General features: G+C 54.5%; 1 protein-coding gene across 5 annotated transcripts; it reads right to left on the bottom strand.

Annotated features, from left to right (window-relative positions):
• Positions 1 to 43,838: 43,838 nt before the first annotated feature.
• Positions 43,839 to 102,550, bottom strand: NDST1 (N-deacetylase and N-sulfotransferase 1). 5 transcript variants are annotated; one of them, XM_026510772.4, is made up of 15 exons: positions 102,364 to 102,549; positions 73,548 to 74,447; positions 67,009 to 67,503; positions 64,032 to 64,119; positions 62,686 to 62,840; positions 61,825 to 62,010; positions 59,999 to 60,127; positions 59,022 to 59,204; positions 57,943 to 58,039; positions 56,646 to 56,769; positions 54,393 to 54,567; positions 52,219 to 52,389; positions 51,445 to 51,554; positions 49,616 to 49,718; positions 43,839 to 48,855 (listed from the first exon to the last, which is right to left on the bottom strand). In XM_026510772.4, exons 2-15 carry the CDS (start codon positions 74,058 to 74,060, stop codon positions 48,736 to 48,738), a joined length of 2,649 nt encoding a protein of 882 aa, XP_026366557.1. In that variant the 5' UTR covers positions 74,061 to 74,447; positions 102,364 to 102,549; the 3' UTR covers positions 43,839 to 48,735. The 5 variants fall into 5 exon arrangements, with proteins under 5 accessions (XP_026366557.1, XP_044244450.1, XP_026366558.1 ...); XM_044388515.3 differs by lacking the exon at positions 102,364 to 102,549 and adding an exon at positions 101,911 to 101,986; XM_026510773.4 differs by lacking the exon at positions 102,364 to 102,549 and adding an exon at positions 81,203 to 81,921.
• Positions 102,551 to 125,290: the final 22,740 nt, after the last annotated feature.

The following is a 125,290-nucleotide window of genomic DNA, read 5'->3' as shown; positions in this document are numbered from 1 at the left end:
TTCCAGGAAAGAAGAGAGAAGCGGAAGAGTTAACTTTCCACCACCCACACAAATATTTTTGGCCGGCTTTGTCTTCACGCTGCCAAGCCAGGAGGGAGGGGTTGGCAGGAGCACTCCAATGCAAGTCTCCCCCCCCCCCGAGGAGGGAGGACTCCCAACCCAGCTGGGGGGTCTGAGCAGGCCCCTTGCGGCCTGAGCCCTGGAACACCCACTAAGCTCAGGAGCCCGGGGCAGGGGCAGGGTGCTCAGGACCCACAACGGGAATGGCAGCTGCCCCTTACTGAGCATCCGCTAGTGTGCGCCCAAGCCCTTTACCCAGTGCTCCTGGGGGCAGGTGTGTGTGTGCTGCCTACAGATGAGGAAACTGAGGCAAGGAGAGAGAAATTCCAAATCCAGAGGCACAGCAGTGCTGAGCGGTGGAGCAGGACGTGAGTCCAGTTGCTGGGCTCTGTGCTCTTACCCTCTGCTCTCAGTGGTTGCAGACTAACTCCAGGAACCCCACAGGGGGCCTGCCTGTGGGGTCACATCTCCAACATGAGCAGGAGAGAGCCTGCTCCAACCTCAGCAGAAACAGGAGCGGGGGGGGGGGTCCTCTAATTCTGGCTCCACATCCCTCATCTGACTGCAGGCTCCAAGGGCACAGAGCCTTGGCAGGCAGGGCTGACACAGAAGGCACAACCCTGTTGTCCTCTTCTCAGAGAGGACAACTCTGAGCCCAGAGCCTGGGAGGTCTCTCCCAGGTTGTCCAGCAAGGCAGATGCAAGCCTGGCATTAGGACCCAGGCCCCCAGGCACCTGCCTCCAGCTACCCTGTTCCACCCTGAGGGGTCAGCTTTCCCTCCTCCCTCCCCTGACCTCCAGGTACCGAGCTGAGCTGAGCTGAGGGTCTGATGCTCTATAGTCCTTGTGCATGAGTCTGGGGGCCTGCCCAGATCTCCCGAGGGTGGGCCCAGGGATCATGGCCTTGGGAGCCTCATGTTCCTTCTGCTGTTCTCTACGTGATGGTGGAAGGACACTGGTTTTGGAATCTGATCTGGGTTCAAATTCTGACTCTGCCATTCAGTGGCTGACTGACCCTGGGCAAGTTTCTTCATATTCCTGAACTTCGGGTTCCCCAGCTGAATGGGTTAAAATGGGGCCTACTTCAAAGGGTTGACGTAGGGATTCATTGAAAAACACAGGCTCATTCCTTCCGTCCACAAGGAATGAGGGAGCAGAGTGTGCGGCTCAGCTGCTGGGCTCTGGGGATGAATGTCGAGCCGGGTAAGCGTACAGCCCAGTCCGGCCTCCCTGACTCCCATCCGCAGGGCCCACAACCTGCCCCAGGGGAAGGGAGACGGAGTGAGGGGTGGTGAAGATCAGGCTTAAGTAGGTGCATTGCAAGGGGACAGGGCATGGGGTCCCAGTTTTGACCCCCCACTGACTTAGTGAGGTGGGGAAAGTCACAGGATCTGATTCTCCTGTGGGGAGACGGAAGTAGACAGAGAGGGGAGAAGCCGCCCAGAAAGACTAGACCCTCATTCCTCTGAAGGCCCTTTTGCCCCAGAAGCCTCCGTACCCGGCCTCCCCACTTGCAGTCTCTTCCCATCTCCACCCTCTACCCGGTCTACTCCATTCGTCTAAAGTGCGGCTTTGAATATGTTGCTTGCTTGCTCAAGGACCCCTCATGGCTCCCCATCGCTCACAGAATAAAAAAAAACAGTTGCAAACAAAGGGAAATGCAGATTCAAAGGCAGGTCTCATGATTCTTGGCTGAGGGGAAGGAAGGAGGGCTTCCTGGGGATGATGACGCTTCAGCTGGATTTGAAGGACCTTGACAGGAAGTGCTTGGCATTCTGATGGACGGAAGGTACTCCGTCCATCAAGGCCCAGTGCAGGCAAGAAGGCAGGACCATTTGGGGGTGAATCTGGAGAAACACGATGGCCTGGATAGGCTGAGGCTAGGGCGTGTGTGGCAGGGCAGAGGGAAGTAAGGGCTGGAAGACAAAATCGTGACAGGCTTCAGCTGCCTGGACTCTCTCCTCCTGGCTCGAGAGGTGATAGGACAAGGGGAGCCACTGCAAGGCCCAGGTCTTAGGGGTGGGGCCGGGAGGAGAAGGTGGGAAGCTGAAATGAGGGCTGGCGTGCAGGGATCCCTGCCAGAGGAACATTTTGGAGCAATTTCCTCAACACCTGGCACAGTGCCAGGCACATAATAACAGTAACAATGATAATAGCTGATGTTTATGAAGTGTTTACTATGTCAGGTGCTGTTCCAGACACTTAGTGTGCAGTAAGTCATTCGATCCTCATCACAACCCTATAAAGAAGGTGCTATTATTATCCCACTTTACAGATAGGGAAGTCGGGCTTGCGTGACTCGCCAAGCTCACACAGCTAGTAAGTGGCTGAGTCAGGGTTCATATCCTGCCAGCCTAGCTCCAAACAGCACTCTTACCCATAGGCTCTACTGCCTTAGTACTGTAACTAGTTACCGAATGAACGAATGAATGAATGAACGAATGAGTGAATGAGAGGGAAGGATGGGAGGAGGGAAAGGAGAGAGGGAGGAGATTATCTCCAACACCTGGTACATTGCCTGGCACATAGTAGTCACTCAATAAATATTTATCGAGTGGAGTAATGAATGTAGGGTGACTGAGGCCTTAACTATATACAGAGCCTAGGGGCAAAAATGGGGTTCCCGTGGGGAAAGGAGTCAGTCAGAAGTACCTCTGCCCACCGCACCCCTGCCTGACCACCTCAGCATCAGGAGTGGGGGGGGCAGTGTGCCTGTCCGAGGCTGGGTTCCCCCTGTCACTGGAAAGAGCTTCTATTACCCTCAAGAATCTGAGCTGAGGCTATGTTCCTGCCTTTACAGCTTCTCTCCCAACGAGGCGGTGGGTGCCACGGTGAGGGGCTTTCTTCCTTATGGTTCCAAAGGGGGAATCCCAAGCCCCTCTAACCTCTAGAACATGGAGCATGAGGAAGCTCAGCATTCACAATTATCTTGCTATACGTTCTCGGAAGAGTCACTTCCTTACAGTGGGCCTCAGTTTCCCCAGCAGAAAAAGGCCTTGGGCAGAATGGTTGGTGGGGGTAGAAACCGCCAAGATTGAAACAATCCCTGAATCCTCCCTGGACTTGCCTGTCCCGGCATTTACCAGTGAGTGAAGTCAGTTCTAGAAGGATATGGAAGCATGACCACACATTACTGACCCCTCCCTCCAGGGCTGCAGGACAGACTGGCCAATCCTGTCCTCCTTCCTTCCTGCCTCAGCCTCCAGCCATCACTGCCCTGGCTGCCCAGCCTGCTCCGACCTCTCCTCCTTCCTCCCTACTTCCCTCCTCCCCTCCATTCCCGTCCACCTCCTGGGGCGGAAGAAGCCAGTGCCAGGGGAGCATCATGTGAAGCTGGGGGGAGCTCTGGAGGCATCAGGAAACCATCCCTTGGTGAGGGGTGAGGGGCTGGGAAGAGCCCCCCAAGCTGGGCATGCTGGGTGGTCTCAGGAGAGATGAGTGTCAGCCGGACCTCAGTTCAGCCTCACAATAGCTGGGTAAATGGACCAGTCACATCATCTCACCGGATTTCAGTTGCCTTCTTGGTAGAATGGCGACTCAGTCATTCATTTGTTCCTTCATTCATTCGACACGTACTCACTGAATGCCAGCGATGTGCCATCGGCTATTTTAAGCCCTGGTGGTACACACTGAACAAAAAAGAAAAAAAAGCCCTGCCCACGTGAAGCTCACATGTTAGTTGGGGTGGATGGATAATAAATAAATAAGAAAGCATGTCAGATGGTGATAAGTACAATGGAAAAATAATTAAGCAGGAAAGGGAAGCAAGGACTGCTGTGTATTAGGAGGACAGAGAAAACAGGGATATTAATATGAAAAACCTTGACAGATGCCATTCTGTGTTTTTATGGCATATGTATTTCAAGCTCACAATGACGTTAAATTCTCATATGCAATTATAAATACATAAAATCAACATTAGGTGGCAAACTCGGGAACATAAGCCCCGCAAACCTCTGGGAGATTTACTTCTTATGCTAATATTCTGATTATGCAATTGTTCATTTCATCTTCCACTACAAACAAATCTATCGTTTAGGGTTGAGTATTTTTATAATCCTGGATATAAAAATATGATTTTGCATATTAACATTATCTCTTTGAAAACCTTCTTTTCCAAGTTCATTAATTTGAGAGTGTCTCCTCCATGTAAAACATGAACGGAGGATAACAATATTGATGTCATAATCTTCACATGTTGTGAAGATTAAATCAGGTAACGTGTGTGAGTACTTTATAAGATGCAGCTATCGAAATCATTATTTCTGTTTAGGAGTGACTGGGAATATAATCAGAACAAAAGTTACCATTTATTGCATATTGACTATGTACTGGGCACTGAATTCATACAGTCTATCAATTATGATCTTATTTGTTCCCCCCAATAACTTTATGAATCAGGCACCTACTACTATCCCCATTTAACAGATGGGGGGAATGGAGGCCAGGAGGATAAGTCTGCCCATGGTCCCAGAGCAGAAAAACAACTAGCCAGGACTTGACAGGGCCTGGGACCTGAGCTGGCCACTTGGGGGCTCCCTGAGGGTCAATGCAAAGAACCTTCATTCTGGCCTTGGCTCTGCCATGCCCTCTGTGACCTGGGCCACATCCCTCCACTCCCGGGCCTCAGTGACCCCCTACCACACAATTATAGGGCTGAGCTTGGGAGCTCCAAGTGGCTTTCCTGCCGTGGATTGCCCGTGAATCCCAGCACCCAGGATGCTGGAGGACTCGAGCCCGTTCCAAATGGACTCGCCAAATCCAGCCTGCTCACAAAATCAGCCAAGTCCCATGCACGTCACATCTATTTCTGCGCTGCTGGGTTTATAAATATGTGGGCCAGGGAGCCAGCTTCGGCAGAACCGGAGAGACTGAAGTCATGGCTATAATAAATACAAGGCCAAGGCTGTCTGGGGTCAGGTGGGGGATGCCGCAGGGTCAAGGCCGGCCTGGGAAACCACACCCCAAGGGTCCTGCGTGCAGTCCAGTCTCCTGGAAACACAAGAGAACTGAGGCCCCGGGGCGGGGGCGGGGGGCGGCGGAGGTTGGCAGAGACTTGCCCAAGGCCACAGGGCAGTGAGGGTCTGAGGTGGGCATGGAGCACAAGGCTCCAGGCTCTGAGTAGAGGCTGCCCCTCACGCCACCTACTGTCCTTGCTCATGAATACCCCTCACCCCGCCCCGCCGCTCTCCCAGTCTGACCATGTATTATGATTTAAGTTCATAAAATAAGCTTCTGCTTACAACATGCTGCTTTTTATCTTGCTATATATTGGGGTTCTCAAAAATTTCAGTTGAGAAAGAGTTCTATGACTAAAAATTCAGGCAACGACTCCCCATATCTACCTCCCCCTCAACAGGACTCCTCCCCAGGCAGCGGGGCCCGATCCGGTGCTGAAGCCTGCCGCACTGACCCGACAGCTGGCCGTGGGAATCCCTTCCCAAGTCACACTTGGTGACATAACTTCAATAGCTCGAAGTTGGCCGTGGTGGGAGTTGTTATACCGCAGAGATGGGCACATGCTACGAATCAGGCTTTCCCCTGCCCCCACCCCAGAGACCCAATTGTTAACATTTATCAGCACACCACTGCTTACGTATGACCATGGCTAGTGAAATCCCTGCTCTGCCTGTTTCCTGGCTGGTTGAACTCAGGCCAGTGCTCTATCTTACCTCTGTGAGCCTCCATTTTTCCATCTGTAAAGTGGGAACCATAACTACGCATACAGCATAGCTACTATAAGGCTAGCTTGTTCCCCGAAGGGTTAGCACCGTGGTTGCCAAACCTGTCTGCATGTTAGAATCCCCAAAGGACTTCTTACACACGCCAAAGCCCCGGCCACACCCCAGGCCAATTCAGTTACAACCTATGGAGGTAGGACCCGGGCCCCAGTGTATCTGGAAATTTCCCAGGTGATTCCAACATGCAGACAGGGTTGGGAACCACTGGCTCACATTGTCTGCCTCTTGGCAAGCACTCAGCCACTGTCCAGGAACGAAGAGAGAGAAGGGGCCAGTGGTGGGGAGTTTTGTTTGTTTGTTCTATTTAAAGGCCCGGTCTGCCTAAAGTGTGCAGGAGATGCTGCCTCGAGGGACCACGGAAGAAGGGTCTTCGCCCTCTCCCTTCCAGATGTGCTCTTGGACACCCCACATGGTCTGGAGCAGACGGACACAGTGTATACACCCCAAGGAGGCCTCACGCCATTTGGTATGCAGCTGGCCAGCTGGGAGATGAACAGGCCTCAGCCAGGCCTCTCCCTCCCCTCCCAGAAAGAGTCAGGCTGGCTCTTCTCAACCCACAGGCCAAGGATCCATGAAGCTTGGCTTAGCCTGGGAGACAGCAAGCTGCCGACTTGGAAGACTCAGATTAAGAATAGAGATATGAGTGCTTATGCCAAGGGCTTGGGGCCACAGCCCAGCTATGCCCTGGACCACCACCAATGAAAATCAGGAGTAAAAATAAGCATAACCGTGGCCCACTTGTATTGGATTCTTCCCGTGCCCTAGCATACACCACATAAGCACCTGACAGTCCAGCAGAGAGCTACGCTCTCCAATCCAGGGGCCGCTAGCCGCCCGCGCTCCCCAGCCCTTGGGATGCGGCAAGTTCCCATCGAGACGCACTATCAGTGAAGGATACCACCAGATTTCAAAGATTTTGTACCCAGAGAAGAATGTAAAATGTCTCATTGATAACTTTTTAAAGATTTATTACATGTTAAAGTGATGGCTATTGTGGACTTCAATAAACGTGTTATTAAAACAAATTCCCTGAGTTCTTTTTTCCCCACCTGTTGCTTTTTACTTGTGTAGCGCAGTTGCTAGAAAATTTAAAATTACGTTTGTGTTTGAATTATTTCAGTAAACAGTGCAGCACGGAGGTCAGGTGGACATACTCTCCAGTGCCGCCGTCCTGGGGTTTGAATCCTATTCTATACTCTGCCACTTACCAGCTGGGAGACCTTGAGCAAGTTCTATAACTGTGCCTCAGTTTCCTTCTCTGTCAAATTAGGATAATAATCATAATTACCTCTTGGGACTTTGGTGTGGACTTAGTGTCCTGGCACGGACAAAGAACCCATTAAAAATCAGCCATCAGGGGACCATCTGGCCCTCGGCTAAGTGATCTCCTTGGATTATCTCATGCCTCGATAGGTGCCGAGCTTCCTGTCACTGGCGGTAACCAGGCAGAGGCTGGGGTACTCCTTGGCAGGCTGCTCCAGAGGCGGTCAGAAAATTGAATGTGGGTGGGGGAGGCACTGGCTGACATGGTCTTTGAAGGCGGCTCCTGGCTCTGACACCGCTTTGCTCCACCATATCCTTTCCTTTCCCAAATTTTCATTCAACCCAACGGAATATAATAAACACTTAGAGGTGCCCTGGGAGCCAGCGTCCTGCAGGACACTGTGGGGGAAAACGAAGGTAAAGCAGACGTGCTTCCTGACTACAAGCAGTCCAGCCTGAGGCAGGAGCTTGGATATTTATAATACCAGGTGGGAGGTGACAAGGGCCATGAGCAGCTACCTAAGCGCTCCAAGCCTCCATTTCTCCATCTGTAAAATGGGGCCAATGACAGAACCACCTTCTAGGACTTGCTGTGGGAGAAGCACTGGGCACCATGCCGGGCATACGGATGAGCTCAGGAACTGTTGGTCATCATTTCGGTGCCACAGGGTTGTCAGTTTTGCTTACCGTTCGTTCATTCATTCATTCATTCATTCTTTCACTCACTCATTCATTCAGCAAGCAGTTTTGGAGCACGTGCTATGAGCCAGGGCTGCTTTGGGAGCTGGGAGTACAGACAGGACAAGTCACTCCTGGACTTGGAAATATTGAGGGCAGGGCCTGGTAGGACAGGGAAGACAGACAATAAACCAGGAGACGAATAAGTACGCAGGTAATTGCAGATGGCGAGAAGCACTCTGTAAATGATAGAGGGAAGCCTTCGGCTCTAGTGCGGCAGCTCTCATCCCTAGGACCATGTGCCTGGCACCCAGTAGGTGCTCACTAAATGCACTCCGAGTAGATCTCAAATGAGAGACACTGTGGGGTGTGGAAAAGGAGTGGACTGTTCCACCTGGAAACTTTCTCTGATGGAGGAATCGGACTGTCAGTCCATCAACCACCTGGCAGGGCAGGGAAGCCGGCACCCAGGGTTGGAGACTCGGGTTCAAGGTAGAGTTAGGATCTGCCATCTCCTAGAAGTCTTCAGGCAAGCCTTTTCTCGTCTCTTGCCTCAGTTTATCCCTCCATAAAGTGAGGAGGTTGGACAAGATGCTTGCCAAGGGTTCCTTCGACTCTGGTAAGTCTTGGATCTACCCCATTCAAGCTTCTGTGTCTTGGTCCTGGAGGGCCGTGGGTGGGGGAGCGGCAGAGGCCATGGACACACCTGGCTGAGGGAACATACCCAGCTCCACCCCCCCGCGGGGACCCCTCGTCTTCAGCACCACCTGTGGGAGGAGCCAAAGTCAGGAGACACTGGTGTACAGTGGCCGAATATTGGAACTGGAAGGGAGCCTGATTCTTGAATTCCGTTTCCCTCAGGGCCCCCAGCCACGGCTTGTTCCCCTCTGAGTCCGGGGCCTCACATTCCCCAGGGGAAGTTCATTCCTTCCATGTTGAGTGCCACTTTCTGTGGAGGTGAAACCTGTCTTCCTGGAGCTCCCTCCACACCACTCCACTGATTGAAATCCCATTGTCTGAACGTGATGGAACTACCTGAACCCTCTTTTCTAGTCCTTCCCTCAAGCTAAACCTCAGTCCCTTCAACCATTCCACCCAGGAAAGAATTTTCTGACCCCTTCCTACCCTGTTCACCTTCCTCTACTGTCAGCGCCGTCTGTCAGATTCTCAGAAGTGAACCGACCCCCATATTCCAGAAAAACCAGACCAGTACAGCCGATGGCAAGACCGTCACCGCCTTCGCTTCGGGCATTCTATCATTATCAGTGCCGCCAGGCATCCGTTAGCCTTTTTTCCTGTTTCTTTCAACAGTGGTGCCTCTGCTGGGTCGTGTTGTCCCCGTGGATCCCAAAGGCCTCACTTTCTACCTGCTACTATCACAGCACACCTCCCATACCCCGGACCTGCTGACACTTTGAGCTCAGTGGAGGATTCTGATCCGTGTTTTAGTTAGTTTGACCCTCTGTGGAAAGGATTCTCTATGAGTGGTGGAGTCAAGTTAAAAGAAAATCATAATCACCACGGACAGCCCCTCCCCCCCACCGCCAGCACATACACGCACATACAGGATAACATAAAATAATGGAAGGGAAACATGTTTTGTCAACAGTTATCCAAAGCTATTATTAAGGAAACTCAGAGCACGCTTATCGAGGTGATGGCTGGCTGGCTGAAGGAGCGTGGGGCGTGGGGCGTGGGGCGCGGGACGCGCAGGTCTAGGGGAGAGAGGTACAGTCGCCGGGGTCGGGCCAGTGGGGGAAAGGGAGCTGTGGCAGAAGATGCCGAAGGAGGAGGCGGTGGCTGACTGCAGATGCGGTGGTTTGTCCCTCCCTGACCCCCCGCCTCCCCTCTCCCCTGAAGCCTGGCTCAGCACACACAGACACCCAGCCCACTCCTGCTCTCCGTGGCCACGGGCAGGGCACTTCCCTCCCCTGCGCCTGAGAAAGGGGCAACCTCAGGTCGCTGCTTCACACGGCAGGGGCAGTGGGGGCCGAAGTGCTGAACGCGGCGCCTGGCACAGAGCCGGGGCCTCACGCCCGCAGAGACAGCGCGGGGCAGCGCTCCGCCGATGGGCCTGTGCTCTGGGTGCCCGCTTTGGGGGGGTCGCTGGAAAAACTGCATGACGTTGGCTGAGTTACTTTGCCTCTCTGAGTCTGTTTTTCCATATGCAAACCAGGGCTAATGACAGTGCCCACCTCACGGGGCTGCTGTGAGGCTTTAAACCAGTTCATGTAAGTAAAGGGCTTCGAGCTCACCAGTAAGTACACGGTACGTGTTACTGTGGTTGCAGCGAAGGGCTGAGCCAGGGGTTCCAGAAACCCTCCATCTCAGCACCTGCCCTCTGGCTCGAGCTGCCGCACCACGTGTGTGCATGTGTGCGTATGTCTGTCTTGTGTGCATGTGTGTATGTCTGTGTGACTATACGCATGTGTGTGTTTCTGTGTGTATATCTGTGCGTGTCTGCATGCCTGTGTGCAGCTGTGTATGTGTGTCTGTATCTGCGTGTGTGTTCATGTGTGTGTGCTTATGTGTATGTGTGTGTGCTTGTGTGTGTGCGTGTGTGTGCACGTGTGTGGGGCGCCTGTGGAGTCCATGTGTAGTGCTGCTGGGAGTGGCCCAGGAGCTGGCTCCGCCAGACCAAACAGTGCTCCAAGCTCCAGGCTTTTCTCTGACTCTGTTTGCTTTCTTTCTCTCCTTTCCGGTTCCCCTTTAACTGGTTCCTGCTTCCAGGGAGCAGAGCTGGAGGGAGGCCCTGGCAGGGTAGGCACAGGGCCCTCCCCTTCCCCCTCCTCACAAGGTTTTCTAGCCCCTGCTTCCCTGCTACAGCCCCACACAGGCCCCTTCCCTCTCTGAAGGAGTTCTCAGTCTTCCCGCTCCCTCCTGGAGGAAGGCTCCCCACCATCCTGCTGGCCCTGCTACTACGAGCACTGTTACGCCCTCCCGCTGCCCGGGATGGGGCGCAGCCTTCCCCCAGGAGGAGTTTTTGGTAGTGTCTGTGGCTCGATCCAAGGCCAGTCCCTAGGGAGAAGCCGTCCTGGGGCTCCCTGAGCTTCCGGCCACCCAGCTTTACTACCTATAAAGGCCGTGGCCCTGCCCAGGGACAAGAGTGACTATTTGGGAACATTCTGAGACCTGCCAGGCCCAGGTCTCAGGCCTCCAGGTCCCCATTCAGCTGGGGCGGTGGTCACGACGCACTTACTACATGCCGGGTTGGCTCACTGAACCCCCACAGACACCCTACAAGGCAGGGGCTGTCCCTGCCCCGGTTTCACGGACAGGGAAACTGAGACTCAGAGAGGTCAGGCGCCTGCTCGAAGTTACAGAGCCGATACCGACAGGGCTGTGCCTGGAGTCTGAGGCTCGGAAAGAGTGGGGGATCTCCGCAGTCACTGGCAGTCCCGCCCCGTCCTCCATGAGGCCGTGGCGACACCGTCCTCTTGTGTTGAGCGGCTGTGTCTCAGGCGCCAGGCACAGCGGGTGCAGGGGCTTCTGTGTCATCTCAGGTCGGTGACAACCCATTTTACAGATCAGGAAAGCAGGGCTGAGAGAGGAGCAGCGACCCGGCAGATCCCTCAGCTGCAGCAGGGGCGGAGTGCCGGTCCACAAGACCACTTCTCTTCCTCCTCTGCTTTCCTAACCCCACAGCAAATGCCGGCTTTTCCCTTTGCCTGAAGCCGGTATCATCACCGGGAGGCCTGGGTGTGACTCCGCAGGGACAGTCCCTCGCTGCTTCTCCACACTCTGCCTCCAGAAGTTGAGGTGAAACTAAGGAAGTGGAGCACCCAGGGCATCCCTGGGGCTAGGTTTAACTAGAATCCTCCGCCTCCGTGGGAACCCACCGCTTCACACAGCAGGGGTTCTGTGTTTCAGTGGACGCTGGTCGCGTGAACAGTTTCGTCTTCTAAATGGCAATGTTACCTTAGGAAGGGTTGTTCTTTACAACCCATTCCTCCCAACAAAGCAGATCCACTCCCTGGCAAGGCAGATCTCTCTATAACGATGCCCATAAAGCTGCCCAGTGCATCATAAGTGGGCTTCTGTTTGCCCTTGGCCTTGGGTGTAGCTGATGGTAGTTCCGCAAGACCCACAAGGCCACTGAAGGCCACCTGGAATGTGATAAGTTCCGAAAGCAGGACTGTGCCCCTGACCCTGGTCAGCTGCTTCTCCAGGATTCGAAACAGCCGGTCCAGGCCACAAGGGAACCTGGTCCTAAGGAGTGTGGACAACTCTGTGTGGCCCACTCCTGCTCCAGGGAGCCCAACCCTAAAACTCCCGACCTTCTAGAGGAACAAGAACCCCCTAGAAGTAGATGGGTGTTGCTCCATCCCCAGACAGAGCTGGGGAGTGACTGCAGCCTTGCTGAGGACAATGCCTCCTGAGGCTGGTGTGGACACTGAGGCCCTGGGAGTGCAAGGAACGTCCCCTGGGCTCCTTCCTCTGCACCTGCTGCCTCCCCAAGAAGGGGTCCTGAATCTTTCCCCACCCAAAGGTGCTGTCCACATCCTTGAGCCGACGTGTGGTGCCCTCTGCCTGCTGCAGGATGAGACAAGAAAGGACAGTCACCAAAGCTGTGCCTATAGCCGGACAGGGTCGCGCTTGTCTAGACTCAGTGATGAGACAAATCACCAAGGTCCATGGACAAACAGTCATTGTCACGAGTCACAATAACAGCACCAGCAAGGAGCAGGAGGGGCTATGCGGGGGCACATCCGTAATGACACTAGCTCAAAGCACCCCAGCCTGGAGAAGTGATCGAGGGGCTCTACCCAGGGGCTCCCCACACCCCCTGCATCCCCCCAGGGCACCCCTCCTGGGGGCAGTCCTGGGTTGGCACATAAAACACAGCCACGTAGCCAGGGAGCCAAGGCTGAATGGCAGGAAGGCTGAAGCCAGGGTGGCCCCTCGCCTACCCGCCCAACCCAGTGATTCAAAGCAAGGCTGAGGCCGGATAACACACTTGAAAATGTCAGTCAGGGAACAATCTCTTTCCCAAATTCCCTGCCTTTGACCTTGGGCACCCAGCCCCGACCTTGGGATGGGCTGATCTTTTTCCCCAGCTCTGCCAATTCCATCCCCTGTGCCTTCACACACACACACACACACACACAGAAGGACGCGCACACAGTGTGTGCCTGTGTGTGTGTGTGTGTGTGTGTGTGCGTGACAACTGGGCTTTTCACTCTAATCACAGAATTATAAAACTGCTAATTTGTGGGGCCAAAAGGGGTTTACAAGCAGATCCGACTGGGTCCTAGACCACCTGAACCAGCATTCTTCTAGACATCTAAAATGGGAGAAGCACCAAGAAAGCCTGTTGCCAGAATGGACAGAACCCCAGGAACCTTCTAGCAGCTCCTTGTCTTCATTCATTGGCTAGTTTATACTTTTATCTAAGGTATTTTTATGTATTTTTCCCTCATGTAGGTGAAAATAACACACAAGCCTTGTTAAAATGAAAATGAGTAGTCCACGCGGCATCATCTCATGAGCCGGCAGGGAGGCACATTCCGCACTTGGGGAAATACTGTTTTGGCCCAAACTTGCCGTTGTAGGGATGGGGAAACTGAGGCCCAGGGAAGTGAAGAGACCTGTCCAACATCCACAGCAAGGTAGCCATGGGGCCACCACCAGAACCCAGAGCCCTGCTCCCAGCAAGTCTCACTCTTTAGGGAGAGAAGACCCAGGACTCAGGTCGCAGGGGCCCCCAGGTGCCCTCATTGGCCACAGCATCGGAGGACAGCCTCCGGCCTCTTCCCTGAGGCCTGGCCCTTGTCCCAGTTTTCCTCTGACCCCTTGTGGAGCTGCCAGCCCCCACTACCGTCTCCCTGATGCTGTGGAAAGCTGTCCCCTCTCTTGGGCTTGCTTTCCTCCCCTTCCAGGGCTACAGTGACGATGCCATGCTCCTGGAAGTGAGCCCTCTGAAAAAGATGACAACAGACGTGAGAGAAGAGGCCACTAACAACCCCTTGCTCTGTGCCTCCGCCTTTCTCTCTGGGAAATAGGCAGAGGTTTGCGGGTGAGAGAGACTGAACTGGGCTTTCTTTCTTTAAACGAAAGAGGATGGTGGCCACAGGGGTGTCCCTGCATAGAAGGATGCGCACCAACTCAGCCGGGTGCCTCCTCACCCCAGAGGACCCCTCCAGGAGGCAGCCAGCAGGCTCCCAGGCGCCGGGAGAAAGGTAGGAGTCTGTCCAGGACTCTGGCCACAGGAGGCCAAGAGGGAGGCCAGTCTGGCCCTGTGAACGGGGCCACACCGCCCTACAGACATGCTCACACACACACACACACACACACACTCATCCGGGCAACATGCACACACACAGACTCAAACATTCGCGCACACCCTTCTTGACATGCTCTCATTTGTATAGATGCAAATGCCCCCAAGCCTTCTGACCCCACCACCCACCCTGGGCACACAGCGGGGCCAGCCTGCCTCCTCCCTGCCCCCCACACCCCACCCCCCAGTCCCCAGCCCCAGGCTTGGCGGCGTCTCTGTCCCGCTGCCTGGGAGACACATGTGGTTCCAGTTAGCAGCAGAGCGGGCATTTCCGTCCCAGACGGCCGGGCCCTGCCAGGGCCTCGGCCCCACAGGCGCCCACAGGAAGGGCCACCTTGACCCCCGCTCCTCCACGGGCCATCCCGGGGACCCCAGAGGGCCCTCTCCCCTGGAGGACCCCGCTCTCCTCTCCCACGGTCTCCCCCTCACCTGGAGCCAGAATCCGCACCGACTCGTGCAGGCACCAGCTATGCCCGGGGCTCCGGCCACGACTGCCCGCCTGCGTCCTCGCTCTCGCTCTGTCTCGGAGCAGGCTGAGCGGGATGGAAGGAGGGCAGGGTGTCAGGGGGGCGGGCGGGAGGGAGGGGAGGGGGCGTGTGGAAATGAAACTTTAATAACAGAGCCCCTTTTGTTTCCGAGCATATGGGATATTTCATACATGCTGAAGACATTAGCCGTCTATATTTTTAAGGGCTCCGGCTAAAGGAAGAATAAATACAGTCCATATTCCACTCGGCAAACACGCACACGCAGAGTGCTGACTTCTGAAACATTTCAAAACCCAAAGAGAAAGCCCCCGGTGACACCGGACACTTAAAAATAAATATGTTTCCAAAACCTCAGGCTCTCCTAGTCCCTCTTACAGCCGCCTGGAGGCCTTGGGGCTCCTTTTCTCCCACCACCCTCCCTGGAACCCCTCTACCTTCCACCTCAGAGCAGCGATGCAAGCCCCTGGAATCCAGCCTCCACCCCAGTTCTCTTTCCCAGGACCCCCCTCCCCCCAACTCCCAGCAAGATCCCAGAGTGTCAGAGTTCCAAAAAAGCTTAGAAATCTTTGCCTTGTCATTTCTGAGAAAGGGCACCAAGGCCCAGAAAGGGGCAGGGACTTGCCTGAGGTCACACAGCAAATCAGGATCTTGAGCCAAGGGGCAGTGCCTTCTTCTTTCAATAGAAGGGATCCCCCACTTCCCTATCTTGGGTTGGGGGTGGGGAGACCCCAGGGCCCCAGAAGGAGGGACAAGGTATGGGCTGGGAGAGTCCCTGCCTGCCTTTCCCACTGGAGTGCTGCTCTGGGCAACCCCCCTCAACTCTGGGCACGCATCCAGCGGAGACGGAGACGTCAGCAGGGCTGGGAACTGGGCCGGCCCCAGGAAATCCCCTTCAGGTCGGCAGATCCCAACAGGCCTTGAGGCCTCAGGTGAGGGAGACTCCCTCCCTGACAGCTCAGTTCCCAGTCCCTTGTGCCCTCCATCTGTTCTCCCCGAGGAAAAACGGAGGCCTAGAGAGGGCTGGCCTTGGCCAGAGTCACATGGTAAGATGACAGCCGAGTGGGAAATTGAACGGGGTTTTCAGACCCTGTGCTTGTTGGCATGCTTTGCTGGTGAGCTATTCCCCAGCTCCCCCCAAGTCAGGGCCCCTTCCTCCTGTTCTACAGTGCCCCCTCCAACTGATGTTTATTCACCCCCAGCAGTGGCCTCTGCTCCCCACGCCTGTTAGAGTTCAGTCCCTTCTCACCAACGGTCTCACCATCCATTTAGTTGAGTACTTTACGCGGCGCTTGACACAGAGGAAGTGCCCATAATAAAACGAACGATTAATTGCGATGACATTGACTGAGTTTCTATGGTCCTCTGAGCCCCGTGCCAGGTGTGGGGGCTGTGACATTTACTGTGAGACAAGCCTACTCCCTCCCAGGGCTCCTGAAAGAGAAAGAGCATCCCCTGAGGCGGATAGCTCCACATTGAGGGGAAACTGAGGCCCAGAGAGGTTCAGATGCTTCTCCAGGCCACACTGCTGGTAAGTAATGGGGCTGAGCCTCCAACCAGGATTCCCTGGCTCCAGAGTCAGTGCTTGTAACCCCCTAGGGGCTCACTCATCACCTGGCCCCCACCCTGGTCTCAAGACTACAGAGCTCTGCTGTTCTCGAATGCCTCTACACTTAATAAGCGTAGGCAGGCAGAGGCCCCTCAAACCCTTCACAGCGAGGGGGCATTGATGCAGGAGCTAGAGGCCTGGGCTCTTGGCCTCATTGTGCCACTAACCGTGAGGGGAGTTCCCTTTTTTAGGGACTCGACTTTCCTTGCAAGGTGGAGGTAACCATTTCGCTGAATTATGAAGATCATGTGATATGAAGGATGTGAAGCGGGGCTTTACCAAGTACATGGTGATTTTCCTGTCTGGAATTTCACGCTGTGGATGGATCCTGGCATTAAATCCTGTCTGGGTTCCAACGGGCCCTGACTGGCCTCCTTGCCAGCCGGTGTCGCTCACCGGAACCTGCGTTAGCCCTCCCGAGTCAGCTTCCTGAAGGAGGCCTTGCATCTTGCCACCCCCCACAGTGACCCCACTGCCCTTCCCACTGCCCCAGGGCAGCCAATGAGTTAGACTCCTGGGAACCCGGTCCCCACCTCAGCCTCCCGACTCTTTCCCAATCCAGACTCTCTACCTATGTCAGCCCGGCACCCTCAGGCCTCAGGAAGCCTTCCCGTCCCCCAGCCATCTAAACTGGCATCACCCTCACCTCTGTCATCAGCTTACTGAGGAGAAAGCCCCCTGAGCTTTGGTGCACGGACTTGCTACTCCATGGGTGACAGCTCCGAGACCTTTTTAAATTTTTCCAAAAAGATTTTATTTATTTATTTGAGACAGAGAGAAAAAGAAAGAGCACTAACAGGGGGAGGGGCAGAGGGAGAAGCAGACTCCCCACTGAGCAGGGAGCCCCGTCACATCACGGGACTCCATCCCGGGACCCCAGGATCACGACCTGAGCCGAAGGCAGACGCTTAACCGACTGAGCCACCCGTGCCCTTCAGAGGACTTTTTAGAAGGGCAGCTTCATATGAGTTCTTGGCTGGGTTCTGCAAGGTAGGAGGGGTTCCAGGGAAGTGAGAGGTTATTGTCGTAATGCTAATTATTTTATAGGACATAATAAAGCAGCCGTTCGTGGAGCACTTGACTCTGTGCCAGGTACCACGCTGGCGTGTAGCACGCATGGCCTGCTTGCTCTGAGGCTGGTCGGGAGGCTGAGCGGTTTGCCCGAAGCCCCCGCGTGTCCGCGGCAGAGCTGGTATTCAAGCCTGGCCTGCCTGCCTGGCTCCACTCATGCTCGTAACTGGCTCTCTGGTCAGTGTTTTCTATCCCCATCGACAGTGGGAGCCCCTGGGGGAGCGACATTTGGCCTCAGACGCTTCATTCCCCGCACAGCAGAGCGCAGTGCTTTGTTCTGAATCGGCAGTAGTGAGTATTTGCTGTCTTGAACGCTGGAGCAGTCCTGCTGAGATTCGGTGATGCCAGGAGGGGGGCGTGGGTGTGTGCGCATGTGCGCACTACTCCCCCAGCCTGGCAAGCCCAGCCCAGCTCACGTGGAGCCCATGACCATGGGGGGTCACCTGGAGGGCAGTAGGCGCGCATAGGCATGATTCCGCTACGGATAAGCGTGACTCGCTCTGTTTCCTATCCTTCGGGCAATCTGGTGGCCCCTGACTCCGGGCAGTCACTAAACTGATGGGCACAGCTCACTCCAGCCCGGACCTCTTGGGCTCAGTGACCCTCCTGTGTATGTGGACGGTGAGGGGTGGGGTGGCTTGATGTCCAGGAACACAGTTCTTTAGCAATGGGCTCAGCATGAGATTTTTTCAATGCAGACTTGAAGAAACAGGAAACCCCAAAGCCCATTGCTCCCCACTCGCCAACTTCGCAGAAGCCACAGGAAGACAGCAGGGATCACTTGAATTTCCCAAGGGGGGCATCCGATGCCACAGCACTCCATGCCTGACCCTTGCTACTGCAGCCCTGCAAGTCAGCACCAGCATTTACCATCCAGGCTCCCTGCTGGGGAGCGGGATGTAAGGAGGAGTCATAAGGGCTACCATCCTTGCAGATTCCATGGCTGAGCACCGAGCCAGACCAGTTGGTCTAAAACTCGAACACCATCTTGCTCCACCTTCCAGCCTCTCTGTGCTGATTCAGGTCTTAAATGGACAGGGGGCCTGAGACAGAGCAAGAGGTGGTATTTCCTTCCGCATCCCCAACCCCCTGCTCAGCAAGACACTGCTCACCAGGCCCTGTCCTCCCTGAGGCCCCAGGAGGGCACCCCAGGCTGTGAGAAGGGTGGGCCACATATCCAGGAACCCTCATCTCGGGCAGAGCAACCTTCACCAGGGCCCCCTCTGACACATGAGCCGTCCTGATCAGATCACCGGTAATTGAGTTGCTTTGGGGGGTAAATTCCATCCAGATGTGGAGGGCGGGGCAGACTTCCTGAGCAGAACAGGGGCGGGGTACTGATACATGGGGGCCATGCAGCCAACTTGCCAAGCATCCGGAAGGCCTGGGCTAGAACATCGTCTTGTGAAAGAGCCAGAAGTAGAATTTCAGTGCCAGGATATGAATCTAAACCCCTCCCTTAGTGGGTAGATAGGAAACTGAGGCGTGGAGAGCCTATAGAGGAGAAGACTCTGGTCCAGCAGTGGCTGGTTGGTCCCAGATCTCCTGTCTGGCCAGATTTCTTAAGTCTGGGAGTTTTTAGATGGATGGAAGGAAGCAAAGTAGCCTCTTCCCCAGAGTTTCCCATCAGCCCTTGGATCAGGAGGTCAGGAACTGGGGTCATGAAGTGGGGAATCTGCAGGTGGGGAAACCTGTAGTCGCCTCCATCTTAAACCCCCAACCAGAGAGTTCTGTGTTTCATTGCAGGGACTGGGGGACAGGGAGGGAGAAGGCTCCAGGGACAAGCCCGTAAACAACATGCCCCCTGCACCCCGCCTGGCCCTTGCTGGTGGTGGGAGAGTCTGTGGCCTGCACCTCTTCTCCCAGGGGAAGCCCCTCCATACTTCTCTCCTTTGACCTCCTCAGGGCCGCATACCTTCCTGGCTCCTTTGGGCTGGCTTACTGGAAAGCAGGAAGAGGCCAGCCAGCCGGGTGGGTTGGTTGGGGGGGGGCATGAGAACTTGCAGAGAATGAAAGGAAATGAGGGGGGTGTAGTGGGCTGGGGGGGGCAGATTAAGAAGGGAATTTTTTTCCTCCTGCCTCATGTTTTGGCTGCCTTAGTGTGAACATGTCTAGGCGCCTTATCGCAAAGGCCAGCCTAGTCTGCGCGAGAAAGAAACTCGTGTACAGTGGGAAAAATGACATCTTGATAAAATATCCCTTTGGAATGGCATTGTAGGTCTCTTATCAGCAAGCGGCTGGACCCCACATACCTCTTGTCTGACTATCCCCAGGCCCCTAGCCCCCTCTTCTCCTTCCCCTCCCCAGAGTGGCTTGTGGTGAAACTGTGGGGAAAGTCAGGAGACCCAAGTTCTAGTCCTGTCTCTGCCACTGAGGCAGGGTGACCTGGGCCAAATACCTTCCTCTTTCTGGACCTCAGTGTCCCTTCAGTAAAGGGCAGGGAGGCATGGATGGACCAGATGGTTTCTAAAGATCCTTCCATCGTGAATATTTGGTGATACTAACATCTTCATACTTTGCAGTTCTACGCGTTGTGAAAATTTCTAACCTCCACCCAAACACCATCACATGTTAAATGTCTCTGATAACACAGCAACAACAGCAACAACAAAAACGTGCAGGGAGGCGGGTGGGGGAATGGGGTCACTGGGTGATGAGCATTAAGGAGGACACTTGAGGGAATGAGCACCGGGTGTTATATGCATCCGATGAATCTCTAAATTCTACCTCCGAAACTAATAATACACTATATGTTTATTTAATTAAATGTAAATAAAACTTTCTTTTAAAAAAACATACAAATCCCCTTCATTTCCATTAGACACGTGACGCTCTTGCCTGAACCCCAGGTGAAGCTATGCAACCGAGAGCTCGTGCAGCTGGGAAGGGGTCCTTCTCAGATCACACCTGAGGAACCCAAGGAGCGCACGAGGTTTTCATTCCTCTTTAGATACAGATATTGTTCCCACGGAGTACTTCCTACACAGAAACCCACGTGGAAAACAGGCAAGGGAAGCGATCGCGCCTGCTCTGGCCCATGCCCCCCGCCCCCCACCGCATTCCAGGAGTGTGCAAAACACCAGGGCAGTGGATGGAGGTCTGGACGCGGCCACGAGAGCCTGGCTTAGCCACTACCTCACAGTTTGAACTTGGAGGACCCCTTCCTCTCTCTGAGCCTCCGTTTTGGCATCTGAAAAAAATTGGAGGGGTGGTGCCCACCACGCCCACCTCACTCACCACCAGGCTGTTGGGAGGTAAACTTAGCGGGACATAGGAAAGTGCTCTGTAAACTGTAAGAGCTTCTTATTGTTGACAACTCGGGAGGCTGCAAATGTGGGGCCTGGAGGGCTCAGCGAGACCATCTCTCCTGGTCCTTCCTCGCGCGGCTGGGGAAACTGAGGCCCAGAGAGATGGGCAGGGACAAAGTCACACAGCGAGATAGAAACAGGGGCCAAAGGAGAGAGCTGGGGAAGCGGCAGGACCCCCTTCTCTGGACATGTGCCGTCTGTGAGGACAGCCCGTCCGAAGGCCAGGGGGCAGACGTGTTGGTTTTTGGAGACCCTGCCCAGCTGGAGGACTATGAGCCGTCTGAGCTTTCCCTCACTCAGCCTGCCGGCCCTGAAGGGCAGGGACAGGGAGAAAGCCCCTTTGTGTTGCCGCCAGGCCCCAGCTCTGACTTGTGTTTTTGTTTCCTAAAGACCTTCCCCCTGGCAGAGAAGCCCCATCTGCACCCCCAGCCCCGCCCAGCCAGCCTCCCCCCCCACCCCCCTACCCCCACCCCTCCCCACCCCTCCTTCTACACCAGCCTCAGGCCGTGAGTCTTGGCCTGCTCACAGGACTCCACAGAGCACCTCTGTCCTCCGGCCGTCTGGGTGGCAGGGTGTGGGCTAACACACGTGCAAATCTGCGGCCTGGAGTAACGCAGGGGCCAGCTTACCCACGCAGGGTGCCTCCTGGCTCCCAGCAGGGACCGCCCCGCCCCCATAGCTGACTTCACGATCACCTTGTTCTGTCCTGCTTTATCCTTCCAGAGCCAGCAGGGCCAGAGCCTGCGGGCCCCCTGGAGGCGCAGCTCCCAGACTGCCACTGTGTGGTCCAGGCCCTGCCCGTTTCCCCACTGAACCTGGCACTGCCTAAAACCCTTCCCTCACGGAACCCCAGGGGGCAGAGCACCGATCAATCAGAACAGGCACAGCCTTTTTACCTGTAAGAACAGATCAAGTGCTCCTGGTGTATAAAGCAGAGCGAAGGCCCAGAAAGGAGAGGGGGCTCGCCTGAAGCCACATAGCGAATTAGGGGCTGAGCAGGGACAGACCACAGGGGTCCAGGGCTCTTCCTGCAATTCCTGCAAGCTGAGCCTCTACAAGAAGGACACTTCCCTCCCATCCCGGTTCTATCCTCACCTCTGCTCCCAGTGTGTGCACCCCCGCCCCCCCCGCAACCTCTTCCCTGCTCCCTGACTAAGAATAGTACACAAGCCAGGGCCACCCCAAGCAGTGTCCCCATCCCCGGCCCTAACCCGCTTCCCTGCCAATGAGGAAGTCAGAAATTAAGCTGTCAGAGGTAGAGTTCAAAGAAATGGGTCTAGCCTCATGACTGATCGATCTCTGAAGGACTGTCCTGGGCCGGAGGGGACCACTTTGTTCAGAGGGCCGAAGTGAATCTGCAGAGACTCTGCGGGAAGGCAGGTTTCTGTTCAAGGCTAAGGAAGGGCTTTCTCACTGTCAACACTGCCTAACAACAGAAAGAGCTGTCTTAGGAGGTAGTGAGCACCCCGTCACTGGAGAAATGCAAGTCAGTTTCAGATTCCCATCTGGGGCAAGGCAAGGGGCTGGGGGAGGTGTTGGAGACTCCCTCAAAAGCCCTTTTGTGTCCTGAGAGGGTGTGATTTGAGCAAACACACAGTCACTCATGCTCCCAAGCCACAGCTACTGAAACACATGCCCCTCTGTCGTCTGCGAGCAGGGTTAAGACTGCACCCCTGCAGAGTGTCCTCTGTCCCTCCAGCCCCGGGGGTCAGTGAGGGAAGGGTGTGCAGAACGGCATCCACTGGTCCCTGACTAGGACCCAGACCCCACAGCTCCCTCTCCCTCATGGAGCCTCTCAGAATTTCCCCCAAGGGCAGTGCTCTTCCCCACCTCCAAATCCCCAAGCTGGTGTGCTTGTGGCTTGCTCTCATTCCACCTGGAATCAGAACAGCTTTTCTCAAGATTATTTTCGGTGGCACAGGGATCCTGCATAGAAACATCTAATCTCCTAGCAGGGAGAAAGTTATTCCTTTAAAAGCTGTCTTTCATTCATCAAGGAAAGAGTTGCCAAATTTAGTGAATAAAAATACAGGATTCCCAGTTAAATTTGAATTTCAGATAAACAACAAATTTCTTTCAGTATAAGTAAAACCTATGCAACATGTAGGATATACTTATATGAAAATAGTATTCATTGTTTATCTGAAATTTAAATTTAACCGGGCATCCTGTATTTTGTCTGACAGCTCTGATCAAGGAGGCGGTCTTAGTTGGGTGCCAGCCTGTCTTTCTCTCACATCGGCTAATCTCGTTTGTTTTTATCAAAGAGAGAGCACGTCTCAGACTAGCTAGAACTGAACAACATTGTTTTGCTTTTATTTGATTTAATATGGTTACTCTGCATGGCAAGGGATAGAAGTCTTGCATTGACAATAGCAACAGAAAGTTCCTTTCTAAAGAAATGTATTCAAGTTTTAAAAAGGAGTTAATTTAAAGAAAAATGTTAGATAAGTGAAGTCACAGGCTAAACACAGATATGACAAAAGACCAGGAAGGTAGAGCCCAAGGGACTAGCCGAGAAGGTGCTTACCCCCTTCCCCACCTGTGAGCTCCTAGGGCAGGGTCCCTTACTTCCTGTCCCCTGTCTCCTAGAAGTCTCCAGAACCCCAGGGAGGCTCAGTAGAGGGGGCATGTGTCACAATTCTTGGGGAGAAGCTTCAGCCTGTCCTCTATCACTGAGGTCCCCCGAGCCCCTTTATACGAACCAGCCTCCCCAGCCTGGGCTCAACTTCAGAGAGGCTGTTTCTGAGGAGGGAGCCGCCAGGGACTTCTCAATGTGTTTCCAAGTCAAATCCAAAGCTTTTCAGCTTTGCCAGGAAACCAACCCCCCCTTTCCCACCCTGGCTGCCTCCAGGAGCGAGGACTGCAGGGCCACATCCTCCCAGACGCCCCTCCCCTGCCTCTTGAGCCTCCTGGCCCAGGCCCCATCGGTGCCCCACCCCACGCCTGGCACGGTGTTTCCATCCACCCCCACACCCTTCAGCTGAGGCTCAGATGAGGAGGCTCGAAATCAGAGATGGGGAGTGAGGGGAGAAGCGTAGAAGGATCTCAGTCCCTAGAGGCAGGGATGGCCCCAGCCGAGGCTTTGAGCCCGACTGGACAGGAGTGGGGCCCTATATCAGCAGGGCTACTCCACACAAGCCCCCTTTGCTTAGAAACCCCTTCCCCTCGCCTTGTTCATCCCCATCACCAACAACAACCATGGTAGGAGCTATTCTTCTCAAGACTCTTAAACGCTATGCTAAGTACTTGCAGGAATCTTCTCAGTTCCCCTCACAAGGACCCTCTGAGGTGGGAATGTCATCACCCTGTTTTACAGAGGAGAAAGTTGAAGCTCAGAGGAGTTAAGTAACTTAAAATAGGTCACACAGCTCCCAGGGTCTGAGCCCAGGATTTGAACCCTCCCAGGGGAACTGCCCCTCCCGCCTCAGCTGTAGCCTGTTGGCACCAGGAGGGTTCTAGGAAACGAGGTGGGGGAGCTGAGAGATCAAAAAGGCTGCCAGGTTCACTCAATCACAGGAGAAATCCCCTTCACGGCCTCCCCCCAACCCCGAGTCTGGACAGCATCGGAGAGGGGGCACTTCGCCAATTCACTGTGCGGCCTGGGGTCGCCCCTTGCCCCCTCTGGGCCTCTGGTTCCCTCCTGGGCTCTATCACAGGGACCTGGGCCAGGCAGGATGGCTTCTCCACTCCCCCTCCAGGAGCCTGTGGTCCCAGCAGGACTGGAGCCGGGGGAGCACGTCAGGTGGGGAAGGCCTGGGGACCGTCTCAGCTTGACTCCCCTCTTGATCCTCAGCAAAGACGCTTCTCCCCCAAGGCGGAGGCAGGCTCGGCCCAGACATCAAAGGGCCCACACGGCTGGCGCTTTGATGGGAGTCTTGTAAAGTAATAGGAAACATGAGGATGACACTGTGCCCCAGCCCAAAGCACAAGACTTGGAGAAATGAAAAGAAGAGACTCTTGGCCGCCCTCTGCACGGGTTTTGGCTGAACTCAGGCCCCTCACAGCTGCCGACAGCCTGTCCTCCCTCCACCAGGCTGCTCGCGGCCCCCATGGGGGATGCGAGTCCCGGACCTGGCCATGGGCCTGGGGGCCTCCCCCACAGCAAAGGAACACGTCCACCGGGGCCCCCTCCTCCCAGGTTCCATGAGGCATTGCAGGGAGCCTCAGGGCCCGGAGTTCGCAGGGGCTCCCAAGAAACCCTCACTTGAGGATCCTTTAGCACCCCCTCGACCTTGAGACTGCGAGTCTCATAATCACATAGCCTGCTCTTTCCGCCCCCTCCCTCGGAAACAACCAGACCTTGGAAGCCTGTTAACTCCTGGTCAAAACTCGCGGGGGGGCAGCTTGGTGCTGTGGACGGAGTGCCGAGGGCTGCTTCCCTTCTACCCTGCACGACCACTTCTAGGACTGTGCCAGCCCGAGAGCTCAAAGGCGGACGCCCAAGGGTCTATTCATCCCAGGATTGTCTGCGGCACCAAAGGCCCTGAAAAAATGTCACTGTTCATCAGTAGGGACGGGGTCATGAAGTGCAGAGTGTCCACACACTGCTCTGCAGTGAACTCCGCGCTCAGAAACGACCTGCAACGCATACATTGTAACAAAACGGTGTGTGCCATAGGCTTCCGCTGGGTCAAAAGGAGGGATGGATACATTGAATAAATGTAGCGTGGACTATCTCTCGGAGGATATAAAAGACCTAGCAAAAAGGGTCACTTCTAGGGAGGGAACTTGGGGGAGGGGGAAGGGAAATGTAGATTTTACTGAGCATTGAGTTGTACCATTTGATTTTTTTTTTTTGCAATGAACATGCAACATGAATTTTTTTAGTGTCCAAAAAAATGTGAAAGCCTTAACAACAAAAAAAAAAAGTTTCCCTACTTTCTAGGGGATAAAGTCCAAAGGCCTCACTTAGCCTGACTTTATGGCCCCAGGAGTCCCTGTGACTGCCACCCCAGCCTCCTCTTCTGTCCTTTGCCCCCTTCCCGCACCCCACCCCATACCTCGGCCATGGGGCCGTTGCCTGTCTCTAGCTCTGTCTCTGATACACACACACACACACACACACACACCAGAATCCCCTCCTCTCTGACTCCCACAGTCTTGTGTCTGGGACCTCTGGGTACACTTAACCTCTACTTTCTTCCAGGGCCACCACAAAGCTCCCTCCCTTCCTTGCCAACACGTAACACCCCTTTTCCTCGAGGCTGGGAACAAACAGCCCAAGGCTGCCCCCGAAGGGGTTCTCCCGACTAAACACACCCCTCCCCAGGTTCAGGCGCTGGGATTACAGGTGTCCAGGCAGGTGAAGGAGTTCCAGCCAAGGGATGTGGAGCCAGAAACTCACTGAGGGCCCTGGAGCCGCCTCCCTGGGGCACACCTGAGAGTGCAGAACCAGGCCCAGAGACACAGCTGAGGGCCAGGCTGGCTCACGAGGGAGATGGAGGCTGGCCTTCGCACTCGAGATCTGAAGCCTCACCGGCCCTCCACCCCAGGGGCCTGGCATCCACTCTGACAGCTCCACTAGCCTTTGAGAAAGGTGTGCGAGGGTATCTGTACCCACATCTGGCAAAGTCCAGTGAGGCTGGCCTTCCCAAGAATGCAAAGAAAACCCTAGATTTTGTAACCTCTTCTTCTAAAGAAGAAATGGAGGCCTAATGACTTGTCCCGGGTCACACAGAAACCATGGGAGAGACAGGACTGGACCACAAGACTTTGAGCGCCCCCCTTCCCCAGAAGCTGCTTTGCACAATGGTTAGGAAGCAGGGTCTGGGGGTCACCTAATTTGCTGCGTGGTCTCGGATGAATCTACATCACTTTTCTGAGTGTCTGCTCATCTCTTATAAGAGGGAGCTGAGCTCTGTAACTGCCCCTTCTAACTAGGATGTCGAGCCGTTCTATTCGAACAGGATAATGCAATTTTTAAAAGTAGGACTTCAGCAACCTAGAGTTTCATGATTATTAATATTCTTACAGTCTAACACTCCAAAGCTCTACCCAGCCATCCTTTCACTCGCGCTTCTGTCCCCCCCCACCCTCCACCTACTTACCCACCCAACATGCATTCGTGAACACCTCCGCCCATACACTCAACCTTCCACTCACCTACCCATCTGTCCATCCACACACACGCACCCGCACACACACCCCTCCCCGCGCACTCACTCATGCGTTCAACAAATGGCTCTTGGATTTTACTCTACTCCGGGGCCTGCGGACACCAGTGACCGTGAATGACTCATCCCCGCCCTCTCGGCGCTCACAGCTAGAAGGGGCCCAATAGCCATCAAATAATCCCACAAATGAGAACATAATTACAAACTATGCTAGGCAAAGCCCCGGTTCTAGAAGGGCCATTCCAAAGGAGTTTGACTGCACCTCTGGTGTGTGGTAGGAGCTGGAGGGTAGATATCGGGGTGGCTTCCCTCAGGAGGGGTCACCTGAGCTGAGGGCGGCAGGAGGAGGCGGCGGTGAACCAGAAAGCGGAATGGAAAGGGGAGGGTTGTGTGTTCGGAGGTTCCTGACATAATCATTCCCTGCTCCTGCTACAGTGCGCTGGATTCTAACTCCTATGGTTTGGGGACATGACTGAACATGTCATAAAGCTGGTCTCAGCTGCCTTTCCTACCCTAGACAGAGACAGAGTGGGGCCCCCCGTCTCCCTCCTCCCTTTGCCAGCCTCTGCCCGGGACTCACCTGCCTGCCCGGTGCACCGGCCTGCAGTTGCCCCATTCGCCGGGGAGCTCGATGCCCATGGTCCCGAGGATGGTCGGGGTCTGGTTCCTGCACCTGCCCTGCCGGTGTCCCTCTCCTGGGATGGCACAGTCACTAGGGACCTCTTGGCTCCTCCTTCCATGGCACCTGGTTAATGACGCCAAGGAGAACTTTGCCCGGCTCAAGGTTTCCTGTGGCTTCTCTGGGGCCAACCCCTCACAGTCCTCGAGAGCATTCTGGACCAGAGCTGTGGGGCCACATCCACCCATTAGTCCCTCCTTCCAGAAAGGACCAGAGGGGTTTCAAGAGCTTACCTGGCTCCCCTCAGAGTGGTCTGTCCTCTTGTTGGTGCTGGGGCTCACAGGTTTAAGCTGCACCCAACTCCCAGGATGCTCCCCTCTTTCCTCCCATCCTTTTACAAGCCCAGCTTGCCAAAGCCTTCCCGTGTGGGGTGCTTTAGTCCCTTCTTCATCCAAGGCAGTGTGGCCTCACAGGAGAGCTCGGGTTTTGGAGAAACAGGCCTGGGTTTGAGTTTTTTTTTTTTTTTTTAAGATTTTATTTATTTATTTGACAGAGAGAGAGAGAGAGAGACAGCCAGCGAGACAGGGAGCACAAGCAGGGGGAGTGCGAGAGGAAGAAGCAGGCTCCCAGTGGAAGAGCCTGATGTGGGGCTCGATCCCAGAATGCCGGGATCACGCCCTGAGCCAAAGGCAGACACTTAACAACTGAGCCACCCGGGCGCCCCTGAGTTTGAGTTCTGACTAGCTGTGAGTCTTGGTTTCCTTACCTGCAAACTGGGGGAAGGTGATAATAATAGTACCTACCTGATTGGGTTATCAAGAGGAGTAAAGAAGAGAAGGCGTATAAAATGCCTGGTGCCCACGGCACGAACTGTAGCCAATGGCGCTACGGTTATGTTCACGCTGCTCCGTAGAATTCCACGTCCTGTAGGGTTCCACGTCCGAGCCACGCACACAGAGTACAGAACAGCCATTACTCGCGTGGAGGACCTGAGCTTGTCTCCCCAAGAAAAGCCCTGGCCTTGGCGTAGGAGATTGGGCTGTTAGGCCTGGCTCTGCCAGCCACTCCTCGGGTCACCTTGAGCAAGCCGGCCCTCTGGGCCTCACAGGACGGCTTAGCTGTTGCTCCCTCAAGCGTGGGAGCCTGGGCTACTCTCCCCGCCGAGGCCCAGTGTTAACCTCGGTGCTAGGCCCAAGGAAGTAGGTCCTCAAGGTTGGCTTGAGAGGGCAAAGGGGGAGAAAGAGGGGGATGAAGGGGTGGAGAGGGGCGATCGAGGAAGGGAGGGTGCCACCCCTTCCAGTTCAGAAACACGGGTCTGGGGAAAGCTCCGGTTGTCCGTGAGAAACCAAGACGGTGGTTTACAGCCTGGCCTCACTGTGTCTCCAGCCGCCTGAGTCTGGACAAGCCTGGTCTGTCCAACTGTGTACCAAGGGCTGGGTGAGGTTGGAGGGACGCAGGCGGCAAGCGCTCCCTCAGTGGCCGCCGCAACCAGGGCAGGAACGCAGTGGCCGGGAGCCCGAGTGGGCCTGGGTGTGTCTGCAGGCGAGCACGAGTGCGGGAGAGGGGCCCCTTTGTGCCCAGGGCAGGCCTCTCTGCTCACCACCTCTGTGACCTTAGGCAAGTGACCTCACCTCCTCTGGGCCCCAGAGCTCATGATCGGCCCTGCTCCTGGGGGCCTTAAATGGTGCGTGGGAAGGGCCCAGCACCTAGGAAAGGCTCAATAAATGTGCTCTTACAATTATTGTGATCCTGTTATTAGTACTGCGTATCCGACTGTGACCAAGTGTGTATGAGGCCGAGGGCAGGCTTCAGTTTGGGGCGGGGGCAGTGTGAAAGGGAAGAGAATGCTGGAATGTTGTCGGGAGTAGCTGACGTGTGGGTTTGCATGGGAAGTTGAACAGGTGTGTACGTGTGAATGCCAAGAAAGGTGCTGGTTCCATGCAGTTCATGGGATTCTCGGGTGCCGGAAACCCTTGAAGGGTCACCTCCAAGCCCAGTCCCCTCCCCCAACACTTCTCCCACAGGTCACAACTCAGTGGGCTGCATGGTCACACATCCTTCTCCCCAGGGACCCAAGGAGGCGGGGGCTCTGTGGCTCCGAGGCTGTGCCACTCACCCAAGCCAGGTCTTCCGGCGGCTGCCAGGTGGTAAGCAGGCCTGTCCCCACACAGATTAGTGCCCGCCACAGTCCCCACGCCAGTCACGGAAGTTCCTGCCCACTCGATGGGATTTTAGAAGAGGCACTATCGGTCGGTCATGGTCCCTATGAACTGGAGAGAACCGTGATGCCGGCTCCCCCAGTTTGTAGATGGGCAAAGTGAGGACCAGACGGGATTTATCCAAGGTGTCCTCAGTTCCAGTCCAGGACTTCCCCACTCCTTGGAGTCCTCTAGAAAATATCGGGGAAAGATGTGTCCCCGGGTGCCTGCAGTCCCAGCCAGGTGTCCCTGTGGGGTACCAAACACCTTCCTCCAAAGGTGGGGCCAGGGCAGGGTGGCCACGGCAGGCAGGCTCCAGGGTGAAGCGCATGAGCGGAGCTGGGGGAGGGAGGGCTCCCGTGTGCGAGTCAAATTGGTTCAGGCTCAGTTTGGTCATATGTCCCTCAAAGCCCCCATACGACATTCTTCAACCCCACTGATTTTACTTCCTGGGATGTATCATACGGGAATCATCTACATGTGAACAAAGGTGGAGGCACAGAGAGATTCAGTGCTGCGTTGTCCATTTTAGGGAAAGTCTGAAAATTGTCCCAAAAGGTAATGACACGGGGCAGCTGTATAATGAAAAGGAGCAACAAGGTTGACGTGGGATCTACATCTCTGAATGTGGGCAGATGTTCGCAGCGTGCTGCGCGGAGAAGAAGGCAGGTTACAAGGCTAGACGTGTATGGCGAGCCCGCTTATTTGAAAAAAAAGCATACATGAATATTTATATCCACAGATTCAGAATATTTAAATACAGATGCATTTACACCCTGTTAGCAGTTAACCCATCATACACGGTGAATCTTGGGGTAGTGTTTAGTTCTCTTTGTTGTTGTTGTTGTTCCTTACATATGTATTTTTTTCTTGTTTTCTTTTAATTATTAAGTATTTAATGCTAAAAGCAACGAAGGCCAGAGACGACGCTGTGCTCTCTGTTCCGATCATGGTTCTTGAGAGGGGCCTGTGAGGCAATAGACTTTGGGTGGATCTTAGCACCTGCTGGTGGAACACCGCCTCCTCACCCAGATTCTGCCTTCAGATCTACTCCCCAGACCACAAATCCAGGGGCCCCTCTTGGACCTTGGCTCTGACCAGAAGAACACAGGAGCCTTAGGCAGGTGAGACATCTTCCTCTCTGGAGCCGAAAGCTCTTTTCTGGGCAGCGACGTGCCCCACCCAGCAGGACAGGGTGGGTGAGGCCCACCACCCCCAGCTCCGAGCAGAGTCAAGGCCCAGGGAGACACGGCCACAGCCAAAGGTCAACAGCAGAGCCGAAGCCACCTGAGCCCAGCTGCGGAGGAAAAGGAGGTAGAGGCTCAAGGTCTGGGCGGCTGCCCCCCGCCTGCTGCCGGGCTTCCCCGCCCCCATCGCAGCTCCCCAAAGGCCACGAACATCTGGCTGCTGGCCTCCTTCCAGGAGGGGTGAGTGGCGGCGGAGGGGCCTCCTTCCGCCAGGCCCTGCTGCTGTGGTGCGAGGCACATCCATCAAGGCTGCGGGGCTGGCTGGTGCTAGGAGGGGGGCCGATGCCTTCCCCGCCCCCTCCCCAGACATTCCTGTGTAATGGAATCTCCTTTCCTGTCTATTTATTACCAACCCACAGAGCTCCGCCAAGCTCAGTCTGCAGATGGAAACCCCACCAGCCCTGACTTTTCCTGGGGAAAGGGGTTCCCCAGGGGGTCCTGGGAGGAACACCAGACCCTGACCCTCACCGGTATGTCCCACCCTACACTTCCATCTGCCTGTGGGTTTGTACAAGGGGCCAGATCCGAGGTAAGCACTTCACGTAGGGGTTTTGTGTGTCCAGATCTGGGAAATGAACGATTTCTCATTATCCTCATGTGAACAAATGAAAAAACACAGGCTCAGAGAGGTCAACTCACTTGCGCAGAATCACATAGCAAGGCCGAGTCTGCCTGATCTCCAAACCCAAGCTCTTTCCCGGGTCTTCTCTTCCTGCTGAAAGTACTATCTTTCTCCATTAGATGGCCTTGGCACCCTTGTTGAAAATCAGTTGGCCACAGAGATGTGGATTGAATTCTGGACTCCCCATTCTATTCCACTGATGTAGATGTCCAGCCTTGCGCTGGTACCACACTGTCTTGCTCACTGTTGTTCTATGGTGAGCTTTGAAATTGGGAAATGTGAGTCCTCCTACTTTATTCTTCTTTTTCAGGGTTGTTTTGTCTCTTCTGGATCCCTTAAAATTCCATATGAACTTTGGAATCAGCTTGTCATTTGTACAAAGAAGTCAGCTGGGGCTTTGATAGAGATTGTGTTGGTCCGTAGATTAGTTTGGGGAGTGTTGCCATCTTGATAATATTAATGGAGCCTTCCAATTCACGAATATGTATATTTCCATTTATTTAGATCTTCCCCAGTCTATTTCGACAATGTTTTGTAGTTTTCAGAGATAAGTTTTGCACTTCTTTTGATAAATTGATTTGTATGTATTTTATTTATTTTGGTACTATTGTGAAAGAGCTGTTTTCTCAAATTCATTTTTGGATTGCTCGTTGCAGATGTATAGAAACACAACTGATTTTTGTATATTGCTCTTGTGTCCTGTAACTTGATGAACTCATTTATTAGGTCTAATAGCTTTTTGGTGGGTTCCTTAGGGTTTTCTACGTACAAGGTCTTATCCTCCATAAATAAAGATTAGTTTTACTTCCCTCTTTCCAATCTGGATGCCCTTTTTTTGAAGGTAAGTGGCAAAAATTAAATGAGAAAGAAGGAAGTCGACGTATTGGTTATCTGAAAGCTCAAGGAGTACATCATGATCCCCACTACAGAACTGAGACCCAGAAAAAAGATGTAACAATGAGCATCTATTAAGCACCTACTATGTACCAGATACCCAGGATATATAGATGGATCAGACACTGAAGGGTTAAAGCTGGAACTCAAACTGAGATCAAAGCTCAAGGAGACCCACACTGTCATCTTATAACTGGGGGGAATCGTAAAACATTACCGTCACACCAAAACCTCTTTCAGTTTCTAGAAGCGGCAGGCTCAGAGCTGTCATAAAAGCAGCAGGATACAGAGTCTGATTCAGCTTGGGCCCCCGTTCCTTTGCTTCCCAGCTGTGGGATCTTGGGTGCACAATGAGCTTCCCTGTGACTTAGTTTACTCTTCCATAGAATGGGAAGAATTCTACTAGCCCCTGGAGTGGGCTGTTGTGAGAATCAAAGTAGTTAATATGTGAAGTGTTTAGTGGAGGTGTGTGTTAGAGCTATGTGACTGGTTCCTCTTCGGTGGGTTTGGCACCCATAGATGCCAGCCTGGTTGTCTGGGAAGCTGGGAGGTGGGGGGCGATGAAGCTGCCCATGCTGGGGTCTTGGGAAGGGACTTGTCCTTGCTCCTTGGATCTCTTAGAAGTCATGGAAGAAACTGGGATGACTTCTGCTCCCATAGTGTTTGCCAAGGGCTTACTTTGTTTAGGCCCACTGCTGGGGACTTCTCAGAGAGAATGACAATAATAATGATCGTTATTCTTATTTCAGCTTACTATATGTATCGGTCAGGGTTCAGCCAGAGAAACAGAATCAGTAAGGAACACATTAAGAGATTTATTGCAAGGAACTGACTTGTACAATTGTAGGGACTGGCTAGGCAAGTCAGAAATTTGTATGTGATGGTTCATTTTATGTCAATTTATCTGGGCCATGGGGTGTCCAGATATCTGGTGGAACGTTATTCCAGGTATTTCCCTGAGAATGTTTTTGAATGAGATTAACATTTCAATCAGGAGACTAAGGAAAGCAGATTCCCTTCCCTGATGTGGGTGGGCCTCATCCTAGCAGTTGAAGGGCTAATAGAACATAAAGGCTGACCCTCCTGGGTGTAAGGGGGAATTCTTTCTGCCTGACTGCCTTTGAACAGACACATTGGCTTTTTCCGGCCCTTGGATGTGAACTGAAACATCAGCTGTCCTGGATCTCAGGCCTTGGGACTCGAACTGGAACTACACCAGCAGCTTACCAACTCACCTCGAGGGTATGTACCCGTATCTGACCAGTAGAACGTATACATACACGGACACACATACGTTCTATTGGTTGTGTTTCTCTGGGGCACCCTGCCGCATACAGTGGGACAGACTGTCAGGAAGGACACACGGAAACGGTAGGTGGAATCTCTTCTTCAGGGACCCGTGGGCTCTGCTCTGAAGACCTCCAACCTGATTCGATGAGGCCCATGGAGATTACCCAGGGTAACCGCCCTCACTAGAAGCCAGCTGATTATGGGCTACAGCCACATCTGTAAGATACCCTCCCTGTAACACCCAGATTAGCGCTGGCCCATAAAACTGACCGACACAGCATGGGCCAAATGGGATGTCAAGCCCATGGCTACGTGTCCGTGCATTCGTTTCTCCAACAGTCCCACGAGGAAGATTTTTTTAAAACTCTTTTTTCTAGAAGAAAGTGACTTGGGGCGCCTAGCTGGGACAGCTGGTTGAGCATCTGACTCTTGGTTTCGGCTCAGGTCAGGTTCCCAGAGTCGTGAGATCGAACGCCACGTCGGGCTTTGCTTGAGATTCTCTCTCCCTCTCCCGCCGCCCCTCCCAGTCATGCTCTCTCTCTCTTGTTCTCTAAAATAGTAAATAAATAAATCCCTCCCCCCCAAAAAAAGAAAGGAAAGAAAGCAAGCAACTTGTCCGAGGTCACGCGGCAGAGAGGGAAGGAGCTGGGGCTTGAAGACAGGTGGCTCCCAGCTCAGGCTCTTCCCCACCCCCGGTTCCGCCCCACTACCGGCTCGTCCTCAGCCCGCACAGCGCTCTGGAGGCTCCTTCTCTCTGCTTTAGAAGCAGGTGGAGGCTCACGGAGGCAGGTGGCCGCCGTGGTCGCTCAGCCAGGAAGTGGAGGGCTGTTCCACACTCGTTCAGACTCCCCTCCTCTCCACAGCCACCTTCTCACCGCCCTTACCTCAGCTGTCCACCACCAAGGAGAATGCTGACCTTCTGCACCTGAATGCTCTCTGTGTCACAGGCACCCTCTTCCTCCTGGTTTCAGCATTGTCCTGTGTAAGGAGGGACGTGGTTCTTTTGGGTTGGACATTGGAGGGTCTGGATGCCTTGGAGCACAGGGTGGATCCCAGCCAGGGACGCCTGTCTCCAGGGAGCTCCTATTCTGGGGCTAGTCCCACCCCTGGAGATGTCCCAAGGCCGTCCAGTGGGAGACACCCAGCCAGGACCAAATGCCCTCAAAGTGTCTCGGTCATCAGCCTCGGGCTGGACAAGGCCTGAGTTGCCCAGTAGAAAGCACATTCCTTGGGAAACCAGAGCGTCTTCTGGGACACCAGGCCCCTGAAGGGTCCTGGCTCAGCCAAGACTGTGGTCAGTGCTGGCCACAGCCTGGCCTGCACACCCCTTCCTGTGGGGGCCTCAGTGCCAGGGAGGCGGCCCCGTGAACAATGTCCTGCTCTGTTCTTGGCCTGGGAGGGGGCGGTTAGTTCGGCCGCACCTCACACCAGCTGGGGATCCAACGCTCCCCGGCTCACCTCTACTAACTGGAGCCTTCAGGCCTCGGAGGAAACACAGACACCCCACACTTAGCACGCTCCCAACTCCCAGACAGGCCGCAGCTCAGAAGTCAGGAGTTAGGGCCAGAATGACTTTGGGAACCTAGAGATGGCGCCTCAGCAGAAACAGCCACAAACACCCAAAACCCCACCGCAACCACTGTCTTTGCTCAGACCCTCTGACCAGGCCTTAGTCCTCATTTGGTGAATGAGAAGGGCTAGAGAGGTTAAGCAACTTGCCTTTGGTCGCACAGCTAGGAAGCAGGAGAAGTGGAACTCAAACCCAGGTCTGTGAGGCTCCAGAGCCTACGGTCTTCATCACTGCACCAGACTGCCCTGCAGAAATCCCCGAGTGACAATGAGTCCTGGGGCTCAGGGTGCCCTGCGTAGATTTCAGCGCACAGAAACACACTTACACATGGTCACATGCGTGCACACACACATGTGCAAACACACACACACACATGCACCTTCCTTAGTAGCCGACCCTGCCAAGGACAGCCTTGGAAAGGGCCCCGAGACGATCCAGGCGCAGGACCCCTCCTCACCTGGAAGGGGCCTCTCTGCCTCCGAGGTCCCCAGTATGGGCTGAGGGGTCAGGGTCCCCCTGGTGTGTGCACCGGTGGGGGCGGAGGTCAGTTCTGCCCTGGAGCTCCCCTCCGCCGGGCAGGCCTGTCGGTCGGCTGGACCTCCTCCCCCAGTCCTCGCAGGGCCCGCAGGCCCCGGGCCAGGCCCGGCTTCCGGAGCTGCCGCCACCTTGGCCGGCTCCGCCACACATGGTTTCAATCAGCAGCCTGCGGGATGAATGGTGCCTTGTGAGAGCTCCGCAGGGCTCAGCTCGCGCGGGACAGCCAGGTGGGACAGCCTCGGGGAGGCGGGATTGCGGGGGGGGGGGGACCTCGGGTAGGGTTTGAGCTGGGGTCTGGGACAGCACAGCCCTCAGGAGCCAGGGCCTGTGGTCAGACAGGGAAGAGTGGGGTCCTGGCCCCGCCACCCACAACTCACCAGACATCTCCAGGCCTGGGCTCCAGGGGAAGGGGAGGAATGAGCCCCCTTCGAGGGGTGTGAGGATTCCGTGAGATGATGCCCAGCGCCCCCAGCGGGCACTTTGTTACCTAGAGTCCAGCCCGACCTGTCAGGGGACGCGGGGGCAGGAGGCTCACAAACTCCATTTAATGGGGAAGGAAGAGGACCCTGCTTAGAGCAGGCAACTTCGTTTGCCAAGGGGGAAGGCGGCAATCAACGGCTTCCACCAGCTCCCTCCACACTTCGGAGGGGCCTTCCAAAGGGAGCTTTAGAAGCAGGCCTCGGCTCCATGAGGGGGGCAGAGCCGGCGCCCCACCTCTCTTGCCAGGAGCGCTTCAGGGTAGCCAGCCCAGCCAGAGCTCGTGTCTACTGAGCACTTCCTGGGCGCTGCGCTCCGCGGGTCCCGTGCATTGTCTCATTTCATCCTCTGCCTCCTTCTATTAATGTTTCCACTTCACACATAAGAAAACTATGACTCAGAAAGGGAAAGCAACCAGGCTGCAGCCACACAGCTGGGGCGTGAGGCCCCGCAATGCTGCCCCAGAGCCCAGGCTCTTGCCTTCTGCCCCACGGCTGCCTGGGTGGCTGGCACCGGGCCCCCATCTGCGGAGCTGAGAGCTCTTTTTCTGCCGGTCTCCAGTGGACAGGGCTGGCTGGTGGCGGCAGCGCTCCCTGGCCACTCTGCTCAGCCTCTTTCCTCACCCACAGAGCTTCCACAGACCCAGTCCCAAGGACCCATGTCCTCCTCCCCACCTCTCTCCCACCAGCAGGCTGAGCCCGGCACAGAGAAGAGGCCTCTGGGGCTTTTGAGAAAAGACGGGATGGAGAGAGGGAGGAAGTGTCAGGGAGAGGCAAAAAACTCAACATGTTTCTTTGTACTGAACCAGGATGCGGGTCCTGCCACCAGACAGTCACGTGCAGACTCCTTACCCCTTGGACAAAGGCCCATGGACCCTGCAAAAGCCTCCAGCTTCATCAGCCCCCCTTCCTCAACCCCGCCCCCCTCATTCTCCGCTCTCCAGGCTAAGGTCCCTCAGGTACTCGGCAGCCCTTGGCTCTCAGTCTCTCACCTCCAGGCTATGCCCATGATTTCACCTGCCTGGGACCCTGTCCTCCCCGGCCCTGGCTAGCTAGCCCTCCAAAACCCAGCCAAGCACTCGGAGCACCAGGATACCCAATCTGCCCCGCTGGGCTCCAGAGCATCCTCCCATGTGTTTCTGGGTGCAGAGCCCTAGGGCCTCATGGACTGTCTCTGGAATTGACCCCAAATCACAGAATCTAATCTGTCTCTGCGGAGGAAGGAGATGCTCCCTGTCCTGTCCGTTGGAGATGGGACGCCACTTTTTCAGACTGGTTTTCTCTTGTTCCTTTTCTGATTCAACTGTCTATGGATTCAAGGGAAACGCACTAGCGTGGCTACGTGTGGGTCATTCACTAAGCGGTTCATGTCTAGCTCTTAGCCTTTTAGTGGTTCCACTGAGAAGCCATCTCTGGAGCGCAGGTTAAAGAACAAGGCTTCCCCGCTGTCTTCTGTACAGACAGAACGTCCCTCTCAAGCAGCACCAGCTAAGCCGGGAGCTGGGTGCGCACATCTCCCTGCGCGCTCCCCGGCCACCCCGACCGCCTTGCCCTTTGGTGTGATGGGTCAGGGAGGGCCCTTAGGGAAAGCAGCCCTGCGGAAATCACCGTGGACATCGTCAAGAGTCAAGTGGCAAAAATGTTCGGTGTGGCTTTGTTTAGGAGACTAAAAATCTAAAATAATGCACGTTTTCAACTATTAAATGAAGTGTGGTACGTTCACAGACTCAAGCCCATGGAGAAGAATTGCTAATGACACCAGAAGATGGTCATCATTTATCACTAGGAGGAAAAAAGCAGATTATGAAACATAATGTTGAAAGAGAAAAACAGCCTCCAGGCAGATATGTAAACAAAGCAGGGTTGTAGGGTAAGACGCAGACTCGGAGACTAGAAGGCCCGGGTCCAGGGGCACCTGGGTAGTGCAGTCGTTGGGCGTTTGCCTTTGGCTCAGGGCGTGATCCCGGCGTTCTGGGATCGAGCCCCACATCAGGCTCCTCCGCTAGGAGCCTGCTTCTTCCTCTCCCACTGCACCTGCTTGTGTTCCCTCTCTCGCTGGTTGTCTCTATCTCTGTCAAATAAATAAATAAAATCTTTAAAAAAAAAAAAAAAGAAAGAAAGAAGGCCCGGGTCCAAAGGCAAGCTTTGGCCCCCCGTAGCCAGGAGACAACGGACAAGTCTGCAAACCTAAATGCTGGACTTGAGTCATCTGTCAGGTGGGGAGGACGCTGGCCCTCTGATACGTGCTAGGCCTGAGCGCGGTGAGACCGGCACAGAGCAAGCGTCCGGTAAACAGGAGCGCCTACGGTTCCTCACAGCAGTGCGGACTGCTGTGTTGAGTGATGTTCATTTTCTTAGGTTGGCTTTTTTGTATTGTTAAAAATTTCTGCAGCAAATGTGAATTCCTTGTATCAATTAAAAAAATACATAAACAAACATGACCGCACAAGGAAGCAGCCCCATGGAACTCATTTCTGAGTTTTCCAGCATGTTCCTGAGGACGTCAGGAACGGACGCACTGAGGAGATTCCCTGGGAGAAGCTGATCTGCTTCTGGTATCAGGAGGTTTCCCGGAAACGCACTGGCCGCCTGGGCTTCCAGCCACAGCGGGGTGCCTAACCTCCATGTCCACGGCGAGGGGATCACTTACCTAAACTTGGATCAGCCTCCACGGCGCGCATAGGCCCGTGTGTGGAGGAGTCCCACCGAGGGGCTGGAAGGGTCACCCCAGGGACCAGACCAAGAGGGACACTTACACCTCGGCGTTTGTGCACTTCTCTCGTGATTCCGATTTTTTCACAACAATCTTGCATCACGATAAAAGTGGAAATGACATCATTCGATGTAGTAGAGAAAGGTTTACTAACACGCAAAAACGTTGACAACTTTTAGGATTAAAGAGAGGTTTGCAAAACAGAATGTCAGTATATTCTCATTTCTACAAAAACAACCTCCCACATCAGACAGAAGGGCAAAGTCCTAAAATATGAGCGGTGGTGGGACACATTTTTTAAAATTTTCTCCTCATGTGTCTGTATGTTCTCAATTTTCCTCGATGGACATCCATCATTTTTGTGATTTTTTAAAAAAGGTATATTTTCTTAAAAGGAAGGATTTGGCCCCAAATTTTGCCTGCATTTCTTAGCCTTTGTCTTGCCTCCACTTTGTCCCCCCCCCAAACCAGCCTGTTCTCTCACCTGATTTTAATTGATGCCATCTTGCTGTCTCTTCTGTGTCCTTGAAAAAGGCCTGAAATCCTTGTTGGAGTGAGGCAAGGCAGAAGCCAGGGCACAGGTCCAGCCCGCCGCTCCCCGTCAGTGGTCCCCCACCACCCCGCGCCGCCTCCTGGAGTATTGTTCTAATTAGTGGGGATGCAACACAGACCCAAAGGCGGAACTATAAACACCAGAGGCAAAGACCCATAAACAGCTGGGGAACTGACTCCGGCTTGTGCAGATGGCCCTGGCCCTCCTTCACACGAGGGCCTGGATGGGGGCTGGGCTGGCCACTGACGACTTCCCTCTGCCTCCCCTCCTTAGACCACAAGCTGCTACAAGCCAGGTAGTTAGAGAGTTGGGGGGTCAGTCTTGGGTGAGCTTATAGCCACATGAAGAGGCAGTATGGGGACCAAGGATCTTCAAGGTCACCAGAGTCCCATTACCTGCCCCTCGGCCTCAATTTACCTATCTGTAAAATGGGGAAGAGAAGAACCAAGAGACTAATTGGGCCTTCTCTTTTTAAAAAATTTAATTAATTTATTTATTTGAGAGAGAGAAGAGCGTGAGCAGAGGAGGAGCAGAGGGAGAGGGAAAGCAGACTGCACGCTATGAAGCCCAACATGGGGCTCAACGTGGAGCTTGACATGGGGCTCAATCTCACCACCCTGAGATCATGACCTGAGCCAAAATGAAGAGTCGGATGCTCAACCGACTGAGCCACCCAGGAGCCCCCTAAATGGGCCTTCTTAGCTCTACCATGTCAGGCCTGAATGTATACACTGGGACTAAACGCCTATAATATACGCTTAATATAGTATAATAACAATACATACCATTTAATAACATAAACATATGCTATAATAAAATTATCTACAATATAACCAATACATCATGTTATGTGTTCTTGTATGCTAATTTTTAATATTATATATATATTTTTAGTGACCATCTACAGATACCTGTGATCAGAGAGTATGTAGAGGCAAACCAGGAAGACTTCCTGTACGAAGAGAGATTTAAGGGCTGTGGATTTGACAGGCAGAGGAAATAAGCCTCCAAAAATGCCATAATGGAGGAGAAGGGAGAGTCCTGAAGGAGAGGGAATTTACAGTGTTTCTTGGGAAGTTGTCTGGGGGGGATCCGTGTGTGTTCTGCCCCGGAAGCACACTGCCTGGCGCTGTAGAGGGCAGGAAGAAAACACGCTGCACTGAAGTGACCGAGGCTCGGCCGCCTCTAGTTACAGAACAGAACACCTGGGGAACTTGTAAAACAGACTCCTGGGCCCTTCCCAGAGTTCCTGCAGCAGAATCTGGAGCAACATGGCCAGGTATCTGCTTTAAAAACCTGCTCAGTTGATTCTGAGGCAAGAAGTGGCCATGTCGGGCTCAGACGGGTGTTCGGGAACCCGAGGTCCAGAGCCGCCAGGGGCTGGAGACAGAATGTGGGGGAGGGTAGATTCTCCCATCCTGCTCCATGCCCGATCACCTGCACAGTACAGCCCAGGGGGCTTCGGGCTGTGGAGTCTCCCAGGCCAAGGACTCCCAGTTGTGTGATCCTGGCAGAGTTACTTAACCTTTCCGAACCTCAGATCCCTCCTCTATATAATGGGAATGATACTAATACTTAACCTCAGAGAGTTCGTTGTAAGGATTAAAAGAGGTAGTCTTTGACAAGCAGAGGGCCTGCCTGACAGTGAGACATGCTTTTTAGTATTCATATAATTTAATTGATTGATAGTACTATTTGTAATATTACTACCCCCCCCCCCACCATTAACCACCAGCCCAGTTTTCTGTGGAGAGGGTCACAGGGACTCTAGCTGCGAGAAGCTGGGGGCACACTGCCCCTTGCTGGACAAGTTCTAGACTGCACTGGGTAAGTTCAAATTCAAGCTCCATTTCCTCCCTTTCACCCCATAGATATCTAGCGTGAACTTCTTAAGAAAAGTTCTACATTCTTAAATAATAGTACAATTATTAAAATGAGGAAATTTAACACTGATACAACACTATTCAATCCACACAGTCCTTATCCGCATTTTGCCAGCGGTCCCTCCGGTGTCCTTTAGAGTTGACCGTTTCCTGGTCCAGGACCCCTTCCAGAGTCACACATGACATGTGATTGCCAGATGTCTTCACTTTCCTTTAATTTGGAACCATTTCTCAGCCTTTATCTTTCACGACTGTGACATTTTTAGAGTTCGGGCCAGTTATTTTGCAAACTGTCTCTCAACAGAGATGTATCTGCCGGCTGGATTCATGTGACGCTTTTGTCAGAAACCTCACAGGCGCTCCGCTGGGTCCGCCTCATACCACGTCAGGTTGTCCCATTCTGACGATGTAGGCTCTAAGTCCCCCAACTGTCAGCATGTGGGAGCTGGGCTCTGCGGGCCAGAGAGGGAGGGGAGACTTGCCTACGATCTCACAAGACAGTCAGCTCGGGACCTTGACGAGTGCTTAGGACAGCTGTGGCAAGGCGAGAATTCTTCCCCCTGCCCCCTGCCAACGGCCCCAAGCTCTGATGGGAGCCCGGGAGCTGGGTCAAGGACACCTGTGCTGCCTTCATGGCATCATCCCTACACCAGTCCGGTGTCTAGAGCTCCCTTTCTGCATCACCCATTTCTAGTTGTTTTTTATTAAGACTTTCATTCCACAAGACTTTCATTCCTTTGTTTTTTTAAAAAGTGTTGCAACCAAAGCTGAAGTCCCCTTTGAACCTTTGCCCTCTTCCCGGTCTCTTCTTCCTCCTCTAGAAGTAACCAGTTATCAGTTTGGTGTGAGAGGTATGTATCTACACTCCCGGGAAAAATACACCCTACGTAGCATTCCTTCCAATAATGGTTGCACTGTAGGTCAGTCTCAGAGAGATCGCCCTGGCAGGACGTGAAGACTGAGCTCATTCTTTTCGACTGCATCCTCATGTACCAGCGTGTGGCTACACTGGCGGCTATGGAGCCGATCCCCCGTGGATGGACATCTAGGTTGTTCCCAGCAGTGTGCTATTATGGAACACACTGCCCCATGCACACGATCCATGGCTTCTCTGCCGGAGGCCTACTTCTGGAGCCTGGACTGCTCCTGCAGTACCGGGTTCCTTGAGTGGGCTCCTCTCAATTAGGGGATGAGGACAGTCTCATGGGCCTTTATTCACTCAACCTATTAGAAATGCAGACTCTTGGGACACCTGGGTGGCTCAGTCGGTTAAGCATCTGCCTTCAGCTCAGGTCATGATCCCAGGACCCTGGGATCAAGTCCCACATTGGGCTCCCTGCTCAGTGGGGAGTCTGTGTCTCCCTCTGCCTTTCCTCTTGGCTTATGCTCTCTCTCGCTCTCTCTCATGAATAAATAAGCAAACAAATAAATAAATAAAATCTTAAAAAAAAAAAAGGAAATGCAGACTCTTGGGACCTCTGAGAGCAGCTGGGATGGATTTTCACACTGTGTTTCAAGGAATTTTAGGGTTCCAAGATAATATGGAGGACAGAGAGGAGGAATTGGCTGGTGAGAGTCCAGACCTTGACCCCACTCCAACCAGAATACCCCTGCCTGCCTTTACCTGGTTTCCAATTTTCTCTTTTAAAAACAAATACCAGCTATTTTAAAATTCAAAAATCTCTGATGTGGCCGGACCCCCTAACTGGCACAGGAACCCTTCCGTATCAGGCCTTCCGGAACTGCTCCCATGACTGCAGCGTCCAGCCACGTAGCGTCGGTGATACCACAGGACCCGCCCCAGGCTCCCAGCTGACGAACCGTGAAGGTCTCTGCAAGCACTCCCCGTGCATCGGGGGGGGGGGGGGGGGGGGGGGCTGGCGCACTGGTGTTCCCAGCTGTGTCCTCGCACGGCCCTCAGCCGCGGTCCACGTTCCTGCGCACCTTCTCTGGCTCGCACTCCGTGGCCCGGTTCAGTGTTCCGGAATCTTCCTGTGTATCAGGGAGTTTGTTAAAGTGCACTTTGCTGGGTCCCGCTCCCAGAGGTTCTGAAAGACTGCATTTCGGGGAGCCCAGGGCCATACATTGTTTTAAAGCTTCACAGGGGGTCCTGAGGGTGCAGGTCCGGAGGCCTGTGTTGCAGACAGCGGACCGGGGCCTCTCTGCTCTGCCCCTCCCTGGCAAATCTCAAGCTCAGCCCTCAATCAGGCTGGGAGGGCTGGAGAGTCACGTGTTTTAACCAAAGTTGTGGTTCCTCGGACAGTGGGACTCTCTGAATTAATGAGAACCCACAGGACTCGTCAAGCAAAGCCAGGGTTTCCCAAAGCGTGGGGCCTCAGCGTGGAGAGGCTGAAATGCGGATGGCTGGGCCCCTACCCCACACCTGCCGGAGCTGGCTCTGCACGTGCAGCCTGGGGAGCTGCAAACTCTCCAGGAACGGCCACTGAACGGAGTCCAACTTCCTCCGTACCCCTCCGATGAGGGAAACTGAGGATCAAAGAGCAAGATGACTTTCCCACCTTACGCAGTGGTGGCCTCACCAGCTGTGGTGCGAACCTCCCCATCTCCACCCTCCCCTGCGGGCCTTTCTTAAAGTTCAGAGACAGACAGACATGACCAGTGCGTACAAATAGAACCCCACTTTATTAGCAGTTAGTTCGAGATTGTACATTAATGGAGGAAGGTTCCCACTTTTAACACAACCCAAAACGGCTGGTTCGAGAGCCCTGATCAGGTGAGCTGGGTAGCACCCCCTTTCCCCCCTCTCCCCACCCCCACAAGGGAAGGAAACCTGTCTGCTCCCCTAGCGTGCCCCCCACCCTCTGCAGTCAGCCCTCTCCTCTCCCCAGGAAATGACATGAATTTCATGCACAAATTACAAAAGGAGCCCTCTTGCTGATATTAACAGCTAGCACAGTCAGAGAAAACCCTCTCCTCCTTCATTCTCCTCAAGGGCCAGAGAGAGGAAGGAGGGAGGGAGGGATGAACTTATTAGGATAAAACACAGCCAGAGTCTCCCCAGGCCCTTGACACTGACCCCTCACAAAGCCCATGCCCCCCCCCCAATCTCTGGCTGTCTGAGCTGGCAAGGGTGAGCCCTGGGGGGCAGCTGGCCCAGGGCTGCAAACCAGGCACCCAGCATTGCCCTGAGGGCAGGGGTCTGGGCCCCCCATCCTCACTTTGACTAGACCCGCTTTCTTCTTTGACATTTGAAAACCCCTGCTATAACAGCCCCATCTGCTCATCCCATAAATGGGGAAGTTGAGGCCCTGGGGGGGAAACCGTCACGTAGCTACTAAATGTACCCAGTTGGGATGAAATTTCACATCTCCTGCCTCCAGCCCAGGGCTCTTCTCCTCACACCACAGCTTGGGGGAGGCAGTTCCCCAGTTAGGCCCTTCCCTGGTGCATCCCAGGGGCCTGGCTCTGTTCCAGTGCACACAGACCATGGGCCTCCAGGAAGTAAAAACCAGGAGGCCACAGAACAGAGAGAGAGAGAGAGAGAGAGAGAGAGAAATGCTATTCGGTGCCCTGTGGTCCATCGCCAGGATCAGAGGGGACGGCACAGGCTCTTCTGAGCCAGAGGCATCTCCTTCCCAGCAGGCCCAGCATGGACGGGCCCAGCCTCCTCCTTCCAAAGGGGCCCAGGCCCAGCTGCAATGCTGCCTCCTTTGCCCTCCCCTGAGCTCCTGGAGCTCCACCTAGCCCTTCTGCTGGTTTGGCACTTGGTACAGGGAACGGGAGAGGGGCATCTCAGGCTGCAGCGAAGTTGTCAAGTCAGCACAAAAGGCAGAAATCCACACAGCCGAAATCAGCCTTGACAGGACAGGGGCTAGAAGAACACATTCTGTGACACCATGAGGAAATGGTCACACAGATCCAGAATGTGGGACTTCGACAGGACAGCAGGCCTGCTCTCATCAACATCATTTAAACAGCCAAAGCGACCAGAGAGAGGGCTTCTCAGCATTGAAGAGACTGAACAAAAACCGCAGATACAAGATGTCATGTATACGCCTTGACCGGATCCTGATTCCAAAACCAGGCGTAAAAGTTATCTGGGGGGAAAGCGAACATGGATTGTAAAGCAGATGTTCTTGGGAAATCACTGTTGTCTCGGGTGTGATACAGGCCAATACGTAGGACAACGTCCTAACTCTCAGGGGAGGCGGGGGAGGCATTTTGGTCAAGTCTCATGATATTTGCGACTTACGTTTAAACTAATTTGGAAAAAATATATACGTACAGAGAGAACGAGTGAGAAATCAAATGCGGCAAAGTGTTCGTTTTAACCCTAGAAGGAGGGCAGGAGGCGTTTGTGACAAAATGATCAGTACGACAGGTCTTCACCTGCTCTTTCGCTCACGAACCGGTGGGGCCCGCTCCCAACGGCGACCGCCAGCGTCTGTGGGTCAGCCTACTTGTCCCCCATCGGGAGCAGACGGCTGCTCCTCCTCACAGGCTCCAAAGAGGCCCCTCTCTGAACTTCAGACTCATCCTCCAAGAGCCACACGCCTGCGCTATGGCAGCTCCAGAACCCGAGGGGCTGAGGCCCTGCAGGCAACCGGCCCACCTGCACCGCCCCAGGCAAAGGTCAGGGGAGGGATGGGAGAACGGAGGGCGGAGTCCCCTACAGGAGTTAAGCTGTTTCTCTTTCTGTTTCTCTCTCTCTGGCCAAACACAATGAGCAAACGCTGAGATGCAGGGATGCTGTACCCACTGCCCTCTCATTTGCCCTCTCAGGATCTGTGCGCTCGGCAGCTGAGAGCCCCTCGCAGGATCTGTCTGTCCCCCGCCCCAATGTCTACACGTCCTGGCAGCAGGTCCTCCAGCAAGATTCATCAGTGGGAAGGGAAGCAGCAGCAGGGACCAGACAGACTCAGAACACGTGGCAGGTCAAGTTCCCAGCCTTCCAGAAGGGCCTGGACAACATTTCCCACTATTTCTCTTGCTCCCACAGGGTCCCACGGGGTCTTGAACCTGCCTGAGGCAGAGAGAAATGGAGCTGCCCGCCCACAGGTCCTTCTGAGCTCCCAGAGATGGGGGCAGGCGTCCAGACACAGAGGGCGGATCTCCGCACGTGGGGGCTGTAAAGGTCGGCCCAGGCCACGGAGCCCGAGCCGCCTGCCGCAAAGTGGGAGGCCCGGGGCTTGCACTATGGAAGTCACTGCCCCTTTCTGCGAGCTGGTTCACGGCACTGGGAAGTCTGCACGAGCACACAAGCAGGCACGCCACCCCGTCCCCAGACACTCTGTTCCTCGCCCCGTGGGCCTGACACTGGGTTCCCAGGCTCAAAGGCCCCAATGAGAAGCATGACTGGAAGGCTTCTCTCGGAAGACAGTGAACCCACACGCACCTATCACGCTGAGTATCCACCTTTCTTCTCACTGCCAGTGAAGAACTTGAGAAAAGGGGTCGGGGTGAGAGGTCAGACAGACCTGCCCCCCCCCCCACAGACAGGGGGAGGACCTCTCAGGGAGAGCAAGGCAGGACTGCACGTGCAGACCAGGAACGGAGAAGGCTCAAAGGCACCCTGGCTGGGAAGGAGTGGTTTGTCCCCTATCCTGGAATGACCACGGGTGTGAATGAGGGAGGGACAGGAAGCTGGCACAGAGTAGGGTCCCCAGGATGGGCTCAGAGGCAGTGTGGCATTGGAAGAAGAGCACTGGACTCGGAATCAGGAGCCTCAGGTTTAATTCTCGGCCCTGCTCGCGCCCAGTTCTGAGACATCGGCCAAGGAGGCCGCCTCGCCTTTCTGGACCTGTTTCCGTACCCATCAAAGGACCCTTCCAGCCCCAAGATGCTAGAGTCTTCCAAACAAGACAAGGCTCTCCAGAAAGGGTTTTCTGGATGTCGGTTGGAAGCTGAACTGGCAGTGGGAGGGGCTGGGGAGAGACACCCAGCCTTAGTCACTTCACATTGTTAAAGAAGGGGGTAGGAGCAGACCCTAACCAGAAAACAGCCCCGAGATCCCGTGGTCTGCAGGGGGCCTGGAGACAGTTCTGTGGGTCCCGGCGGGCAGCCCGGCTCCCAGGGCAGCTCCCAACCTAGCACCATGTGAGGGGGAGGGGACAGGCCAGCCTTCAGCCCCCTGGCCTCCCACCCCAGCCCTGCTGTTTCCTTTGGCCAAAATTCCTCCAGGGTCACTGCGCTTCCTGAAGCCAGGTTTCCTGGAGAGAGTAGGTCTTCCCTGTGCATCTCACCACCTCTGTTCAGCTGCAGGAGGCCCCAGGGAGGCCGCGACACTTGGGGAGGGAACACAGACCTCTCCAAGGGGCACCTCCACACTGTCTCCCTGAGGCCCAGACACACGAAGACACGCCCTCCCCTCCCTTCCATCTCATTCTCTAGCACTGAGATAGGACACTGGGGCTTGCCACCATTTTGTACGACTGAATTAAAAACAAACCCAACCAAAAAAAATATAATATATATATATATATACACATTATATATATATATAACACAGTGCGACCCCAGCACCCAGGGTATAAACTCTGGCACCAAGAAAAAAAACAAAATATTAAAATACTTTAGCTTCTTAGTATTTGGGGGGGCGGTTAAGGGGGTCTCTAGGAGCCCTTGGCCACAGGTAGCTGGGGCAAAGCCATGGATGGCAGTCTCACCCACTCTGCCCAGTGTCTGCCAGGGGCCAAGGTTGGGGCTGGGCGTGGGGACAACGTATGTACATTGGGACACGTATACTGGCAGACTCCTGAACCGCCTCAGTCTTTTACCACAGGAAATACCACACGTCATATCCCAGGGTGAGGAACGGGTAGGGAGGCCCGGGTCTCTGGGTCCAAATGGCATAGCAGTGCCCCAGGGTCCTGAAGGAGGCCCCGAGGACTGGGTGGATACTGTAGGAATCAGCAATTCTTTCCCCAAAAGGGAAAGTGAGATGTGAAGGTATTACCCAGAATGTGTGTAGAGGTTCAGCGTTCTCTTGAGGTGGCCACCCCCACATCCAGCCCAGTGACTCTGGGTACCCAGCTGACCCTCTGAAGTGCCTGGCTCAAAACAGTCAGGGAAGCATCCAGTCTCTCTCCCCTGTTTGGCAAAAGGCCCAGCTGGGCTCCTCTCCCTCTTGTCTGGAGGACAGGGAAAATATGGCAGCTAATACTGAGGGGATACCCTGCCAGGGCAGGGCGTGATGGGATGAAGGGCAGGGCATGGTTGGTAGAACACAGTGAGGGACAGAAAAGGGAGTCTCACGGACTCCCTCTCACCAGGAAGTGGCCTTCCACCAACAGGGAGTGGCCTCCCCACGGAAGGCCGTGAACGGAATGGACCTCTGGTGGCTAGGGAGGTCCTGTAGGCCACAGACCCAGCGCTGGATGCTCTGAGGCGTTTGTGGACCTGCCTGGGCTCTTCTCCTGGCCCTGCCTGGGCCTCAGCTGAGTATTGCTCGAAGTGCTTGGCCAGCCCAGGCCCAGCTCCCCACTCTGCAGGTCAGTCTGGCTCAGCACGCGGCAGGCCGTCCAGGCCGTCACAAACGTTCAGTCTGGCTGTGGTGGCCGCGGCTACCTGGTGTTCTGGAGGTCCTCCCGCAGCCAGGTGGGCAGTGTCTGGCCCATCTTGTACAGCAGCTTGGAAAGCTCGATGTTGTGGTCCCGATAATAGTCCTTCAGGAAGGCGCGGGACTGCAACAGGAAGGAGAGTTCAGATCTTGGGGATGTGCCGATTCAAGAGGGACCCTCCCCTCTGTAACCCCACTGCTCTGTCAGCGTCAACCCACACACCCATCGTTTATTCACCATCTTCGTTGGTAGCCTCCAAAGAAAGCTAGATGGCAGGACACCAAAACAGAGTACACAAGGTCAAAATTCTTGTGATAGGGAGAAAAGGAGGAACGAATTAAAATCAGGACGACGGAAAGGCGTGTGACCTTTGCCCTCTGTCCTTTGGACAAGCCATTCCCTCCCGCCAGGGCTCCTATCCGTCCACACCTTGGGCCAAATGCTGCCCTGTCCTCGCAGGCCCAGCCCCAGAGTCCTTCCCCTCCAGGGCCCCTCCCGGCTCCAAGTAGCATCTCTGGTTCTGAGACCCCCTGGCACTCCTGTGCAGCTCTCTTACTCCATGAAGCGTGTCCTGCCTTGTATTCTTCCTGGTGTGTGTGACTCATTCCCCTCCCAGACTAGGAGTCCCCTGAAGGCAAAGAGCACGTCTCATCCAGCCTCAAAGCCCGCAGCACGCAACGTTAGGCAGAAGGTAATAAAGACTCACTGGACTAAATCGCTTCGAACCCACCACGTCCCAGCTTCTATTTCCTCCTTGTAAGAACACCATCTAAGAATGGCCAAGGCCGTTAAGGTGCGGAGTGCAGGGTAAAGGGGAGAGACGATCCCCGCCAGTCAGGGACCCCTGCGGTGATCAGCTGCCACGGGCAGCGTGTCCACTTACGTCCAGGTCCATCTCTGGGTATTTCCGGCCCTTGCTTTTGCCCAGACACTTGGTTTTCCCTCCTTCGAGCAGTTGGCACCAAAATCCTTTCTTTGGGTCAAACCTGTGGAGGTGGGGAAAGCCTCTGGATGGGAGCTGGCCCAGCCCGTGCCCTCCCCACCTTAAGGTTCACAAACCCCAGGAGTGGCAGAGCCTAGCCCGTGAAACCCACTCCCCTAGGCACACTCTGGAACCCACAGACAGACGTGCGGGGCTGGGATTTGCTTCTGCCGGCCCTGGGCTACACTAAACACACCTGCCCCCTTCCTCCTGGCAGAGAGCAGCTCGCGTGCTCGGAGTCTCTTGTCCCAGCAGGGCAGCCCGAGCCCTCCAGCAACCCAGAACAGGAACGCGTGCCACCCTTCAGGGTTCAGGGAAGCCTTTCCTGAGCACGCTCCTCCTCAGGGCCGAGCAACTTTTTCTACCCAAGAACCCAAACAGGGAAGAAAAAGCTTAGTGGCATTTTTTGGGTGTGTGTTTTAATGAACTGCCTGTTTTTCCAGAAACGCAGTGTCTGCAGCTGTCCTTCAGCATGTCCACCACTGGGAAGTTATGGCTTTTGGAGTAAACTTCAGAAACGACAGAGCAAGACTGCCTTCAGGATTTGAAGTCATGCTGGGCCTTCAGAGGGTTTTGGGGTGGGGGGCAGATGAGCTCTGAAGCTGCCGAGGGGAGGGGAGGCACAGTGGCATCAGAATCCCACCCCTAATCAGGAACCATCAGAGCTTCTCGGGCGTGAGGACAGCCAGAAACAGAATTCCCATTCGGCAGGTGTGGGACCGGATTTCTGAATGGGTCCCAGGGCGGGTAGGAAGGAGGAAGATGATGATGATGAAGGTGATTTCTGAGCAGTAGTACGTGCCAGGCGCTGAGCTAAGAGCCCCGCATGCACGCTGCATGCAACACAGTGACCCTCGGGAGGTAGGAGTCAAAACCTTTATCCCCAATGTACAGATGAGGAAAGGGAGGTTTGAAGGCGCTAAGACACTTGTCCAAGGTCACACAGCTAAAGAAGTAATGGGTCTCCTAACCCAGGCATCTCTGCTGCCAAGAGCCCAACACCTTCAGTGGCTGCTCCTATTGGCCTCAAGGCACAAACTGCAAAACTGACTGCTTCTCTTCACCTTTAACCTCCCGACAGTGAGAAGGGAACATTCTTGCTGCATGACTTTCCCAAGAGGGTAACCAGGAAAGGTGTCTTTATTCCTACCTCTCTTGAGAACCCCCTCCCACCCCATCCAGCTGCATGAGTCACTTGTCTGTAACATGGCGCTAGGAGACGCCACTCCCCAGCCCTGAGCTCCTGCCACACAGGCTGGCCTCTACACGTCTTGGGAGGGCGTTCTCAGTGCATTTGTACCAGATTCTGAGTGAGTGGGATTATTAGCCATGACAATATTTGTAGTTTCCTTTTCCTGAAATTATACTTAAATCGTGATCTAATGCTAAGAAACCCTTATGGGAACTAGGGCTGCTTAATGTTAGTCTAACTTACTTCGGTTTTTATTGATTCTGAAAATGTTCAGCACAGACTGAAAAGAAAACCCCAGGGATGGGACTGACCAGAGTAGAACATATTCACCACCTCCTTTTTCCTTGAGTTGATACCTTTATTAATATGACTCAAATCGTATTAATATTAGCTTTTCTGCTAAACAGCCATCAGGAATATGCACACTTTCTAACTCTAATTTATCTGAATCTCTTCCATAATCATTCAAGCCTTTGGCTTTTTGGTCCAGGTACCTGCTCAGAATATCACCTTTTTGAAAAGCCAAGGCAACACTCACGCCAAGGTTTTGTGGTAGTCAATAGTGTTGGTCACCCCAAGGAACTTTTGCACTGTGTCCATCACTTTGGCAGGTTCTGTTCGCAGCAGTTTGCCATCTAAGACCAGAATCTGGAGCAAAGAGAAAAGGGAGAAGGATGATATGAACCTGTGTGTACTCCAGGGTCAAACAGGTTCCCCGTCTTCTAGTCAGCAGCCATGGTTACAAATTGGGGACTCTTCACTCTATAGTCTCTGTCTCTTCTTCCACTTCTGAGCGGCAGGTGTCCCCATACCTCAGGCTTCTGCAGTCTAACTCCCTGCTCTCTGCCAGCCTCCTTGTCCTAGAGATGAAGCTATCACTCCACTCCTGCTGCCCCTCATAACCCCACCGTACCCCTCTCTGCCTCTCTCCAAGCCTCTGGCCCAACATTACTCTCCTGCCTCAACCCTCCAAGGATTTCCCTAAATGCCTCATGTGATCTGGCCCTTTCTGACCTCTCTGACCAGGCTCTCCCTACGTCACCACACCACTCCCAGGAAGATAGCCTACCCCAGGGCTTTTGGGGGTCTCCTTAGGGACCTCGAGCTTGGTGACAGGACGAGAGCTTAGGGAATTTTCACACATCAGCCTTGGGATAAACAAGAATGAAACTTTCAAGGACCCCAAAGGTCTAGCTCGCCAGTGAGGACATTTCTGGCCCCAGGGCTGACAAAAGAAGATTTGAGGCTCTCTACTAGCTGCCACAAGCCAGAACTGTGAGTGCCCTCCCAAGGGTCAGGGACAGGCAGCTACCTGGTTGGCATGAAAGGCGCTGAGCCAGCGCTCAATGTGGGTGGCGTACCAGCCGGGGACCAGGCAGCGGTGCTGGAGGGCCCGCAGCTTCAAGGACGCGTCAGGCCCAGCCGTGATCACCTCGTGGAAGGTGTGCTTCAGGGCCACTGGGTCATCGTGGGCTCGCTGGTGCTGCAGGCAAGGGGGCAGGGTCAGTGGGCACAAAGGAAGAGGCTCTCTTCAGCAGCTGTGAAGTGGCCCAAGCCCTGGCTGCAACCAGCAGCCGTGGGTTCAAGTCCTGGCTCTGCCTCTCACTGCTCTTTGACTCTGGGAAGTCATGGCCTCTCAGAGCCCTAGTTTTCCCATCTCTGCAAGACAGGAGTTGGACTAGATCAGAGTTTCCAAATGTTGGTCATCTGCCTGGCACTTCTCTGATGTCTCCCGTATCCAGAAGCCTCCTATACACATAGGAGGTCCACACACTTTGATTTACACTGACTCATCTTCCTTATTCACATAAAGCTATTTCAAAATAAAACTCACTACGGCTTCCATAAATACATACCAGAATCAGCTGTCCCATAAAGAAGGTAATCACTCATAAATACAATAAAAATAAAGCAATGTTCTCAAATGCCGGCCAAGAACAAATGTCTGTTACAGGTCCTGAGCCCAGGGCTTGCACTCTGTTGAAAACAGAGCTTAGCAACGTTAGAGAGGACTTAAGAGCCATTTACACTAAACTAGGAATTTGTCCTTCATAGAAATAGAAGGTGTTATGGACTGAATGTGTGTGTCCCCTCCCCAAAGTTCATATGTTGAAGCCTTAACCCAGAATACAATGGCATTTGGAGGTGAGGCCTTGGGGAGGTAATTAGCGGTAGATGAGGTCATGAGGGTGGGGCCACCACGATGAGGTTAGTGCCCTTAGAAGAAGTGACACCAGACAGAGCGGGTACTCCCACTCTCTCACGCACTCTCTCTCTCCCACTCTCCCTCTCTGCCTTGTGAGGACACAGTGAGAAAGCAACTGTTGAAAAGCCAGGAGGAGTGATCTCATCAGGAACCGAATCTGCTGGCATCTTGATCCTGTGCTTCTGGCCCCCAGCACTAAGAAATAAGCTCCTGTTGTTTAAGCCCCAGTCCGCGATACTGTGTTATGGCTGCTCGAGCAGACTAAGGCAGCAGGAAAAGAGTCAGAAAGGGGGAAATGCCATGTCTGAGCCACCTGCGACAAGGCCATGGGCCATCAGCATCCAGAGACCGGGAGCCTGCCCACCAGGGCTCACTCTCTCGAGCCTCCACAGCTGCACGGAGCCTCACACACAGCTCGGGGTGGGCAGTGAGAGACAGGGCAGTCTGTGGGGACCGGAGAGCAAGCAGCGTCTGTACCCGGCCCCCTGCCGGCACTGCCGACGCAGCGACGCCCCAGAGAGGAAGGGACAGGCTCAGACGGTGGCAGGACCTGCTGAACGTGGCCTGGCCCGAGGAGGTCTTCCTGGACCAGCTGGTAGACGAGCTCCCTTCATACTCTAGCACTGGATCAGAATCCCAGGAAGACTGGCAGGCAGGGGAAGAAACTGCCCAGAAGGCCTGAGCCCAGGCTTTCCTGTAAGCCTAGTGGAACGGTGCTCAGAAGAAATTAAGTCAGGTCATTGACGTTAAAGAAAGTTCTAGTTCTTACATAGTCGAGTGGGGATTAGGAGTCCTACCTTCTCTGGCACAGACAACAACAGTCAGGTAACTTCTTTACCTGATCAGGGGTCTGTATACTCTCCTATGAATGGGGAGTCCTACGCCTTATCCTTCTCTGAATCCCCACCCCCACCCCACCCAGTGTGTGTCCAGTGAGGAGGCCAGTTAGTATTCACCAAATCTCACTTTCATCCAGGTGGAACCGGCCTCCACCTCTTGTTGGTGTCAGAATCAGAGGCGGGACCCTCAGTGAAACTACAGGGTGGGCAGGTAACCGTTGGCTGGGATGCAACGTCGATTTCTGCCTGTCTCTTCCACTAGGCTAGAAGCCCTGTGGAGGCAGGACTCTATTCTCACTCACTACTCTATTCCAGAAGCCTAGCCTAGGGCTGGCACATAGTAGGTGCTCAGGAAATATCTGTTGAATGAACGTACGAGTAGCTGAGCGATGGACAGAGCCCCATGTCCCTACCCAGGGCTCCACCCCAGCCCCGGCTCACCTGGTACCAGGAATAGGCCCGGTCCGCTGGGTTGATGAGGATGGTCAGGACCTTGGCCTTGGGTAACAGAGCAGCTGCCCGCCGGGGCGCCACTTCCGAATCAAAGTAGTTGGCGCTTTTCTCAAAGTAAAAGTCAGAGGTGGTGTTGGAGGGGATAGGGAAGAACTCCATGTACCTGCAGGAAGCCCAGAGAGAAGAGCTCACAGGCAAGACTCCTGACAAGGGGGCCTGGGGAGTGCAGCATGAGAGGGTGAGGGTCGCTGGGGGTAGAACTTCAGAAAGCAAGCAGGCACACTGATCCCAAGGACCTGCTTCTGGCAGGGATTCTAGATGGCCTGGCAGTCAACCTTCGTCAAATTCATTCCTTTTCAGGGGGGACCTTGGGGTCAGGAGGATAGGAAGACTTACGGAAATGATACAGGTTGTAAAGCATGGGATGGGGGGGTGTCTTTGGATCTTAAACAAGATGCTCCCAGTTAAAGTGATGGGGCCCTAACTCACCGCCTCTGGGGGTAGGGGGGACTGGGACACCCTGGACCCTGGGAAGAGACAGCATGGACCCGAGGGACGCCCTCTCCTGCCTCCCAAGTACAGGGTTTCTTTCCTGACTTCGGATGGCCGTTTCTAGCCTGTCACTGCGGACCAGGAGACAAAGAGAGGGGGAGTGTGTCACCTTCTGCCAGCCACACCCCTCCCTGGCCTCACCTGCGTCAGCCAGACAGCTTTCCAGAATAACCTCCCCTATCCCACCCAGAAGGATGCCCACACTAGCCCTTTGGGACCAGCTCTGGATGGAGGACACCTCAGGAAGCTAAACGAACACTCCAGAGCCTCCCAGGGGCACCTACTCATACAAAATAGACGTACAACTTCAGGGGTTCGTGGGAAACAAAACTCACAGGCCCACCTTAGGTAAGGGTGTAGGATCCCTACTGTATCCTGGGAGACAGGGTTCCTCCAGGGAGGTCCCACAAACCCCTTTATCCGAACCACCCTGGGGCTTCTGAGATTCCTCACCCCACCCTACACCTACCTACAAAATCAAAATCTTGGGAATGGGGCTGAGGAATTGCTAGCTCCCTCCTATTTCTGAATTTTATTTATTTTTTCTTATTTATTATTTTTTAAAATTCTGGTTAGTCGACATATAGCGTTATCAGTTTCAAGTGTATTTCTGAATTTCCCTTATGAAATAGCATCTGTACACCCACAGTCCAATGTTTGTAACACCTAAGTTGAGAAAGCTCTGGAAACAGAAGCTTTGCCCCTCAAATGTCCCCTCAAGCAAAGCCATTTGGCAGCAAAACCTGACGTACTCATCTTAGTGTAAATGCTCGCATACTTTGCTCTAGACATATTAATGTGTGTCTCTGCTGCTGGGGTACTTATAATGGGGTGCCGCCCCAGACCCCGCTGGGAGTGTTGCTAAGTGTATGGTGCCGCACCTTATTACCTCCCTAAAACCCGAGAGAAGGCGACTTCCAGTGACACAGCTGGCTACACTGGGTGAGAGTACACATACCAGAGATAGACAGGCAGGCAGCTAGGTAGGCAGACGACAGACAGACAAAAGAGAGAAAAAGTACAGAAAGAAACAAACAGAAGAAGGGCCATAATCTCTCCACCCAGGTAAACCACTGGCATGAAAATCATAAGAGTAATACATGTATAGGGTAAGAAAAGGCCAATAGTACAGAAAGTTGCAAACTGCAATAACTGGAGTGTAAAACTATCCCCACGCGGCTCTGGTGATAGGTTCTGGAAGGAAGCTACAATTCCCACCCCCTCCCCAGGCAACTCCCCAGGGGCTACCAAGCCCCCTCTGAAGGGCTCACAAGAACACCTTCTGCTCCTGGGTCAGGCAAGCAGAGTTCAGCCAGCTCCCAGGGTCAGAACACTTGGATTTTAGCCCCTGCCCTGTCCCCAACTCTTGGGACCTTGGGCAAGTCCCTATCCTTCTCTGGGACTCGGGTTGTTTTCCTGTAAGCGAGGGAGGGGCTGGCTCCCACTTCAGCAGTCTCTGACCCCAGGCGGTGACGAAAAGGGGCAAAGGGCTTCCTCATCAAATGGCCCGCCTGTGCAAGGCTCCAACATCATGACTCAAGGGTCACCGAGCTTTGTCCCTGTTTACAGAACTTCAGCTGCCTGTGAGCAAGTGCCCGCCGCTTCCTGCCTGGAGCACAGCAGACCTCCCCTGGGACAGACTACACGACAGCCTTTCCCCTCCAGCTCTGGACACCAAGGGCCACTCACCAGTCGATGCCTTTGTGATAGTTGTGGCCATTAAAAAACTGGATCTCCTCGAAGGTCTCTGAGCTGGGGTAGTTGCTGCTGAGGTCGGGGTGCATGCCCAGGAACAGGTAGAGGGCGGTGGTGCCTGCAGGGATGGAAGGTGGCTGAGACCAGGGCCCAGCCCCGAACACAGAGACGGGGTCTGGGATCCTGGGTTCTGACTCCAGCTCTCCGTGACTCACTGAGAGATCCTGGGAAAGTCCCTTGCCTTGTCTGGGGCTTGGTTTCTACAAAAGAATTTTACCAAAGCCAGGACAGCAAATACAGGGCATGCGTATGGGCACCCCAACTCCTGCATCCATTGCAGACATCACTAATCTATCACGGCATTCTAAACACTAAACAAAAACTTGGCCTCAGAAGCCTTCCCACCCTTATACTCCAGCAGCCATGCCCAGTTCATTAGCGTCTTCTCATAATCCCAGAACTAGATGGTTTCCAGGTTTGGGCCTCTGTCCTCCGACACGTGGGACGAGCTCCAGACCCTGCTGTCTGTTGATGTGAAATTCATGAGGGGCTAAGAGATTTGCCTCAAATGCTTTCTCCTTCTGGGTGCCCTTCCCTCACACTCTCTGTCCTACTTGACGGTACAGGACGTACCCCCTCCTTTAGAGAGTTCATTCCTTTCCTGCGTGTAAGTCTATGGTTTGTATGCTATAATGAGACATCTTGGAAGAGAAGGAGACTATAGAGTTGAGTTTCCTAAAGAGTATAAACCTTGCGGGTCGGAGAGATAAGGGTTCAAGACCTGGACCTATCATTTCCTAACTGAATGTGTCAGAGGAGGTCACTTCACTTCTCTGAGCCTCAAGTTTTTTATCTGTAAAATGGGAGTATGCTTAACAGTGTGTGTGGATGTCAATTACTTAGCAAGCACATCACCGCTCCTCCCTCTTGTACCTCTGGCAGACATGACTAATAGATTGCTGTCCTCTTTGCACTAAACCAGTTTTGCCTGGCACTGCTCAAATGTGCAGAACAGCTGATCTGGGCTTCTCTGCCTAGACTCAGAGACTCCCAGGAAGAGAGCTCCCCGAGGCTGTGGTTCAGGACAGACAGGAAAATTTTAGGCCTACCCCCCACTCCCTCCCCACTTCCATACTGACAGGCAGTTCATGTCCATCCCAACTTCACTCTCACTTCCTGGGAAAGAGGGGGCAGATTACTGAGGAATGGAACTGGGGCAAGGTGGTCTCCAGAATTTTGGGGCTGAGACAGCAGGCAGTGGGGCACGCTGGCCAAGAGCAGAGAGACCTGCCTGTTTTCTGGGGGCCAATGATGAGGAGCTTTGGGAAGCGGTCACACGTCTTCTCCTTGGACCAGATGTCTTTGTGGCGTTTGTCCTCACAGGGGTCCTAAAACAACAGTGGAAGGAATGTTAGGGGAGGCCCCAAACCCAATGAACGGACTCTCGTTGCACATGGATACGTGGTTCTTACAGCACTGCCAGGTAGAGTCACTGTGTGTGTCCTTGTCACATCCCCACCTCAGGACACTGAGCTGCTAGCAGGCAGGGACCACTTCTGGTTGGTTCTAGCAAAACGCTCAGCTCAGAGCTTGGCGCGCGACAGCAGCTCACGAGCACTTGCTGCATTTACCTGGACGAGCTGACCAGGGGTCAGCAAACTCGGTCTGTAGAGGTCAGTAAATCTTTGGTAAGTGCTGAGGAACTACTTTAGGCTTGAGTACCACCTGGTCCCTGTCTCAACTACTCAACTCTGTTGCTGCAGCATGAAAGCAGCCATAAACAGTACATACAAGAATGAGTGGGGATGGGTTTCAATAAAACTTTATTTACAAAAACAGATAGCAGGCCAGATTTGGCTCACGAGCCATGGCTTGTGGGCCCCTGGTCTGAACTATGAGACTTCTTCCGTTCCAGCTTCGCTCTGTTTCCAGATTTTGGTAACCCCCGGGGAAGACTTCCCCAAGAACTGCCCCCACAAACCCTCCCATCAGTCCCCTCTCCCATGGTACAGACCCTGCTAGCGTGAGAAGGGGCGTATGGGACTGTCTGCAAGTCTACCCAGGCCAGGCACTTGCCTTGATCTGCACGCGAGCCACACTCTGCTGACAGTTTTGTAATGCTTCTTCAGAAGGTGCGTGCGAGTGCGCATGCGTGCACATCTGCACGTCTGCGTGGGCGGTGTGTACATACACGCCTGTGAGAACCACCGAGCGTGCCCATGCTGGGGAGCAAGTGTGCACCTGAGTCTGTACTCAAGAGAGACTGAGAGGGTGTGAGGGCCGAGCCCAGGTCTGGCATGTGTGCCTCGAGTGGCGGGGTTCCACCTTTGCGACAAGACACCCAGGCCACCACCCCACCCGTCCAGCCACCTGCCAGAGCGGGTCCTTCTCCTCGGAGAAGATCTGGAAGTACTTCTGCGCCAGCTGCACGGGCGGCAGCGTCTGCAGCCGAAGGCTGGTCCAGGAGTGCAGGAAGCGCACCAGGTGCTTGAACGTGTACAGGCCCAGGCGGTCGTTCCCGTAGTTGGACAGGTGCGTCATGAAGATGCTGATCTGCTCCAGGGCAAGGGAGGTGGGGGGCAGGGCTGGTCAGCAGCTGAGCCCCCCGCCACCCCACTTCTGACTCTTCCGGTCTTGCCGCAGCCTGCGGAGTCACTCTGTGACCAGTCCAAGGTTCACCGGGGCCGTAAACCGACTCGCTGTGTGACCTTGGCCTAGGCACAGCCCGGTGAACCCAGGTCTGACTGGCCACCAACTATCACAGCCCTGAAATGGGAAGCTGACCCACTGCGCAGTCGCTCGGGTGTTCTTCTGTATTTTCTTGGTGGGGTGTCATGGACAAGGAGTGCTCGGTTATCCCGTAAAGCTGAATGACACCACCACTTGGTATCTACTCGATAGTATTAAAGCGTGGATGATTATTTCCATTTTACAGATAAGGAAAGAGAGGGTCAGAAAGCTCAGATGAATAGCTTAAAATACATGTAGTTTAAAATAGCTATCCATGTATGGTTTATAGATTAGTGACTTACTCTGTATGTTAGCACATACCATCCACATATTTACACACACACACAAAGACTGGAAAGAATCCAGACGAAAATGCTCACACGATTGCACTAAGTACAAGATTCTCAAAGGAAAAAAGAAAGACAACTCGGATTCCCTTCCCAAGGTCACACAGTAGAGCAGGGCCGGGGCCAGGGGTGCAGAGCGGGTTTCCCCACTGCAGGCCCTCCGACCGGCTGCCACCCTCTCCTCCCCAGGCCCAGGAAAGCCAGCCCTGACAGCAGACAGGCTGTCCGGCAGCGGCCCCCACCCCCAGCCAAAGGCCATGGAGCACTCACAGGGTTGAGGAGCACGGTGAGGAAGAGCTCGCCCCCGTTGATAATCTTGTCCAGCTCGCTGGAGCCACCAGGGTACTCGTTGTAGAAGATGGTGTGCGTGAAGAGGCCGCAGGTCTGCCGCGGCAGGACCTGGGGAAGGGGCAGGGGAGAGCAATGGCATCTGCAGGCACAGACGGCGGCAGAAGACCCTTCCTCAGGAGAAGGGCCAGGGTGTCTCCTCAGAAAGGCAGCCTCTTGTGTGACTACACAGCCCCCACTCTTGGGGATCTTCTCCCCCAGGGACCTCCTGCAGCCGGCAACACTCCCTCAAGGGAGCTCACGGGGCCTTCCTTTGCCATTTTACAAGCTTCGCCACTATCCTCTGTAACAAAATGAGCAGGCCCCAGAATAACAGAGATAGGCAATGAGAATGTTTGCCCAGCGAGGGTCCCTGATCTGCAAAGCAGTCCTCCCGGTCACCCTCGCAACCCCCTCACAGCGTTAGAACCTGCCTGGGAGGGCTCCCAGTCACATACTGGTTTAACTGTTGATTCTGGGTCTCCTCTCATAAAACTGCACTCCGAGAGAGCAGGGAACTTGCTTGTCTGGTCACCACCTCATCCCCGGAGAGAATATGAATGGCTGGTATTGAGGAGGCCAGTGGAGGGAGGGAGGGAGAAGAGGGAGGGAGGAAGGGAGGGACGGACAGATGGACGGATGGACAGAGGAAAGCATAAATCTGGCCTTCCCACACAAATCCCATCTGGATTGTCGACAGTTCACCCTTCCAGTGGCTCAGGCCAAAAACCCTGGAGTCATCCTGACTCATCTCTCTCCCCCACACCCTGCCTCCAACTCATCGGCAGATCCTGCCGGCTCGACCTCTAAGTAGGTCCAGAACCTGATCACATCGCAACGTCGCACCCCGATGGAACCACCACTCTCTCGTCTGAAGACTGAAGTGGCCTCCCAACTGTCTCCCAGCTTCCCACTTTGTCCCCTGCAGTCTCCGAAACTCACGGCAGCCAGAACAAGGGAAATCTTTTAAAAAATGAGTCTGATCACAACAGCACTCCATGCAAAAACTTCCCATCTCAGAAAAAAAGCTAACGTCCATCCAATGACCTTCTGTGGACCTACAGGATCTGGCCCACCACCCCTCCGACCTCATCTCCCCCTCACTTGCTCCCCTCCAGCCATATTGGCCTCCTAGTTGGTCCTCAAACACACCTAGCACAAGCCCACCTCAGGGCCTTTGCACTTGTTTTCTCTGCCTTGAATGCTTTTCCTCACATAGCAGCATGGCTCATTCCTAGGAAGGCCCTTCCTAATCTTAGCCTTATTTAAAATAGCTTCTCCTCTCTTCTGGCACTCCCAATCTCCCTTCCCCGCTTGACTCTTCTCCATGGCCCCATCACCATCTGACCACATGTTACACATGTCACACATTTGTGAGTGCACTGTCTCCTGCCACTAGAACGTCACATCTACAAGGGCAGGGACTTTCATTCGTTCTATAAACTCCTGTATCCCCGGTGCCTAGAACAGAGTCAGACACACAGTAGAAGCTCACTGAAAATGTTTAAATAAGCAAATGAATAAGACAGAGGCCTGTTCCCAGTCCTCACCAGAGGCCCCTTTAAAAATTCTTCAGCCCCTGATCCCGTCACAAAAGCTGAAAAGGGGCTCAGGAAAGGGCCAGACCAGCAGGCCACCTTCCCTGGGATGATGAGCCTTGGATGCCAGAGGGGGCAGGCGAGCCTGGCCCGCAACCCCTAACCCGATCACGCAGGCCACGCTGCCCCAGTGCATGCACACGCGCCTCACGGGCCGCGGGGTCTGCTCACCATGATGCCGTTGTGGATAAAGCCGCGGCGGTAGCGGGCCGGCTTCAGGTGGGGGTACTCCTCCGTGCTGGTGACGCGGATGCTCCACACCTGCTTCCAGGCCTCATACAGCTGCACATGCACGGGGTACACGCCCGAGTGGTGGGGGGCCACCGCATAGCCCATGTCCGTGGGGATGCCGTGCTCCTGGGGAGAGGAGGGCCGGGCCAGGGTGAGCACGGGTTCCTTCCCCACTGGGTCTCATTTCCCCTTTGCAGAATGGGAGAGAGAAATCAGAGGCTAGAAGGGCAGGGCAGTGGGTCCACGCCCTCATGGTATAGATGGGAAAACTGAGGCCCAGGGAGGGAAAGGGATGGACCCTGAGTCTCGAAGTGAGGGAGTGACCAAGCTGGGGGACTCTTAACTCTCAGCCCGGGGTTCATGCCCTCCGGCACCCCGGAGTGAGGAGCAAGGACGGGGGCTCTTCCTGCCTGTGTTGGCCTCTGATTGGCTGGTGGGCCCAGGCTGAGCCCGTACCTGGGCCTCATTCCCTCTTCCCGAGGACCAGCTCCAGCTTTCCTGAGCCTCCCACTCTGGCCTGAGGATAGAGCCTGGGCTCAGGAAATAAACTGGCCTGGATTTAAGTCCTGGCTGGCCCTCCTCCTAGCTGGTGTGGGCTCCCTGCGCTTCCGTGTCTTATCTAAAAGGGAGAGTATCAATAACCACCTCTCGGGGTCTCTGCGAGGCTTCAGAGAGACAGTGGCTGTAAAGATACTAGCAAAATGCCGTCAGACGGAACTGCGAAACCGCAGCGAGAGGCCAGCCATCCGGACCCCCCACCCCTGGCCCACCCAGCTCTGCCCTGTAGGGAATCTTACTCACGACAGCGAACTTCTTGTTCAGAGCCATCTGCTCGGCCAACACCGACTGGTTGTGGAAAAGGTGGGGCTGCATGTGGCTCCACATGTGGGGGAACCACCAGAACTCCTTCACATACGACAGCAGCAGATCGTCCCCAGCGTCCTCAGCATCTGTACCTGCAGCCAAAGCACGGGCCGCTGAGCCCCACCCAGCCCCGCCCAGCCCCGCCACCATGGGGCTCTCCAACCTGGGCTGGTGCCCGGGGATGGGCGTGTGCAGACACAGCCCACCCAGGAGCTGCTTGTGAGAGTTACCCAACCACCGCATGGGAGCAGACAGCGCCCCATCCAGGGCCCCGAGTTCTAGTCCAGAGTGTGGCCTTCGCTCAAGGGGTGACTTTGGACAAGTCCTCCTCCTCTCTGGGCCCTCGGGCCCCATGTGTGCAATCCATGTTCAAAGGCAATGATCCCAACGGCTTCTCCCAGCTCTGACAGGACTGCTCTGATCCGCTTTCTGTCTTCCTATTGGGCCATTTGTCACCTGTCTTTTACTTAACCATCTCAGAAGCTCTTTGTATATATACAGGACATGTAACCCTGTCTCATACTATAACTCAAACTACCTCTGATATGCGGAGCGCCGAGAATATGAAAAATGCACATAGACAACCCAGTATTGCTGCTAGTTGGCTTTGGGACCATGCTGCAGAATCTCCCCCCAGAATTGCAGAGTATTAGGGTTTTTCCTAGAATTCAAGAGCGGCTCTCCACGCAGTGGCCCAAGCAGAAGGCAGCTACAGGGAACCGTAACTACAGATGACAGCTCGGGGGTCTATCCCTCTTGCTCGGCCCAGAAGGGCAGCATCTGAGGAACTTGGGAGAGCCCAAACGAGGAGGGAAGGTATGAACCATGCAACCTACACCCTCAACCTGGACACTTAAGACTTGAACATGAAATGGCAATGGCCACCTCCGGGCAGGAACAATTATAGGGCATTCTCACTTTCTATGCTATATATTCCTGCAGTGTTCTTAAAATTCAACCAATTACTTTTTTAAGCAGACATAGGACAAATAATTTCAAAAGAGAGAGGAAAGGGGGAGACAAGAGGGAGAAGATGCCCCCAAAGACAGCACAGCCTGAAGGACAAGGAGAGACCCGTTGTCTCATTGCTGTCCCCACATGCCCTCTGCCGGGGGCTGTAACTGCTCTGTGGGCTGCTGGATCAGGGGGAGGACACCAGGGTCAAATGTGGCCCTCATGTGGGCCCGTCAGCCCACCTGCTGCCCCAGCGGCACAGCACTGCACAGATCCAGAGCCAAGGGCCCCTGGAAGTTGCTCGTGGGGGCAGAGCCAGGCCCACTTACCTGTGTGGAAGAATTTCCCTGAGTAGCCCAGGTTGAAGGTGAAGTTTGGGATATGTGTGCGTAGTTCATTTTGCGTATCAAACAGGGCCTAGGACAGGCAGAGGAGGAAGAAGCGGGTGAGGGGGAAGCTGGGAGCTCTCTGCTCTTCCCAGTGAGGACCCAGAAAAATCCTACTGTTGCAGGGCCAGCTACGAAGTTTGTAGGGTGCAGCAAAAAATAAAAATGTGGGACCCTTGTTCCAAAATCATTTAAATTATCAAGAAGGCCACGGCACAGCACTAACCTTGTACAGGCCCCTTCTAAGTGTGGGGTCCCACACCCATGAAGCCAGCCCTGAGCTGCCACCTGCACTGGGCCTCTGGCCAGAGAAGACCCGACGCTAGCCCGGCTCTGCTATGCGCCCTTGAGAAAGCTTTGTGACTGCCCTAGGCCTCCGTTTCCCAAAGTGTGAAATGGAGATAATTTCTCTTGGGGTGGCTGAATGAGACCTCGCGTGTCGAAACACCAGACACTTTGGTAAGTACTGTAAAATGGTGGCATGTCTGTGTCCATGGTCACTGCCACTGTGAGCCTCGGCTCTTCGCCTGTCAAATGTGGAGGGTCTCTCCCAGTGAGCGCAAGGCTGGTGTCACAGGATCGTGACTTTTCCAAAGACATACTGCATCCCCCGGCCATGCAATGTCCCCAGCCATGCACACCCCATACTGGGCAAGCCAACGAAGGGAGGCTGACGCTGATAGAACACGCACACACTTGTACTCTGGAGTCAGGACTCCAAAAGCCCCCGCCCTACACACAGAGCACAAGGCCTCGAAGACACCTGCAAGAAGAGCCTGCTGTCAGACTCCTTTGCAAACAGACAGTGCTGGCCCTCCTGGGGCCACCACCAGCATCTCACCAAGGCCAGACCCTATCTGACAGACACGCACGCTCTAGCCATGTGGCCTTGGGCAAGTTACGTCACCTCTCTGAGCCTTAGTGGCCTCCTCTGCGAAATGGGACTTATGATGATCCCCCCCCTCACAGGGCTGCTATGAGGATCCGCTGAGGCCATACACAGAAAGGGCTAAGCACAGAGCTGGGACGTGCCAAGCCCTGAAAAGGCAGCTGCTGTCCGTGTGATTTAAAGGGCACTCTGCAGCCAGCGCTGTACACGGTAACGAGGCAACGTTCGTGTCTCTGAAAGAAAGGCTTAGCTGCAGCCTGTGCCTGGGATTAAGGAACGGGGGAGGGAGAAAACTTCTGCCCTCTCAGACTCACAAGGATGTTTAAGGCAAATGGGACCCTGGCCGGCGAAGCACTTGGCAGGCTGCACGGAGCTGAGCGCGCGGAAGAGGGGTGTCGCGATTAGTACTCTTCGACAGAAATAGCTCCCGACTGCTCTCATCCCTCTCACTGTAAAAGTGGGGAAAACAAGAAGCAAGGAGGGCAACCTCAGGGCTCGTGGGGGACACAGTGAGCCTGGCAGCCTGGTTTCCTTGTAGGATCAACCCTGCACCAGTCTCAAGGACTCACCTGGACAGGCAGCAAGCACTAAGGTTAATGCAGTAGAGAGCGCCCTAAGTAGAAACAGAGCCGTCTACTCTGTTAGAGGTCGGTTATGGCATCGCACGAAGCCTCAGAGCTGGAAAGCCTCAACGGGGATCATCCTAACACTTGCTTTCAACGGGACAGCCCTTCAGGAGGTGAGCTCTCAGGAGCAAACACAACGTGTAAAGCAGATCAAAGCAACACGGCCCTGTCCCAGGAGATGCGAGCTGGGACGGCTCAAAGCGTGGCCCGTCTGCACAGGCCCCTCTGCAAACCCCCGGGGGTGGGGGAGCAGCCTGAAAACTTCCCATCGGCTCCTCTGTCAGTTCACCACCGAGGCTCAGACATGGGAAGGGACTCGCCCTCGAGTTCCAGTCAATGTAGGGCCAAACGGGTCCTGACTCCCCACACGGTGCCTGCCCCCAACACCATCTGCTGGCTCTTCTCCTCTGGAGGTGTAAGGAAGAGCAGAGCGTTCACTCCTGACCCACAGCCTCCCTCCCAGGCCCCAGGGCCAACCCCAACAGTGACCTCAGGAGGACAGGGAACACAGCGCCCACTAAGGGGACTCACTTGGGAGGAAAGCACTCCTCTTAGAAGTCTCTTTTGCCATCCGGAACATCAAAGCGAGGTCTGGATTTGGTGCTAATAGGTTCTAACGCTTGCTAATCTCCTAAGGGAGGACGGGGTCATCAGGCAGCAGTCTCTCTGCAGAATTTAATCCCCTGGTTTTGTTTTCCCTGGATCTACTGTTGCGCCTGCTCTCTATTTATGGCAACCGGCACTGATTTCCCCACTTACTCTAGTGATGTCGTTTTCTTTGCAAAGAACCTTGAGTCAAATAGAGACTAGATGAAAAGTACATTTGAAAGCTTGCTTAATGGCCTTCAATTGTAGGCTTTTCTTCAGTAGGGATGCATGAGTGTAAAATTTCAGTGGTCTGCAAAACGCTTTTACATGCAGTTTAGTTTGGTAAACACTTTTTGAAATAAACACATGCATTCCACTATTTATACAGACCTCAGTTAAAATATGCCTGTGTAGGATTCAAGCTCTAATTCTTGTTTTAAAAGTTTCGTGGGAGCTCTGGTACTGACATAAACATTTCTGAGAGTGAAAAATCGCGTCTGGATTAAAAGGCAGATACGTAACCCTGCACAGCTCCCATCCCTGGGCTTCAATGACACAGTCTCTCTCTCCCCACAGATACATTTCTGAATTCCACACTCCAAAATTCTTCTATCTTCAATGCTTCAATGTAATCTCCAGTGCCGCTTTTATCTAGTAAGACAATTACTAAAACCACCTGGCTGCGGGGGGGGGGGGGGGGGGGCAGGCACAGCACTGGGGAGAGGCAGACAGCGAAGTCACCATGGGGCACCCCAAGGTTCGAAGGTGGCGAGGCCCCGCCCGGCCTGCCGGGCACCCCCCCCCCCCCGGGCCATACCTTCACGTCCTCCACTTTCATGCGTGTGCCCTCCTTGCCCACGAAGATGTCATCGATGTCCACCAGGATGTAGCGGTCCAGAGGCAGCGAGAGGCGCTTGCCCGTGAGGAAGGCCACGGCGTCGACGAAGACGAGCTTGTGCAGCCAGAAGTTGAGGTTGTTGCCGAACAGCACTCGCTGAATGCCGTCGTGGAGGCCCAGGTCCTGGACCACTGTGGCGTGCAGCGCCGCGTGCAGGCCGGCGTCCGCCCCCAGGTGCGGGATGGACTCGGAGGAGCGCGTCTTGGCCAGCAACACAGGTTCGTAGGTGGAGTGGTTGGACTGGAACACGGTCCAGTCCTCGCCGGGCAGCACGCCCTTCTCTACCTCGCTGGGCCGCGTCACGTAGAGCAGCGGGGACTTGGGGTTGATGCTGCAGTCCTTCAGGCCCAGGTTTGAGTGCAGGAACAGGGGGAAACCCTTGAGCTGCGCGCTCAGCAGGCTGTTCTCGTTGGCCTGTAGCCGGGGCGGGGCGGGCGGGGAGAAGGGAGAAGAGCTGTCAGATCCAGAAGCCCCAGGGGAACGGGCACAATCTCAGGTGGGGACTGATAACAGGAGTGTCAACAGGATTCTCTAATGTTCCCGGAGGCCTTATCACATCCCTGGTCCTGTGCAAACCCAGTTGCGCTGGTCCCAACAATATTCCAGCAAACACGCACCATGCGCACCACGCTATTACCAAAGCCAGGAACCCAGGTCAAGCACTTGGCACGCAGGGATGCTGTTAATCCTCACAGCGACCCCACGACAGAGGCATCACTGTCATGCCCATCTTACAGATGAGGAAACTAAGGCCCAGAGAGGCTATGTAATGCCCAAAATCAGAGAAAAGTCTAGCAGCTGTGAGCCCAGACTCTGCCACCAGACTGCCTGGCCTTGGGCAGGTTATGTAACCTCTCTGTGCCTCCGTCTCCTTGGCTGTAAAATGTTCCTCACGGGGTGGTAGAGGATGATGAGTGTTCCTCCTGCAAAGTGCTCAGGACGGGCCGGCGGCATCACAAACGCTCATGCAGTCCCCATACCAGCCGCAGGAGGCAGTTCCTGTGTTATCCCCACTTCATCGGGGAGGACACTGAGGCTGCCCTCGGTTGGTCACACAGGGTCAGGAGGAGCCACAGTGACCAGCAGACGATCTCCCCCTGCAGGCCACACACCTGGCCACCAGGCTCCCTGCCTGGGCTCTCCCAACTGGCTCTGGCTGCCCCATCCTTTCCTTGGGAGCAATCTTAGGTGAATGCCAGTGCAGAAGAGATCAAACAGGAGGTGTCTGCTGGGGATGCCCCAGAGCGTCCCCAACCCTCCATATGCACCTAACACCCCCAAGCCCACCCCCTCCCAGGAACCCAGCTCCCTCCGTCTGCCTTCTCCTCCCAGGGCCCGGTGCTGCCCAGCTCCCTGGGATCTGCAGACAGTACCCACAGCACCCCTTCTCCTCTTTCCTAGACTCACAGCCCCCGCTCCTTCATACCATCCCCCTCCCTCCCCAGCCACCTGATTCTGGATATGGTACAACTGGCCTTTGTCCCTGTGCCAGTTCCATTCTGTTTTCTTCGCCTGACAAACTCCTGTTCATCCTTCAAAACCCAATGCAAATACCCTCTTCTTTGCACTGGCCTCCCTGGATCCAGGTTAGAGCCCCATTTGCAGCACGTTTCACCTTGGCCTTGGCCTTATCTGTTCAGGGTCTCTCTCCCACCAGTCTGCCCGCTTGACGGCAGGAGCTTTATCATTTCCACCTTTGGATCCCTGATGCCCTAAACAGGCTTGATACCCAGAAGGAGCAAATACATGTTTGATGAGCTAACTGGATTTTTATTTTTATTTATCTGGGAGGGTGGAGAGGGACAGAGGGAGAGGGAGAGAGATGCAGGGCTTGATCTCACGACCCTGAGATCACGACCTGAGTGGAAATCAAGAGTCGGATGCCTAAAGGACCGAGCCACGAGTTAGCCGCATTTTTAAAAAGAATAAAAAGGAAAAGACAGATCCCTAGTACCTGGCACCCGACAGTTATTCAATACAGGTGTCATTTGTTCATTCCACAGCTGTTCACTATGTTAAGTGCAAGGGATACAGCGAGGAAAAACAGACACGGCTCCTGACCTCATGAACCTTAAAGTCAAGTAGGGAAGAGAGACAGCAATCAAAATCACAGAAATAAATACAAAACTTCAATGGGGCATATGCTACACAGAGCAAGTTCATAGTTCTGGAAGACTCAATAACTGGCCATAGTCAATTGACTCAAGGAAGACTTCCCAGAGAAGGGGCTAAGATTTAAAGACTGAGTATCAACTAGGGAAAAGGAGGGGCCCCATTCAAAGCAGAGCAAGGGCAAAGGCCCTGAGGGAAGAGAGGGCTCAAGGTATGGCAAGAGGCCAGCAGAGTGATGAAGAGGAAGAGGAGGAGATGGGGCAGAAAGGTCGGCTGGGGCCAGACCTGGGACCCTGGAGGCTTGAAGGGGCTGCGGGAAGCCATCAAAGACTCTATCAAAGGGCTTCAAACAGAGGGATGACACGTTCCAATATGCATTTTAAAAAGATCCATCTGGCTGCTGTGAGGAGAATGACTGGGGTGGGGCAAAGCAAGGGTGCCCAATGGGTCTGGAGAGGACGGTAGCGGGGTTACACAGGGCCACCCAGGAGAGCCGGCCAGGTGAGCACTGCACAAGGACACTCCACTGACGACTGAGCCACGTGCCCCACGTGGACATGCCTTTGCCCAGAGGGTGTCTTCTGCTAACAGCTGCCACTCAGGAGTGCTCGTTTCTAATCCCCACAAAGGCTCTGCACAGCTCTGGCCTCGTTCACTTCACACACACCCATACTTGCCAATGCCCCACCCTGTCCTGAGCCAGCCTCCACTCTGGAGTCCCAATGCAGAGGCCCTGTCTGAGAGGCCGCTCCGCCCAGCACTGCCCAAGGATGGGAACTATGTAGGCTACGTGCAGGCAAAAGCAGTAGGGCCCAGCGACATTTCAGGCCCTGGGGGATCCCATTTCGAAGCCCTGTTCCTGAGCTGACTGCCAGGCGCTGGCAGCAGAACCAGCTGCCCAGCTGGGAGACGTGGAGGAAGGGAGAAAGCCAGTGGGCAATGAAAAGGAGCCAACTGCGGCAGGGAATGGCGAGGAGGCCTCAGCATCACAGAGACTGACCCCTACTGTAGGCCTCAGCCCACCTGAGGGGAACCCCTCCTGTTCCTCAGCACTGACGACCCACTCAGGAGACATCAAATCTCCCAATGGAGTCATACAGGTCGAGGGAGGAAGGGCCCTGACCCGGGAATTGGGAGACCTAATACAGACTCTGATAGTTACTAGCTGGGTGACTTTGGGACCCCCAAGGTTCCCAAGGTACCCCTTCTGGGGGTCTTGGGCCCCTCATCTGTCCGTCTGTTTGCGCTGACACGCTCGTGTGGGGCCGGGCTGCAAGGCATGAGTGTGGTTATTCCAGACAGCTCCTCCACTTTTCCAACCCTGTTTCTTCCCTGAAAATCAAGCGTCTACTTCACAGGGTGGTTGTGAGAATAGCACACGACAAGGCCTGCAAAGCAATGAGTTTGGTGTCCGCCACATAGTAAGTGTGCAATAAAACAGGCTTGGGTAGCCCTTGTCTGTCCCCTGCCGGGATGTGGCCAGCCCCAGGGCCCCTGGAGTCACAACGGCAGGAACCAGGGCTATGGATGAAGACCCACCCCCACCCTCCCGGACCGCACAGGGGCGCACATTGGTCAGAGCCACAAGACAGACAAAGGCGACTACCCGCTTGTTTGCTGAACACGGAGATGACAAAGCAAGACAGCTGCCATTTCTTGGGTGGCTCGGGGTGCCGCCCACTGTCATCTTCAACATGGCCCCGTGAGGCAGGTGCTGTGATGGGCCCCACTTTACAGATGGGCTGAAGATCCTTCCCAAGATCACTGTGCTTATAAATGACGGAAGGGTTTGAACCAGGGTGTGGACTTTTCAGCCCCGGCTCTTACACTGATCTGGGAACCAGCGCTTGTGGGAATTGGAAAGTGAGTGTCTCCAGCCCTCTGGAGTCCATAAACCCTCTGGGTTTGACAAACCCAAAGCCCAGCGCTGATGCAGCCTTGCGGAAAGAGCCAAAGATGGAGTGTGACCACCAGAGGGCTCTGTTTGAGCAGAAAGTCACAGCCACACACACACACACACACACACACCACCCCCACCCCCCCCCACCCCCGCTCAAGACCAAGGAGGGGTCTTGTCTTAAGCAATATGGTAGGAAGAGCACGAAGACTGGAATTTCCGCTGACCCCGCAGTGAGACAGTGAGCCTGTCCCTGCTCCCTGGGAGCCAAGAATTGGGGCTAGACAGGATCCAAACTCTGGTGTACCAACTGTGCCCACGGCCTGGTCCCCAGAGACTACAGGAGGGCTGTGCGCTGATGTAAATTCTATTACGTAAGCGGCATTTGAGGCCCTGGACTCATCACACACAGTGGTTACTACTACCGCCTCTGCAGCCAGACTTCCTGGGTTCAAACCCTGGATCTGCGCTTATTAGAGAGATGAGTGGAGGCACATTTCTTCACCCCTCTTTGCCTCAGTTTCCTGTTCTCTTAAATCAGGATCATATCCACCTCCCTTAAAGGCTGGTTGGTGGGTGCCAGGTGAGTTCATTCTTTACACAAAGCACACGGACAGTGCCCGTGCTGGGTGAGCACTCAATAAATGTCAGCCATTGTGATGATCTTCAGGCCTGGGGCTCTGAATCAAACTTAATGAAGTTCATGGCAGGGAATGGAAGAGTCCAGGAGAAAAGAAAAAACAGACAATGGAGGCAGTCTGAGGTTATGCCACTGAAGAGCCAGAAACCAGGCCAGCGTTTCCCAGAGGGTGCTCTGTGAAATAAAGGGCTTTGTGATCAAGCCAGCTGGGGAACAAATCTCACCAGGTTGCTCTACTGCAGGACTTCTAAGGGCCTTCAATTTCTTGGCCCATAAAACCTTCTTCTGGTGGCAGAGCATCCTGCTTCATTAATGCATGAAAGCATACACGGTGGGAACCCCTCATCTGGACCAGGCTCCTCCCTACACTGAGCACAGGGCCCGGGGCACCGGGGTGCCCACGAATGCCTGGGGACACAAGGGTCCCCGCCAGACATGGGCCACTTCTGACCCACTCCTGCTCCTCTCCCAGCTCATGCCAGAAAAGAACCTGCTTTAGGATCCGTGCACTTACCGTCACGTCTGCCTGGAAAGCCCTTTGTCCCGAGAGCTATGCGGCTCCTTGTCTCCCTTCCTTCCAGTCACTTTGTCAAAGTGGCCATTCTATCAAAAACAGCAGCAACTGCCCATACCCATCACTCCCTGTGCCCTTTCCCGGCTTTATTCCTTCTTGTCCTTATCACCCCTTGCCACATGGTATGTTTACTTGTTCACTGCCTGTCACCCACCCCACCCCACTGCACGGAAATGTCAGCTCCATGACAGCAGTGACCCGGCACACTCCGATTACTACTGTGTCCCCGGTGCCTAGCAAAGGACCTGGAACACAGTCAGCACACAGTAAATATTTGCTGAACGAAGAAACGAAATGTCCCCAAACACCGGTACAGTCCCTACTGCCCATCCTGAGGCCAGAGCCTCTACGTTCCCCCATCCAGCTGTTCCCCACAGACAGCTTCTCTACGACACTGTCAGCAAAGACTCTGATCCAGCAGTCATCCTGGGTGCCCACGGAGCCCAGAGCAGCTCACCTGCCCGTTGGGATTTCCTTCTCCTCTTTCCTCCAATGCAAAATGGTTCTGTGCAGGAGATGTCTAAATGCCACAGCCCACCAGAGCCAAGGGGAAGGAGTACACGATCCAGAGCCCAGACTGCCTACATCTGAGTTCAAATCCTGGCTCTCCCACTTGCAGGCTACCTAGCCTCAGATACATAACCCTCCTAAGCCTTGCTTTGCCCATCTGCAAAAGGAGGGCACACCCCGTCCCTTGGGAAGGCTGCCATGACGTTCAAGGGACCAAGCCTCTCCTACCTCACACCCGTTCCCGGGGCTTCCTTTAGGCAAGTGCCTGCTGTGTGCCAGGCAATCCCCTGCCATGTGCTCCTAATAAAAGCTAATATTTATTTTTTTTTAAGATTTTATTTATTTATTTGAGAGACAGCAAGAGCACAAGCAGGGGGAGGGGCAGAAGGAGAGGGAGCAGCAGACTCCCCGCTGAGCAGGGAGCCCGAGGTGGGGCTCAATCTCAGGAGCCTGGGATCATGATCTGAGCCGAAGGCAGACGCTTAACTGACTGAGCCACCCAGGCACCCCTAAATATTTAAAAAGCACTTATTAGACACCAGGCACTGTGTGCTCCAAGCGCTTTACATATACTCACCCACTTACCCTTCAGGACCATCCTAGGAGGTTGGTGCTACCATTGTACCCATTTTACAGATGAGAGGAGTCAGACACTCATGAGTGTAGAAAAGGGATTCAAACCCACCAGAGCTATGAACTGCTTGGGGAGCCCAAGCCCTGCGTACCTTGAAGAAGCCGATGATGCCCACACCGTAGGCCACACAGTACTTGTCCAGCAGCTCCCGGTTCCAGGCATCCAGATTGACATACTTGAGGATGTTCTCATAAATGATGAGGGCGAAGCGGCCACGGCCCTTGTCGGTGAGTGTGGGCATGTCCCCCTTGCCCGGTGCGATCTCCGTGCGGTACTTGAAGCGGCTGGACTCCAGGATGGCCACGACCTCCTGGCCCAGCTGGGAGTAGAGGCTCTCCACAAACACCAGCACCAGTGGGTCCGTGCGGGACGGGGCGGCCGCCTGCATAGGCTTGAGCGGCAGCAGGCGGCTGGGGGCCACCGGGGGCGGGTCCCCACAGTCAGGCTCAGGGGCGTCCGCCGAGGGTTCCAGGCCCCGCTTCCAGCCATACAGGTAGTAGGCCGAGACAAAAACGCTGAACAGGCAGAAGACGAACAGCAGGAAAAGGACAGCCTGCGGGGACACGTGCCGACACAGCCTCCGGAGGCGCGCCAGGGCGGGCATCCTGGCCCCCGAGACCTAGGCCGCCGGAGGCCCGCCTGCCCTGGCCACCCCCAGGCCCCACGCAGGAGGAGATACCAGAGTCGTCCACTGACCAACAGTTTCACAGACACTTAGCAAGCGCGGCCCTCGGTGGGCAGCAGGAGGGGAGGATCCGGGCCCCCGGCCCTTCCTCCCAGCCAGGGGCACGGTCCACAGGCCGGTCGCGCTCCTTCCTTCCTCCGTGCCCCTTTATGTCACCATGGCAAACCCCCACGTGGTCCTGTGCACAGCAGAAGTGCCCCCAGGGCGTCAGGGCCTCCTGGGGGGGCTGGGCAGTGGGCCGAAGGACACTGGGCAGGCCCGGGGGTGCCGCATGCCGCTCGCTCAGTGGGGCCCCCGGGGCCAAGGCTGTGGAGAGAAGAGGAGAGCCAGAGGTGAGAAGTCAGAGTGTGGGTCTGCTGACTGCGGACACACAGGACCCGACCTCGGTGGGCCCAAACTCAGGTGCTGCTGCCCGACCTGGCTGCATGACTTCACACCTGCTTTGTAATCTCTGAGCCTCAGTTTCCCTACTTGTGAAACAGGGCTGACAACGGTACCTGCCTCACAAGAGGCTCAGGGCTTAAGTCCCTCAGCCTAATGTGTATAATGTGTATCATATGGTGTCTGCGACAGTGGCTGCTATTTATTGTTATTACCAGAGTCTAAGGCTAGACGACGCCAACTCCAGGTGCAGGAAGGACAAAGTGAAATGAACATTGGCAAGACCTGGGAGCTAGAGGTGGAATTCTAATCACAGCTGAACACCACATCCTCACTGTCTCCTCCCCCCCCCCAGTGCAAGCCCCCCCATTTCTCTCCCTGAACGGGCTGAGCAGCCTCATCAGGCAGCCAGAACTTGGGGCTCCTGGGTCCCCTTCGGCCCCATCCCCCACCCAGAGCAGGCCACCGGTACTGGTCTCACTGGAAAGTCCGTGAAGACCACACGCCCACACCCACTAAAGTTCCAATTTCCTCACCCCAAATAGCAGCCCCCAGTCCCCTTACACACAAGTGGAAGCAGCCGCTGAAAGCTAGCAGGAGAGAGACAGGGATGGGGACAGGGACAGAAGGTGTGAGGGTCTGGGTGGGCACAGCCAGGGAGCGAACAGAGGCCTCCAACCCAGGCTTAGGGGAGAAGATCTTGAAAATCCCTCCCAGGCCCAAGACGATCTGGTGCGCTGAGTGTTGGCGCCACATACCAGAGACCCAACAACTGCAGTTCTAGGAACTTACTATCCTAGGGTGGTCACTGAAGTAAGTGTGTAATGATTTCCCGGCCAGAATCCGAATCCCAATGCTGTTTATAATAGCAAATGCCCGACAATAGTGGACTGTCCTTAGCATTTACGCTGCAAGCACCAGCTAGAATCCCAGGCAGCCACCTACGACTTCTACAAGATGGGGAAGAAGGACGTTTACTGACACAGAAATCTAATTGTCACACACGCTGCTGAAGTGGAAAACATTTATAAAAGTACGCACGGTCACATTTCTGTTAAAAACTGTTATGTGTAAGCCAGACACTGGCTCTAAAGCCAAACCAAAAAAACCCCAAAATGTTAACAACGATTATCTCCGAATTATTTTATTTTCTTCCTTTTGTTTCCTAAATTTTCTACAATAATCATTTACTATGTTTGTGAAAATAAAAAAAGATGTTTTTAAAAGATGTGCTCAGAAGCAAGAGGCAGGAGTGTGAAATGAGGATATGTCTCAGACCCCAGTGCGGCTGCCAGTTCTGCCGATGACACGCTGTGTGACTCGGAGCACACCCTAGCTCCTCTCTGGGCTTCCTGCCTGTGAGAGAGGAGCTTGCACCAATCTCGGGGGGCTCTTCCACCTCCCATATTCTGCAATTCAGTCCCTACTATGTGCCAGCACCATGGGGAATCCAAGGCAACCCAGAAAACAGGCACCTACAATGCAGGGGGACGAGTGTGATAGTGGGGGCAGGGTGTTTGAGAGAACTCAGGGGCACTTAACTCTCCTGGAGGGGGAGGATCAAGGAAGGCTTCCTGGAGGAAGTGTTACCTGAACTGACCAGAACAACAAGGGTGGGTTGACCTGGGGTAGGAATAGGGAGGGGCACATGCCTCAGCTTGAGATAAGGGACCGTGCAGAGCTTTCCAGGGACTCCTCGCAATTCTAGCTGAGAGTAGGGCAAGAGGGAACAGGTTTCCTGGGCGGAGCCTGGAGGGCTGGGGTGACAGTCCTGTATATTTCCAGGTTGCAACTGCATCCCATTTCCCACTGATAAGGGCAGCCGTCTGCCCTGCGGCCACAGCAAGCCCCACCTCTCAGCCTTGGGGCCAGGACTGGAGCACAGTGGGTGGAGAGGTACAGCTGCCTGGATGATGCCTGCCAGTCTGCCACGCCTGGGGGCACCTGGCCACTTCGGCCACCCAACCATGCTTCCCCTGCAGGCCTGAGTGCTGTGATCACTGGCCCTTGGTCGATTGCATTAAGAGACTTTCAGTGTACGTGCTAATGATGCAACCAGCCGTCTCAGGCACCTGGGGGTCACAGACCCCTGTGGGAATCTGACAACATTTTCCCATAAAAAATATGCCTATACGCTGGAAAATCTTGTAACAATTTCAAGGAGTCCAGACCCCGTGCTCCAAACCCACCCATGGACCTTAAAGCTCTACAGTAAGAAAACCTTATGGTTACACGTAGACTGGAAGCAGGCAGCTTCATGCACACCCACGCGCCACCTCCCACCAGCTGTGTGACCTTGGGCAAGTTATTTAACTTCTCAGGGCTCCCAGTTTCCTAATCTGTAAAACAGCGAAGTTTGACATGCTCCCATAGTTGTGAAAATTAAATGAGTTGATACATATAAAGCACACAGACCATGCCTAGCACCCAGTACCAAATATGGGCCAGCCACTCTCACCGTGCATGCATAGGCACAGTGTGGGCAAGAACTGAGCCCGCAAAGCACGGCCAAGCCAGCTCCATGCTCTCTCTCAAGTCTCTGACAGTCAGTCCTCAGAAGCCCAAATGCCCATTTTCAGAGGCCCTGGCCTTTCCCTGGAGCCGGATGGATGAGCAAGGGGCCAGATGGTTAGGGGCCAGGGAGAAAGACATGGCACAGCCCAGGCCCAGGAGAGGGTAAAGGGAGGAAGAGAGTGGGCCAGCTAGCCCCTGTCCCCAGAGAAGGCCAAATACTCTGCGGTGGGGGCTGGGGGAGGGAGAGATGCTGCTTCATGCATAAAGTGCCAGCCACCAGCGTGCTGGCACGAGGGCCTCCAGCACCGCCCCCCCACCGCAACCCCCTCGAAGGCCTGGAGCCAGCCATCCAAGACCCTCCACACCCACCTGCATTCCAGAGCCCCTGTGGCTCAAGGATGGAGAACTGGGGGGCTTCTAATCCCCTTGGAGCCACAAAGTCCTCCAGGTCAGCTGAAGGCTTAAGCCTCACGCCCCCGTCCCTCCCCTGCTGCCCTGGGCCTGCCTGGGTCCTGCCGACATTGCCAGCACTTTTCCTAAACTCCAGCCTCGCCCAACCAGTCACCAATCTTGGTCATGCATCTAGGCCTTTGCTAATGAAGTTCCCATTGCTGGAATGCCTCCCCCTCCCCCTTGGGACACTTACTCATCCTTCAAGACCCCAGTTCCAATGTCATCACCTCTCTGAAGTCATCCCCATGCACCACCCCCTTTCCTGCCCCCAAGTCCCATTCCTCAGGCTTCTGCCAGCCCCATCCCCACTCCAGAGGGTGGAACCGGAAAGCCAGGACCCTCAGGCCTAATTCTTTGGCTTGCACAGCATTTTTCTTAAATTTGAGATTTGTTATCAATATTTCAAAACCAGGAGATTTCACATGAAAGTTAGAACTTCTAACTTTTCTTTATAAGGAGCATGTTCTGCTGACACTGGGCACTCATCCCCAGAGGCCACCACCGGCTGGGGCACGTGCTCTCCGGCTAACACAGTCCCATAGCCGACCTCCTTCCTGCACTTGGCTTCCTGCCCAGGCCCTGGGGGCACCTGAGCGTGAGGGCCATGCAGAGCAGACTCGAGGTGTTTGCATACACAACTCTGCACCCTGGAGCTTCCAGATCCCAGGGCGGGACCAGGACTTACGGACCTCTGCCGGGGCAGGCCCTGCCTGACCCCTGGCCGCTGGCACACGGAAGCCCTCCACAAACACTAATTTCATTCCTTCTCTTTCCCCACACGCCTGGCTGCCCCGAAGGACAGGGGCAAGTCTGATTCATCGTGGAAGCCCCCACCGCTCTCCGCAGGCATAGGTCCTAATTGAGTACTCAGGAGATGAATGAATCATAATGAGCTGTTATTACTCCCAATTTACAGATAAGGAGACTGAGGCTCCAAAGTGAAATGACTTGCCACAGTCACATGGGAAACCGCTAAATCTTGACTCAAATAGGTTTCCTTCTGAAACTTCAAATTTGGTCTTTCATTCCTCCATGGGGAGTCCCTCCAAGGGGGTTCTATAATAAAAATAACAGCAACAGTGATACCATATGCTCATCATCATCGTTATTTTTACTGCTACATGTTTCAAGCACTTATCATGAGCCCGGCACTGTGTTTAGCACTTCTACACACCTTACCTCATTTAAGCCTTTTAACTACTCCTGTCGTTATTTACATTCATAGTTGAGGAGAAAGGGGTTCAGAGAGGTTAAGTCACTTGCCCAAACACAACACAGCTAGTCTGTGGCAGAGCTGAAATTTGAACCCAGACCCCAGGAGACAGAAGCAGCTCCAGGGCCCGGCAGGGACACCTTGGCTGCGATGGGGGAGCGCAGGAGGGGGCCTCAGCCTCTGAGGGCCTCGAGCCCTCAGCCAGGCTCCCACTGTGCTCTCCCAGCCCCAGGCCCAGCTCTCCCTGCCAAGGTGCTGGGGATAATGAATGAGATGCTCTGGTCGTCATGGAGATGCCATGGCAACGCTGCACTTTCGGGAAATACCACGGTAACTGTGGCCACTGCTTTGGAGTTGAAAGTCACTCCTTACCCTCACCCCCACACACACACACTCCAAAATGCTCTGCTTCCCCCACAATCCTCTCTAGGACCTAGAGAGAAAGGAGGCAGAGGTCAGGGGCCTTCCAGAGACCAAGCTGTCTAGAAATCAGGACTGGGGAGAGGGTCCGGCCCGGCCCTGGCTGGACAGGTAGGCTCCGGGAGGAGAGCAAGAGCTCTCCGAGGCTGCACTTCCGGTGCCTTTCCTGGGGCGGCGCACTACTCAGCAGCGCTCAAGTCCTCGGTGTCTACTGTGCACACCAGACCTCCCGCGAAGGGCTCACGTGTCATTCTGCCACATCCCAACAATCTGAGAGGCAGTGGTGCGCTAGCTGCTGGCATTACGGTGAAGGGCTCCGAGTGGAGCCAGCCTGCCTGGGCTTGAACCTTGCCCCTATTAATTACCAGCCTTGGGATCTTTGAGCAAATCCCTCAACCTCTCTGAGCCTTGGTTTCCCCAGGTGTAAAACCGGCTTTATACCACTTACTATCTCACAGGGTTGCTGCCAAAACTAAAGGAGAGGATGTGTGGCGAACAGCGTGGGGCCGGGCACACAGTGATAGAGGCTAATACGATGATTAGCCAATTCACAGATCTGGAAACTGAGGCTGGGGAAGGACCTGGCCCCAGGCCACAGATCCAGTTCACAGTGGATCCAGAAGGAGAAGAAAGGAGGTGAGGTTTGGGAGCATACTGGAAGTTGGGAACAAGCAGATGGCCCTTTCCCAGTCCCCTCCTTCTGCACTGGACACTGAAGATGTAGGTTTTTGGGGGGCCCCAAGGTTTTGTGTCTTGGGCGTGACGCTGCTGCAGGATAGACACAGGGAGGTCCCTGCAGCCCCACAAGCTCACGGAACCCAGATTTTATTTCCCGCCTGGGGCATTCCTGACCCTGTCCCCATATCCCCATATTCACACACACACGAATGCCCAGGCCAACTCACGTGGTGCCGGTATGTTCAAGTGGTGTCATCACAGCCATCTGGGCCACAGGCACAAACAGCTTCAAAAGTCTGTGAATGGGCTCCCGGGGTTGGGGGAGGAGGGGTGGCTGCTGGTAGCCCCACAGGCAATCCCAGGGCCACTCCAGGGCCACTCCCCACAGCTGACCCAGCTCCTCCCAGCCTGTCACACCCCCAGAACAATCACACCACCACCCACCACCCCACCACACCCCACAGCCACCCAGCTCCACCAGCCACCCAGCCTCAGCCTGCCCCACCCACCACGTACAGCGCCGCAGAGAAAATCCTCCACATTTGCTTCCCAGCTGTGCAGGAGTCTCTCCAGCCCAATTACACCCCTGGGAGGCCGAACCAGAAGCAAATCCCTTCCTCTGTTGGAATTCACCGCACACCCCATCCCCCACAGGCCCGCAGTGCTGCCTGGCCGCGGGCCAAGCTGCTGCCCGTCACTCACCCCGGAGCCCACGGCTGCCACCGAGGGACTGCCGGCGGGCTGGCTCTGAGTCTCGGGGTTGCAGAGTGTGCCGCCCACCCTGCAGTGAGCACATGGGGACACGGGGACCCCGAGAGAGGAAAGGACCCCCTGCCCCCACCCCCACCTACCTGGGCCCATTTTCTTGTCCACTGAAACACCGCCCAATCTCCTCCAAAGCCAGCCTCAGCCCGGAGTGGGACTCCGCTGGCTATGGCTGTATTTCAAAGTCCCAGGTGAGCTCCCCCGCTCGTGTCCCACCATGCAATGCTGCGCGCATGCTGCAGGATGCCGGCTGCTCTTCCCCCCACAACGCTGGTCCCCCAGCTTCACCAAAAGCTCTCCAGAACAGAAGCGCTCTCCTACCCGTGGCAGGTGCTCAAGAGAGATAGGCCCCTGCCAATCACCTTCCCCTTTTTGGATCTGCTATGAGAAATCTCCAAGCAGCATTAATAATATGACCCTTCATTTATTAGACACGAATATGTCTGTAGTCCGCGCTATTAACCCTTAGCACAGCGCCACGACCCACCTTCCCCTCACGTGACAGACAAGGACAGTGAGGCCCGGAGGCGGCCTGCGACTTGTCCCAGCGCACAGAGCTGACGAGGGGGTGACTGGGATCCCACACAGGCCACCCGGCTCGTCAGCTTTCAGCCACACGGGGCCCCCCCACACTCACCCGGCACGGCTCTCACCACTGCTCCGCACATCCCACTCTCTGCTCCCTCTGAATGGTGCTCTTTCTGTTTTTGTTTTCACCCATTTTACGTGTGTTTTAACATCAAAAGCAGCCTCTCACGCTCCGTCTTGGAAGAAGACTCACGAATCGTCCATCAGTCAACACGCAAACAAAGCATAAAGTGTGGGTTCACGCCCAGGTTCCCCGCCTGGGATTTGCGCTGGGTTCCCCAGCAGGGAACGCTCGACAGAAAAACCTCAAGAACTTAGACCCCACTTGTTGAGAATTTGTCTTTCCTCCAACAGAGCCCGAGCGAGAGTTCACCTTTGCACCACCTCTGAAGAAAGGGTTTACCGAGCAAACAGACAAGACAGCTTAGGGGAGGGGCAGAGTGAGGAACAAGACAGGTCAGGACCAGCCGCCCTCCAGTCCCACCAAAGCTCCTAACACGGACCGGTGTGGGCAGGCCCATCACCCGGCATGCTCCTTACTAGCCCATGAAGCTGCCCCAAAGAGGGCGTGCTCCCCTCAACCCCCAAATCCATCTATGACAGAGTCAAATCCATTCCTTTCTTTCTTAGGCTCAGATCGTAGGCACTCCGAAGGAATGGAATATTTCCTTGCAAATAGCATCACCTCCCTCACTGACAGCAGCCAGCACTGGCTGAGCTCCTGGTAACTCACCAGCCCCACACTGGGACTGTGCTGAGAGCTTTCCCTCATCTGTCACACCCAACCCTCACACCCTGAAAGGTGGGGTCAATGATATGTACACTTTACAGATGGGGAAACTCAGGCTCAGAGAGGGTAAGGAACTGACTAAAGGTCACACAGCTGGGCAGAGGCAGAGCTTAGGATTACCCCAAGCCAGCCCACCTTGGGGCCCCTGTTTGTAACACCTATATAGTCCTCATGTCTAGCGTTCCACACCATTCTTAACCTAGCTCTGTGGCTTAGAGCATGTCCAGAGAGAGGCTTCCCGCAGATCATCAGCTCCCGCTGCCTAAACACAGGCTGACCCAACTTCTCCAGGGATGGGAAAGCCCTCACTGTCGGAGAAGGACACCACAGATTCCCAGCAAGGCAAGACCTCAGCCAGAGGGTCTTCACCTTCCCTTGTCCCGGGGGGTCTCTGTCATCTCTGACAAGCAGGTGTCCACATGAGGCGGGGGGGCTGCCTCCAGGCCCCAGGGAAAGGCCTCATGTGAGGGAAGAAGAGACAGAGGCAGGAGTGCGGGTAAGAAGCAAGAGACCTCAACTTCGAGAGCGAACTTGGAGGGTAACGGCGCCCAGCATGCCTCATGGGTCTGGTGCACACCAGGTCCTATCATGACCTCACTTATTCACCATGTCTTCCCAATGAAGCAGAACACCCTGAACACCCCAGGTCACCGGATGCCCCCTGAAAGATTCCAAGAAACAGGCATCCTGGGGGGGGAGGCGCTCCATCTCACAGATGCAAAAGCCAAAATCCACGTGGGCCTGGAGTCCGTATCAGCATCCCAGCCCCTCCACTCGCTCCCTCTGCACCGCTGGACAAGACCCTTCCCTACTTCTAGCCTCTGTTTCCTTGACTGGACAAGGAGGGGTGTGGACTGGATCAGAAGGCTGTGACCTGGAGTTACAGAACCCTCTGAGAATCTACAAAAGCTCTTAGGGAGCTCCCCCAGGCAGATACCACATTCCAAACAAATTCAGGGTGGCGTGATCGGTCCGCACCATACAGCAAATTAAGAACGTGAGAACTTTCTAGGGGTCCTCATGGCTTTGACATGCCCTGGCTTTCACAGTGTAGACAGGACCGAAGTCCTGAATGTGACTCCTGACCACCCTGGGACCTCACCATTCCAGCCACCCCCCACGGCCTTGCAATAAATCTTCAACTCTCAGACCTGTTGGCTTCCAGGGGGTTCATGGACTTGTCCAGCTCAAGAGAAGCTACGAAAGAAACTGAGCCCTTCCTTCCCATCCCTCGGCCACTACCTCCTTCTACTCCACCAGGAATCTGCCCGGTCAGCCCTGAGCCATCTTTCTGGGGCGGCCCCAGGGGCTGGGACACTTGAGGAACCTGGCCCTGGTCCTAAATGCAGACAGGATCCAGTGCCAGGCTTGGGGGCCAGGCCGCCCCCACCCCTGCACCCCGGCCCCCTCCCACATGGCCGTGAACATGCGGGCACTGCAGGCACACACGTCCAGATGGACCTGGGAGGACTGGACAGGAGAGACGGGCCTAGGGGCCATGGTCGGAGGGTACGGGACAGCCGGGGAGAGAACGCCAAGACCCACCAGACCTCCAGGCCGCAGCGCTGGGCTCCGCTTCCCTTCAGGCCGTCCTCTTCATGGCTGTACACTCCTCACTTAAAGACCGCACCTAATCCCAGAGCTAGGACAAATGGCATTACTCTCGCGCCAGCCCCCTCCCTGGGAGGGAGGGAGGGAGGGAGAGAGGGAGAGAGGGAGGGGTGGCCCTAGGGCACCCTGAGCTGAGCCACCAACAGAGATCCCTGCCGGAAGCCTCCAGGCCCCTCACTAACGTGTTCCTTGCTAGAGGCCACCGGCCCCTCCCTCCCGGACTTCGGAAGAGGATGTCCTGCTGGGTTCGGCCCCACAGCAGGCATGAGCCCCTGCCTGGAAGTGCTTTCCATGTCCCTGGCCCTCAGGCTGCTGGGCCCTTTAGACGCCACCCATACTGGAGGAGCCCACGTTGGCAGCCACTCTGCCTGGCTTCCCACGTGATCCAAATCAGGCCCTTCCCCCTCCAGACCTCAGTTTCCCCACGTGTCCTGAGAAGAAGAGGAAGAAGGCCTGATATCCTCCATGGGGCCAGCTGGTGGTCAAAGGGTTTGTGACATTGGCTTCTGGGCCCTGCCCCACTCTGACTCAGCTGGCGAGGACTTCCCAGGGCCCGGTCAGGCAGAGGAAGAGCAGGGTGGCTGCCAGAGGGTGGAAGGCGCAAACGCCATGCCAGTGTGTTGAGGTGTTGGGTAAAAAGGGCCTGACGTAGCCCAGAGAGGAGAAGCAACTAGGCCACGGTCACACACACAGCTGGAAAGGGGCCAGGCTAGCTTGGCTTTACTCTGCAACAGCGTACGTGTGACACTGTCCACCTACGAGGGGATTTGCCTTTTCAGAGGACACCAAGGAAAGCACGATAATGGCAGGATTTCAGGCCCCGAGAGCTGCAGTAGGGAAAAAAGATGGAGTGTTTATATGTGTGGGCCCGGGGATGGAGACTGGGCTGATTGTCCAAGTCCCCTCGTGTCCCCTCACAAGGGTGGCCCAGGACCCTCCCAGCCCTTCGTAAAGCCTGAGAATCCCTGGAGGGAGCAGAGGCCTTGGCTACCTTTTCACAGCCACCTAAGGCCCAGCCAACAGGCCCAGCAGGGGTGATGGGGAAACTGCCCCGGATGGACATCCCCAGACTAGGCTGCCCACAGGACAGGAAAGCCTTAGGGAAACCGAAAAGGCTCCAGACCCTGTAGCCAGAGCGGAGGGAAGCCGGATGTGCTGGGGCAACAAAGAGGAAGGGAAAGCTTTGGGTCGCTTAGAGCTGCAGACTCTCCCTAATCTCCTGGAAGCCTGGTGGGCACAGCGCGGGCCTGCTGAGACCAAGGAGGCTTCACTCAGGGCACGCATGAAAGTGGCCTCGTTCCTCTAGACTTGCTGGGACTTGCCACTGCGACAGGAGCCCCCCACCCACATGCTTACATGGAGGCACAGCTGGTAGGACAGGGGCAGGAGGGGGGCAGGCAGGTGGGAGGGCCTCACTTGCTCTGGAACTCAGAAACTAGAGAGCCCAGACCGAGTGAAAAGCACCCGGTGACCTACTTATTGCGGATTCCTTTTAAAGGGGCCCAAGAGGCCACAGTGAGCTGCCTAGAAGGTGCCTCTCAGGTGTCTCTGCACTTCCAAGGCTTGGGGATCAGTTCCTGCAGTCAGGAGACTGGAGGTGCAGTCCTAGCCCGGGCGAGGGTGAGGCTGGCGAGGCAGCAGGCACAAACGGGCTGGAGGCACCCATTCTCAGGGGTTGCTGTGCACCTGCCCAGTGCTGAGAGTGGGCACCATCTCCCAGGGGCCCCTGAGAGTGAGGGCTCCCTACGGTGTACCTCTAGGTGCCTCACCCCAGGCCCAGTCCTCCTCTAACCTGCCAGGGACCTCAGCCAAGCACCTGCTCCTTTCCAGGACCTGCTTTGTTCACCAGCAAAACGGACAGTTCCAGATGACTCCAAAGGCCCTCCTGGCTCCAATCTGGGCAACTGACCTCTGCAGCTCGTCCCCAGAAATGGGCACAATGGCCCCCACTCCCCACCATCCACAAACCCAACAGTCCCCAAGCTCCAGGCAGAAAACACACTATACAACCCCCCAGTATAACCATGTGCTGGGCCCTTTGCTGGAAGCTTGGCCTCCACTTCATTAGGGCTTCATCCTACCAGTATGGAAACCGAGGCTCACGGAAGGGGAGCAATTTGCTAAGGCTCCCAGAGGGCGAGTGCTCTGCTGAGATTCGAACCGGTGTCTGGCTGTAATCCTACATTCCATGGCATCAGCCACAGAGAACCCAAAACCCACTAGGGCCTGGAGGATGCCAGCGGGTCTTTGCACCTCCCACACCCCCGAGTGTGCAGTGGTGAGGCTAATGTGAAAGGCAGGCTGGGGGGGGGGGGCGGGAGCAGGCGGGCAGGGATGAGAAGCCCGTGTGGGCGCAGAGCATTTGCAGACAGACCAGGCTCCGGCCAAGCCAGCTGTCCACCACCGCGGCTGCAGTGTCTTCAAGGCCAACAGCACACCGCGGCCACCGCCCTGCCATCTTTAAATCATTACACAAATGCAAAGCTTTCTCACAGCCATCGTTTCAGCATCACAGAACAACCTCATAAAAACACAACAGTGATTTCTTCCACCTTTCTCCAATGAGGAAAACGGGGTTCCCAGGGCATGGGGTGACATCCGCAAATGCACACAGTGAGGCAGTATTTGAGAGTGAACTTGGAGCCCACCTCTTCTGCCGCCTGGTCCAGAGCTTTGTCGACTGCTCCATGCCCTTGACTTTCAGTAAGCAGCACTTAGAACAGTGACCATTTCTGAGAGCTCACTCCCGCCGGTTGATATCCAGCGCGTCACATGCTATCTCATTTTGCCATACTCACAAACGAAGTACTACTGGTTTCATTTCACAGACACACTGGGGCTCTGAAACGTGGGTACCTCGCCCCAGGTCACCACGCTAGGAAGGGGCAGTGCTGGCTCTGGCTGGGGCCGAAGCCCAGAACCTCTCTGCTGGGCTGCTCTGTCTGGGACCCAAGGGGAAAGGAGACCAGACACACTCAAACAGCATGTGCGCCTGGCAGGTTATGGCAAGAGTAGGATAATAGGAAGACAAACAAAGCTCTCAGAGAGCCCACAAGACAGAGGCTGTTACAAACATCCGGGCAGGAGGCCAGGAGTTTAAGCAAAGGACATGGGAACAGAGGGAGGTGACAGATAGTAGGGAGGCGGCCTGGTGAGACCTTGGTCAAGTGCCTTGCTTTCTCTGGATCTCAATTTACCCACTGTAAGAAAAGTCCCTGGAATACCTCCAGAGGCCCCCTCCATCCCTAAAAACGCTTGGACCCTGGGAAAACAAGCAATGCCTGGTGACAGCCTGGCTGTGAGCCCTGGGGTCTCTGAAATGTCCTTGGCTGTCCTGGCATGGCTCAACTGCTGAGACACAGGCTTGCAGAAGCCCAGGGCTCAGCCGGCATGCCTGGGCACCAGTGAAGTGTGGGTCTTGAGGGGGCCACATTCCTCTGCCCGTTGTCAACCTCTCCACGGCTCCAAGGGAGCAAGCACCACCCAGCCTGGACCTAGACCAGGAACCGAGGGCACAGTCAAGTGCCCAGTGGAATGCCACTCCCGGCCTGCCCTCCCCCCCCCATCAGCCCTGTCCAGAGCCCTCCATGTAACTCAAGTCCCCTCAGTGTCACCCACCCCTCAAAGCCCCACGTTCGCATTTGCTAAGGTCCACCACTGGGAAGTACAGATAAGGGGTCCTGAGGAGAACTTAAGGGAAATGACCACTCCATCCCCCAGGGACCTAGGCAAGGCGGAGGCTGCTCACGCCGGCAGTGAAGGCCTCAGCCGAGGAAGGGCAGGCAAGTCCGGTGGGGCCAGCCCTCAGTTCTCACTCTGGCAGGTAGGAGGGGGTCAGGGACTCACCAAGACAACTCAGGCCAAGTCCCCACACTCGTGGCTGCCCTCAAATCACACATATAACATGCTCCTACTTTGTAACCTTCCATGGCTCCTACCGCCACCAGGCAAAACCCTTACCCTGCCCCATCACCCAGGTCACTGGTACTAAGAGCCTGTGTTAACACAGTATGAGATGTGCCAGGGCCTTCGCTAAGCGTTTTGTGTGGATGTTCTCATTTAACTCTCACTGCAACGCTGACAAGGTACTATGGTGGGCCCATTTTCACGGATGAGAAAATTAAGGCTAAGAGAGATTCAATCACTGGCCCAGAGTCTCACAGCCAAGTGGCAGAGCAAGGATTCACACCCCTATCTGTACTCCAAGCCCGGGTTCTAAACCACTGTGCGATGCGGCACCCTCAAGGACACCCAGCCACCCTCAGAACCCTGGGGCCAGCTCAACCCTTCTGTGTACAAGAGGGGAAACCAAGGCACAGAGTGAAAGCTCTCCCTACCGGTAGCAGAGCCAGGACGAGGCCTGAGGCCTCTGGGGCTCCCCTCCACCTTCCATAAGAGGCACGCTGGGTGGAAAGGCTGGGACCACCATGACAGTGAATCGTCAGAATCTGCCTTCTTCCTCAGAGGGGAAAAGCAGAAGCAGGTTTGCGAAGAGAAAAGAACAGGAAGGGCCCAGGAAACATTTGCTCTTAAGAGATTCTCAGAGTTCGGGACGGTACCCCTCATACCTGTGCGGAAATTGCCCCTTCGACAACAGGAGTATGCAGGCCCAGGACCAACTTCTACCCATGTGTCCCTCCACTCCAGCCAATGCTCCAACCTAATGCATCTGACCTGAAATCTCCATTTCTCTCCCCAAACCTGTTCGTCCTGCAGCCTTCCCTGTCTCAGTAAATGACAACGCTGTCCCTCTAGTCCTTTAGGCCAGAGCCCTTGCTGTAGACACCCTCTTCCTCTCAAACCCCAAGCCTAATCCATCAGCTTATCCTGTAAAATCGATCCAGAATCTGACCTGGTTGCCTCCCGCACGGTGCTCACACCGAGCCGTTCTTCACCCGTGTGACTACAGAAGCCTCCTGGCCGGTCAACCTGCTTCTTCTCAGGCAGTGGCCCACTCGATCCTTCCCAGATGTGCACGGAAGCGAGTGTGACCTCAGCCCTAGCCCCTTGGCAGCTTCCCCTTTACTCACGCTAAACAGCAAAGAGGAGCCAGAGGGCCCTGCAGTCTGCCCCTCCAGGCTCCCTCTGGCCCCATCTCCCACCAAGATGGCTCTTCCTTCTGTCCCAGCCACACCAGCCTCCTTCCTGCCCCTCAAACATGCCCCACATCCTCCTGCCTCAAAGCCTTTGTGTTGCTGTTCCCTCTGCAATGCTCTTCCCCAGATACACCGTGGCTTCCCCCTCCCTCGTGGGGCCTGCTCTCCCTCTCACCAGAGACTTTCCACCACCACCCAACACAGCAGAGCCACTTGCTCGAGCCACTGTTTTTACCCCCAACCAAGCTTTATTTTCCCTCCAGGCACCTCCTGCCACCTGATGAGTAGCCAGTATTGAACTAATATTTGTTGCTTTGTTTATTCTGCCCCACGGCTAGAACGTCAGCCCCACATCCAACACTGGGACTTGGTCTGTTTTGTTCACTGCCGTGTCCCAGGACAAGAAAAAGTGCCTTAACAAAGTAAATGCTTGAAAAAGACATTGTTGAATGAGGGCTTATTGCCTCCCTCATCTGAACACATCTTTTGGTTTCTGTAGCCCCCAGAGACCAGTGTCACCTGCAGGCCGATCACCTGTGCCAGCTGAAACCCTGATGATTGTCACATGAACAGTTCCTGGCCAATTCCCCAGCCTGTCCTGGGACAACTGACTGCTTGGACCAGGGCAGGACTGCGCCTTGGTCCTTGTCTGGTACCTTTGCCCACCCTTTTGTCAAGGGGGAGGCCTTGACAGCTGGGCCCAAGGGGCGGATCCCGCCACCAGCAGGAGCAGGGACTGGGCTACCCGCTCCCCCAGCCCCCCAGCACGGCCGGGTCCCGGGTCCGGGATCTGACAAAGGTTGCCCCATGCTCCCAGCAAGAGGAGGCGGAGGAGGACAGCCCAGTGCCACGCCTGCCCTTTTCCTGTTGCAGCGGGAGGGCCATCAGAAGGAAGCTTTGTTTTCAGAATGAAGAGCACGAAGCCCAGTGCCAGGCGGAAACGGGTACCAAGGGGGCTGGCCCATCAGAGACAGTTTAAGGAAAAACAAAAAAAAAAAATGGGATGGAGAATGCCTGAGGGATAATTTGCACACCCAACCGGTTTCACGCCTCCAGGGTGGCTGTGATGATGGTGGCTTCACTTTTCCAGGCACTAGCCGAGGTCAACACAGACAATCAGACATTGTCCCAGCTGGGTGATCTGGCATTGACCCTGCAGAGGGAGGTGGGGACAGAGGAGTGTAGCCTTGCCTGGGAGTCAAGATGACCTGAATCTGGGCCTGACTTTCTATGCTCTTGTGTGCGACACTGGGAGAGGCCCTTCTTCTAGGTACCTCAGTTTACCCATCTGTAATAGCTTATCCAGGCCTGCATTTGAAGCCTTGGGTTGCCTGCCATAGGACCACACAGCGAGGCACCTCTCAGCCTGTGGCCTGGTCACTGGGCCACACAGGCTAGACCTTCAACTTCCCTGGGCTCGGGTCCTCCCTGTGGGGCCTGACAACCAGAGCTTGGGCCTCCCTCTTCCCATGATGACCTGAAATATGTGAAAGTTCTCTGGGCCTGGCCCAGTGACAGGGGGCCTCACCCCCAGCCAGACACCGGCACCTGTGCCGATCCCCTCTGCCATCTTCTCCGAGGATGGCTCATAAGGCCCTTTCAGACACGATTACTAAAGAGAACCCAGTAGTTACCCCACAGAGGGCAAAAGAGAAGCCCAGAGAGGGAAAGGGGCATGTTGACATCACACAGCATAGCTGCCACCCAGGGGTCCTCCCTACCAGCCCTGGGCTTCATGAGTTAAGACACGGTCCTCAAAACCCGGCTACAGAATCCCATGTCTGAACTTCTGGGGAGAGGAAGGTTTTACCTGAGACTGAAGGAACCAAAGATGAGGGACAGAAATCTACATGCAGTTTTTATAAGCTTCCCAGCTTTTTCTTGTAACCAGAATAACAGCAACCTCTCAGCCAAGACCTCTTCCAGGAGGAGACAGCTTAGGGATGGTCAGGATTTCAACTGAGAGAATGAAACAAACCTTGGACGGACAGACAGCTGGACAAAGGAGCTGATGGAGAAAGCATGCACTCTAGGAGCAGAATAAAGCAGAGAAAGGCTTGAAAGAGGGCCCAGTCAAGTAAACACGTGAACTGATGCCACCTCCCTTTCTCTTGTCCCTCCAGGACGCAGAGGTCTGGACTTGGTGCCGTCTGAAGGCTGCTGATCCCTGCCTCTCTCTCCCCCCAAGCTCCTCTGAGCCACCTGGGAGAGCGAAACGTGGGACGGCTACAGGTGAAATGTTCCCCTCCGTGGTGATATTGCAGCGTGGGGACAGCACTTTCGGTGACTGTTTATCCACACCTTAAGAAGCTGCCTGGGTCAGTGGCTAAGCAGCCACAGCTTATCTGGGAGGAGGATTCGAGGGCCACAGGGCAGGCTGATCCAGAGGCCTCGATTAAATGGAACCTTTGCAGCTAGCGGGGAGCACCACCACGGCCACACCTTCGTTCATAAAAGAAACATTTAATTTGCTCCTGCTGTATACACGGCCCTGAGCCTGAGCACAATGCTCTGAGCAGAGTCGAGCCAGCCCCCCCACCCTCCGCCATTCTTAGAGAGCTCACAAAGCAGACAGACCAGGAACAACGCTACATAAAACAGGAGAGAAAGCAGGCTGTGCCGCCAGGATAGGGTTACAAACTCAAACACCTACATGGCCAGAAAGACCAGGTGACTATGCGAAGAACTCAGGCTCCAGGTTTTCTGATCTTCCAAATTTGTGAAGTAAAGCCAGAAATCGGGATTTTTCGGTAAAATCTCCTCTTGGCAATCAGCTCAATTTTCGGCATGGGCTAAGCAGAACCACCCGTGGGGCAGATGTGGCCTGCCAGTTTGTGGCCTCTGCTTTCCTGAAAGGGACATGCTGTGTCACGGAACATGCTGTGAAGCTCAGTGGAAGCCAACTTCCCGGTAGCTGAGGTCCCCGGGCAGGATCCCAGGGAGAGAAGGATGGGTGTGGGCTGCGGGATAGGGAGAGAACTCCTGGGAGGGAATCCTGGGGAGGGTAGGCACCACCGCTGGAAACACAGCAGCCATGGATCAAGGGCCCCCTAGCCCACGGGCTGCCTCTCCCCCTCGAGAGGAGTCCCTGTCTCTGTCCCCAAAGCAGGCAATAGGCATCAGCTCTGTCTGTCCCCAGGTGGCAGGAGGAGGGGCCACCTACCCAGCAAGCCTCCAGATTCAATCACGGGGCGGCAGCATAGCACAGGTTCGATTTCATCCCTGGAGCCTGAGGAACAGGTCAGCTAATGCAACAGCTCCATCAGAGGAAGAGACAATGGAGGACAAAACGAGGTTAAGAATCGTGTCCTGCCTGGCCAGGCCTGGCTGGTTACATAAGCCTGCCTCAGGACAAAGCCACGTTCAAGGCACCAGGGAGGGCCTAGGCTAGAGAGTCCCAGAAACACAGAGAGGGTTCTTCCTCCCTCCCTGTCTACCCCTACTCTCCCGCCTTGCCTCGCAGCTCCTGGAAAGCCCAACACAGAGTACAGAGCCAAAGGAGGAAACTAGGATCCCGACAGAAGGCATTTAACAGGATGGCAGAGCTGGGACTAATAATAAGAGCACAGTTTTACCAAGTGATTACTTTGTATCAGGCACTGGGATAAGTCCTTCACATGGATTACCTTATTTTTTTTAAAACTGCATTTTTTAAAAGATTTTACTTATTTATTTGTCAGAGGGAGAGAGAGAGATAGAGCACAAGCAGGGGGAGCAGCAGGCAGAGGGAGAAGCAGGCTCCCCGCTGAACAAGGAGCCCGATGCGGGACTCGATCCCAGGACCCTGGGATCATGACCCGAGCCGAAGGTAAACGCTTCACCGACTGAGCCATCCAGGCGTCCCGGATTATCTTAAGAGCCAGTAGCACCATGCGATAACTATGATTATTTGTCCCATTTTACAGACAGGCAAACGGAAGCACGGACACAGCCACTTATCCAAGATCACACAGTTCCTAAGTGGAGGATTCAGAACCCGACAGCGGCCTGCGAGACTAAAGTCTGAACCGTGGTGCTCTCCTGCCGCGGGCTACCGTCTCCTGGAATACTCCGACTTCGCGGCCTCGTCAGCAACCTGCTCGCTGCAGTGCAGGCTCGTGGCCTCCTGCCCTCCTGTCAGCACTTGGGGGGACACTGAGTCCTCTGACAACCTGATGAAACCTCCAGACTCTCTCTGCAGAAAAAGAATGCAGAGGAATGCCGACACATGGTGGTGCATGATCTCAGGGGCACACAGACTCCTGCACTGGTGAGAACGGATGAGTCAAGATCATAGGATACACAGGATCAAGAAATATAGGAGGTGGCAGAGGAAGAGGACTCCCCCAAGCCCTTCGGGATGCCTCCTATCTGTAAACATGAAGCCTAAACTCACAGCTGGTTAAGTTCATAGGCGTGGGCACGAAGCCGGGCTCAGGGCCTCGCCATCCCTTCAGGGCTGGGAGAAGCGGAGAAATCACGACATACAATAGCCCTCGCCTCTGCACCCACTGGGTGTGACTCACAGCTCCCAGCTGCTGGGCAGACGGCGCACAGCTGGGCCGTGGCATCTGGACGGGGGTGGCATCACTAAGCATACCAGCCCAGCCTCTTGCCCAACCCCCAAGTCAGCCCCCCGTGAGCCCACCTCACTATACACCAGCCCCGGCTTTGTCCTAACTCCATAGCTCTGAGTGTTTCCTAAGGGGACCCCTCCATAGCCCCTGCCCAGCTTCCAGGCCAGCCAGAGCCCAGGCAGTCGGAAGTCAAGACGACAGCCCCTTTGCAAGGCACCAGAAGACTCCAAGGCTCCAGGGCCAAATCTTCTGCTGTCTCACTGCATGGACCTTACGTAGGCCCCTCCCACCTCTCAGAACCTCAGTTCCACCAATTGTGAAATGGGGAGCCCACCCTATCAAGTCCTTCCCAGCTCAAAGCCCGGAGTATATAAACAGCAGCATGACAAACTTCACGGAGCCCTGGGATCCTGCTTTCAGGAAGTTACATAAACATCCTTCAGAGAAACAAAAGTCAAACCTAAAGACCACTTTTTTTTTTATAAAGGATATCAAGAAGCCCTTTTTATAGTCCAACTTCCCCCATCCTATTTCCATTGTTCCAGATATCCTCTCAGGACCTAGAAAACACACTTGGTTTCCGTCTGGGGTCTGGGCTTCTTGGTGTTCTTCCCTTGAACGCTGCCCCGCCTCTCTTTGGCAGCTTTCTCCCCAGGACACACCCGTCTCTGCCCCCAGCATTGCTCTGGGCCACCCTGAGGGCAATGGCTACCCAGACTGCTTGAGATGGGGTGGGGGCAGTGTTCGGGAAACAAACCCTTCCCTGGTCAGAACAGAGACAGCTCTGGGTTCTGGTCCCAATCATGACACCGTGTGTGGCCTGCGTGGGCAAGTCCCCGCTCCTTGGTTCCCCACTGAGAAATGAAGAGGCTCCCACACTGTGTCAGGAAAGCCCTCCAGCTCCTGGGCTCCTTGGGGACACCGGGGTGGAAAAGAACAGCAGGCTACACAGTGGGCTCTGACCTTGACCCCCATTCTCACCCCTTCTGCTAGAACCAGAGGAGACCCACTCTTCTCTCTCTGATTTTGTCTCTTGCCCTAGCTGTGGGATCCTGAACTCAGCACTGAGTGAGTCTCTGTGTCCCTCAAATGGCCGTCCAGACCACAAGAAAAATGACAGCGTCTGCAGTGAAGGCCCCAATGTGGAGGCTTCAGCCCTAATCACCCCAACACACTCCTATCACCTCCACCAAAACCTAAGTCACTCATTTGATAGTATATACATTGCTGCATCTTTAAACCAATCTACATTGCCCCAGCTAAACAAACACTCCAAGACAATCCCCCACCTCCCTTCTTCCAAAGAGATTGTGCTTCTAAGCAGCCCTACAGAAGTCTGTAGAATTCCTAGATCTACCGCCTTATGGCTGTAAGGCCTCAGTATTTTCATCTAAAAAATGGTGACAGTAATAGCGCCTGCTTTATAGGGTTACGCCTAGTAAGCACTGATAAGCTCTCAAAAAAGGCTGAGTGGCAATTACATGATCATCGTCATTAAAATTACTGAGATGCTTACCACTGCAGGGCTGGTGACAGTTAAGGCCCCTTAGCCCTCTCAGACCACGCCTGACCACTGCAATCGCACACACATGCATGTGCCCTCACCCCCCCGCACACGGCTTCTCTGAAGCAGGACCCACACTCTGCCTGACTCCAGCCCCAGAACACAGCTGCCTTGTTCCTGGCATCCACCTTTGCCAAGGGTGGCGAAGTACGCTGAGAGCCCAAGGACAGAAGCATTTTTTTTTTTTTTAATTATCTAACCAGGGGCGCCTGGGTGGCTCAGTCGGTTAAGCAGCTGCCTTCGGCTCAGGTCATGATCCCAGGGTCCTGGGATCGAGCCCCGCATTGGGCTCCCTGCTTCTCCCTCTCCTTCTGCCTGCCGCTCTGCCTACACGTGCTCACTTTCTCTCTCTCTCTGTCAAATACATAAATAAATAATCTTAAAAAAATGATCTAACCAAGTGTTTCTTGAACTTGAGCATGCACCTGAGTCACTTGGAGGCTTCTTAAAACAGACTGTGGATTCCCTCCTTCCCCATCGATCCCAGTTTCTGATTCAGTAGGTCGGGGGTGGGGCCAGATAATTTGCATCCTCGGCAAGTTCCCAGGTAATGCTGATGCCACCAGTCCAGATAGGAACTTTGAGGGCCACTGACTTCACCTGCAGGTGAATCAGGAAGAGCTCTCACGAGTATGCGACACTAAGACGACTGTGAAAGCACGAGCAGGAGCTGCCTGGACGTAAGGAGAGGAGGAAGGGAATCTGGGCAGAGAGGGAAGCATAAGTGAAGGCCCTGGGATGATGACACTCATTTCTCCTCACCTGGCCTCTGCCTGGGCAGGTAGCGCAGACCAGAGGTGGCTGCCACTGAGTCATTACAGCAGACCTCTGCTGCCCGCCCGCCACCCAAGACCTGCCCAGACAGGTCGACCCATGGCCGGCCTAGGGGAGATGAGGAGCCCCGCCCTGCCTCTTACAGCCAGGCCTCAGGTGTGCAGGAGGCCAGAGTCTCCCAGTGCTGGGAGGTGCTCCACACCTCCAGATCCGACCCCCTCCATCCTGGCTGGCTCTGAGTGTTTCCACACTTCCCGGGCCTCCCAGAACAAGTCAGTGGCGGCTGGCCGGAGCAGCCCCTCCGAAACCAGCCCTGTGATGGTCACTCCCGGAGTCTTCACCTCCCCAGGCTGAGCCATCCGCTTCGCCAAGCCCTCGCCGCCCCATCTCACAGGGCGGTGACACTAGCGCCTCCCTCCTGCGGCGGCTGGGAGGATGACCTGAGCTCCATGGGCAAAAACAGCATCACCAACTACAACAACAATCATAACGAACACGGACTGAGCCTGCACTCAAGCGCTTTCCCTGCACTATCTTTCTAAATGCTACGTGATGGGGACAATTACTATCCCCGTTGTACAGAAGAAGACACTAAAGAGCTTGCCCAAGGTCTCACGGGTCGGAGATGGCCCGGCAAGGGTCTGAACCCAGACTATCCGGCTCCAGCCTCTGCTCTGTCTGTATCCTACTCAGCTGCCTCAAGACCTACCCCAGGGTCGCCTCTCCCTGCCATCATCCTAGCCCCGTTCCCAGGCCACAGGGAGCCTAGGCGGGAGGCCTCTGGAGGCTCCAGCGCACGGTGTGCACAATCTGGGGTATGGGCCCCTCTTCTTGAGGATGGCCACAGGACCTGCCAGCCAGGCCAACTTATCTGACACGAGTTTTGGCCACCATTCCACATGACCACCAGAGAGGAAACTGGGCCTACGAAACTTGAGCACCTCAACCTTGATGAAAGGGGGGGAAGAGGAACAACAGGTGTAAGAGAAGAAACCCTGTCGGGCTTCCTGGATAAGAATGCCAGCTCCCACACCCCACACAAATTGCCCTGACTCTCTGGACCTCGGTTTCCTCTTCCGAACAAGCCTCCTCAGGCTACTAGAACAGAAAGTTCAGGAACTCAAACTCCAAGGATTCTTCCCTCCGTCTCTGAAAGGACAGACCATCCCCTGGGTATAAACAATAATAATCCCCACTATTATCCTTGAAGAGCTCTTACTGACGGGGCTCTTACTCTGGGTAAGGCATCGATCTGTCCAACTCTCTTAGCAAAACAGGACGATTCCTATCCTTATTTTGCAGTTGAGAAAACCAATGCCCAAAAGGGATTTAAGATTTAGGTAATTTGCTCCAGATCTCACAGCTAATGGTGGCAGAGCTGGGATTCAAACCCACAACTTTTGACTCCACTCTGCAATGCCACCCACCCCCACTGTATAGAAATGGCCCGCGTGCAGGGCCTGCCTCCAAAGCATGGAGCCTAGAAGAAATGAGACGTGTCCTTAAGAAGTCAGAATTCAAAGCCAGGTGTGCCAAGGGCCCAGCGAGGGGACCATATAACAGGCTCTGCCCATGTAAAAGCAGGGAGCAGGTAATGCCAGCTCTGTGGCATTGGGGATGACTGTATGGAAGAGGTAACACTGGAGCTGGGCCCTGGTTGGGGAGGACTGGGGGCGGGGGGTGATGAGGGGACGTGACCGGCAGGCCACATCCTCACCAGGAGCAGAGATGCACAGGCAGGAAGGGACGGGCGCACGCAGGGGAGGAAAAGAGGCAGGTTCTTCTTGAGGGCTGAGGGGGGAATGGAGATGGGGCACAGGGTCACATCGTGGGCTACTCCCCAGACCTTGCCCTCAAATAAATAAATGCTCTTTTGCTATGTATATTTTAAAGTTAGATTAATCCAATCTGTATCAAGAAATAGAACAGGGAGAAATAGAAAGGGCTAGGAGGCAACTTAATATAAACTCCCCTCCATCTAGAAAAGAGCTTTGGTCCCCTCTGTGTCTCCTTTGGTGGCAGACTGGCTCTGGTCCAGAGGCCACACAGTCCTAGACATTCCTGTCCATCCCTTCTACCAGGCTCCAAGGCTCCAAGCTGAAGTTGATGGGCAGAACTTTCTAACAGCCCCTCAGGCAGGATAAAGTGCCTCTGCTGATGATGACCCCCCACCCCGGACCAGGAGACCCTGCTTTAACCTTTACTGCAGGGAAGGAGGGGGACGGTCCTGCCCCCACCCACGCCCTCCCACTCCTCACTTTCAAACCCACAAGCCCTCTCCTCCAACTCCTACTGATTCAGACTGATTCATAATTCAGCCTTCTTTCCACACATTTGAGGAAAGAGAGACTGAACCCATTTCACAGACTGGGAAATGGAAAGCAGAAGGTTCCAGTCGTCTGTGAAACCACAGTTCCCAGCAGCTTGGGCTCCGGCAGCTGACCCAGACGTCCCGAGGGGCCCCTGGAAGGTCAGCTGTGCTGAGTGTATTCCACGGGATAAGGACTCTCCCAGGCAGAGCACTGCAGGCCAGGCAAGTATGGGGAACTTCCCAAGAAGCACGGGAAGGGGCAGCCCTGAAGAGCTATGAGAAAAACGGGGTGGAAGTGGGCCCAGCACCACCCCAGCTGAACTGAGAGCGGTCACCCAGGCCTGACCCTTCTGGTACACGCCCTCGGCACCCTCTCCCCCTCTCCGATCTCACTGCATACCTTTAGCAATGGAGACTTTCCCTCCTCCCCAGGCGTCCTATTCCCCCCATCCTATTCCCCAGCCTCCTATCACCCTTGGTGCTGTCTCTGGCCTCGGGAGGCACAGGACAAGGCTGTGCCCTCTGCCCACAGAGAGCCTTGCAGGGGTTCAAAAGCGGTGACACTGCCACTTAAGGGTCCTTCCCCAAACCTTCGGTCACCCGTAATGATCCCGATCCCCAAGGCAGCTACTAAGTCCTGCAGATTCCTCCTCCTTTCCTCAGCCCCATGGCCTGCGTCAGGCTTTGGTCAGCTCTCCGCTGGACCACAATTTACCATCACCTCTGAGCGGGTCTCAACGCCACCCATCTTGCCATCATCTTTGGCCAAATGACCTCTGAGAGGAACAGCACACTATGGCAGAAACAGTTCCGGCCTGCGTTCCAAACAGCTCTGCAAGTGACTCAACCCCTCTGAGCCTCCATTTCCCCATCTGAAAATGGGGCAGGGGTGGGGGTTCCCAGCGGCAGCAGCTACTTTGCAGGGGTATTGTGAGATTTCGATGGAGCGTCTGTAAGGAGCCTGGCACGAGACACAGTAACAGGCATCAACTCAACGAGCTGCTTTACAACCCTCTGTCCTCTCCACCAGCTACAGAATAAAATCCAAACTCCTGAGCAGGATGATGCAAACACCCCACAACCCAATCTTGCCTCCCACTGCCCCCCTTCCCCTAGCCTGCATCCTCACAAACACTTCCTCCCCCAGGAAGCCCTGCCGACCTTAACAACCAAAAGAGCTTTTCCCCTCTACTGACCTTCCAAAACCCATCTATCACTGACCACGTCCTGCCTCTTTACCATCACAGACCCAGATCCTCATCTTCCCTCCCCCATCAGACCAGCAGCCTCTCTACTGAGAAACAAGCAGCACCTCACCCCATTTCATTTCCCCATCACCCCACTCCGCAGACAGTTTCCATACATATTTAACAAATTACCCTAATGTTCCATTTCACGTAAAGCACGTCCAAGTCCTCCAAACAGTTCAGATATTTCAAGCCATACCCCAAACCAAATTCCAAGCCAGCAGAAGTCTGCCCAATCTCTAGGGACTTGCAGGCCTGGCTTTGGTCCCAAAGCATGGAAGACAGGTAGAGCAGACCCAAAGCCCAGGGCAGACACAGCTCAGGGCTGCTGAGACTAGAGCCCGTTGCTACGTTTCTCAGATGCACAGTCTCTCAGTTGGCCACTGGGCCAACCCCCAGTCTATGGTTCCATAACTGACCACATCCTCAACTTGTGATTTAAAACTGTTTCTTGCATGCCCCTTGTTGACAAGAGGTTCACTATCCATCTTTTCTTGCTTCCTGGCTCCATCCCTTCACCTGTTGATTCTCCCTGAGGCCTCTCTTCCTGTTGTGATCATGACGATAAGGACCAGCTGGCCACATGCCACGGGTCATCTCCATTCCTCAGGACTCCTTTCAGCCATCCAGCCCCTCCACTCATTGCCCCACATTTCTGAGTCCCCTCAAAGTCCAGCTAGTAGGGGAATTTCCACTCTTGTTCCTACAGGCTAACAGTGATCTGTCCGCCAAAGAGGGCCCCCTGTTCGTGAAGTCTAGCAAAGGCCTACAGACCCTGCAAATCCCAGATACAGTGCTGGCACAGCCCTCAGGGCAGCTAGAACGGTAACGCACGAACTCACATCTCCTAAGAACTTTTGTTACCTACCCCACTCCATTGCTTTAAGATGTCATTTATTACCCAGCAAGTTGTTTTCCGTTAAAAAAAAAAATTACTGGCGTCCCACAGTCAGAGCCTGATCGGCAGTCATGAGATGGTACCCCAACTAAAAGATTGGGCCAGCACAGGGCATTAAAGCCAGTGGGAGTCTGGGTCACCCCACACATTCACTCACGGGCCTACACGTGTCCCAGGCTCAGAAACCCCATCACACATTCATTTTCCAATAGGATTCTGTAATCCTGACACTGGTTCAAAGTCCACCCACCATGCCTGTCTTCAGGGACTTTTGGGGTTGGAGTACCTAGAACAGCGCACTAGTTTATCAATAAGGACCCTACTGATGATTCACACAAGAGGACACCTGGGATATAAATCCCTTGGCCTTCTGTCTCCTGTCGCCCCAAGGGCTCCACTTCTTGGCCCTACCTCTGCCCCCTGCTGATCCGAAAGTGACCTGGTCTGAATGGAGATGAAAGGCTCTGCCGTCCCCTGGGTGCTGGAGAGAGGCCTGTTGACAAAGCCACCAGCTGTCCCTAGCTGGAGCCAGGGAGACCGGCTCCTCCCTGCACCACCCGCACTGGGAAAGCATTCCTGCCATGGACCCAGCCAGCAACAGAAGTTGGACCATCGCAGAGCTCCAGGCCCGGGAGCCAGTGGACTTCCCTTCTGCTCCAGCTGCCCACAATAACAAGGGCCAGGGCACCAGATCTCACCCTCACCAGTACCAGGCAGAAGGAGCATCACCTAGGGGTAAGGGGAATGGGGAAAGCGGACAAGTGTCCTCATAATTTGAACTGAAAATGACACTGTGAGCTCAGTCACAGCAGGACCTTCTAGAGCTCTGTAGCTGAGACTCAGGCTGGGGGAGGAGAGCGAAATCCAAGCTCCACCACTTCCCACCTGTGTGACCTTCACCGTGCTGTGCCTCAGTTGCGCGCTTGATGAGATGCGGTTAATAGTAACGGGGGAGAATTGAGTAAAATAATGTATGTAAAGCAATTGGCCCAGTGCCTGGCACGCAGTACACAGGCAGTAAATACTTGTTGAATACAAACAGGCCACCCTTCACTGAGGTACCACAGGTTCTCATTTCACCCTTATTCTAGAAGATACTATATCTTCCCCATTTTACAGGTAAGGAAACTGAGGTGAGGGGAAGGTAAGGAACCAGCCCAAGGTCACAGAGCCGGGAAGTGACAGACACCCAGGGCAGTCTGCACCTCAGACCAGGGGGCAGGCCATTCTGAATGACTGGGGGTTGGCGGGGAGGAGCACGGCGCTGGGGCTAGACGGGGGGTGGGGTTCGGGATCTCCTGGGCCTGGCGTGGCTCCTGGTTGACCCGTGTGCTCGAATCCGGGAAAGCAGAGCCAGGAGGCCAGTCCCCAGACTCCCGGCCTGTCCCAGAGCCCACGCGTCCACCGGCGCCCCCTCCTCACCCCGTCCCAGGGTGTTCAAGAGCAGCGTTCAAAACGGAGTCTCCTCGCTCCGAGAACCCGAGGGAGGAAGGGAGTTAGAGACCAGGCCGCGCACAGTCCCGAGAAAACCGGTCCGGCTGCCTTCCCCTGCCCCGAGCGGGGACCCGGCCTCTAACCCCCCTCCCTCGCCAGACAAAAGTTTCCCCTGTTCGGGAGGAGGGGAGGGGGAGGGGGCATTCCTCGTGAGTGACATTATCCGTGACCTACAGCTGCCGCGCTGCCCTCGCCCGCACCCTAGCCTGCCCCCGGCCCCCGCGCGGCCCCCCACCCCTTTGTCCTCCCACCCCGGTGCGCGGGGCCCCGGCAGACTTGGCTCGCCCGCCCGGCGCCCGCCCGCACTAAACTTGCGCCGGCGGCCGCTTGGGCCCCGCGCGGCCTGCACGCCCGGCTCGGGCCCCGCCGGCCCGGCGACAGGGGACTGGCTGGCCCCGGCCCTCCCAGCCTCTTACCTGCCCAGGCTGGGGCGCCCCCCGGGGCAGGAGGCGCTCCCGGCGAGCCGCGGGACGCCTGGGTCCCCCCCCCCCCGGCCGTGCGGGCGCCGCCGGGCTCTGGCCCTGGCCGGGGTTAACCCCTCGCCGGCCACCACCCGTCGCTCCCACCCCCGCTCCACGCCGCAGCCGCCGCCACCGCCCGCTCAGCCTCCCGCCCGCTGTCCCCCTCCCCCTCCCGCCCGGTGCCCAGCCCCCAGTCCCGGCCCCCGGCACTGCGCTGGGGCAGCTCGCAGTCACCCCCCCCCCCCCCGCCTCGCGGTCCCGCGGCGGGGAGGTGGGGGTCTCCCCGAAGACTGGAAGTTGGGGCGCGCTGCCCCGCGCCCCGCAGGCCGGTCGGACACAGAGGGGCGAGCCCGCGCGCCCAGGGCCCCCGGCCCGTCTCCCCTTCCCCTCGCCCGCCACGGCGCCTACCTCCCCGAATCGCGGCCGTGGGAGCGGGGTTCGATCCCGTGATGGAGCGTGGGTGCCCGCCCGAGATCGGCTCCGGAGGCCCGGGCGGCCGGCGGGCGTGCGGCGAGCGCCCCGGGGCGGGGGCCGGGGCGGGACCGGGCGCCGCTATCGGGGCTGGATTTCTCGGCTTCCACCCGGATTCTTCCTCGGCTCTCCCGGCCGATTCGGTGCTGCTCGGCGACCACGTGACGCGGGCTGCCTTTGACCCCTGTCTCCGAGCGGGTAGGGGGCGGGGGCCAGAGGGGGTGTCAGATGCGGGACCCACGAGGGCCCTGGGCGGCTGCCGGGCGTCCGGATGGCGGTGACCCCCGGGGAAACAAAGCCCTGGGGAAGCCAACAAGTTATTCGAGGTCAAAGAGGGAACAGCGCTGGGGGTCGGGGAGGCTCCTGAGAAAATGAGGGAGACAAAGACTCGCGCCCACCGCGCCGCCGGGGGCCCCGGGAAGCGCCCTGGACAGGCCAAGGGGGGCCTCCCGGCTGTGCCGCCGCTGGGCTTATGACAACCCTCCAGGGCCTCCCCAGACGGCTCCCCAGACAACCAGGTCTCTGCCAGAGTGACCCCCACCCCACCCCACCTTTGCCCTGACTCTCGAAAACCCCTTTATTTCCTTTATCGTGATTATCTGGTTCATTTACTGGTCTCATTGTTTACTAGAATGTCATCTCCCCCAACAAGTTGTTCCCAGCTGAATCCCCAGCGCCTGGCCCAGAACTGGCAGATGAAGGCGTGGAAGACCTTTACAGATTTCTTCTCCCACTGAGCCTCAGTTTCCCATCCCTGGTGTCATTTCAACCATCTCAAGGATCCTGCAAGTTAGGCAAGACTATAGTGGCCGTCCTCATTAAATGATTGGGGACAATGAGGCCCAGAGAGATGAGATGATTTCTGGGCATTTCATAGAGAGCTGAGTGGAGTCTGTGCTCAAATCTGACTGCTCTAGACAGAGGGGCTTTTTGCCTCCTCTGAACCAACGGGAATAAGGAGAGATGGGGCAGGGGAGGGGAGGGGGGCTTAGTGAGCCTTCAGGAACTTGCTAATGATGTGGAATTTGGAAAACAGTAGATTGGTAGTTTCCTAAGGATCTTCTGAGGCTCACAATTAACTGTAGGAACCAGGTTCAAAAAGCACATGAGCAACCAGAGCAGAGCCAAGAGAGGTAGAAGGGCCAAACTGGACCCATGACAATAGGAGAGACTCATTCCCATTCCCCTAAAGGGCAACTTTGTCCTGGGGGGAGGGGTTTTCAGCCAGCCCACTCCTGTCTCAGAGGGGGAAAGACACTCAGCCTGAACAAGAAGAGATGCTGGGGGATGGGACTGGGTTCCTGACTTCTAGATGTGCCCAAGTGACAGCTTTGGATGGAGTACCATCAGATAGGAATGAGCCTAATAGTGGTGGTCCTGGGCCCAAACTGCAGGCCATGTTCAAAGAGGGGCTTGTAACTTCTTAGTGCCTACTCCAGCCCTGCCACCAGTTTGGCCAAGGAAATCAGCATCCACCAGCAAAGTATCCTTTATAATCTATGTTCTTGTCGTCAATGATCTGAAAGTCCTTGAATATGCCCTGAGTCTCAGGCAGGTTAAACAAGCCCCCTAGAAACTTACTCATGCTAATCTCTGCTTTAGAAGCCCATTTCCATCCACAGGAGGCCCTGTGAGCATCTTCTCTGTGCCAGGCACAGAGCTCCTGGTAAGGGAGAAGCAGGGTTGAAAGAGACATGCGCCTACACTCAGGAAGTGTATAGGCATGTTCGGAGATGATCCGCATGTCCTTCCTGGTGCCCAGGGGCTGGCTAAGCTGGGGGCCTGCTGGGGAGGCCCAGGGCAAATGCTATGGCCTACAGCACGAGGGGAGCAGAATGAAGGAGCTTTTGGGAGACCCAGCGTCAGAGCAGGACAGGACGAATGGGTGAGACTGGGGTGGAGAAAAGGACATGCTCTGCGCAAGGAACGGCCTGTGCAAAGGCCACATTGAAAGTGCTCAGGAAAAGCGGAGTGTTGCATGGGTGGGAGGCAGGGGGCAGGAGGAGAAGGGCGGAAGTAGCAGGAAGGAAAGACTGAGCAAGAAAACTGGAGAGGTGGCTTAGGAGCAGATTATAGGTGACCTCTTGGGAGAAGCTCCACAGATCGGACATTATCTTTAGGGCCTGAGGAGCCAGAAGGCTATAAGGTGAAGGAGGTGGGAAGAACCATGCTGTGAGAGGGTCGAGGGGAAGGGAGGCCAGTCAGGTCACAGAGCCATCATGCTCCTGCCCAGGCTGATTGAGATGCAACATCTCATCAATGATGCAAATCCAAACCACTGGGGGGGGGGGGCAGGAGTGAGCTGGGGTAACTCCCCATCACTGAGAGCTACCTCTTCCTACTCTTTTCACGTCTTCAGAGTTGCTGTTCACCAAGCTGGCCTCAAGACCTCCAGCTCAATGTCGCCCAGAAAGCGGGTAAGGAGGCAAGGCCCGGGCCCCACCCAGGGAATTTGCCTCCATGGGACGAAGTGAAGTTGACCTGCATTTCTAACCACACCCCAGGAAGTTCTGAGAAAGACTGTTGAGATGCCCTGCTCCCCTATCCCCTCAGGATCCACCCACACCTCTCAAAGACTGTCTTTGTGCTGACAACTCCCCCTGCCCAGATCCTCTCCTCAGATCCAGGTGGCCTCTCCACTGCCTACTTGATATGTCCTTTGGCTGTCCCAAGGTCACCTTTATCCGACTCTGCAAGTCAGAGGCTGAGCTCATTTCTTCCACCCAGATCTGCCTCTCCCCCTCCTCCTGTGTCCCCAACTCACATGTCCAGTCCAGAAATCTGACACCAGCCCCTGGTCCCTGCATCCCATCCAAGAGCCAGTCCCATTGGTTCTGCCTCCAGATTTTTATAAAATCTAATGCAACCCCATTTCTTCTTCTTCACCATTGCCAGCCTCGTCCAAGCTGCCATCTTGTCTCCACCATGGTCCGTGTTCACAGTCTCTTAATTGCTCTCTCCCCCTCCCTCCCACTTTGATCCCTCTGATGCAAACTCATCGTGCTCATTTCCTAATTAAAACTACCAGTGGCTTCCCATTGATTTTAGGATAAATTCTCTGCCCTGATGTCCAACCTCACCTCTTGTCCTAAGGTGGTATGCCTCACCTTCCCCTTTACCCAACTAATTCTGTGATAAGAGTGTGGACTCAGCCAGACTGCCACGTTTGAATGCTGGCCTTTCCACTTATAAGCTGTGTGACCTTGGGCCTGTTTGTCAACATTTCTGTACTCAGCTTCCTTATCTCTAAAATGGGACCATAACACTATTGTAGTTCCTGGGATCTTTGTGAGAATTAAATGAGTTAAATACGTCAAGCCCTCAGGGTGGTTTCCATCACATATATGTGACATAGTCCGTCATCCATGTGTTAGTTTTCATTGTGATCCTTTAGATCTTGGGCTAAATTTCATTTCTTCCTGGGGCCTTCCCTACACCTCTAATCCAGACCAGGCTTCCTGGTCTACATGTCTCATCCCCCTCTTCATCCCCCTTGTAGTTACTTGTCCAGGGAACATCTCTCCCCGTAGCGCGTAAGCTCTGTGTGGGCAGGCCCTCGTTTGGCTCAGACACCACCCAGCCCCACGGCCCAGCTCGGCACCAGGCACAGGGTAGGCAACTCGCACACATTCGCTAACGAAACAGATTGAAATGAGATTCAACAGATTCAGCACCAAATAGATACTGTCTACCTACAAAATGCGCACCAATGGTACTTTATTCATTATTTTATTTGACTTTTTTTTTTAATTTAGAGGGAGAGAGCACCGTGCCTTGGGGGTGGGGAGGGACGGACGTGTGTAGGGGAGTAGCAAAGGGAGAGGGAGAGAATCTGAAGCAGACTCTCCACTGAGCACAGGAGCATCGATCTCACCACCCTGCGATCAAGACCTGATCTCACCACCCTGCGATCAAGACCTGAGCTGAAATCGAGAGTCAAACGCTTAACCAACTGAGCCACCCAGGAGCCCCTATTTGACATTTTTTAGTGCCTCTCCTATAGTCTTCCTCATGCCATTCTTATGGGGGAGGACAAGTAGGGCGACACAGAGATGAACAAGCAGAGGTGGCCCTTCCCCGGGGAGGAATGCACAGTCCACTACAGAGAAGACAAGTAAATGCAATAAGAGTGTGTTGTTACACTGGCCTGTAACAATTTTGTTCCCCCCACCAGAGGTCTTTGAAACAAGAAAGAGTGAAAGTAACTGAAAACAGACACAGTTGCTGACGGTAGCCAGCATCCCCAATTCCCGGTAGGGTTGTCTTTAGAGCAGGAAGGGTAGGTCCTGTCCTAAGGGCATTCAGGCCACCTCCTCTCCTCCTCTTCCTCTGTCTGGAGACCTCTTATTCAGCCTTCAAGGCCCCACTTGAGCAGCACCTCCTCCAGGAAGTCTTCCTGCTCCTGCCAGGGCTCTTTATGGGCCCCAGTCATGGCTTTAGTGATTTTCTAGGACTATAGCAGGATTTGTCCAGGACAATCCAAATTTCATGTCATTTGCTTCTTTAAAAAAATAAAAGGTGATTCAATGAATGTGTAACTACATGTGATTTCATGTTTGGACTTCAGTGGAGGCAGAAAATAGCCTCTGTCAGACCACGTGACCTGATTTGTGGCTTGGAGAATACAGTCACCGTAATTACAGCATTGACCACATGGTGTAACAGTTTCCTCCCCCTCCCTCCTCTCTCCCTCTCTCTCTCTCTCTCTCTCTCTCTCCCTCTCTCTCTCTCTCTCACACACACACAGGCACAATGAGTTCTTCCTTGATAATCTCTTAAACAAATAAACAAATAAAGGAGAAAATCTGTGAAATGGGCAGATTATCCATGCTTCAGATGGACCATGGATATAAAATGCCCTGGAAGCCAACCAAAGACTGTCTGAGGTGGGGGATAGGAGCAATTAACAGCAATTAGTTACTTGCTCTGGTGCATGCCACCCACTTTCTGTTTGTAACTCAGCAACCCAGACAGCACGAAGCTCAGAAAGGCGAAGCAACTTCCCCAAGGTCACCCAGACGGGAGTGGCACAGGAGTTTTCCAATCCAGGTCCATCCAACTAAAAGACTGAGTTCTTGTCATTATTCACCCCACCTCTAAGGTGCCCAGGGGCCACGAGCCCCCACTAGGTGTCCAAGACCACCTAGGTTCTGTGCTCCCTTCCCTCACTTCCCGGCATTCCCTTCCCGCCCTTTGCTGCTGCAAACCCACTTTCATCACTGGGCTGCTGCTGTTAGAAGAGTACTTGCCACTGGTTTCCAAAGCAGTCCCACCTCCGGGGCCACGTTTCCTGTTTCAGGCAGAACCTGAAGACGCGTGTCACACCTTTCCCAGACCCTCCCTCACTCTCCGGAGCTGCCACGGCCAACGGCTCACCTAGCAAGTGAAGTACCTTTCTTTTGTTTGGGAAAACATTGTCTCATTCTGTAAACCAAGTCCTGGGGACCATACAGCAGTCCTGCGAGGTACACACAGTGCGGATCTGTCACCCCCATTTTGCAGATGAGAACACGGAGATTTGGCTAACCTGGAGGAGATCCCCACAGCTAGCAAAAATGCCGAGCTACGGCTCCGCAGGATCTGCAGACCACCTGCCCCACGCTTCCATGTCCCTGGAGGGCTCCTCCTGACCATAGAACAGATAGAACAACCGAGAAGGGTGAACTTCTTCCCAATGCTCACACCAGGAGGTAATGGCTTCTGCAAACAAATGTAAATCGCTTAATTTCCCTTTTTACTGTGTTCATTGTGATGCACCCATTACAACCTGTCGAAAGAAAAACACACAAGAACACGTGGTCTCTAAATGATGTTACTGAAAGGGCTCAAAGTCCCCTGAGGGCAGGGCAGGGTCCAGGGCTGAGTTCCTGCCTGGCAAGCGGAGTGGAGGCTCAGATGCCGTCAGCTTGGTGGGTGCCAAGGGCCTGGAGGGACTGTTCTTTTCCAAACCTCCCTGCTGCTGGTCAGAGGTGCTCTGCCCGGCCTTGTCCTTACCCCCAGGCCCCATTTCTCATCCACTCCTCCACTAGCCGGCCTCTGCATTCTTCAGTTCTCTTCACTTGATCCCCTGGAGCTAAATACTCCTAACATCACTCAAATCAAAAGATTGCGTTGATCAAAAATGGAGGCGGGGAGGGTATTTCTCTGCAAGAGAATTATCAATCTCCTAGTTTATTCTAGTTTTATCAATTATCCTAGTTTATTCTCACCACTCCCGTGGGGTAGGGTTAAGCATTATGATGTCCATTCTTTAGGTGAAGAATGGAGTTGAGGCTCAGGGTCCCAGTAGCTGTCCCCCCCCCCCCACCCCGCCGACCCCAGTGAAGCTGGGAGGGATGGTCTAGGTTACCTAGTCTGGAGGCTGCTGTCCTTGGTCCCCACCACTCCATACACATGCCCAGCCCACTTTGTTCATTTGCATTATGGGGCCCCTTGGCATCTTAGTTTATGATTCCTGAGCCAATCCAGTCCTCCTCCTGGCAGAAATGGAGAAACCAAGGCCCAGGGAGGAGCAATGACGTGGCAGAGCTAGGACGACCTGGGGAGGACTCTGCCTGGCAACCTTCCCCCTTGCCCCACGGTACATGTAGCAGAAGCAGGAGGGGGCACCAGCAAGGCAAGGCCCCCCAGGATCAAGTGTAGAAGATACCATTTCTGGGCCCTTGCAAATATGCCAGCATGTGGAGGGCGGGCAGAGTTGACCTGGTGGGAAGTTGGCTCTGTGACTGGCATGGGGGTCAGGCTCTTGTCTGGGGCTATCTGCTCCAACAAGCATAGAAGTTTTATGATTCCAAGGCCCCTCTTCTCACCCACCTGCCCAGGCTGGGTCTCTTCTGAGACAGAGCAGGGCCGAGGGAGGGTAGAGCGAGGGAAATGCAGGGATACCTTCCCCGCTCACGCACACTGCACACAGTCCCACTCATTCACAATCATAAACCAGGTCCCCCCACGTACCCCCACCCACCTCCCTTCTCCCCTAACTACCCTCCATCCAGTGCTTAAGAGCGTGGCAGCCAGACTGTCCTGTGTTGGAATCCAAGGTCAACCTCCTCTTACTGTCATTTAACTAGCTTTCCATTGTTTATTTGTAGAATGGGGATAGTTACATTTACCTCATAGGGTAAACTGGGTATCAGGAAGCTGCTTAGCACCAGGCCATGTGCAGCTATAGTTGTTCCTGTTACTTTCTTCAACATTCCCCTATAGCTCTTTGGAGTTCCTTTGCTCTCTGTTGTACACACACGTCCCCAGAGGCTAACTCACAGGCTGTCCTCGGCCAGCTGACCCACCCTCACAGCCCTCCCACCTCTGACCCCTCTACTCCAGGCAGCCTGGGCCCCTCAAGGCCTGAGCACAAGCCGTGTCTGTCCAGCCTCCCTTCTGCCCAGAATGCCCTCACCTCCACCTCTTCACAACTCCAACTTCCACCCCTTCCTTTAAGTCCCACCTCCTCCAAGAAGCCTTCCCTGACTGACCTCTGGTCTTCCTCCTCTGAATTCCTGAGGCCCTCTGAGTCACTGCCACTTAGTCCTGCCTTGGAATTCCTGATTCTGTTGGGGGAAAAAAGGCCTCTTCCTTCCTCCTCTAAGAGTCTCTTAAGACTGAAAGCACTTCCCAAGCATATTTGGGGCACTCTAACTCAACCCCCTGATTCCTGTGCCACCCCCTGCCCCGGTACCTCTAGTCACCCATCCCCCTCTACCTGAAGCTGGAAAGAGGGCAGGGTCGAGACCATGAGTTATAGGCCAGTTGTCCAGATGGACAGACAGGATAATCTACAAATTGGGAGAGGCTGGAAGGACTCCCCCTTCTCTGTTATTGGGGTCCCAGGACCAGTTCTGCTGAGGGATGGGGAAGCAGAGAGGGTCATCTGGAGCTGAGGGTCCCTGCTTGGGGGTACTTGAAGCCCACATTTAGGAACAGTTGTCAGGGTAGGCCCTGCAGCCTGTAGGACAGCAGCCTGGGAGGGGAAGGGACAGGACCCAGACACCCTACCTTTCACGGACTGGGACTTGACCAGGAGGCCCTGGAAGGTGCTCTGGGAACCAGTCTTAAGGGTGGAAAAAGGGGCAGGGGGTAGATCCCACCCAGCATGAAGAAACTGAGCATTCAAGAAGCCAAGCAGCCTTGACTCCAGCGAACTTCTTGCCAGGAGTCAGGAAGAGATAAGCAGAAGCTGGTCAAGTCCAGTCAGGGTGGGATAGAAAGATCCCTGTATTAGGTGGGAGAAAGACCAGAATTCTTCTCAGATTCTTCTAGGCTCTGAGAGTTACTGTCTAAGATTCAAAGTCAGCGATGTAAAGATCTGGAAATCTGGTTCTAAAACTCTATCACTTTCAGGTTCTGAAATGTCACAATTTCATGATTCTGAGATTTTAAATTTATTTGTTTGTTTATTTATTTATTTATTTACTTATTTATTTATTTAGAGAGTGTGTGAGCAAATGCAGAGAGGGGCAGAGGGAGACGGAGAGATGGAGAGACTCTCAAGCAGACTCCTCGTTGAGCATGGAGCCCGATGCGGGGCTTGATCCCATGACCCTGAGATCATGACCTGAGCCGAAATCAAGAGTTGGACACTTAACCAACTGAGCTGCCCATGCGCCCCTGATTCTGAGATTTTTAAACATGATTCTTAGGTTCTGGAACAGCTCTGTCTATTAGAAACATAATGCAAGGGGCGCCTGGGTGGCTCAGTCGTTAAGCGTCTGCCTTTGGCTCAGGGCGTGATCCCGGAGTTCTGGTATCGAGCCCCATGTCGGGCTCTTCCGCTGGGAGCCTGCTTCTTCCTCTCCCACTCCCCCTGCTTGTGTTCCCTCTCTCGCTGGCTGTCTCTCTCTCTGTCACATAAATAAAATCTTAAAAAAAAAAAAAAAAAGAAACATAATGCAAGCCACTCATTGAATTTTCAAGTTTCTAGTAGCCACATTTTAAAAAATACAAAGAAACAAGTGAAATTAATTTTAGCAACAGATCGTATTTAACCCAATATGCCCAAACTATTAGCAATTTGACATGCAGTTAATATAAAGAAACTATCGATGAGATGTTTTAAATTCTTTCTTTTGTACGAAATCTTCAAAATCTACTGGTAGTTTACATTTACAGCACATCTCAGTTCAGACTAGTCATATTTCAACTACTCACTAGCCACACATGACTAGTGACTACAGTGTTGGACAGCAGTTTAGAACCCTAAAATCTAGCCTCATTTTTCTAAAACTCTAGGATGCTTTGCCTCCAAGATTCTAGAATTCTGCAGCATACTACGGTTCTGTAATGTTACAATAGTGATTCCACCAGATTGAAATGTTTCCCCAAGTGTGCCCCAAGCCTGCTTGTGGATAAGCCTCCCACCCCCTTTGTGTGGAAAGAAATCCAGGCCCCTGCAGAGTCCCTAGGGGATGGGGGGCAAGGAGCCCTCCCTTTGGCTGCCCCCTCCATCTGGCCCCACCAGTGGAAGAGGGGGTGGGCGTGCCCGTGTGCCCAGGGAGCTGGCCCCTCTGTGCGGAGCTGCCTCACCAGCCGTCTCTCAGCCTCGTCGTCTCTCCATCCGTGCGCACAAGCCTGGAAGTGAACCTCCTGCCTTTGAATCTTGCTGGGGACGGGGCGTGCCCCTGCCTCCCTCCCTTCCTTTCTGTCCACTCTGGAGAGCATGTGGGGACTACTGCAGCAGATGGAGTTAGGGAGTGTGGTGAAAACCCCAGATGGAGGCCGCTGAAGGTGGCACTGGTCTCCATGTGCTGAAGGCTGAAGCCAGGAGCCCCGAGGCAGACAGAAGTCAGAAACCTACTGTCTAGGCCCGGGAGACCTGGGAGGGCTCTCTGAGGTCACGTGATGGACGCCTTGAGTTGTGCAGATGGGGAAATGGAAGCCAGAGAGCAGAAAGGGTTTCCCAATCTAGGCATAAGGCAAGTGTTGTGCTCTGCCAGGAGGATGCCTTCTGGTTAGCCACAGGGTTCCTCTTCCTACTCCCAAACTCCCTCTCCTGTCTCCGCTTCTGGGGAAAGTCAAGGCAGAAACCTGCCATGGCAGGATGTCAGGGAAGCTTCGGGAAGGCCCCACAGGTGTTTCCTCTGGGCGAATGACTTCTTGGTTGGGGGAGAGTCATGCCAGGCCCAGAAACCCCCTTACCGGCTCCAGCCTTGCCCCCAGACTCTCAGGTCCTTCAGAGGGTCTGGGGAATGGGGCTCGGGTGCAGGCAGGAGGCTGGGTGAGGCAGAAGCTGGAGTTGGACGGTGAGGGGCTCAGTCAACAATGATCGGCACCTGCTGTCATCTGGCTCTGCATCCCACTTCAGCATCCTTCCGCAGCCACAGTCCCATCTCATCCTCACGAGTGTGCAAGAGGAAAGGTGGAGGGACTTGCCACCAGCACATAAACTCCCAGCCCAAATACCATGCAGAGAGAGGGCTTGGTGCTGGAACTCGGTTCCTGTTCCATCTTCTTTAGTTTATTTTTTAAAATATTTTATTTATTTATTTGAGAGAGAGGGACAGAGACAGAGCATGTGCAGTGGGGAGGAGGGGGAGAGGAGGAGGGAGAAGCAGATTCCCCGCTGAGCAGGGATCCCAACTCGGGGCTCAGTCTCAGGACCCTGGGATCATGACCTGAGCCAAAGGCAGACGGTTACAGAACAGAAAATGCTGTTCCATTTTCTATAGGTGGGGAAACTGAGTCCCAAAGTGAAGCTATGCTCTGTCTCAGGCAACGAACCAGAGCGGGGCTGGGTGTCAGCCGCAGGGGAATCATTGGTTCAGCACGCATCCAGGCAGCCTCCCACCTTGCTCTGCCCCCAGCCCCCACCCCCCACCCCCCCCCCCCGGCCCCACGATGCTCTGCCGCTGAGGAGACAAACATCAGGAGTCACCCACAGCCACATTTTCCATGGGCTGCTTCCAGGCTGGGTTTCCCCTCTGAGGAAAGCCCCAAGGTTGGTCTGCCTGGTCAGGAGAACCAGGGAGGAAATGACAAAGATCCTGCGGCAGAGGGGGACAGAAAACAGCCCAACCTTTGGCCCCTAGGGATGTGGCTTTGCCAAAGTGGGGGCCGGGGCCAGGTGTTGAGGGGAGGGGCGGCAGGAGGGTAGACCCGGAGTCTGGGTTTGGAAAAGCACACACTTCAGAGGGGTTTGAATCCCAGCGCTGCTCCTGAGTAGCTGTGTGATCTTGTACCCGTGGCTTCACCTGGACTCTCTCTGCTATTCACTGGCCAAGACCCACCTCCAGGCTCGTGGGAACCTGGGCGCCCAGAAACTACGCCCGCGGTTCACGCTGAATAAATGTTAGTTCTCACCTAAACGCCCTTCCAGGAACCAATCAGTCCTGGGGCCCCCCCTCCGCCACCCTTTGCTGCCATAAATACGCTGCATAAATACTTACTGAAGAAACAAATGAATGAATGATGGTCACCAGCCAAAAATACAGCAAAATATAGAGGAGGGCTTTGAACTCGTCTATCGGGGTATCTGACAGACTGTCACAACCCGCTGGGTGGCCTCGTCTTTTGAAGAATGTAATTACAGCAGATGTTGCTGTACTCACTCACTGTGTGTCAGGTTTTGCTGAGAACCTTAGAGCACTGAGCTCTCCCAGCAGCACTGAGAAGGTGTGATGTGTTCTAGATGGGGAAACTGAGGCACGGAGAAGCTAAATAGCCCCAAGGTCACCTCGCTGGTTGGTGGCCGCCCCTAGGCATGGCCCCAGAGCTCATATCTTTACTCAGGGATGGCCAAGGGCCCTTTCACTCTCTCTTCAAGGTTCCCCTGACCAGGACTCCTCCAGGGGAAGGGCCCTCTTTCTCAGGCTGGTGCAGGTGCTCCTTAGGGGTCCCCATGAGTGTTGGAGGCACCTGCAAATCGGCTGCTGGGAGTGTATGTGGGAGATGAAGTCGGCCCACTACAACACTGTCACCCAGGCCCTTTGTCAGAGACTAATTCTCAAGCTTCCCAGCTGCTTGCTGCCCAGAAGGAGGAAGGAAGCAGGGTCATGGGGATTTGGGTTTCAGCTCCTTTGTCCTGCCTCAGCTCATCCTCCCCCTCCTCGGCTGCAGCTTCGGCGCCTTCCTCTTCTTTGGCCAAATGGGGACCTTGAACTTGAGGTTCAATCATAGGCAGACTTTCCAGCATGAGTGCAATAACTCAGGGCCGGGAATCCAGGGACCGAATTTTATGTGTGGCCAAAAACCCAGGGGTGCTTTTCTCTCCAGGTGGGCAGATTTGTAGAAAACCTGCCCCCAAATGGTCAGGAGTGTGCCAACAACGCGCCTGTGCTCACACCAGTTTACAGAGAAGCTTCACAATGATCATGTGGTTCCGTCTTGACCACTGTGGTTAGAGATGGGCTCGATTGTTATCACTCCGACTTACGAGATGAGGAAACTGAGGCCCAGGAGGAGAACGTGCTTTTCATGATTGTGCAGACATTCAGAGCAGAAGCAAATGTTTACCCAAGACTCCAGAGGTTGCGTGGTAGTAATAACTACTACTGCCAGTATTTGCCAAGCTGGCTCGGCCAACAGCTCTTCTCTTATAACCCCCTCAACGCTTTTAGGTGGTGACCCCCATTTTACAGATGAAGGAACTGAGGCTCAGAGGCGCAGATCACCTGCTCCAAGTTCAGTTATTTGCAAGCACTAGACAGAGTGTCAAAGTCACGTTTGAACTCAAGTCTGTCTGGCTCCAAAGTCTCAAATCTTACAGGCAAGACAGGGCTGCCTCCCCCTGAAGTGGAGGAATCACCCTGTTTCCAAAGTGGGGCCTGGGATGAGCCTGGCCTCACTCCCTGTTCGCGGTGCTGCTTCAGGCCTGGTACACACAGCTCCTGGGAACCCCTTGGGCAACAGGTCCTGGGAAACAGAGCAGGTGCCACAGGACTTTGGGGCATGTTGGGGCCACATCTGTGTGTGAGCCCTCCACACACAACAGCAACCCCTGGTCTCAGCTAATGTGGCCCAATGACAGCCTCACAGATAAGCTCACACATGTGTGCACATGGCTTCTTCCCTCCCTCCCTCCCTCCCTCCTTCTTTCCTTCCTTCACCAAACACCAGCCAAGTGGCTCTCATACTTCTATACACAGACATTCACTTCTTTTGCTGACCTCCCCAACCAGGAATAGCTACATAATTTATGGAGCCCAGTGCAAAATGAAGATGCAGATCCCCTTGTTCAAAAATCAAGAATTTCGACAATGCTGGCGGAGCATCCAAGCAAGTGTGGGGCCTAGCGTGAGTGCACAGGGGGGTGTGAGTGCACGGAGGCGTGCCCATGTACCGGCCTGCCCCAGCTCAGCTCACCCTTTCTAAATCTAGCTCCCCTCTCCTGACAGAGGGCCACCTTACTCTCCTATCTCATCCACGAACATTCCAAGCTCTTTCCCATCCAGGACTTTTGCTACAGACCCTTTTCCCAATCTTGTCTCATAACTGGGTCCTTCTCATCGTTCAGGTCTCAGCCCAAATGCCACTTCCTCAGGGAGACCTCCCTGGTCCCCCAGTCTGAAGTGGCCACCATCTTATCTGTTTATCTCTTCCTGGTGTGTGTCACAATCTGTGACCTCACACATACTTCTCAGTTTACTGTTTACTGTCCCTCTTCCCCCCTCAGATATTGGCTCCCCACGCAGGACCCAAGTCTGTCCTGTTCGGCATTGAATCCCTGGGGCCCATCCCGTGCTTGGCACCTAGTAGGTGTTCAATAACCATTTGTAAAACAGTGAATGAATGGACATAGACACCTTAATACACACACACACACACAAACACACACACACACACACACACACTCCTTCTCCCACCCTCCTTCTGCTAACCCAGACAAGCACAGGGGGCTCCCTAAATATCTGGTGCCCCAGACATCCCACACAAAGATCTGATGAGACCCAGAGGGACAGGATCCTGAGGCCTCAAAACAAGGACACATAGAATTGTCAAGGCCTGGATAAAAAGAGAAAGAGAAAGAGGGAGAAGGAGCAAAAGAGGAAAGAACAGAGAGATAGAGCTGGAGGAAGGAGAGAAGAGGTAGACAAAGAGGGGAGAACAAGTTAGGCTTGGTGATAATCCTGTTTCTTCTCTTTATTAGTGAAACTAATAATTACTATTAATACCTGGCCCCTCCCTGGCCCTTTCATCCAGGCTGGTGGGGAAGTTTTGAAGATGAAAGTCTGGGGGTGGGAGTGGGGTGCTCTCAGATGCAGTTTCCAGGGCCTCACAACCACTAATTAAACTTGGCAGCCCCCTCCAATTACCCCTCCCCACGCCCCCCATACTGTGCCACCTGACTCAATGCCTTTCCAGGTGGGAAGCTGGCTGAGGAGCTGTAGTTGGGGAGGAGGGACTGTCAGCAGAACCAGTCATGGGGAGGTGCCAGAAAGAGGAACTTCACACCAGGTGGCACTGAAATTGAGAAACCCTGCCCCCAGCTGAAATTACAGCCCGTCCCTGAGGCTGGCCTCCCCACCCCCACCCCAGGGTCTCCTGTCGGGGCCCTGCCAGATGGCAGTGGGGGAAGTGCCACTGAGGAGAATCTAATCAGACAAAGAGTCAGCATGTCCAGCTCCTCCACACAGTCTTGGGGCCCCCCGGTCCTGGTCTCTGGCATCTTCAGGGGCCGTTTCGTTCCACCCCCCTCAAAGAGGCCTCCCCTTTCCCGCAGCTGTGACTGACCTCAGCCAGGCTCCCCGCACACCTGCAGTGATGGGGCCCTTGCTGGCTTCCGTTGTGCACCCACCTGGACTGTGGGCTGGGTAACCTCCCCCAATCCCTTGACATTGGAACAATCTAGAGGTGACATCGGCAGCCCCGACTGTTCCAGGGAGCCTCAACTACCTGCCCCATCTTTCTACCAGCATGTCCTACAGCTAGCTCCGAAAGTGACAGGGCCTGAGCGTCCCACCCGCCACTCAAATCACAACCTCTCCCAGGCTCCACCACCGTGATAAATGGCCCCACTGTCCACCCGCTGCTCAAAATCCTACCCATGCTACTTCCAAAGTATCTCTCAAACCTGGATTTGGTCCTCCCATCCCCACAGCTACTATCACGCCCTGAGTAACCATCTCTCACCTGCACGACCGTCTTTACCAGATTCTCCCAACAAAATCAGAGTGAACTTTGAAATACACAAATCAGAACATGCCACGCCCTGCCTCCAGCTCCTCACCGCCTTCCCATGGCACCCTCCCACCAGGCTCCTGGCCTCCTGGATGATCTTACCCCTTTTCCCCTCTTTACCTGCCCCCTCCTCCAGGCAGTCCTTCAGGCTCTTCTCTGCCTTGGCAGCCCTTGCACGAGCTATGCCCTCTGGCTATGTGCTTTCTCTCCTCAGGTCTCAGAGTCTGGTCCCCACTCCCCTCCAAGAGAACAAGCCCACCCTGTGACCTTTTCGAGCCTGAGTCCACCTGTTTCCCTCACAGCCCTTGGGCCAGTTTATCTGTACATCGTCTGGCTGGCTCCGCTGCTAGATTCTGCCTTTGGGACTGTGCTATCCATTGCCTTCTTGTTCACCAATGCCTAGCACGGAGCCTGGCATGTAGTACGCAATCAACAAGTGTGCTGAATGGGTAAATGCCCCGGAATCCATATCCTGGTACCACCACCCCGTTGGGCCTTGCTCTCGCCTTCAGGGCAACCCCAAGCAGGTCCTCTGAAAGCCAGTTCTGCAGCGTGGGGAAGTGCAGAGCCCTAGATTCGGATCTGGGAGGCCTGGTTTCCACCTCCAACCACTTACTCCACTCTGAACCAGCCCAGGGACCTTGGGCACGTCCCTGACCTTCTCTAGCCTTGGCTTGCTCCCTGGAAAACAAGGATAAAAATCTGAGCTCCTGGGGGTGAGGTGAGGCACAAAGAGAGAACGTCTGCCATGGCCACCTCATAACCATGTCCCAGGTGGATGTCCCGACTGAAGTGCAGATTTACACACACAGACACACACTCACACTCCCCACCAACTTCTGGGCTCAGAAATTGCAGAGCCGGGATCCCTAACACAGGAGCGCCCCCCCCCAGCCTCAGTCAAGGCCGCGCCTTCCCCCCAGTGTGGGGATCAGGCGCCATCTAGTGGGCAACCTAGGCAAGAGCGGGCATTCTCAGCCCCTCTGTTCCCACAGCTGCCTTGATCTCCCTCCCTGGGCAGAGCTGGGCCTAGGAGCAAACACAGGGGCTGCCCATCCAGGTACTTAGCCTCTCACCCCCACCCCACCTCCCGATCTGGGAGCCCACTTCTCACCATTCCCTCCCCTCCAGCCGCACAGAACGTCTCCACAAATGATCCTGAATGATCCACGTTTTCTACAGACCTTCCCACAGGCTCTTTTCTCAGCCTGGGAATTCTCCCCCACCCTCTTCTCCCTGTCCTGGCTGACCCCTAGCCCCTACCTACACTCTGGGCCTCTACTTAAATGGCACCTGCCCGGAGGCCCCTGACCCAGCTAGGCCTGCCCTCTGTTGCCCCTGCAGGCATCCCTCCCGCCCTCTTGCTAAGCCTGCTCCCCGTACATGCACCACGCTTCCTGCCCGGATCCCTCCTTCAGCAAAGACCCAGACAGAGGCTTTGTCACGCTTGCCTCTGCAGGGTCAGAGGCCCGGGGCCCATGCACTCAAACTGCGAGTGAGTCCCGGAGCGTCAGAAGCAAGCGGGTCCCAGCCTGTGAAGGATGGAAACTGGGGGTTTCCAGGAAGGACGCAGGGTGCGGCCTGCCCCAGCTCCAAGCCCCAGTGCCTGCTGGGCTACCGTTGGTCTCTGACTCCTGGCTGTGTGTCTGTGGTGAACTAACTCACTCTCCCTGGGCCACAGCTTCTTCTTCCCACGCTTTCCTTGCTCCCTTTCACAAAACTTGCCTCCAAGGGGAGCAGAGGATGGAACGCATGAGCAATTTAAAGTATGACCTGTTGCTTAACATGGGAAGTTTGGGGCATTCCAGGGTGGGCTTGAGGGCCCAGCAAAGGGCTGGGTGTGGGTTTTTCAATTCCCTGCTCTTCATGTCCCCACCCAACAGATGCTTAGAAAACACTTAGAACTGAGATTTAGCATGTCAGATTGCCTGCGCTCACATCCCCACACCACACTGATGGCTGCTGACTGCTTACTTGGGTGCTCAGTTGTGAATGAGGGGACAAAAAGCTGTCCTGCCTCCCAGGCTGATTGGAAGGACTCAGTGAGGTGATACGTGCACCTGGCTTAGGGCAGGGACTGGCGAGTTGTAAGTGTTTGACTAACACAGGGGCTCTTGTTGCTACTGGTGCTCCCCGGCAGCTGCAGGGGTCAGTCACTAATTCTGCTGCCCTGACCGCCCGCCCCACACCCAGGGCCTCCCTTGTCTCTGGCACTCTGGTCCCTGCGCGGCCCTGGCAGCCCCTCCTCAGTCCTACCCCCCCCCCCCCGCCGCCCCCACCCTTGCCCTTCGATTCCCCTTCAGTTCCTCAAAGCCTTCTGGAATTCTGCCCTCGGGAATTCCAGGCCATCAGCAATGGGATTTCCTCCCTCTCTGCCTCTTCTCCGGACTTTCCCCGTCCTGTCCCAGGAAACCTAGCCCTCCCCTACATCTCCCTGCGGGCCTCCCTGTGGCTTCCGCTTTCGCTTCCATGGCCTGGGGCGTAGGAACCACAGGGTGTGAGCCTGTCCTCAGGCTCCTCCTTGTTATTTCCAGGCCATTCCTCCCCCACCCCCAACACACACACTCTAAAGGACTCTAGGTTTGCATCTTGTCCCCGCCCGCCTGTAGCTAGCACGCCTTACCCTACCTCAGCGAGGACATCTCCCAACCCCTGGGTCCCATCCTGCCTCCCATCCTTCAGGCCTTTCCCCCGGACTCAGCATCACTCTCCATCAGTCTATTCCTGTTTTAGTTCTTGGTTCTCTCAGGATTCACACAGAGGACCCTGCCAGCATGACCCTGGCCTCTGGTCCCTTGATCTGCTCCTGTCTACGGAGAGCCGCTCACGCCCGCGGTCGTTAGCAATGCCTGCAACTCCTCTTTCAACCAACGTCTCAACCCCATGCCCCTCAGCGCCTGACCTCAGCCCAAAGGATCAGCCGGTAACTGACTGCAGCTGTCCCCTTGCCCCATCAGGGCCTCTGACCTGTGGCCCCCACAGTCTTTATGGTGTCCTTTAGCCCCTCGCTGCTCTCACGACCCTAGTCATCCAGCTTTGGTGTCATGCTCGGTCATGATGATTGTTCCTGCGCACTCACGCCCATTCTCCTGCCCCTCTGTCAAGTCTCTTCTCTTGACGACACCACAACTCTGGTTAAATCCAAAGCTCTGTCCGCTCCGTGGCTGCATCCAAGCAGCTGAGCACGGCTGGAGAAAACACCAACCACCAACCTCACGTGGGCCCTCCACGCCGCCCCAGAGTTATCCTCTAGGGCCCTAGATCTCAGAGACCGTTTCAAACCTTCTCTCACCTCCAGCCCTCCCTATCCCCCCACCCGTCTCCAGCCTCGTGCTCCTTCCGCTCTCAAGCTCCCTCCCCGACACGTGCTGACCCAGCACGCCTCCCTTTTCCCCCATTTACACAGATGCACTAGTCATGCTACCTCAAGCCAATTCCTCCCTGTGGGCACTGAAGCCCATCAAATCTCTCCTGCTCAAGGACACAGCTCCTTCATCAAATTTCCACTGTACTAGACCATTCCCATCAGTGTGCAAACATCTGTTGTGGATACAATCTTTAAAAAGAAAAACCAAAAGAACCTCTTGATCTCATTTCCTCATTCTCTTATCCAGTCCTTTGCACCCATTACCTTCATTTCTGTCTTACACCTACTCCATTCAAGCGTTCCCCCTATACACACTCACACTGAAACCGCTCTTGTCTTGGTCCCCAGTGCCCCCCATGTGGCTGCATCCGTGCACATTCTCAGTCTCCCCTTACATCTTGGCACAGCTGCCCGCCCCCTTCTCCTTGTTCCCTTTCTTCGCTTGGCTTCCTGGACCCCCTCCTCTCGGTTTTCCTCCCATCTCACTGTTCCCAGCTTCTTTTTCCTTGGTTATCTCTTTCTCTTACCCCCATGCTCCAGTGCTCAGTCCCTGGACCTCTCGTCCATCCACACCCAGCCCCTCAGGGGTCACCAACAGTCTCATGACTTCAAATACTGTCTAGATGCTGAAGACACCTCTCCTCAATTCCAGACCCTTCTATCCCCCAAACCTCCTTGGTATCTCCGCTTGGATGTGCAATCAACACCTTAAACTCAGGCCCACGATTGAACATCTGATCTTCCCCCCAAAACCTACTTCACTCTCGGCCTTCTCCATCCTAGCTGATGGCAATGCCACCTTTCCAGTTCCTCCAGCCATACATGCTGGAATCATCTGTGACAATTCTCTTTCTCTTATGCCTCATGTCTAATCTATCAAGAAATCCTGTTGGATCTACTTCGGAAATATAATGAAATTTTGATCTCTTCTTTCTGCTCCCACCGATGCCACCTGGGTCTCAGCTACCAGTGTCTCTCCCCTCTAAACTGGAACCCCTTCTTCTATGTTGGCCCCACCCCCACTGACAGTCTATTCTCCACGGAGCATCTTCAATGATCTTATTAAAACATAAGTTGGATTCTGTCCGTCCTTTGCTAAAAACCCTCTGATGACTCCTTTCAGAGAAAAAGCCAAAGTCCCTCAGTGACCTAAAAGCCTACATGATCTGCCCACACCACCCATTACTTCCCATCACTGCATCACCGTGTCTCCCACCCACCTGCCCTCGCTCACTCTATTCCAGCCACACTGGCCTCCTTACGATTCCTGGAATATGCCAGTGGTGCTCCCACCTGTGGCCCTTTGCACATGCTGTTCTGTCTGCTTGTTATAATCTTCCCTTAGAAGGCAATACTTGCTCCTTTTTCTGCCTCCCACCTCTGCTCAAAACTCTCAACAAGACTACCTTGTGCTCTCAATTTAATTCTGCCACATCCCCCACCCCTTCCCTGAGAAACCCCCACCCCTGCAATATCCTTTACCCTACTCAACTTTTTCTTCTTTCCATAGTAACTGGTTGATTACCTTCTAACATAATAGAACTTTTGTTTAGATATTGTGTCTGCCCTTGCTGTCAGAATATAAACCCCAAGAAGGTAAGGATCATTATCTATTCTGATCACAAATATACCCCAAGTATCTAGAACAGCGCAAGACACATACTAAGGGCTCAATAAGATTTTATTGAACGCATGAATAAAGTATGAGAGGTGATGGCAAACATATTCGCTGTGTTTGCACTGTTGACGGTGCATGGGGTGGGGCGGGATGGGGAAAGCAGGCAAGGCAACAGAGAAGTAAGACCCAGCAGGAAGTGGCTCCCACCATTCCTCCCATGATCTCCCACCCCTCTTCCCTCACACACAAAACCCCAACCATACTGGCCATGTTTTTTCCTTAAACTCTCCGAGTGCCTTCCCACCTCAGGACCTTTGCATAAACTGTTCTCCCTGTCAAGACCATTCTTTCCACCTTCATTTAGCTAATTCCCGCTCTGTTTTTAAGTCTTAGCTTAAATGCCAGTATTATTATATCTCAGAGCTTGGCACAGAGCAAGTGCCCAGTGAAGACATGTTTCAACACACATTTTAAAAAATACAGTTATTACCCCATTTTACAGGTGAGAAAACTAAAGTGCAGAGAGGTTACAATTTTTGCCCAAGGACTCACTATAACTATTGTAGAAATAATAAATATGTTGTTTAAATAATAGAACTGGAATTTGAAAGCAGTGACTTTGCTGATTTCTGATATGAAGATAAGACTTCCCCGTTAAAAAAAAATTGTTCTTTTTAAAATATTTGTCTTATTTTTTTAAGTGAGCTGTATGCCCAACGTGGGTCTTGAACTCATGACCCTGAGACCAAGAGTCACATGCTCTGCCAACTGAGCCAGCCAGGTGCCCTTAAAAAAATACGTTCTGGGGCGCCTGGGTAGCGCAGTCCTTAAGCGTCTGCCTTTGGCTCAGGGCGTGATCCCGGCATTCCGGGATCGAGTCCCACATCGGGCTCCTCCACTGGGAGCCTGCTTCTTCCTCTCCCACTCCCCTGCTGTGTTCCCTCTCTCGCTAGCTGTCTCTCTGTCACATAAATAAATAAAATCTTAAAAAAAAAAATGTTCTGAGGTGACTGTATGGACTACCTTCAGCCATAAGATCAAGCCATGCTCCCTTCATGAAGTTTTCCTTCACTGAGGTCTTTGTGTTTAGTAAAATTCTTACCCAAAGCAAGAACTCACTCCACAATGCTCCAGTCTCTACTATCATGTCTCTTCTTCTTCTTTTTTTTTAAGTTAAAATATGCAAGCATTTACTGAGATACATAACTACAAATAATTAGATGTTAAAATAATTTAATACAATACTGTAAAATATTCTATGCAAATAATTTTGACATTCATAAGGAGAAAGAAAATTTTTTAAATTTAAGTTCAACTAATTAACATATAATATATTATTGGCTTCAGAGGCAGAGTTCAGTGATTCATCAGTCTTACATAATACCAAGGGCTCATTACATCACATGCCTTCCTTAATGACCATCACCCTGTTACCCCATCCCCCCACTCTCTTCCCCTCCAGCAACCTGAGGGTTGCTATCATATCTCTTCTATTGATGAACTCACTACTAGAGAATAAAACGCTCCCCCTTTTCAGGACTATAAACAATTCACAGAAATTATGCAAATGCTCAAAACAATCCACTAAAAGACATCTCACCTTACTAACCATGGAAGAAATACAATACAAGGAGACATATTTAGTTTCTCAGTTAAGCAAAAGTGAAAATTGATAAGAACTTTCTGAGGGGCAGTGTAGCAACATGTATCAAAATTTCAAATATAGGGGCGCCTGGGTGGCTCAGTCGTTAAGCGTCTGCCTTCGGCTCAGGGTGTGATCCCGGCATTCTGGGATCGAGTCCCACATCAGGCTCCTCTGCTGGGAGCCTGCTTCTTCCTCTCCCACTCTCCCTGCTTGAGTTCCCTCTCTCGCTGGCTGTCTCTCTCTCTGTCAAATAAATAAATAAAATCTTTAAAAAAAATTTCAAATATATATATTTTTTTACTTCTGGCAATCTACCCTGAGGAACAAATAGCACGAGTGTGTTCTTGACACTTCCGTTTACATTTACAATTCTGTCCCCAACAATAGAGCACTGGCTAAATAAATGATGGGTCAGCTAAACAAAGAAATATCATACAGTAGTTAAACATGATACAACACAGCTCTTCCTAGTTGCTTGCAAGGAAGAGGATTGGGTGGCTGGGATCAGAAGTGAGAGGAGGACTTTTTTTGTGCATACTGTTTCCTATTTGTTTGTAGTTTTTATTTTTGTGAATGCACTTAATATTCAAAATAAAATTTAAAATATTTGTAAAGCAGGGCACCTGGTCAGTTAAGTGTCTGCCTTTGGCTCAGGTCATGATCCCAGGGTCCTGGGATCCAGCCCCGCATCAGGCTCCCCGCTCAGCAGAGAGCCTGCTTCTTCCTCTCCCTCTGCTGCTCCTCCTGCTTGTGCGCTTTCTCTCTCTCTCTGTCAAATAAATAAATAAAATACTTAAAAAAAATAAAATAAAATATTTGTAAAGAAATGTTGAAGATCTCTACTAGTTGTTATGGGAAGATGTCCACAATGTTGAGTAAAAGAAAGTTACCAAATGACATGCACAATACAATTCCATTTACCTAAGACTCTGTATTATATAATAAAAACATAAGCATAGGCAATAGAAAGTAATTTCTAGAATGATGTTACACCTTGATAATGATAATTTGGTAATGGTGGTATCATTAGAAGAATGCATGTAGAGATGATTTTTACTTTTTTCTACATGCTTTTCTTTATTGTGTAGATTGTTTATGTTGGGCACGGATTTTTTTTTTTAAA

This window comes from Ursus arctos, unplaced genomic scaffold (assembly GCF_023065955.2).
Source record: "Ursus arctos isolate Adak ecotype North America unplaced genomic scaffold, UrsArc2.0 scaffold_15, whole genome shotgun sequence".
In the NCBI taxonomy this organism is placed as follows: domain Eukaryota; kingdom Metazoa; phylum Chordata; class Mammalia; order Carnivora; family Ursidae; genus Ursus; species Ursus arctos.
The sequence above is the reverse complement of the archived record's forward strand: the minus strand, read 5'-3'. Positions and strand labels throughout refer to the sequence as shown.

What these genes read in the sequence shown, in the direction of transcription:
- NDST1 (XM_026510772.4), bottom strand. Translation starts at nt 74,060, where the DNA reads ATGCCCGCCCTGGCGCGCCTCCGGAGGCTGTGTCGGCACGTGTCCCCG. An exon ending in TGAAAGTGGAGGACGTGAAG is followed by an intron (nt 64,120 to 67,008) that starts GTATGGCCCGGG and finishes TGCCTGTCCTAG; the next exon opens with GCCCTGTTTGATACGCAAAA. An exon ending in GACTACCACAAAACCTTGGC is followed by an intron (nt 49,719 to 51,444) that starts GTGAGTGTTGCC and finishes CCACCTCCACAG; the next exon opens with GTTTGACCCAAAGAAAGGAT.